The sequence below is a fragment of the Sphaerodactylus townsendi genome, linkage group LG04, assembly GCF_021028975.2.
Source record: "Sphaerodactylus townsendi isolate TG3544 linkage group LG04, MPM_Stown_v2.3, whole genome shotgun sequence".
Taxonomy (NCBI): domain Eukaryota; kingdom Metazoa; phylum Chordata; class Lepidosauria; order Squamata; family Sphaerodactylidae; genus Sphaerodactylus; species Sphaerodactylus townsendi.
This window is the reverse complement of record NC_059428.1, coordinates 66,081,694-66,225,872: the sequence shown is the minus strand read 5'-3', so window position 1 is coordinate 66,225,872 and position 144,179 is coordinate 66,081,694. Positions and strand designations below refer to the sequence as shown.

Below are 144,179 nucleotides of genomic sequence, written 5' to 3'. Positions count from 1 at the left end.
TTGGCTAAACTGATTCTTTGTGAATCCTCAGATTTTTTTAGCATTGCCATGTGAAGAGATGAAATATAACTCTTAATGAAGTTTTACATTGAATTTAGTTGCTAAATTGGGATTTTCTGAAGAATATTTGAAAGCTTTGGTTATTACGCAGCTAAATATAATAAGACAAACATTATTAGATTTGTGCGTTCAAGAAGATAATGATTTTTCAGATACTTTAAAACTGGTTTCTTTGTTGAAGTGCTTTTTCTCCTTTGCCTTTGAGTCTCACAGCTGATCTTACTGATCTAACAAACTTTGATCTTAAAAAGGCTTTTACTAAGATACATTTGGATAGTTTGCCTTTAGCAGTATTAGAAAGCTGACTAAAGAAGGATTACTCATAGTGAATTTGTTATTGTGTTTATAGGCAGATTGAAGATCTGCCTTGTGTGATACTTTGTTGTATTCCAAAACATAAAAGACTCCTTTGGTCCATTTGATCTCAATTTATTGAAGGTCAAATCAGGCTAAACTAATATAATTGTTGGCAGATAAAGACTAATTCATCACTTTTAAAATGACCAGGTTTATTGTCTTTTCAAAAAGATAAGGTTTGTTTTAAAAGCCCAAAATATGGCCTGTTATTAGATTAATGATGCCACTCAATCATTCAGTATTTCACTTGTGATATTTCATATTTGATATTGATTGTTAGTTGATACCAGAATGATAATTTTGTTAAATCTGCAGTATGTGATTAGTTGAGTTTTAAACTGATATTATTAAATGTTACAATGTTATGTAGTATTTTACTCTTTGAAAACTTTATGAATTAGGTATTTGTATATTTTGTTTATTGTTATTTACTATGTTGGAATTGTATTATCTGCTATAACTTTTGAGTGAATGCAATAAATCTGAATTTGAAAACAAAGTTAAATAAAAACCCTACCTAATGAATCTGTGATTTCAGAAATATGTATCCCATGGTTACTTATTTGAGGAAGAAAGACTGGCTGTAGCTCCTTTCTGTTCAACGTCTTTTTTGTCACACAGTGTGTGGTGAGACCCACAGAAAGTACATTCATGGTCTAGGTGGGATAATGACCACCTGACTCATGGCTGTTCTTTTATCAGAGGTTATTCTGTCATCACAATCCGACATCCAGGTTGGATGTATAAAACTCTCCCACTCTACACAGTAAATGCTTTTTTCAAGGAACATTTCCCAGAAGTCTGCCTTGCCATTATAACTGGGTCGCAGAGAAATTTCTGGGCAGATATAAGGTCCCTAGTGATATGATGCCTTTCTGTTTTCGTGCTCCACTTGGACTCACAAATTTTCAAATTACCGTATCAATTCTGTGTGGTGCCACATTAGATTAAACCAAGAGAAGCCTGATATTTCCTTCATGTCATAATAGCTAACTGCACCTCAAAAACAATGAAGCTTTGAGTAAAAATAGCATTAGTGCTCCCCATATTTATTGAATGAGCATACATCAACTTACAGAGTGTCTAGATGTTCTTGTGGACTAATCCAGAAATCCCCCTTGGCTTGCCTGAATGTATTTATAGATCTACATATCTCCTGTTGATTTTATTCAGCAGCCACCCTTGAAAGAGCAGTTGCAATATGCATAATGCATCCTCTACCAATAAACTCTCAAGGATGGGTAGCAGGCTTATCTTTTTTTCACAGAGAATTATATGAAGTTAGAAAGAGGCATCTAAAAATAATGCCCTTGTTGCTGTACGTGCAGATGATTTTCTCCAATTTTCCACTGACCTGCTGCTGTATGCTGCTTGTAGCATTAGCAGCAAAGCTTTCAACGGGCTCAGTATTTTTCCATACTGAGCACTTGGAGAGTAACACTGTGCATTAAAGGGCAAATGCATGTCTGACTTGGCTCATTTTCAGGGAAGAGTAATTGAAAACCTCAATCTGTTCTGTTGACTTTACAGTCTTCTTATCTAACAAGCAATTTTCATGCTTCATCACTTCTTAGAAGGTGTCTACTAACCTTCTCTGGCTGAAGGAGAAATCAAAATGAATCACAGTAATCACATGTTTAAGGAGAAAATGGCTCTGACTGCAGTGGGCCTCAAATGCTTGAATATTTATGGTATGATCCAGTGTATTGTAGGGGCAGGGTTGTCAGTTTGCTTGGGGAAAACACTGAAAAGTAGCCCCTCCTGCCTGACTGAGCCATGGTCAATATCAGACAGTGCCTTGTAGATTAAGGAAAGACTCATAGTCCTGATGCAGGAAACGATCCTTTGGCAGGGATTGAACCTGACTTGGGACCTTCTGAGAGTGGGATGGGGGGGTAGCCTTTCTCCTTTGCAGACAGTCTGTTACCATCAGCTGTATAGGAAAGGGAGTTGGCAATATGTATGTGCCTTCAATGCCACTTAGACTAGGTCTTTATGAGAGGTAATAATCTGTCAGCTGTTTTGTATGGAACTGTATGAGGTAGTTTTATTCCTAACAAAAGTAAATGAGATCTGGTTTCAAAAATTCTGGCATTCATCAGAAGTCACTGGAGCAGCACTTACATCAGATGAATATGTATAAACCAAGAAGCAGCTGGCTAAATGCCTAGCAATACCCAGGCATTCAGGCTGCCTCAATGCAGAATCAATATATTGGAAATGGCATGTCTGCTGAGTTGTGATCAGTGGTCAATGATTCTTTATGAGGTTGGCACAAAAAATTTGACTTGTTTAGAGAACTCAGTACAATTAGGTAATTAGGTCACAACTAAAGAGTCAAGTCAAACTTATTAATGCATAAGGCAAACAACACTGCATCACAGTGAAAAAAACAGAAAACACCAGATCCAATGCATTATAAAATAATACATGCATATATGCATATTGTACAACAAAATAATTAAAATATAATTAATTTGTTTAATAGTATTGTCTAACCAAGAAAGAATAAATCCTAAACTAGATTGGAATATATATATATATAATCAAAAAGAACATACACACATATCCCTGGAGTCCTTCAATAATTACGGAGGATTAGAAATTTGCCTCCTTATACAAAAGAGAAGACTATACAAAATAAATTCTATCATTCTATCATTCTAAATTTTAAAATTCTATAATTGTGCAGAATGCAAAAGAAAAACCCACATTTATAGTAAAACAGGTTATCAACCATATCTATGTTGAAAATAATGCTAGCTACCTGGAGTGCCCTGGATAAAAGTTCTGCAGTATTTATGGTAGCCATAAGACAATGAGGTGACATTTACTGAACATTTCTATTGATAGAACTGAGTTGCTGCCATAAACTTGTAGCCATAGTGTTCCAAAACACAATACACATAGATGCCGTGGTTTTGAAAACAAGTTTGAAGTGTTCCACAATCCACAAACACATTCTCAAAAAGCCCAGTTGTCAGTTATGGCTTCACATGATAGATCTAATCTGAAGCTAATAATGTAGAGACTAATCTTGAACTGTTTTTTTAAAAAAAGACTACACTCAGTGGCCTTGCTAAATATACCCTTCTTTGGCATGGATTACTCTTACAAGGTCTTCATTCCAAAAAAATTGTCTTTTTTTTTCATGTTACATCAATATTAAATGAAGAAAGCTAAATGTAACTACCATTTTAAAAAAGTTGGTGTGATTATTCTAGATTCTGTATTCCCTCTTTTGTAATGAAAATATGCCAGGTAGCCTGTGGGCATTTCTGTTTTTAGGATGTCTGCTTCACAGCTCAAGGTTTCAAAGAATCAAACTAAATCAAAGATTAACTTTGAAGTCCTTCAGCCTAAAGCAAAAGTTGTTTATGAGACAACGAACAATACAAAGATAGGATCCTCAGGGTATCATACAGATATCTTATAAAATTCAAATGTTTACTTACAATTAAGCTCTTGTTTATGAACAAAGGGTTGTTTTGTAAAGAATATATCATTGGAAAATGCTTCTCATGACTTCTGATGTCAGTACGAGCAAACTGGATAGCCACAGGACACTATACTATAAGGATCATATTGACAAAGCAGACAATAGTTTGGAAGACTAGTAGATTCTTTTCTGTGGGGATGAGGAAGTTTCCATATGATTCGTTATTCTGATTTGGGAATGAGATTTGCTTTCCCCTGAAACAGGCTTCCAAAAGGTAGTCTTGGTAACATTTTTATTGCAAAACAGAGGTATCCCTATGAAATGTTGTGGACTATAGGGAGACCACATGTCTTAGCAAGAGATCACGGCTACTAAGACATAAAACTCCCAAAATAAAGTAGAGATGTCCATGGAAATTGAAGTTCTCTTCTTTGCTTTCACCAAACATTTGCACATTCTGAAAAGTGCAGGGAGGAATCCAATTCTGTGCTGGGAAAGGTCAGAGCTTTGTTTTGTGTGATCAATATTTTGATCATTGATTCACTGACCGAACCAAGCTTTAAAACTGGCTTGTTTGTTTGTTGGTTGGTTGGTTGGTTGGTTGGTTGGTTGGTTGGCTGGCTGGCTGGCTGGCTGGCTGGTTGGTTGGTTGGTTGGTTGGTTGGTTACATCATTTGTAGCCCACTTTTCTCGAGAGAATGGATTACAGAATTGGAAAACAAAGTAATAAAACAAAGTAATAGTACAAATGATGAAGAATGTCATTTAAAAATGCCATCTAAAATTCATAACCAGGGAAGTATCAATTGAGACATTTGCTATAGTATAATTGCTATATGCTATAATTATATACTAGTAACGTACATTTGAAAATTAATCAAAATGCAAACTACAATTCCCATCAGCCCCTACCAGCATGGCCAATTGGCCATGCTGACAGAGGCTGATGGGAATTGTAGTTCCTGAACATCTGGAGAGCCGCAGGTTCCCTACCCCTGATCTAGTCACTGAACAATAGATGTCACAATCCTGTTCTCCTCTGACACTCAGGCTGCAATCCAGCGGTAGGGGCTGAAGCCACATTGGAACCAGAGGGAGGTTGTGTGGGTGACAGTGTTACCAACATTCTGCAAATTGACATGGATGCCGGTGCAGAGGAACTTACCTCAGCTCCGCAGTGCAGAAACCCAGATGTTTTCCTCCATGCCACTGCTCTTGTGCTGCAGAAGGCAGTGGCAACACTATGAGGGAGTGTATTCTGGGGGCATCCTGGGGATAGCAGAGTCAACTTTAGTTGACTCCCAAAGGTGATAATTCTTTGCATCATCTTCCTTTCTACATATGATTCCAAAGAATGACCAAAGCCATCCTACTTGCTTTCACCATATGTTTCCAAATGGGGCAATCAATATATAAGGATTCTCCAGTTACTCCTGCATTTCAGATGGACATGGATTGGAGTTATTTATACAGATTATGACAATTGAGAAAGTTCTGTACATGATGTACTTCCCAAGTTTTCCAAGAAAAACATCTGCTTTGACTTCATAGAAAGACTTCCCACTCTAACGTTTTCCACTGAGATTGCAGATATGGTATCAGAAGGGAGGGAAGTGTTTAGTGTTGCCATGAAAACCTCAGCCAATGCATTACTTGACCATAGTGAACACAAATCATGGCAGTTATGAGAACATTGATGCATTTCTTGGTGTTTGAGAATGTGTCTGTGGACAAAAGTTTGGATTATGACTACTAAGATGTAGATCTGATCAGATGCCTTTCAAAGAGTGTGAAATAAAATATTATCATTAGTGTTTTTTGTGCAAGGAATCACCGCTTTACCAAAGATCAGGTGCTTTAGTTACTAACAAAACTTTATTCCACTACATATCTAGTCAAGCAGAAAGCACAGATAGTTAGGAAGAAACTTACAGGGAGAGGAATACAGCAGGATTGACTGGAGAAAAACACAACCTTTCAGAGGGTTGTCATGTTGGTCTGCAAAGGAGCAGAAAATTAGAATCAGTAGTGAGATAAAAATCCTATGTCCTCATTCAGTCCTGTGGGGTCAATTGTTGTGAACTTGAAGTTAAGCAATTTCCCATTGTTTGAGGTCTGCCACTCTTAGATCAGCAATAGAATTATTTGGAAGATTAAAATTTTCTCTCACTGTTTTTGAGTGTTTTAATGGATGGATGTCTAATTATTCTTTTTTTAATTTTTTATAGATAAGAATTAAAAGAACAGAAAAAAAATGAATCAAGTCATAGTTACAATTAGTTCTCTAAAGATGAGTAGCCTCATTCATGAGCCCAACACCCAGCTGCCACCTCCACAGAGACTTCCCAGCTGTGTGGGGAGGCTCAAAAAGTGAAAGATCCTCCCAAGATGCCTCTATGGGCTTCAATAGACCTATGCCACCCAAAAGGGTGGCTTAAGTCTGGGGAACGCTGTCATAATGCTGGCAAAGGCTGGAAGGGAGCCGACTAATGTTAACTCCTCCCCTGTCCTGCCTCTGGCCCACCCACACTATATTGGTGGTGACATCAGGGGCCCTGAGACCTGGTGTGGCATTCAGCACCACATTCCAGTGCCACATTCCACAGCTAGGAAGCAGTGGCCGCCACATGCCGGCAGGATCGCCCCTCTGCCAAGGAGGTCAAATCCACCAGCATAGCTTCCAAGAGTGGACTTCTCCCCACTTTGGCTGGGGTTCTGAGAAAGCAATTAAACTTATTCACATAATATATAAAAATAAAAAGACTGATAATGGCCATTATAAATGTAAATTCTAATAATCCAAAACAGGTGAGAAAGCACAGATTAAAGGTTACTATTGTATCATTTTTCTCACAAAAAATTGTATTAGCATATTGTTATTATCTTTCATAGTATTCCTGAAGGTACTTGAAACAAAAGGTCTGCAGACGATTCAGGTATTCTTCATGGTGAACCATACTCATACGTAATGCATCAAGGGCTGCCATGAGTTTCCTTCCTCTTTTGTGTCAGGACCATAACACACAAAAATCAGCCCTTTGAATGGTGTATGGCTAATTACCCACCAGGATTGGGGCACGTGGTGGGACTGGAAGGACATTGGGACAAGAAATCTTGTCCCACCGTGCTTCCTCTTTGTGGTGCGCAGATAGAGGAGGAACACCAGGCAAAGATTTGTTGTGCTTCCTCTTGCCCCACATGTGCTTCTCACTTTCCTGGGAGAAATCGAGAGTACTTTTGGTGCGACTTTTCGTGCCCAAGTGGGGCGAGGGCAGGGAACAGACTGCAGTGGGTAATCAGCCTATGTGCACTTTATCAATACCCCTACAAGCATGCGGTAAATTAAGATTAGTAGCACATTGAGCTATGTGTGATCTGAGCATTTAGGAATCTTGCAGCCCAATCCAGATGGGGTGGGAAATGGGTTATGGGAGTAGGGGTTTTGCCCCCTGCTGCTTTCTGCGCTGCCTGGAGCTCCAGCCCCATTTCCCCTTTGCCATTCCCAACCTCAGCAGAGCTCCCCCACCAACTGGATTCAGCAGCATCACAGTAGAGGTCAGTCAAATATTACAAATATATCTGCTCATGAAGGGCTCCAATGAATATAAATAGATTTTTTAAAGTAGCTTTGTTTAGCATTTTGTTAAATTCATACATAAATCTTAAATCTGTCAGTATCATTTTATTAGCCTCTTGGAATGATTTGGAAACCATTGGGTATTGTACTGTAGGGTACAATTATATAAAAATTACAGAAGACTTTTGATCTGTTTCTCTTTTTAGATGCTTTTATCAGCATTTAGAAATATTAGTGCAGAGGAGAAGAGACATTATATTCTACAGCTAATTAGTAAAAAATACAGCTGCTATGACCACGAAATTATATTACTGATCAGTAAGATCATAATTAGCATGTGGACAAAATATTCTTTTTAGTGGAGTTCCTTTGATGGTATAAATTTACTTCAACCTTTGTATTATTGAATTTCCATGAAAAACAACTAATGGTCACTAATCTTTAAAATCAGTCAAAGGGGTGAGTTCTATTATCAGGCAAATTTCAGACTTCAGACAAACATAATTACCTGCTGTATATGCCCAGAAGATCACAAGCTATTTTTTTAAATGTGTGATAGCCTAGATAACTGAACCTGGTTATCCTGAGGCAGCTGGTACTGGATTCCTCCATGACATAGAGCTGAGGGCAAATTAAGGACCAGAAAATTTATAATAAACCAGTGATCTTTAACTTTCCCTGACCAGGAGCCCATTTCTAACAACCAAGTGGCATTGAGTTACAACCACAATATATCAGATTCAACAAGGAATATTCAACATTCTGTCATCATAGAAAACCACTGCATTTTAAAAGGTTATTAAAACTTATTGGATCTAATTCTCTTTTAATGCACAAGTCCTCATAATACCTCTCTAGCACCATGAAGATACTTTCATATGTGAATATAGATCAGTATTAAACACAGCAATCAACCCAAGACAACTTGTAAGTTTTAGAAAGATACTTAATTTTTATACTCTAGGTAATCAGCTCATTCTCCCCTGTTCACTTTGATTTGTAAAAGGAAAATACTGTTATGTTTTCAAAGTTTAGATCTGCGCTTTCAAAGGATTTAATTATAGAAGGCTGAGAAATGTCATTAGTCCAATTTCAAAGCCAGTCCTAGCAATTAACTTGTCATGACAGAGGCATGTCTTTCTTTACAGAGGTTTCACATATTTAATTAAGCCCTAACCCATCTCAAAAAATTAACGGTAATCATTGGAAAACCACGGGTCTTAATACAAATTACATCTTGTAATGGAAATAGATTTGTTTACACCAAGTATTTAAGCAGCTGGTCATCACAGTAAATCCTCATTTTGAAGTATGAAAATCTTTATAAGAAATCTGTGTCCCTGACCAGAAACCCAATCAGATTAACTTCTGTGCTAAATCAAAGTTAAATAGCAAGCAAGTAGCACCTTAAAAATGAACAAAATTTATTCCTGCAGAAGTTTATAAGAGTCAGGACTCATTTCTTCAGTCACAAGAGCTGATTCAGCAGCTCGCACGGTCTGGCACAAGAGAGCTGCCCTCTGTTCTGGCTCGGTTGCAGCCATTGATACCGCTGGTCAGGCACTCACAGCAAACATGATATCCAAGGGTCCATTTTTGCGAGGCATCATTTGCACATGATCAAAGTTTCATATAAACAACTCTGGCTTCCCAGCAACAGCGAAACAACTTTAATACAGTTTTTGAATTATACTTTATTAAAAAATATACCTTAGCTCTCCAATAGTCAGAAATCAGCTTTCAAAGATCTAAACATCATAACAATCCATATTAAATATTAAACAATTGAAAAGCTCACTAAAAATATGAACCGGATATTATTAAACTCCTTAAAGCGCAAGCCTGTTGGATTATATTGCAGGCTCCATACAAAAAGATTAAGGCACTAACAGGTTTCTCTGGGTGTGTATTGCATAGCATCAGAACCATAATCAAGAAAGCCCTTTTTCATCTCACATCCCTGCCTCCAACTCTCCCCTGTTGGTCTAACTTCACTGATTCAGGGAATCTTGAACAGGGCTTCATGGGTAGATTTTATGGGCAAGAGAAAGTGAAGATACTCTCTGAAATATGTTTGGCACAGGCAGTCACGTAACTGCAACAGAGCTGGGGGGGTGCCGCACCCCGGGCACATGCCATTGGGATCACGTGGAGGGTGGGAAATTGCCCCACACACCCTCCCCCTTCCCCTGTCCCACCAGGCCCAGCAGCCCAGAGCAGCTTGTTGATGCAGCAGGAGTGGAAACCACAAAGGCCCCCTTCCCACACACCCCCAGGGAGGCCTCTACAGGAGTTTCCACCCACCACACTAAAAAGCAGCCTGGTGTGAACTACACTTCCCAGGAGACCTCACGAGCGGCCCTCCCCCACGTGGGAGGCTTCTGCAGGAGTGTAGTTCCCACCAGGCTGCTTTTTCTGCAGGAGTGTAGTTCCCACCAGGCTGCTGAAATAAGGTAAGTGGGAGGGTGGGGCACTGTGGGGGTAGGGATGCCACAGGGGGCGGGGGCCGGGCACCATTTTGCCCTGGGCTCCGTTCCCCTCACACACACCACGCCAGATCACTAGGCTCAGGTCAGACAGCACTGGCAGAGACACAGAACGAAGAAGAAGAAGAAGAAGAAGAAGAAGAAGGAGGAGGAGGAGGAGGAGGGAGGAGGAGGAGGAGGAGTTTGGATTTATTTCCCCCCTTTCTCTCCTGTAGGAGATTCAAAGGGGCTTACAATCTCCTTTCCCTTCCCCCTCACAACAAACACCCTGTGAAGTGAATGGGGCTGAGAGAGCTCAGGAGAACTGTGACTAGCCAAGGTCACCCAGCTGGCATGTGTGGGAGTGCACAGGCTAATCTGAATTCCCTAGATAAGCCTCCACAGCTCAAGTGGCAGAGTGGGGAATCAACCCCTGTTCCTCCAGATTAGAATGCACCTGCTCTTAACCACTAACTAAATAGAGCCTTCAACATATTGAGAACATTTCTCTTCTAAGTTATTTAAAAGCAAAGGCAAACCTTCAAGGTTCCTACCTTGAAAAAAGAATTGTAAGAATATCTAAGAAGCAAATATCTGATGGACAAGGGAAGCAAAAGTGGAGAAAGTTGTAGTAAATTGGCCCACCCATCTTCCTGTATGAGAAAGTGCTGGAATTAAGCTTCTCAACTAAGAACCATTTCACTTGCAGTTTGGTTTGGCTCTTGCTATTGTAACCCCCATGCTCAGAATGGGTTGACCCAGAAAGGGGTGGATCCTAAAAGCAGCAAGAGGCTGCAGAGCTCATGTAGTTTGGAGGAGATAAGGCTACCAGACTCGGACCTTGATTTGTATAAGCCCTTAACACCTTGTTAAGGTAACTGCAATGTTGTTGGGAACTAGTGGGAAGGTAGTTGTTTATTTTTGCTATGTTGTAAATGTTGGAGTTTATTGTTTCAGGGTTTTTTGTGTTTGTGATGGGTGAGAGTTCTCCTGGAAACCTTCATCGTGTTGAATACTGTTCACCAAGCCCTTGGAGTCTTCAGGAGCCAACCCACTTGCAGGAAGAATTGGACTTGGAAATATCAGAAGACTGTAACTAGAAGGACTTGAAATGAAACCTGAACAGGACCTTGAAGTGTGACGTTAAATGTTGATGTTTGATGTTATATGTTAAGAAAGTAAACCATTTCGTTTTTAAAATTTGTTGTTGCCAACTCATTCCAAGTTCTGCCCCACAGAACCCACAGGTAGAGGTTAAACTATCAGTCAATTCAGTTCCTGTTTTGATCTTGACATTTTTGGGGAAATAAAATAAAGCTCCTGCAGGTTACCAGCCTTCTTTGTGGACTCCAATTCATTATACTTAACCATGACAGTGAAGGCTACATCCTTCTGAGGTACACAGAGGTTCCCTGGAGAAGTGCTAGTTACATGAACTTGGCTTAAGCCTGGTCTGTGTGGAAAATCACTTTAGGGCACTTGGGTCAATAAAGCAATTTTGTGATGCACGGCTAGCCAAAGATATACTAAAGAAATTTAACCTTGCATGCCCTCCAGCTAGTGCGGAAACTATATAAGAACATAAGAACATAAGAACAAGCCAGCTGGATCAGACCAAAGTCCATCTAGTCCAGCTCTCTGCTACTCGCAGTGGCCCACCAGGTGCCTTTGGGAGCTCACATGTAGGATGTGAACGCAATGGCCTTCTGCGGCTGTTGCTCCCGATCACCTGGTCTGTTAAGGCATTTGCAATCTCAGATCTAAGAGGATCAAGATTGGTAGCCATAAATCGACTTCTCCTCCATAAATCTGTCCAAGCCCCTTTTAAAGCTATCCAGGTTAGTGGCCATCACCACCTCCTGTGGCAGCATATTCCAAACACCAATCACACGTTGCGTGAAGAAGTGTTTCCTTTTATTAGTCCTAATTCTTCCCCCCAGCATTTTCAATGAATGCCCCCTGGTTCTAGTATTGTGAGAAAGAGAGAAAAATTTCTCTCTGTCAACATTTTCTACCCCATGCATAATTTTGTAGACTTCAATCATATCCCCCCTCAGCCGCCTCCTCTCCAAACTAAAGAGTCCCAAACGCTGCAGCCTCTCCTCATAGGGAAGGTGCTCCAGTCCCTCAATCATCCTTGTTGCCCTTCTCTGCACTTTTTCTATCTCCTCAATATCCTTTTTGAGATCCGGTGACTTAACTAGAGTTCCACATAGCAGCCGATAACATTGCTGATCCACACAGGCAGCTCACTATATTACTAATTACTATTACTAAGACTCAGCCCAGGGTCTGATAGCAGCAGCTTAGCCAGCTGATGTTCCTCTTGGGGTGCTCCTGACTATCTTAAGAGTGTATCTTTCACCACAATCCTCTAAAGTAGCATAGTATAATGCCTTCAGGAGTGAAGAGAAAGATTTCCTATATCTGTTTCCAAATTATGGCACCTGGCAAAATACTGTAGTATTCTAAAGCTGGAAGAGATGCTTCATGAGCACTTCGTCTGTGGCCACTATGATGCCGCCCTGCAGAAGTGCCTGTTTGTAAACATTCACATTCTAAAATGCCCAATAGTAAGAACTGGCTGTTGAAGAAACTGTAGTGAGCATCTGCAAAGTGAGTTTGACAAGGAGTCCATCTTGCCCTGGGGTTCAGCTAATTGGAAATTGAGGTTTCCAGGTTCTTCCAGCCACTGACAGGGAATGGAGAGGTAGGTAGGTTGGGTAGAGCCTGGGAGAGGACAAGGACCTCGGTGGCGTACAATGTCACAGAGCCCACCCTCCAAAGCATCCATTTTCTCTAGAGAAACTGATGTCTGTAGTTTGGAGATGAGCTGTAATTCTGGGGGATCCATCTGGAGGCTTGCATCTCTGTTGGTAGTCCGTGGGTCTTCATGGCAAAAAAGCTCTACAATCAGATTAGTTCTTGCTGCGGGAAAGAAAATAGCAGGTGCAACTTTACAAAAAGGGAAGTCTCAATAAGCAATATACTGTATATACTCGCATATAAGTTGACTTTTTCAGCACCTTTTTTGTGCTGAAAAAGCCCTCCTCGACTTACACACGAGCCACCCACAGCCGCAGCCGCCGCCCATCGTCCCCCTCACTAACTTAGTTGTCTTTTTCTTTCCCTGCAGGCTCAGCAGGCTTGGTTTCAGGGAAGCTGCAGCTCCAGGCAGCCTGTCTCTATCTTTCTTAAAAGGGCAATGCTCCAAACATTGCTTAAGCAATGTTTGCTTATGTTTCCCAGTACAGATAATAATAGTTTCAAAGGAAGTGGTGCTTAAATAAGGTTTTAAAATGCTCGAAGAGAATCGGAAGGTGGAGGAAGGAAGGTACTAGGACCCAGCGGAACATCCCACTAGAAAAAGGATCCAGAAAGAAGAGATGGATGGACTGTCAATTTTACTGAGTTCTTTATGTGGATCAGAGTATGCAAAATACCACTGGCCTCACAACTCTGTATGTGTGGAACCACCATACCTTGATGTTACGTCCTACCTTGTTCTCCTTATTTAGAACCCAGAGTCAAATTTCTTCCAAGGTTACCAACGTACGTAAACCATTTTCAGGCTCAGAAAAATTGTTCTTTCTCCTTTCCGACACTGATATAACTATCACCTACAGGGTTTCACTTTTTTGTTTTGGCAGCTAGGAAAGATACAGGCCAGAATTACATTCAAAGAGAGAAATAATTCCATTGATTATTTTATTTTTTCTAGATGTAAATCTGCAATCATGTTGCATAGTTTATGCTTTTATGTGTTTTAGACTATAATAACCTATGGCCATAAACAATAAATTTTACTACTGCAACTACTCAGGTACTTCTACTACCCTGCCTAAGGAATTAAGCTAAATTTTTATTATGACTGGTATTCAGAGGCATAGCTCCAAGGGGAAAGGGGTGTGTGAACCCCTGTTGGGGTGTGGTGAGGGCATTCTGGGGGCGTGGTGGGGGCATTCCGGGGGTGTGGGGGGGCGTTCCGGGGCGTGGCGGAGGACGCACCAGTGCACCAGGCACTTTCCCCCCTTGCTGCGCCTCTGCTGGTATTTTAAAAAGTGTATGAATTGATCTATTCAGAAATTCAGTTTTTTTGTTAAGATCTATGAAGGCTCATATCCTTCACAACTACATAACTTTCTTCCTTAATAATTTCATAACACTGTCAGTCAATTAAGTATATTAAAACAGGAATGTTCTTATTCTGAGATCACAGACCTGTTTCTGTGCACCTTGTTACAGAGAACAATAATTTATTTTCCGAGACTGATCATGTTCATTGCTACAGAATTGTTGCTGTTGTTTTAAGGGAGGTCTTTTGGGGACTAACAAGGTGATCGGATCTGCCATCCTGTCAGCTTGGAACATTCTCAGTAGATTCAGAATATGGTGTGACTCATTACCTCTGCGCAATGGCAGTTTTAGAGAAACATTTTGAGAGGAAACATTTTGAGAGGAAATGTGTACAAACCAATCAGAGAAGGCAGGTTGCCAGGGAACTTTTGTGGCAATCTACAGCTGACGCAGAGAGATTTGAGCAGCTCCAAACACAAAAAATCTTGGAGGACAAAAGAAGGCATGAGGTTACTTCGGCAGAAGGAAATCGCAAGCATGATGCCATGCTCCATCATGCCAGTAAGCAAGAGAAACTGCACAGTCAGACTATCTGAAAGGAGGGGAGACTCCACAGAGAAACATTTGAGAGGGCAATGGAGAGGAGTCACAACCTGACATCAGAAGCTATGGAGGCCATAAAAACCCTAACAGGGATTATCATCCAGAAGTTGCCACAGCAGACCACACAACAACTGTACCCTGTCACTAACCCTGACCCTTCTGGACAGCCAGCCTCCTATTTCCCTCACTACATCCCCCCAATCTCACCAGCCATGGAAGACACAGTCTTCCAGCAGACATTTCATGTAATGTCCCATCTGAAACCCCTTGCCTAAATATGCCTCAGCGCATTCCTGCCAATCCCACAGGGCAACCACACCGCACACATGTTCCTTCTCCACACTCCTCTCCTATCCATGTCCCTTCTGAATCCTCCACCTCCAATATTCCTTGGAACATTCCAGATACTGCAATCAGGGAATCTTCTCCTAGTCATGTCCCTCCCATATCCTCCACCTCCCATGTCCCTCAGAACATGCCAGACACAGTGACCAGGGAACCACAAGGTGTTAACATGCCTGAGGGGGAAAAAGGAAGCCCCAATCTGTACACTTCACCCCAACTACAGGCAGGGAAAATGAGTCAGAAAAGAGAGGAAGTAAATGGACCTTAGAGAAGTCAAGACCTAATCTCTCACCAAAACCCCTTAGGCTCCTTTCAGCACCCTTAAGCTGTTTTGTTGAGATGTTGAAGTTGCTGTTCTCACTGGCTACTCTTACTGTTTGTTTATGGTGTGTAATAATGGGAGCGTTTGTGGATGTTTCTGACTTGCTGAGATGAGTGAGTTGAAACTGTTGACCGGGAAACCAAAAAAAGGCACAGTGCTTTGAACTTAAAAAATAGTTTTATACAGTTAACTAGATTAACATTGAAATGTTAAGCAATAAAGGAACATTTCAACTATTAACAGATAACACTTATAACTATCTACAAACCATTTTTGTAAACACAGAAACAACAAAACACTATGCACTTCCCTCCCCACATCCAGCTGCTGCTCAATGGTACTCAACCTCTGCTCCAGCTCAGTGAGAGTTCTCTCAAGCTGCCCCGGCTCCCTGCAGTGCCTCTTGAGCCTCCTGACACACCCGTGAAGGTTCTTAACTGTAAGAGAAAAAAATTGCAATTAGACATTAGAAAAGCAGTATTCCCAGCACAGCAGGTACTCACCTTCATGTAGATTTTGTACATACAGAGCCAGAAGGATTTCATTTGAAAGTTGAACACGCTCAGTGTTAGAAAAGGAGCTACCTGACTATTCTCCCTCCTCCTTTGGCCTTGATTGAGGTGGTCCACTTGAGGGACCTGAAAGACTGCAGCAAAAACATCATATTCAGAGAATCAAACACTATGTTCTGTCAGAAATCAAGGAGGGGCAAGTAGACCACACTCTGATGCATTTGTGGGTGGACACATAGTTGTGGGGGAGCAGGAAAGAAAGTTTATGATCATGACTGGCACAGAAAATGTCATTGTCCACACACAGCTGAGAATCTCTGTAAATCATGTGAGGAATAAGCTGTCTAACCTGGCTGTGGTTGCTCTTCCTGACATTTGCTGGGCTGCGGCCATGGCCTGTCCTCCCTCTGCAGGAACTGGGGGAAAGAGATCATTGGAGGTAATAATGAGGGCATAATGTTCACACCAAGATTACAACCAGTCTGCAGGCTAATGCATTCCACTGCCAATCATGTACACCAGTATGTCCACTATTTTCTGCTGGGAATTGGAGACATGATACTGCAGTGATTCTCCTCCAGTGCATCAGATAGATAATTGAAAGTGTTACATTGAACTTTATCCCATGGGATTTCTCCTATAGAGCCCTTCATGGTCCCATTTTGTCTTCCATTATATGCAAATATCTACATGAGAAAAGTTCTCTGAAGATCTGGACCTGAGTGAGTCTTATCAGTTTGTTGATAATGTATTGTTTCTTCTTCAGAACAGAGCTAGATATGGCAGTTGAAGTTCTGAGTAGAGTTATGGCAATGGTGGAGGACTATATAAGGTTGAATTAACTGATGTTCAAACCAGGCTAGCCAGATACTAATGCTCTGCATGGGGGGCCAGCCAGGCTAGCCAGATACTAATGCTCTGCATGGGGGGGGGCAGCCCTTAACAAACCAGGTGCATAGCTTTGATGCATTCAGTATAGCATTCAGAGTTCCTGCTGACTGTATAGCCTAAAGTGTGGCCATTTAGAGAATAATAACTTTGCCACTGGGACACAAGTTTTGATAATCTCCAGACTGCACAATTGTAACGTACTGTCTACAGGGCTGTCTTTGAAGATAGGCCAGATGCTTCAATTAGAACAAAATATGGGGCTTTCATCTTATTATAGTGGTGAGCCAGTGGGGGCCATATTACATCTATGCTAAGTCAAAAACAGTGGTTTCTATGCAGCAGGTTCTGTTCCATATTCCTTCCTTTTTTGAAGTTATACTAATGGAGGTTGTCTTTTTTGGAAGCGGAACACTTTCTTTGGAATTTCCTGTCTCTTCTAGAATACTTTCAATGACAGACTTAGGTCTTTTCCACAGCAGTTGTTTACAACATATGTTGCCGCCCAATGCTATGGTTTTTTTTCTTTGAATTCTGCATGTCTTTCCCATTTGTTGGTTCCAGAAACATTTTCCCTTTATTTTTCCTCCATTGTTTTTCTGAGCACTTTTACCGCAATGTTTTTTCTATCTGATTCTGAGTTAGTCTTGAATGAGCAATAATCTGGAACTGTTTGTATTTCTCCACCCCACCCAACACCAAGCCCTTGTTGTTGCCCTTATTCACTCCTCTTCAGCCATTTTCTCTTTCCGCCCCCCCCCCTCCATTTTTAACAGGATTTTTTTCTCTTTGCCATATCACATTAGTGATATAAAGTTAAAGCATAGACACAAGCCTGGTCAGTTCTATCAGTTTTGTCAATTTCATCTTGAATTAGTGATGTGACATTAAGGTGAAGGATTGAAGATACACTGTATCCCTAGTTAGGAATGAGAGAAATTGAAAACAGAAGTTGCTTTTGCAGAAGGACATTGACAAGAGGTTGCTGAAGTAATGATCATGTGTTACTGTAGCTCTAATCTGGCTAAAATTGTGGTTCTTTGTGGGGAGACCTACAAGTTTCTGTTCCTTCAGTGCCCTTTTTCCTCTCCTTTCTCATTTTTGCCGTCAATTTTGCCGTGAATTACAGCAACTCCATAGTGTTTTCAAGGCAAGAGAAATTCAGAGGTGGTTTGCCTTTGCCTACTTCTGCATAGAGACCCTGTTATTGCTTGGTGGTGTCCCATCCAAATACCAAACAGGGCTAACCCTACCTAACTTATGAGATCTGACAGGGTTGGGTTAACCTGGACTATCCAGCTTGACACAGAGCACTTTGGGAATAGGCATTCCATATGGTGTGTGTAATGAGAGCTAAATAAGAACATAAGAACATAAGAACAAGCCAGCTGGATCAGACTAGAGTCCATCTAGTCCAGCTCTCTGCTACTCGCAGTGGCCCACCAGGTGCCTTTGGGAGTTCACATGTAGGATGTGAAAGCAATGGCCTTCTGCGGCTGTTGCTCCCGAGCACCTGGACTGTTAAGGCATTTGCAATCTCAGATCAAAGAGGATCAAGATTGGTAGCCATAAATCGACTTCTCCTCCATAAATCTGTCCAAGCCCCTTTTAAAGCTAAATAGACTCAACAAATTTGAGGAAATGAACATAAGAATTCCTTTGGTGGATCCCTCCCTCAAATTGATGAGACTGGCATTCTGCATCCATCGCTGGCCAACCAGAAGCCCTATGGAAGCTCAAGCAGGGTCTCTTTTGCCTGTAAAAACCAGCATTCCCTTAATAAATTTCCTTCAGCAACACCAATTTGCACTATAGTGTAACTGTGTTCGTTCTGGGATTTGCTGTAATGGGTAAAAAACTGAGAGGATTTAAGGAACCAGTTACAAAAATGTACAGTGGTTATTACAACATTGAAAATATTTCTTAAGTTCATTCAGTGACATTTGGAGTTAAATGGTGGAATTTGATAAAATTAAGTTATTCAAATGTGTCCAGTGCAAGAATAGATGGCGTACCTAAAACACTGAGAAATCTAAATCCCAGGTAGCATGAAAGAATTGGATAAAAACCAGGAAATCCCTTTTATACCCAGTGTGAAATCACTAGAGGGTGTTAGGCAATCCACCTCAGCTCTAGTGTCCTTCCCTCACAATAGTGGCGTACCTGTCAGAGGGACATAGGGTAACCGAAGTTCCCAGGCACCACCTATCTGGTCATGTGGGGGGCACAAAATCACCCCCAAACACCAAGGCCTTCTGTGGGCCTGCCAGGTGCCCCTTGGCCCAGCCCGCAAGAGGAAGAGGAAGAAGACCAGGCCCTTGGGAACCATGGCAATGTTCCACTCAGACTTCAAGTTGCACTGGCCTTCCAGCTGCTGATACTCATTCACACTGTAGGCAGTGGTAACTGACAAACTTGTGTGAGCTGGATCTCTGTGTAGAACCTGACTTTTTCAAGTATTTTTGCTTTTGAATCCAAATGATCAGGAGGAAATATCTATTGGTGCTTGGCCTTGGATGTACTGCTGTGTGGGATGAGGGAATAAATTGGTGTTGTTGCTAGTGATATATTCCCCTATATATATCCATACACAAATGTTGGCAGATATGTGTATTATGCAACATTATTCTATTACTGTGCTAGAACAAAATCTTCCATTTGATTCTGAAGTATTTTTCAATAGGGCACTCAAAACCAAGATACAGGTTTTCCCTTTTTGATGATTCCAAGAGTTACTACACCCCATAGGCTGTGTCAACACTCAATACCACAGCAAAAATGTGTTAGTTATGCAATCCAAATTACAAGGTTCCTTTTGCAAGAGTTTCAAGTTACACTTTAAATGTTAAAGGCCCCTACTAGTAATGATGAGCATTAACATTTTCTTGTGCACAGTTTTTCTATTTTGGCTGCTGGAAATGATTTTACTGTAGTAAGACTACTTACCATCGCCACGAAATAGAATCCCACTGTAGATATATTTGGAACATGGCTATGATAAAACAGGATTTTGCAGCTGTGAGACCCAGGCTTGGATGGTGGACTTAAAACCAAGAATTTGATTTATGGGTGTTCTTATTTTTTAAAAAAAATACAAAATATCCAAACATCCACAGATGATGGTATTCTCAGTGCAACCACCCATCTATTACTGTCAGATTGATAAGACCCCTATGAGCTTCACCAGCTGACATGCATCTGCATTACATGAAAGAACTTTCCATTAATATCAACAAAAGTAGCTTTTGTATGATGCATAAGGATCACGTTGTTATTGCTACTACTCAGACTTGCTTTAAGTTGTCCATTCATTTATCCTTCTAAAAATATTTCCTTGTGTCAACCAAACACAAATGGTAAGGATTTTTTAAACCAAAGCATTTATTAATGACTGATCTATATTACTTGTGACTGATTAAACTGCTGAAACAATTACCTACTAATGGTGCAACAAGAGGTAGAGTAGAATTCCATTGAGGCATGTGAAAACATACATATGCAAAAAGTCAATTATGCTATACTGTCATGTTTGAAAGAATAGTCGAAGCAATCCATTGAACAGCCACAAACTGGTTGACAAAGTCCGTCAAAAACTGACTCTCTGTTCACAACTGGTGAGCTGAACTAGCATGGTTTCCACTGGCATCTGCTTTATATATTCACTTATGTACAGTTTTTCAGTTCTAATTAAACCTTTTTGCTTTCCTTCCTTGTATTTATAATTTATTTATTTATTTACAAAATTTGTATCCTAACAATTTAGAACATACCGGTATGTGATAAAATTACTTTGTAAAACCATTAAAATCAATCCCCTCCCAAAATATCCATAACAGTAAAAAGAGTTTTAAAAACATGGTTAAAATATATACAAAACATTTTTTCATTGAGAGCCAAATGAGATATGATATTGGCGATCTATTATTGGGTTGCTTTTAGCTGTGGCAGGGAGAGGCACACAGGGAGAGGCACACTCGGGAAAGTGAAGGTGTGACTGTAGACCTACACTACAAGAAGGGCAGGAAGAAAGAAAATCATAGGCATCATCCCAGCCCTTGTGTAAGCAGGAGAGTTACCAACTTCCAGGTGGTGGCTAGATAACTCTCGGGATTACAACTGATATCCAGGAGACAGAGGCCAGTTCACTTGGAAAACCCCATTCCCACTGGAGCTAAAAGCAAGGGAAATGGCACAAGAGTTAGCTCCCCCTTAGCCAGTGCCCTGATTTACATTGCTTCCCAACAGTCATTATTTTGTGCCAAAAACCTCTTTATTAACTTTATTGAGATTTTTATTCATCCCTACCCCATCAGGATAATTATCTACCTTACAGTATTATTGTGAGGATAAAATGGCAGAGAGGGGAGCAATGTCAGCTGCTTTGGGTACCCATGGAAGTAACTAATGCTCACAGCACACACACACACACATTTTACTGGTATGGTAAGATTCCATGAAAAGTATGACTATTTTTAAATATAATACATCCTGTTTAACTAAATTACTAGCATGGACCATGACAATTTTTATAGACCATATACCTGAGGAAGACTGGTATTTTAATCACCGAGAACCATTTTGCAAAAAAAGAGCTTTTGAATTTGAAAAGATGTGTAAAGGGTGCAAAGGTCTCAGATGTTCCAGTTATTCAATTTTTAATAAAAAGTGAATGCAGGACCTCTATGGTTTGAATCGGGGACATAGTGCTGGAAGAAAGGAGCTATTCTATGGTTGGCAGCCTCCTGACAGCATTTGCAGTTCTCCCAGAATTACAACTGATTTCCAGACCACAGAGATCAATTCTCCTAGAAAAAGTGGTAGCTTCAGTGGCAATACTCTGTGGTATGCTATAGGTAATAGGTAAAATCCCTCCTCAAGTTCTCCATCCACAGACACTGCCCCCAAATCTCCAGGAATTTTCCAGCTGGAATTCATAACAATATAGTAATACTTCCCCAATGCTGTTGTCCCAATGTAAATTGATCTCATTAGAAGTTAAAATTTAATCCAACAGGGGAAAATGTCATGGAACCACGTTCACAATTGTTGACAAATACAGACAGGGAACTGGAGCCTCTCATATCTTTTTTAGATCTGTACAGCCATCTTTACTGAAACCTCAATTCATTCATGACCTTGTAATGTTCATGCTTCATGTTTTAGGTGTATAATTAACAAATGAAGTAATTAGACAGATATGTGGAATGGTCCCTCCAAGAACCTATAGCTCAACCCACTAGCCTTCAAAAGGAAACCTCTGGAACTGAGTTCCGGATTCATAACTCCTGCTGTGCTAATTTAACTTCTTCCCTGCAGCTAAACACATCTCCTGCCCTTCTGATCTAACCTTTGCTTTGAAGTGTCTTGGGAATGCAGCCTTTCTCATTCAGGGTCTAAGCAACAGTAGTCTCTTGGCAGAAGGCCTGTATTCCAAACATGCCAAGTTAGTCCAAGATGCAAAATGCATAATTTGATTTTTATCTCAACTTTACAATTCAGTTTTTCTTTCTCCATCCAAGTTTCAGAATTTTTCAGTAATGATGAAAATAAGAAAAATGTGATTATTAAAGAAAACATTTTGTACCCATTCAAAAGTTGTTGAGAAATGAAACAGTTGCTGTAACAGTTAACAAGTTTAACAATGAATCGGGTTTAGTTTGCTTGTAGACACAGTGTTGTGTTGAAAGAACTGTTAGGCACAGAACCATGGTGATGTAAAATGCCATCAAGTGGAAGGCAATTTAGGACAGTACATAGTCACCAGAGCTTAAGGGGTGACATGATAGCCATGCTTAAATATTTGACGATATGTCATGTTGAAGATGGAGCAAGCTTGTTTCTGCTGTTCCAGAAGAAAAAGCTCAAACCAAAAAGAAAAATGAATTGTGGCTATCAAGAGCCAATGTGGCTATCAAGAACAGAAGCACTGCAAAAAAAACACCCCACACACAAGATAGCAAAGGGGAATTATGATATAGAGCTATTATAGAAAGAAAAGGTACAGAAATTAGATTGAAGCCCAAAAACCAAATCAAGATTCAAGGAAAAGAGTACTACTGGTTTACACACCTTCCATTAATATAGTGCTTCAAAATGGATATTAATAAGAATGGGGCTTTAGAGAAGATAAAATTGTCTTCACAGAAACACCAAGTAAAGATGGTGTTAAATTAAAAGGGAAAATATATAAGCAGTACCATCGTTGAGGGAAGAAGAAGTGATAAAAGAAGTGATGATTAAGTGGGCTCCACTTGGATGAACGATTGTTAGAGGAATGGACTAAATTATGGAAAAATATCAATAAATTTATATTGTATGGATCAAAAAGGTAATTTCTACAAAATATTTCACATATGGTACTTAGCTCCTGCAGCATTATCTAAAATATATAAGAATTGGGATGTTCTGTGGTTTCTAGCCTGTATGGCCATGTTCAAGTAGCATTTTGCAACTAGAACAGTGGTGGCGAACCTATGGCACGGGTGCCAGAGGTGGCACTCAGAGCCCTCTCTGTGGGCACGCATGCAGAGTTTGTTATGCGGGGGGGGGGTTAGAAGATCACCCCACACACATCTAGGCTGACCTAGGCCACTGGGCACGACATGTGGGTAACCCTGTTAAGTGCTGTTAAACCCCACTGATTTTTATAGGAAGAACTAAAGCGCAATTTATAGGATGAACTAAGGCGGTATAAAAATGAAATAAAAATAATAAATAAATAAATCTTTTACCTGGGAGTAAGCTCGGTTGCTGGCAATGGGACTTGCTTCTAAACGCTCCTAGGGTCGTGATTCACCCATTCGAAGTGTTGCACAGTTGCTTCAAAGCAAAGCCACCAACTACCCCAAGCTTACTCCCGAGTAATGCACGCCTTGGAGCTAATCGTTTTTTCTAAACTAAAACTCAGTATTCAGGTTAAATTGCTGTGTTGGCACTTTGCGATAAATAAGTGGGTTTTGGGTTGCAGTTTGGGCACTCGGTCTTGAAAAGGTTCACCATCACTGTACTAGAACATGGCCATACAGCCCAGAAACCACACAACACCCCAGTGATTCCGGCCGTGAAAGCCTTCAACAATATATAAGAATTACTCTCCAATAAGCTGGAAATGTGGAATTAAGGAAGAAACTTTGCTCCACACATGGTGGCCATGCAGGAAAGTATAAAGGTCTATTAATGAAATAATTCAGAAAATTTTGTCAACAAAGTTTCTAATGACTCCTAAGGCATATCTGTTAGGTAATTGTAAGACAGAAATGGCAAAACTGTGGCAATATTCTGTTTCTTTATTTGGTTACAACAGCCAGGATTGTATTGGCAAAAGCTGGAAATCAAGAACAATCCCGTCGGTGGAATAATGGCTAGAGAAAGTATGGAATACAGCCAAAGTAGATCAATTGACATATTTACTAAAAGAAGATTTTTTGGAAAAATTAAATGTGACTTGGTCTTCATTTATTTTATTTATTTATTTATTATATTTATATAACTGCCCTCCCCCGGAGGGCTCAGGGCAGTGAACAAAACATGGATAGAGCACAATAAAATCAGAGACTAAAATCAGTTAAATATCAGTTAATTTGGTTCTATATAAATAAACCCCACCCCATTTAAAATGCAGCATACTAATCAGCATAACAGATGGCACTAACTATCACATCCCCTAAAAGAAAAGGGGGGGGGGAACGGCAGGATCCACTGATGTTATGAAGGGGGGGCCATCAGCAGCCAGCCTCCCCAAAGGTCCGGCGGAAAAGCTCGGTCTTTAAGATCCTGCAGGGCCCTGACAGTTGGGGACAGAGCATTCCACCAGGCCGGGGCCAGGGCAGTAAAGGCCCTGGCCTGGGTGGAGGCTAGCCGCATCATTGAAGGGCCAGGGATCACCAGTAAATTGGCCTCTGCCGAACGCAGAGACTGGTTCGGGACATATAATTTAAACATTATATATCTGGACATCTGCAAATTAAATTTGACAGTAGGAATGTCAGATCAGAACGAATCATGACTGTTTAGAATAGGAGTGCCTAAATATAATAAGTGCCTAAATATAATAAGAACAATACGATTTTGAAGTCCGAATCAAGGATCATAAATTGTATAATGTAATAATAACCGCAGGTTTCTTTTCGAAGCTTAGATGTCCACACTTGAGAGTAGAGAAGAATATTAGATATCTATTTTCTGTAGCATCTGATTTTTAAAATCCTTTTTGTGGTTTCCCCACCCCCTTTGGATAGTTGTTGAACTTTTGCTATTAGAGTATTAGTGTGTTTTATTGACTCTGGTTATTTTTTCCTTTCTGTTTTGAAAAATGAAATAAAGATATATATTTTAAAAAGAGATTAATGTGGTCAGGATATTTAAAATTCAGGATATTTTTAAAATTCTAATGATAATATAACCAACATAGCCTTTTAAATACTCATAGTAATGTATTTGACAAAAGGTACAGGAGAACAAGTTGAAGTCTGATCTATAGAGCGCCCTAGAAAATATAGGCTGTCTTTTGTGTTATGGGTCTTGATAACATAAAAAATGAAACATTTAAAGGAAACATTTCTTTACGCAACGTGTGATTGGTGTTTGGAATATGCTGCCACAGGAGGTGGTGACGACCACTAACCTGGATAACTTTAAAAGGGGCTTGGACAGATTTATGGAGGAGAAGTTGATCTATGGCTACCAATCTTGATGCTCCTTGATCTGAGATTGCAAATGCCTTAGCAGACCAGGTGTTCGGGAGCAGGAGCAGCAGAAGGCCATTGCTTTCACATCCTGCATGTGAGCTCCCAAAGGCACCTGGTGGGCCACTGCGAGTAGCAGAGTGCTGGACTAGATGGACTCCGGTCTGATCCAGCAGGCTCTTTCTTATGTTCTTATGAAAGTTTAGAATATCATTCTGAAGCAAGCATGAGGGCAAAGAAAGGTGCTAGATTCTGAGTACTGACTGGGTGAGATGTCAATGAAATGTCAGATGTCAGTGAAATGGTGGCACTGACTTAAACCTGTGAGGCAAGGATGATGGGCAAGTAACTAGAGCATAGATCAGTTCAGATTATTTTAATCTATATGATTGTACCCAGTGGGATTAGTGTCTGCTCACATTCAAGTCTAGTGGTTCTGTAAGTCAACACTAAGGCATTCAGCATGTAACCAGCTGCTGGTAGCTAGGCATCTATGTAGGGAAAAGTAGAAAAAAATGTGTGGGAGGGACCAGCTATTCTGATCTATTTACTATAGCCTGGGACACTGTAAATAATCATTCCTTTATGTTTACTAATCAGAAATAGGAACCTATACAGAAATGGACAAGAAATCTGAAATTAAATGTCAGATAAAACCTGAGTTTGGACAATTAAAGTTTGCCTTCATAACTTGTGGCTTAATATCAGGCATTATATTCAAATAAATTTCTTTTCATCCTCTGGGCTGAACCCAGGAGAAATGGAGGATTGTGTATTTCTGCAGGACGTGGAACTGAAGATCCTTTTGATGTCCTTCAGCTCTATGACACTGAATATTCTAGTGGATGCTCGCTTCCTTTACATATGAGGCCTTAAATTATTGATAGATGTCTTCTTTTGACTTATGTAGTAAGGATGCAATCCTACTCCTATTGAAGTCAATTGACCTTAACAGAGCAGTATTGCAGTTCCAGACAGCAATTTTCTTCTGATTAAATTTTCATTAGTGATCCTCATTATTCTGTTACCTTACATTCTGGAAACAAACACTGGAGAGGACAGTAACTCTAAAGATTGAACCATCTGGAGCTACAGCAGTGAAGGGATGTCTTTTGTAGGGAAAGCAATGTCTGCAATGGCAGTGAAAACAGTTTCTACAAAAACTAGTTATGCAGATTGTTAACCCTCCCCTTCTCATTTAACCCACCATATGCAAACTGGGGATCAAGTAAACATGCATATTTTGACCTTTTATTGTATCTGGGGAATTCAGATTAGCCTGTACACTCCCACACACGCCAGCTGGGGGACCTTGGGCTAGTCACAGCTTCTCGGAGCTCTCTCAGCCCCACCTACTTCACAGGGTGTTTGTTGTGAGGGGGGAAGGAGATTGTAAGCCCCTTTCTCTCCTACAGGAGAGAAAGGGGGGATATAAATCCAAACTCCTCCTCCTCCTCCTCCTCCTCCTCCTCCTCTTCTTCTTCACCACTACTCATCACCTACATATCAAAGCCTACCTTCTTCAAATTTGTCTAATCCTTTTTAAAAAAACTCACCTGAATTAATGGCTATTGCTACCTCCTGTATTCTATAAGGCCGTTTCCGCATGGCAGCAGAAATGGCTGGGTCGGCGCTTCTTGCACCGACCCGAAGACGCTGGGACCGTCCGCACGGACGGTCCCGGGAAGAGGCGGGCAGCCGGCGCCGCGGAGCGCCGGCGCCCACACGACCCGGCTTGTCCCTGGGCCTCCGGCGCGTCGCCGAGGCCTGGGGACACGCCCCCCTGGCCCTGCGTGCCTGCTCGAGCGGCGCAGGGCGGGGGGCATGTCCCCAGGCCTCGGCGGCGCGGGGGAGGCCCAGGGACAAGGTGAGTCCCGGGTGGGGGAGGCGCCGTGAAGCCGCTGCCGTTCGCTCGGCAGCTGACTTCCGGCGATATTCCGAAAAGAACGGCTTCTTAGCGTTCACCGAATACGCCGGTGCGGCCAGCGGCAGCGGCGCTGCTGCGCTACGCTGCACCGCCGATGCACGAATGGCAGCCTGGAGACGGCGTTTTTACCGTCTCCAGGCCGTCATTTTCCGCCCGTGCGGAAACGGCCTAAGTTTATTCATGGAGAAACAAATGTAGTTTTTTCTGTCTTTCAAGAGAAGGTGAGCAGAACTGTGCACAATATTAATTTAAATGACTTTCTTAATGATTCCCAAAACTGAAACTGCTCTTTTCCACCACTGCAGCACACTGCTAATATCAGTGAGTTTTCTAGTATAACCCAGAATGTTTTCCACATTATTAAAACCAGTTTAGATCTCTTCTATGTATGTAGCAACTCAGGAATTGTTTGGTTTCCTGTGTTTATAGAAGCTATAATCCTCCATTCTTCTGCTTAGTTACACCAGTATTTCTTTTGGACCCTATTAAGGATTTTATGGAAGCCCTTGGCTGCCCAGCGTGATTCCAAATCGTATGCAGATAGTCATTAAACAGCAGTGCCCACAGAGGGCACAACTGGCTACCTCTTCACTAGTGCAAGTTGACCATTCCCACTTCTCTCAGCATCTCCACCAGTTTCCAAATGGCAGCACTTTGCCATCTCAGCTCTTCCCTTCACTGTCTTTCACCCATTTCTCTATGATTTCCAAATAGGCTTTGGCCTTGTTGACTCTAAAGCACTGTGTGGGAAAAGGGGACAGAATGTGGGGTGAATGGAAGGCCTAACCACACTGACTGGATCCTGCGTGGCATTGCCACATCACACTTAAAGTTCTCCCCTGGAAAATCTCACCTGCTCCTATAAGTGTATATTTTTAAAGTACTAGCACTTTGAATATCAGACATTTTTAGTCATTAATAATGCTCATGATAAAAGTAAAACTCAATAATTATTTTTCAAGTTAGTTGTCTGTTATTGTAAAGGGTTTACAATAGTGCATAATTTTTTCCATGTGCTTCTTGTGGGTCTTCTCTGCTTACTCAGGCCCTTTCTGCACGGGCCATAAACGGCACCCTGGGGACTGCAAAAACGCTGTCCCCAGGGAGCCGGTCCCCGAATGGCACCGCCAGGACAGGAATGCGCTGTTTTCCCCGTCCCTCTCCCACTCACCTCGTCGCCTCTGTCGCCCTGCTGGCCTCCTAAGACCCTCCCTCGCTGTCCTCCGACCCCTGGAGGTCGGAGGGCAGCGCAGTGGCGGTGTAGGAAACCAACAAGCGGCTGAGAGGCGGCTCCATGCAGAGCCGCCTCTCTTGCGCCAGCCTCTTTGGGGGCCGTTCGCACGCTCTCGTGTGAACAGCCCCCACCCCTCCACCGGCAGAATTCCTGCCGGTGGGGAAGCGCCCTTTCCGCAGTGCGGAAAGGGCCTCAGAAAGAATTTACGGAAATCTTAACGGCAGAGTTTCCAACAGTTCCAATGAAGAGGAAAAATGGGAGGTGTCTAAGGAAACCAGTATGGCTGTCTACTTTCAACTGAGCTTAGATTTTAAAATGACATGCACAAGAAATGGAAAAGGGGTGAACTCTCCAAAGAGGAATTCAAACAAATAACCAGGATGTGTAGGGAGAAAGTCAGAAATGTGAAAGCTTACAATGCTTGCCAGAGAGGTTAAAAACAAAAAAGGCTTGTTTGGTTATGTCCATAGGAAAAGGAAGAAAAAAGAAAGGATAGAGTCACTGCATGGAGAAGATGGCAAAATGTTAACAGGGGATGGAGAAAAGGCAGAACTACTCAACACCTTCTTTGCCTCAGTCTTTTCCCAAAAAGGAAACAGTGCTCATCCAGGGGAAAATGAAACAGAAGATACAGTAGGAGAAATTCAGCACAAAATAAAGAGGTAGTGCAGGAACACCTGGCTACTTTGAATGAATTCAAATCTCCAGGGCCTGATGAACTACATCCAGTGGCAAGATTCAAATAATTTAACAACTGGTTGTTTACAAGCACCATTTTAACAACCAGTTCTGCCGAAGTGATGTGAACCTGCTGAATCCCACCACTGACTACATCCCAGAGCAGGGGTAGGGAACCTGCGGCTCTCCAGATGTTCAGGAACTACAATTCCCATCAGCCTCTATCAGCATGGCCAATTGGCCATGCTGGTAGGGGCTGATGGGAATTGTAGTTCCTGAACATCTGGAGAGCCGCAGGTTCCCTACCCCTGTCCCAGAGTATTGAAAGAACTGGCAGAAGTAATCTCAGAACCACTTGCTATAATCTTTGAGAACTCCTGGAGAACAGGAGAAGTCCCTGTGGACTGGAGGAGGGCTAATGTTATCCCCATCTTCAAAAAGGGAAAAAAGGAGGACACTAATAATTATTGTCTAGTCAGCCTAACATCAATACCAGGGAAGATTCTGGACCAGATCATTAACAGACGGTCTGCCAACACTTAGAAGGGCATACTGTGATCACAAAAGTCAGCATGGGTTTCTGAAAAACAAGTAATGCCAGACTAATCTTATCTCTTTTTTTGATAGAGTGACAAGCTTGGTAGACAATGGAAACGCTGTAGACGTAGCTGGGAGTCTTAGTAAACCACAAACTGAACAGGAGTTAGCAGTGTGATGCAGTAGCCAAGAAAGCCAATGTGGTTATGGACTGTATCAATAGGAGTATAGTGACTAGATCAATGTACCTCTCTATTCTGCATTGGTCAGACTTCACCTGGAATATCCATACAGTTCTGGGCACCACAATTCAAGGATATTGAAAAGCTGGAACATGTCCAGAGGAGGGCAACCAAAATGGTAAAAGGTCTGGAATCCATGCCCTCTGAGGAGAGACTTAGGAAACTGGGTAAATTTAGTTTAGTGAAAATAAGGTAAGAGGTGACATGATAGCCATGTTTAGATATTTGAAGGGATGTCATGTTGTTGAGGGAGCAAGCTTGTTTTCTGCTGCTCCAGACACTAGGACCAGGAGTAATGGGTTCAAAAGAAAAAGAGATTCCAGCTAAACATCAGGAAAAAATCCTGACAGTAAGGACTGTTTGACAGTGGCATGCACTATCTCAGAGTGTGGTGGAGTCTCCTTTGGAAATTTTTAAAGAGGCTGGATGGCGATATGTCAGGAGTGTTCCTGTGTTCCTGCATTGCAGGGTGTTGGATTTGATGCCCTCAGGGTCTCTTCCAACTCTATGATTCTATGATTGCACATAAGGCTGCACTTTGCTCAGTTTGATTTTTTAATTTCCCAGGGTTGTGTGAGCCTTTTGGCAGAAGGCAATGTACATTTCAAACAGAGCTCCAGTTATAAGGGGTTTTTAAAGCTATTACATGCCAGCAGCTTAAAATAGTTAATTGCTGACCTGGGGAACAGACTCAGTTAATTTATATTCGTAACTTAAAAAAGAAAGTGTGAATTGGGCATAAAAAGTTGGGAAGAAGTGAATCAGTATTAATGTGAACTGTTTACACACACATTTCTGATTTAGAAGAAAGGCATAAGTACATTAGTATACTAGAACATTTTGTGGCCACTCATAGATTGAGTGGTCAAAATGTCTGCTTAGTATTTTGAAATGTGTGCCTCTCTCTTGCCTCTTGTCATTGGAAAACAAACATCAGACAGCTGTCTTCTGTTTCTATTCAAGCTTTTTTAGGCCTGATGGCCGACTCTTACTTAACTCAATACAGTATGGGTGCTATTAATTTATGTTAGAACAGGACATACAAAAGTATGACAGTCACCTTGGAGGGTCAAGGTAAGAACTTAACAGTCCTACTGGATCAGACGAGTGGTCCATCTAGTGTAGCATCCTGTCAACCAGTTACTATGCCAACAGGGCACTTAGGGTAAATGCCCCTATGGGGGCATTCCAGGGGGCAGAGCCAACTTTAGTCAGCTTCCTGAGGGCTTTCAGCCTAGGAGCATTCCCCTTTGCCAGCAGGGACTTGTATCAGCTAAAAGTATTACACAGCCCATTGGAACCCAATGGTGAGCTTGGGGTTTTTGTTGAGTTTGTTTTTCTCCTCTTCTCCACTCCTCACCATTCTTCTTTGGAGGCAGTAATAGCTACACAGTCCCCAGCCATCACAAAACTGCCCTCCTTGGATTGCACTGTATGTGTGCCGAAGGCCATCTCACACAGACTTGAAAAAACAAAGAAGTGAAGTACAAAAATTGGCAAGTCTTCAATCAGTCTATACACAGAGGATATCTGAAGGAGGGTAGGGGGGAAGAATGTATTTGTTAGTGCTACCAAGACTACCTGACACTTACCAATTGGGGGACGCTCACAGAGGTTAGCGCCTGGCCTAACAATTTCCTCCAAGTAAACTACCACCTCACTTTGCTTTTAAAAAAGCTAAAACAAACATAATGCATGTTTATCCATATCATTTCTTTGAGTTCCATAAACTAGCACTTAGAATAGCATTTATGTGTACTGAAAGTAAATCTCAGTATTAGCCAAGAAATAGGACTGCGAACAAAGCACAGAAATGTGATCCTAACATTTCCTGTTCCGTATATGACTTTATGCTCAACTTTCTTAAAACTTTTTGTAACTTTATTGTCTTTTAAAACAAATGTTCACATGTCATTGTATAGTATTTACACTACAGAAGAGTTTTACTGCTGTAAGTTCAAAGTTGGAGAAGGCCTGAAATGAAACATTTTTCACTAGCTGTACACATTTCCCTGGCATCAAGGTCCATTTTGTTCAACAGGGCTTCGTTCTGAATAAATAACTATAAGACAGCAATTATAAAAAGTTATATCTTTCTAAACCCCCTTCCGCACAGCAAATATATAATGGGTAGTAGTCATGATAAAAGAACCTGTTTTCCTGTTCACTTGCGTTCCGTGCAGGCAGCAATTGGAGGCCACAGAAATAATCTGAGTTGCTTTCGTGCCTTCGCATGGAGAAGCTTGTGTACCTGCCATACATGTGAAGCTATGCAGGGATGCAGAAACGAACCCCACAGCCATACCAGTTCCCTATGATATGGCCAGCTGCACCTCCGTAGCTATGCAGATGCAAGATGTAAAAAATTTTAAAAAGGAAAAGGGGCCTCCCTGCAATGGCCAAGCAATGGTGAATGGCTTCTCCCTGACCATGGAGGATGGGGTAAAAGAGAGGGAAAGAAAGCGCCTCTTGCCTGGCTGTTTACTTGGGAGTGGCTCAAACCTGGGATTTTATTTCCTTGGGTTGGGGGAAATAAAATGGGGCAGACTCATTTTGGGGGTGGGACCTGTGTCAAGTCCCCCACCCCACACAGGTTATATAGCATCCTATACCCGTGTTTCTTGATCCAGACAGAATGAGCCTAAGTTAATTGAAATCAATCTGTTCAGAAAAATGCAACTCTATTTAGAGTTATACTGTTGATCTTTCAAACAGCAGAGTATACCTAAAATACATCCCTCCCTTCAACTAATTTTCACCCTAGACATCAAATAAGAACAGTTTGCTAGATTTACAACAGAACAGCAAACAGCTCTATTATGCTGAAACAGCATAGCAGGTCACAGTATTATGTATTGACTTTGCATATGCTAAATGTGCATACAACTGGATTCAAGTGACAACACAGTTTCCATGGCTTTTAGCTCTTTATTTCTTCTTTGTATTCAGCATATCTTCATAGTTGACTGGGATTATACCCATACATTCTTCAGTCTTCATCTCCTGATGTTTCAAAACAGAAGACCTGATTACATCAATGTCACGTCCCAAACGCTCCAACACGTCTGAAACAGCTGCTGGTGGGGAAATGAAGTCTATCAAAAAATACCTGAAATGAAAGACAAAAAAAAGGCCTACATCAACAATCATAAAACTGTTTTATACCATACAAATTTAAATTTCCACTTTTCTAATAAGAAAAAAATTGATAAGACTTTAATTATATACATAATTATATACATGATTATATACATAATCATACTCCTTATGATTCTAGTTCTATGCACTACAGTTGCCACATGTTGGTTGCTTGGCCTTTACACCTAATTCACATTCAAATTAGTGCACTAGCTCTCAATAATAAAGAATTTTTTACCTGTACCTCATATTCAAATACATTGTCTATACATTGTACATCTGTACATTGACAAATAAATGTACTATAATTGAGCAGAGCATCTCTGGGTATCTTTTAGTGCTACAGCCAAGGAACTAGCTTTTGCACATACACAAATGGACACCCACTTCTCCTTGATTGGAGAAGAAGGACTAACTGCTGATTTGTTACTAATGCTCTTCAAATGTAACTTCACACATTGTCTCTGCCCAAACACACACATAGGAGATTGGTGAACAGTCCTCCCTGGAGATGCTACTGGGTGCTCTTGAATGCCCGTCCAGTGCATCATGAATAGATCCTGAGGTTGGAATGGCATTCATCCACCCCGGTTGTTGACACTGAGCAAATATACTGTGTACTCACAGACTGAGGTGCCTTGGGTTAGTCAAATATCAAGAGCCACTAAGAGCCACATATTTATCCCAAGACTCTTTTCCATAAGGATATCTTGAGGAACTATGTGACATGCCACTGTATTCAATGTATTCAATGTTAGACAATGTTATTTTCACATAGCAATGAGGCAATGACTGTGTCCAACTGGGGCAGAATATTTTTTCCCACCACAAGGCCAGACCTTTTTACAAGGATAGTACGCTGGGAAAAATAGGGTAGTGGCTAACTAAAATTACAATCAGAAGGAAGAAAATGAACCCTTAAAAATCAGACACTAAAGCTCTCAAAGAAACTCAGAAAGCATTCTCTAAGTTGTTACTTCTCTAAGTAGTCAAATGACAACATTACTAACATTCTACAGTCATTCCACTGACTATCCATCAATTACCTGGCTCAATTTAAGGTATTGACTATCACAATTTAAGATACTGACTTCATGACCTTGGCCTCTCATATCTGCAAAATCGTCTCTCCCTCTATGTTCTGCCATAGCTTCATTCACTGAAACACAGCTTTCTGCAGGTGCCAAACTACAAATGCACAAAATCAACAACTGCCCACACATATGTCTCCTTTACTGTGGTCCCCGTCTTGTGCCATGCCCTGTTACTGAGTAGGTAAAGAAGGCTCCAATTCTTCTAGTTTTCCCAAACTATGCAAAACTGAATTATTCAAAAAGGCTTTTCTGTACAGACTATATGGCTGCATTTTCCAAAAGGCTTCACAAAGTTATCTGGATAAATTTTTGAGAGTGTAGTATGTACTACTGTGCATAGTTTGCTGTAGATTGGACCACGTAATTCTGCATCGTTTAATGTTTCCTGTTAATATGTACACTTTGCTTCAGTTTTATATTTTATACTTCTGGTTGGTTCTACAACTCACAGCTTTATTTCACAGTTTATTGAATGTCTTATCTTGTTGACTGTATTCGCTCACTCTGTATAATCTGCCTTGAGTTCCAGTGAGAGGCAAAGTATGAATAGTGAATAAATAAATATTATAAAATATTCAAGATCTAGAGTTACACAACAGTTGAGACACTTGTCTCGTTAAAACAAACGGCTTTGTCAAGTTACCTTCTTTCACAAAAGGAAATAGTAAGAGTAATACAGAGGGCAGCAGAAACAGTTCAAAAAAGCTGACATCCACTGCTCTTTTCTTTCCATTTTCAAATTAGTAAGCACAGAAGTTACAGTGGAAGACAGACAGTCCCAACTTTAACCGTCATACCATACTATAGATTTCCAACAACCCTGGCAACACTGAAATCCTTATACACTCCTAGAACTGTCTGAAATTCTCAGCATTAGGAAGTGTCTTTAGGCTATCACCCTATTTTGAAAAATGGTGGGCTAGGTGGCCCTACAATTTTGTTCCATTAACAGCACAGCCTTACTCAAACAGAACATGTGTCTTCTGTACACTGCACAGGTCGAGCCACATGCATTGTGTGAGTTCTGGAGGCCACATTTTAAAAACAGTGTGGACAGACTGGAGTTCGTGCAGAGAAGAGCAGAATAAATGATTAGGGGCCTAGAGACGAAGCCGTATGAAGAAAGGCTCATGCATTTGGGAATGTTTAGTCTGGAGAAGAGAAAGTTAAGGGGAGACATGATTGCTGTCTTAAGTATCTGAAAGGCTGCCACTTAGAGGAGAGCAGGGAGCTGTTCCTGCGGGCAGCAGAGGACAGGACTCACAATAATGGTATGAATTATGGGTGGAAAGGTATCTGCTGGACATTAGAAGGAATTCTTTTTACAGTAAAAGTAGTTCAGCAGTGGAATTGGTTGCCTAAGGAAGTGGTGAGCTCCTCATCTCTGGCAGTCTCCAAGCAGCAGTTGGATGAACAATTGTCAGAGATCCTTTAGACTGATCCTGCATTGAGTAGGCTGCGGCCCTCCAGATGTTATGGACTATAGTTCCCATCATCCCATCAAAATGGAAAGAAATGATGATGGAAACTGTAGTCCATAACATCTGGAGGGCCGCAAAGTTGACACCTGTGGAGTAGGGCGTTGAACTAGATGGCTTGTATGGCCCCTTCCAACTCTTTAATTCCTTCATTCTAGAGGAAAGCTCCTTGTGTGGAGGAAGGGTCTACCATTAAAAGAACAGAATGGGGAATTTCTTCCATAAGAATGGATTGAGATGGCAGACCAACTATACATACTAAACTTATAAATATTCATGAACAAATTGCAATTTTCTGTAATGTGAACAAGTCTGAAATCCTCAGATTCATGCTTTTCCTCCAGCAAAGTGTGTACTGAAGACTTTCTAAATCAGGAAGGTCTTCATCTGTAATGATTTAAAATGTTGTGTGTGTGTGTGTTTCTTCAAAATAAGAGGTAAGTTGTAGAAGGAAGGGAGTGAAAGGGGGATGAAAGAGTGAGGTGATTGGTTGTCACTGAAGAGTGACTGGGAAGAGTCTGTGCTAAACTGGGAGAGAGAGTTGGTTTGTGCCAAGCTGAGAGAGAGATTATCTGTGCTAAACTTATAGTGAGAAGGGGGCTCGATGACATTAACAGCCTAGTATTATATAAAGTGTAGAACTGCCCAAAGAAATAGGTAGAAACATTGTGAGTCTAGAAATGGAGTCCAGTCCTGATATGGACTCACAAGATGTAAAGGAATGAGAGAGTGGATTGATGTGAAGTGAAAGTCACTTCGGCAGATTGTTTTATTTATTGTAAATTATTACTTGAAATCTTCAAGCTAAAGAACATATATAAATAAATTTTTGAAGTGTTAAATTTAACCTGGAACCCCACACTAGTAATTTCCTCAGAACCAAATTGTCAAACCCTGTTATCGAAAGTTTCAGCTCTTCCCTCATTCTTGCCATGAGACTATGGCAACGTGGGAACCCCTTCTGCACGGTTACTTTCTCACCCTTTGGTTCAGCCAGCACTTGGCCTAATCTCTGGTTTGGGCCTTGGAGACTTGGAACTGCTTGACAATGCATATAGTGATTTTACCCCACTTGGAAGAATGCTGTAGTGGAATTCAATTCCAGCAAAGCTTGCTCGTATGCGATTCATAGTATCCTGCCAATAAACCGACCGCTGAACCCAAAAGTCTCGTTATTATAGGGGCCGACAGATCCTGACATGTATAGCCCTTCAAAACTGCTTTAAAGCTCAAACACACTACTTTAGGAGAAAATAAAAAAGGGGTCTGGACTTCCTGGTGGCAGTGATATATAGATATGTAAAGAAAGGAATAAATAAACATTATTTTGCACTCATCATATTTATTTACAAAGAAATAAGAGAGTGCTCATCACATCATCTAACTACAATCTACTAACTACAGTCCACGTTAAATAATTATGCCGGGTTTTTTATCCAAAACTAGGTTCTCAAGGGCTCATTCCGCACATGCAGAATAATGCACTTTCAAACTGCTTTCAGTGCTCTTTGAAGCTGTGCGGAATAGCAAAATCTACTTGCAAACAGTTGTGAAAGTGGTTTGAAAACGCATTATTTTGCGTGTGCGGAAGGGGCCAAGGAGGATGAATCCATGGAAGCCGACGCAAAATTCATTTTCATTCATGTTACTAACAAGGTGTGGCTTGTTTGTGATGTGGGACAGCAGTGATAGCCATGGATCACAGGAATCTGAACAACATATGCTAGGATTCTCATGTAAATTCTGAAAAAATAATCAATTATTTCTAATTTAGGAATGTATTCATAATATAATGGTAATGAGTTCCATTGCTTTTTATGGGGAGCTTGCAGTATTTGATCTCAAGTAGGTCTTACAGCAAACTGAGTAACAGACAACTTTTAGAAGAAAATTACAAAAAAAAAGCCCTATGTGCCATTGGGATTGTTACTTTAAGCAGTTCATTCTTGTGTCTGATAATCCAGCCAAAGCATAAAGACACAAAATGCAAGCTGCAAATCTGTGATACCTTTATACTTGTAACACTGCTCCATTGTCTGTTTCACTAAATTCTATATTTAGTTCCCAGGTTGTGTTTTTCCAACAAAAATAGGCCCTGTCTCAAAAAGGTTGGTTTAGAACATCACATCGCCTCTTCCTCACTATGACAGGCAGTGGAAATTTCCGCTGCTGTGCTGCTGATAACTAGCAGCAACATGGGAGACGGGGTGGATGAGCCATTGGAGCAGAGTCTGTGTTGTGCTAGAAATTTTATCTAAAGATATAAAAATGCAGCAGTGGGGACACATAGTTAATTAGCAGCGTGATACCCAAAAGTGAGGCCACAACTCTGATCTGCTTCGGAAAAATCCTCTTTTTCCTATCATAATTATAACCTACATATATTCAACAAGAACCAGAGATATAAACACATAAGAAGGTGCCTTGTCCTGACCATCATTCCATCAGTGTCTATATTGTTTACTCAACTGGCAGCAGCTTTCCAAGGTCTAAGCCAGAGGTTTTTTCACATCAACTACTGCTTGGTCCTTTTAGCTGGAGTTGCCATGGATCCAACACAGGACCCTGAGCTCGCAAAGCAGAGGCTCTTCCACTGAGCCAACAGCCCCTCCCCTGATAACAACAAATTCTGCCCATCCACAGAAAATGTTATTAGAATATCGATGGCTGTATTTCTGTGGAACTCAAGCAGCCATACAATGTACACAGCAGTTTAAGGTTTGCCTTCAGTTAAACCAACCAAATATGAATGGCCATGCATCCTTTACTTCCAGGAGAGCTGCTGTAAAAACTGGTCCCAAGTCTCCAGAAGAAATCTGCAGCATTACCCCAGCAGAAAAAAAGGAAATCAGGAAAATTCCACTGCTTTTTCGAAGCCACCAATTATTTTGGTAATTCTGCTACATTGTAAATTGGACAATTAAAGTATAGGACAACAATATCTTTTCTTGGCAAAACAGTACAACTAAAATATGAAAATATATTTAACAATATTAAGTGTTAAAGATAAAGATTATATATTAATATTGATACATTAATACTTAAGATCAGAAAAGTAGTGGGGATCTGAACATCCAAGGCCATGATTAATTGTTTTAGATTCTAAAAATATATAGTAAACTATTAATTCCTAAAGGGTTGTTTTTTTTAAATCAACACCAGAGAAAGACCTGCATCAAAGCTGGCTTTTTAATCCTAGTAGGAAAGAACTTTCAGTTGATCTTGAGCAACTAAGTGTCCAAAGGAAAACTACTTGGAGTGTGCCACAACATTTTCATGTTTTGTAAAGAGTAAATTTCAGTTTTTCAAGTTCCACTGTGGTTCTGGGACTCCTCCGCAGAAGCCTTATTAAATAAAAAAAGAACATCTTCAGATCATGAGGATGAGAATATAACTAACAGAATCACTTCTTGTTTACTGCCAGGCAAGAGCCAAAGCAGGAGTCCCAGGGGCACTTCTGGTAAACATGAGCATGGAAGAAATCAAGTGAGCTATTTTAACATCTTGAATAGTGCAATCTTACACTTACAGATCTGTCCTATAGCCCATGGAATTCCATGAGAGACAAGTTGGGCAGTGCTCTCAAAGTCTGTATTATCTAAAAAGACCCGATGGGGAATCCCTGGAGCAGGGAAGGGCCAAATTCCAGCACAGGAACAAAGAGACTGGGGACTTGTGTGAGGGAATTGAGAGACTGCACTTGCCTCAGCAAATTAGTTCATAGGACAAGGTTTTCAGTTCCCTTTTATGTATTGGCTGAATTAAGTATTCATACATTTGGCAAAATGACATCACAAATTCACCTTAGAAAGGACTGGGTGTAATTCCAGTTCAATGTGCTAAAGTAAATTTTGTTTTGATTTTATTTAATTTTAAAAAGGAAACTTAAACTCAAAAGAAACAAGCAAGGCCCTTGAAAAGCACAGTTATATCTAGTGGCCAATATCAATTTGTGACCATTTTTAGACTGCAATAACATTATTTGATAGTTTCTGAACAAAAAGTCTATTATGTGAAATAGCACCCAGTGGAAAGTCCTAGTTCCTAGCAGTGGGGGTGCTATGATTCAATCTGCTAGATAACCAACAGACATTGCTTATGATATCACCTATGTCAATAAGTAAACTTTAAACTAATCAAAGACATTGCACAGCTTCAGAGAAAAAGAAAACACAACATTCCTTCTCAAGAACCGGTGACTTTATTTTCACTCAAACAACAGGTACCTGCTTACTTGGTATTGTTCCTTTCTTTAAACAGACAGATGTCCTTGCTAAAACACAGTCTCTTTCAAAGGTTCTAAATAAAATGCCGTGATAAAAACAGAAATAGGGAGGTGCAATATGGGCACATCACTGCAGCATACAGCCAGTGCAATTCGCTTTGGGTCACCACAATACACCGACTCATGTCCAACATATGTCCAAAGTGCTGCTGCTCACCTCTAACCCTTCTCACGCAGGGCACAATCATTGAGAACCAAAGTGTACTAACAACTCATAGAACTCATAGAACTGGGGGAACCAGTGGACATTGTCTACTTGGATTTCCAAAAGGCTTTTGACAAAGTTCCTCACCAGAGACTATTGAGAAAACTCAGCAATCAAGGAATAAGAGGGGAAGTCCTCCTATGGATTAAAAACTGGTTGAGAAACAGGAAGCAAAGACTGGGTGTAAATGGGAAGTTCTCACAATGGAGAGATGTAGGGAGTGGTGTCCCCCAAGGATCCGTTTTGGGACCAGTGCTCTTTAACCTATTCATAAATGACCTGGAAGTAGGGGCGGGTAGCGTGGTGGCTAAGTTTGCAGATGATACCAAATTATGTAGGGTGGTGAGAACCACAAAGGATTGCGAAGAGCTCCAAGCAGACCTTGATAAATTAGGTGAGTGGGCTAAGAAATGGCAAATGCAGTTCAATGTAGCAAAATGCAAAGTGATGCACATAAGGGCAAAAAATCCAAACTTCACATACACGCTACAAGGGTCAGTGATATCAGTCACAGACCAGGAAAGGGATTTGGGCGTCTTAGTTGATAGTTCCATGGGAATGTCAACTCAATGCATGGCAGCTGTGAAAAAGGCAAACTCTATGCTGGGGATCATTAGGAAAGGAATTGAGAATAAAACTGCAAAGATTGTCATGCCCTTATATAAAGCAGTGGTGCGACCGCACTTGGAGTACTGTGTCCAGTTCTGGTCGCCGCATCTCAAAAAGGATATTGAGGAGACAGAAAAAGTGCAGAGAAGGGCAACAAGGATGATTGAGGGACTGGAGCACCTTCCCTATGAGGAGAGGCTGCAGTGTTTGGGACTCTTTAGTTTGGAGAGGAGATGGCTAAGGGGGGATATGATTGAAGTCTATAAAATTATGCATGGGGTAGAAAATGTTGACAGAGAGAAATTTTTCTCTCTTTCTCACAATACGAGAACCAGGGGGCATTCATTGAAAATGCTGGGGGGAAGAATTAGGACTAATAAAAGGAAACACTTCTTCACACAATGTGTGATTGGTGTTTGGAATATGCTAACACAGGAGGTGGTGATGGCCACTAACCTGGATAGCTTTAAAAGGGGCTTGGACAGATTTATGGAGGAGAAGTCGATTTATGGCTACCAATCTTGATCCTCTTTGATCTGAGATTGCAAATGCCTTAACAGACCAGGTGATTGGGAGCAACAGCCGCAGAAGGCCATTGCTTTCACATCCTGCATGTGAGCTCCCAAAGGCACCTGGTGGGCCACTGCGAGTAGCAGAGAGCTGGACTAGATGGACTCTGGTCTGATCCGGCTGGCTCGTTCTTATGTTCTTAACTCCAGCACATAATCAGTGGAAATTGAGAGCATTTTATGTTTGCTGAACTGTACCATCAGCCTCTCTGAAACTCTAAATTTGAATAGTATAATGCCTGAAACAACACTCTGGATTACTTTGTTAATCACAATAACAGTTTTATAGGAAGAACAGTAGTAGTAAATACATGTTTTCATGTACCTTCTGACATAGTACAAGCTGTCATGGCTTGGCTGCCAGTAACAGGGCAGTGGTATAACCAAGTAGTATGCTCTCTGAACTCATGTGCATAAAAAATAGAAGTGTGCATGATTGTTATAGGTGGCAAACTGCAAACAATTTCTCATGGGGTTTTTTTCTGAATCGGATAACTTCCTATTTAGAATATTTGCATACGCACACAAGTTCCTCTTTTTCCGCCAGTGTTCTTGATTAGAAACTAAGCAATGCTGGAGATTTTCTTTAGCAATCTACATAAAGTCGATACCTAAATTTCTTTTAACAAAAACATTCCAAAGATCTGAACCAATTTTAAGTTGCCAATTTAAAGACTCATTTCTGCAGTTTATATGACAGTATGTTCTGACATATCTGCTAGTGAAAAAAAGATTAACTGCAAAGACTATCCATCCAGTTATACACATTTTTATGTTACAATGCTAGAAAAATATGAGACTCTATGCAATGTTAGTTGCCTAGCAACATTACAATACTTGCTGAATGGCAGTTTCCTTTCCAAAGGTATTTTGAAGGCGTTTAACAGCAACCAAACCTAATGATAACCAAACTAAAGGAAATTTCGCAGTCCATTCTCACAAATCTAAGGTATCTTGATTTTCAACGTTAACAGGGAGGTACCTTTTGATTTGTTGAAAATAGTTTACCTCAAATGCATCTTGTATAGCAGCTATAACATTTTATTCTTTTGTTTTTCATCAGACAGTGTCACCTTTACTAAAGAAGAGAACAAAACTTCATCCTGCCTCCCTGAGCAAGAACATTCAGATGTTCCCCGCCTCCAGTAAAACACTAAAACAGGCCACAAACACACTATTCTAAACAGGATAAGCTAATATTTCTAATCATCATCATCTGCCCAAAATAACTGGCTCCTGTGCAAAGCAGATACTCTTCTGAACAAATTACCCAGGCAAATGTGAAATATAATTGAATTTCTGCATTTGTAATATTGGTAAAAACCAAACAAACCAAGACTCTAGTTTTAAAACTAGCACATGAATCTGAACAATATAACTGTCTTCCCAGCTCCTAGGGTACCTATTTTTGCTATAATTGAAACACTTGATTCATAGAGACAACAAATAGAGGGAAAGGGGCACTCCCATCAGCAAGCCGGGCTCCCAGCCGCAGCTGCGTGCGAGGTTCCCCAGTGGCTTGGGGAAGCTCAAAAAGTCTCCTTGCTGACAAGGAGCCTCTATGGGCCCAAATGGACTTACACTGCCCAAAAGGCCAGCTTCAGTCGGACACATAGTCTGCCGGCAAAATGCCAGCAAAGGTCGGAAGGGTCCTGGCAATGCCCCCTGCCTCCACAATTTTGGCACCACCACCAGGGGCTTTGGGATGCTGCTGTGACAGTCAGTATATTACAGCACCAGGGAGGCAGTGACACCCACACACCAGTGGAATTGCCATTCTACCGGGTAAGTGCCCCAGGAAGGGCAAATCTGCCAGCATGATAGAACCCCACTCATAAAGACAGATCCCCCACACACTTTGAATGAGGGTCTATGTTTCTTATACTAGCTTCTTAATATCATTATTTTATTAATAAATATTTTCACTGAGAGGAAAACCACCTGTTCAGCTCTGACTGACAACTTGCTTGTCTTTGGGAGCCTCTACTGAGACAAGCTTTGGGAGCCACTACTGAGACAACATGAAGGTCCCAGGTGCCAGCACTGCTCTTTTGAACATTCAAAGCTCACTTCTTTGTGCGGTGCCCTGAAGCATTTGTTTCTTAACAAAACAGCACCGGGGGGGGGGGGGGGGGACCTAGATTAGAGACATATGTAATTCATACCCTCCTCTTGTGTGGCGTTGATTATGTTTTGAGATTTTATATGGCAGGGTCCTCTCTCCCAGGTTTTCCAAATTCCTCACCACGGCTCCTCTCTCCATCAAAGCTTCCACTGTGCGCTTCAGTGTTGCTGCTACCTCAGGCTTAAAACAAAAGAAAGAAGACACAAATGTGTTTTGTGATACAATTAATGGCAATTAGCAGCATATACTTACCTGGCAAGTTAAGTAAAGTGTTTGAAGAAATGGGAAATGAAGCCCAGTGGGAAAGAAATCCTGAATATTTCTTTGCCCTCCTATTACTGCTACCATCAGACTACCAAAGCTATTGTTATTGTCAGTTGTTGTCAGCATTGTCAGTTATTGCCAGTTATCAGTAAATAACAAGATCACTTATTAAAAAAACCTTTAGAAGCTACAACTCATGTTTGTAATTCATCTCTCTTCCAGATACATATTCCTGACAGACTGTTATTCTTTTTCTAGGAATTAACAGCTATATAGGGTGCCAAGCTGTAGTGTACTGGATGCTATAATTACATCTTTAATCCCATTAATTACTTCCATAGTTCACTGCTGCAAACATATAGGCAATGGGCCCAGTACACTCAATGTATCTATTAATCCACGTAAAAAGTCTAATGTTACTGCTATTCAGTAACACAGCATTGGAAGAGAGGGGGAATACAAGTTTGAGATGCAACCTGGTGATTTTTAATGCTTCACCCATGTGATTACTATGCAGTCAAAATAACTAATACTATCATACATAGGTTGATAATAATTTAGTCTCCAAAGATCATTGAACAAATGTAACTTAACATGTAGATATATTTTAGATGGAAATATGGAAAGCAAACTCATTAATAGAATGCAACAAAAAAGTAATCCACAGATAAAGAAGCCCTTTGGGGAAGGGAGGTGTAAAAATCTAATATCTAAATAAAATGTAAAGAAATACCTATTCTCAGTGCAAGAACTCTATTGAGCATACCAATTCAGGGGGATAGGAAAATTTTAAAAAATAATGCCACAAAGTTGTGACGAGTTCAGATGACAGCATCAGAGTGATCTAGAATAACTATATAATCTAATGTGTTTGCAGTTCAAAGCTTTGCACTTCTTAGTGTTCATTTCCTATTTAAAGTCAGACTGTTTCCACACATGGTACTTTCTGCAAGTCCAATCCTTTAAATTTTCAGTTTGCCCAGACTAGTCCCGCCTGCTTTTGTTGCAATTTTGGGGAAAGTGGAGAGATTCCCCAGTTCTTCTGTATGAGCTGTTTCTCCAATTCTTCTGTATGAGCTGTTTGAACAATTTTTTTTTTTTTTGGGGGGGGGGGAGGTTCAATTTCTACTCACTTGATTTTTAGTGTGGAGTTCCTTAATACGCTGTTAGTTTGTTCTGCCCATTTCTGAGCATTACTCCAACAATACACTGAACTCAGTCCCTCCTCCCACAGTCCTATAGCACCTATAGTCCTTGTTTAACAAGCCCGGACCTCCCTATCCCCTGTATCCACACTCCCTCCCCCCTTTCGTCCTCCAAATTTCCTGTTAATGATAAGCTAAAATTCCTGGTTGAATTAAGCGCACGCGCACACACACACACACACACACCCCATACAGTAGCGTTATTTTGTTGATGGTCTGTTGGCATCAAACCTCTCATAAAGAGCACATCTACATATTCTGTGAAAAAATAGATTTTGGATTGTTCCAAGTTTGGTCTTTTTCAAGAAGTTGGATGTTTTGAAATCGCCCAAGTTTGTGGTTGGAGAGTAGTGCTTGGCTGACCCTCCCTCATGTGTCTGAAGAAATGTTACTTTTTCATTATCTGTATATGTGCTTCTTCCCTGGCAGACTACCTGGGAAAACTATGGCCCAGTTATGCCCTGACAGCTGATAGGATAGACCCCGTATCCCTTTTCCCACACTATTTCCTTTCCCCCTTCCTAGCAACCTAAGTATCCTTACCTTTCCCTGTTTCTCTCCTTCCCACCCAGTAACAAATCTATTCGATCTATCTCTTCCCCATTTTCAATGATATTACTTTTTCCCTTAATTCATACCTCACCTCTCCTGCACAACTGGTCCAAGGTCAAGGGCTTCCAGAGCAGAGCAGGGATTTGAATCTGGGTCTCTCATCTGAAACTCTATTCACAACATAACATTGGCTTTTGTGGGGAGGCTGCCCCCCCTCCTCTACCTTTCACTGACAGAAATGAAGGTGAGCAATACTGTTGTAGTTGCCCAGCAATTTCCACAACGGCCACTGAAATAGCATTTATTTCTAAAAGCCATAGCACACAGACACAGAGAGATTGATTGATTGATTGATTGATTGATTGATTGATTGATTGATTGATTTCTGGAAACTTGCAGCTTTTTTCAGGTTTGTAGAAACAATACTTTTGTCTATTGCTCCTGTCTTCAGATCCAAGTTTTCAAAGATTTGGCCATATTGAGAATTATATTGACATTGTTGGAGGCAATGCCTATTTCTGCAGTTTTGTCACTGTGTCCTTCTCAACTAGCCTGCTCATGGCATAACTGGGAATTCCTTTTCCCTGCTGCATCTGTCACCATACCAACAACTTAAAGAGAATTTTGCCCAATTGTATGCTCATTAGCAATGGTTTTCAACTTGGCCCCCATCTTCCCAATGTTTGTGTCTATTAAAATTGTACTTATGCAAAAGTTCACACTTCAGTTTCTTTGGGAGAACAAATCAAAGAGAATTCACTCTCTAACCTAATTCATCTGCCACGCTTCATCCACTCTTCATGCAGAGAGGATCTTCTACCATCACATTTATTAGCTGCCAAAATACTCCATCACTCAACCATTACCAGCTTGCTCTATATTTGCCTATATATTGATTATATTTTCTGCCTCCATTCACCCTCCTTTTCTCAAACACTGCCAGGGAAAACAACTGCCACTTTATTGAGCAAGCTAAAATGAAGAGGAAGTTATAAAAAGCTAGAGTTGTGCAGCAACTGTGTTCATGAGAGCATTTCTTTCCTACTATTCCATCTTGCAGATAGGTAAAGTCTTCTGCCAGGTATCCTTTGGATCTCTGTGGCATAGCATCTGTGATTTTGTGATGTAGACACTCTTAGCTATCAGCAAATTGTTGCACAAGAGTGTTTTGGAGGGCGGTTTAGTGCTTCACTGATGTATGGTTTGTTAGCTCCAGTGCAGTGTTTTATTTATTGTAGACCTGTTGTGACATTCATTCCACTTTTTAATGAGCAACTTAAGGTTACACAGAGGGAGAAAACCAGGAACGAAATGGTTTAAAAGGATAGTGCGTCTGCCAAAAGCTGCTACTGCCTGGAACAAGTGTGGGGGCAACGGCAGAACCTTCTCTGCAAAAAACGTGAGACAGATCAAAGTGATTCTCAAGCCTCAACTACACAGTTAACAAAGCAGGAAGAAACCCCGTTTCACATTTGTGCAGATTGGTAACTGGCAATGTGTACATGTTCCCTTATGAAGAGCCTGAAGTATGAAACATCCCCAAAGTTACGTTTATCTGAAGCATACAACATGAGTTATGTTGTCACTGAAACTTCCACAATCAAAAGGTACTAGAAAAGACATAAAGGTAGGCCCCTTGTATATTCAACTTTACTGACACTGTATTTCTAAAATAGTTTCAAAACTACATGTACATGGTTTTTGTACTTTTATTGAAACTTTGTACATAAACATACAGTAACTTCAACAGGACAAAATGTTCAAACATAATGTAAACTGCAAGAAACACAGTTTTAATTATTCAAATACTCTAATAAGAGTTTTATCTTGAAGACTAATGAAGAAGGCAAACAATATACATATAGTATACAGAGGGCTAGGAATGAGAACTGAGTTTTTCCATCAGAATTTACTTCAAAGCCATTTATAGCAATATTCAATCACTGCATTAAACTATTCTTTCTGTGACAATTTTGTAGTTGAATAGTAGTTCATGTGATTAAGATATTACTTCACGTTTCTAGATCTACATTCCTAATAAGTTTCAAATATATCTTCTCCAATCATGGACATTTTTTTAAGTGACCAAAAACTAGATAAAAATTATTTTCAGAGTTTGAGCAGAATTGAGAAATGTTTTACATGCTGCAAAATATCATTCAGTTTTGGTCAGTAGTATGTTTTCTCTGTTTAATGTCTCTTTTGAAAAACAAAAAAGAGCAGGTCATTTAATTGTCTTTTATATAAAAGCCACAGAAGCACAAGAACAAAAGGAAAAATACTTCATATATCTAAAAACTTGAATAATACTTATATCAAAAGGTACAAGGTAAAAAGCAGAATCATGTTGACACTGCACTTAAAAATAAGATAAAACACAAGGATTTCTCTAGCAATATTAGAAAAGAATCTGCTTTCTTCTTGAAGAAGACTACTAACATTTTTGCACAGCAACTATTTTTATTTTGTCCTCATTTAAAAGCATGACACTCAGTACTGTCATACGTCTTCACCATCTTTACTCAGTGTCTGACTTTGCTCAGTGAAGCTGATAGATGTCATGGAAAAAGTGTCACCAGGTGTCACTACATAACATATTTAGATTTGATACCATCAGAACAAAAATAAAATATTGGTTTTAAACCAAACATCCAAAAATTTTTTTAAAAAAACCTTTTCTGTTGAGGGAGGGGGACAGCTGTTATGCCAAGTGATTTCTCACAGTAAAAGTAAAAAAAAAATCCTAATTATAACTACTTGTCTTCTAGAACTACTCTTTACCCTATAGTACACTGAAAAATATTAAGTGATACATAAGCCATTTCTCTTAGAACATTTTACACACCTTTGATTCAGAACATCACATTTAACAGTATTAGTATTTTTGAAACATACTTTTAAGGGCACAGAACATACAGTATACTGAATAAACAATGAACTGTTGCATTTTAAATAGATAGGCATGTTTTAAGATTTTCCTTTTCAAAACTAGACTTGTGAAGTCAATATTTCCAACTTCTTGTATGTATACATTAAGAAACATTACAACATACCATGCCAACAGGATGCCAACGAATCATAATTTAAAGACTAAACCTATATATCTGTAAGACTTAAAAAGCCAAACTTGTAAGGACTTTCATCAATGATAGTGGATAGCCCATCCTCCCATCCCTTTCATTTTTGGGGAAAGAAATTTATGCTAGCCCGATGAGCAGAGACAAAAAAGTACCATTCTTTATTTTCTGCAATGAATATAAAAGGAGAAAGGAGAAGAAAATGAGAAAACACACACATGTTGCCTTTCTTCACTTTTGGATAGGACAGCAGTAAAAGTAAAATCAAAACAAACAAATTTTTAAAAGACAAATTTTGGTAAGGAAGGAATTTTTTTTCAAATTCCCTGATACAGAGAACTATATCTTCCCTGACTACAGTGCAAAAAAAAAAAAAGCCCTCATACTTTACAAAATAAAGCTATTATCTTGTCCATTTAAATATACAAATGATTTTTAAAAGATACATCATTTTAAAATAAACTATGAATGTCTGAATAGTCTTGGTCAAATGTCATGGTGATGCACAAGGTAATAAATTACCACAGAAGTCCAGAACGAACTCCTATACAACTTAAAAGTCCATTATTTGAATTCTCACTTGGTCCTGAATCTAGGCTATCGCCACTGATAGAGGGAATGATCTTTGGTCCTATGAACCAGTAACAGTTCATTGGAAATAGTCCTTTTGCAGTATGCCTCTTACAGAAGAAAGAATTTTAATAAATATTACTATCATGGATCTCATCTGTCTACAATGAAAATCACAAGACAAAGAAGCATATTTATGGAATGTATCAAACCTATTTCTAGAACAGTTTAAAAGACAATAAATGTTAGAAAGTGCCATGAACTGGATGCCCCAGGCTTGCCCAATGCCACCAGATATTGGAAGCAAGGTCAGCTCTGGTTAGAACTTGGATTAGAGACCACCAAGGAGGTCCAAGGGCAGGCAATGGCAAACCATCCCTGAATGTCTCTTGCCCCGAAAACTCTTTGGGGTCTCCATAAGTTGGCTACAACTTGACAGCAACTGTTGTAAATTCTGCTCGATAGCAAGGATTATGAAATGGAGCAGAACATTTTACAGCTTATAAATTTATGAATGTTTAATATTAAAATAGATTCCACTTAGCAAAACTGACAATAAATAGGGTCCCACTAGCAAAGTTATATAAACTTCTATGGTTAGGAAAGAAAACAATTATGATGCACTGAATCATTTATTGTAATGGTATCAGTACTACTTGGAGTAATTACATATCTGAGGGCTATACACACAGAAAATTGGAGGAACATCTCTGAAGAATAAACATATTTGCTATTGATTATTCTACATAGCCAAATCTCCTTTGAAAGCAAAACAAATAGTCACTACCAAGGAACAGGCATGAATATGTAGCTGAAGCTAACCTGCTGTGTCAACAGGTTTTAGTCTTAAAGACTAGAAAAGACACAACAAAGTATCTAGAAAAATAGAAATGCTCTCTCATGTCATAGGTAGAAATGCAAAGAATCAGCAAAGTATTTTCATCACAGATGAGATGCACTAACCTAACAAGGTTATATTTTGCTACTAAAAGGCACTGCAACAAGCTACCACACACTTACTTTCTTTAAGGAAAAAGCATAATCACAATGTATTCTCAAACAAATATTCAGTAGACAAAGTAAAGAAATGTTAAAACGGAAGGCATATGAGAAGCCCAATTAAATATGGTTAATTGCAGGACTGAATCGGAGAATACACCACAAGTTACACTTCATATACTTCTTTCTGTTAAACAAATCAGTAGCAGAAAATATGGTTGCTAGGTCCCATCCTACAGACTATGCTCATAACTCAGCAGCAACACACAATGGCATGTACTAACTGTTGCTCTCCCCCCACCATTCCAGAAACAGACTATCCTTTCCCATATTTTCCACAACCACTGCAGTAATCAGAACTACAACTGTTCCTTGGGGTGCCACTGATGCATTCTCTAACTACCTCTGACAAGTTAAATTATAGGCAGAAATTCTGGGTTGGAATTCATGATCAGAAGCCAGGGGAGGTAAACATATCCCAAGAAAGCCAATAGAAGCTGCCTTATAGGACAGGTAATGTTGTAGGCCACACAAGCCAAGTATAGATGATTGTGGAAAGCAAATTTTTGAAGACACACATGTGACAATTTAGCAGGTAATTTTCTTGGTCAAGTTCTGTGTTGCTGCCTGAACTGTCAAAATGACCACCATTAAAGAGTAAATTCAAAGTATTGTCACTTGAGCTATGGCACTATTGTGTGAAGAATCAACATGAAACCAAACCAAAATAAATTATGCCATACATTTGCAATACTGCATAAGTATTAATATAGCTGGGATTAGGATAGAGGGAGTATTGGACATTGCTATTTTACTGTGGCAGTAAGGCCTGAAACATGGCTTAGTTTATACAAGGCATCTAGGGGAAGAGCAAAGGGTGGGAACCATACAAAAGATCCCTGAGCTAACCCAACTGCACAGCAACACTTTCCTATTCAGTTATGCTTCTCCAAGCTAGAAGATCCCATTCAGTCCCTTTGGCTCTGGAAGGCTACTGGTTTAAGAAGGAGCTTGGCTGAGTATATCAAGGAATCTCTTAGTTTGTCATGAAATCTCTCCAATGTGTTTACAGGACATCATGCTTTTCACATTGCATCACCCAAAAAGGCTAAAACCAAGAATTATGTATTTGTAACTTTTATCAGATTCTAGAACAATAGAATTAACAACAAGTGTTACCTTACTTAGCAAGGGATTCTGCTGATGCCCGGTGATTTCTCTCATAGTAACATAGTAAAGAATGGCAACTACCAATAATGCTTTCCCAGTTTGACCTTTACTTATTCTACACAGTCATAAGCTACTGCAAGAGCCCTGCTCTGGGTTGAGCATTTGTGGGTATAATAAACAACAAAAAAAACCTTGTGCTAGGTTCTGCACTTGTAATGTTCATCTCTAAAGATTAAAAAAATCATTACATGGCCAATAATGTGCAGAAATCAATATAACGGAGTCGTATTAAAATATTTTATATGACTACCGTAGTTCTGTGAAGGGTTGCTAAGTTATTTTCCCTTGGTATCTGTACTGCAGAGCAACTGACTATTTATTGATAGTGTACAAATTCAAATATGAGACGCCCCATATCTAAAAGTATATTTTGTTTCAATAACATTTATGAAGAGAATGGAAAAGTTAACCTTCCCTCTCCATCTCCCTTCCCCCATCCCCTACATTTTTTCCTGCATAACTTTGAAAGCCTCTTTGTGTAAATTTATCCTACTATAAAAAGACCAGTCATGTTCCTAATGACTCACTCCTTATAGCAAAGGACTCTGGGAGATGTAGTACAGAAGGCGCCATTTCCCAAGCAAAGAGAGGCTTTGCTTTAGCTACCAGTCCTCACAGAAACGCAACTTCCACATGCGAAGCCTCGGCCACATTCACATTCCCTTCCAAAAGCTTCCCGTCATTCTCCTCAGCTGTGGAAAGCACTTAGGGCCAGGCCTGCTCAGAGTGGCCATTCAGAGCTGTCATTCTGGTACCCACAGCTTGAAAGGTACCATTAGAAGCAGCATCTACCAAGTCTCTCCCCCCCACACACACACACGGGGAAGAGGTAGGACTAAGCTTTGCAATTTGGTATGCCCGAATTGCAAAAAAAAGAGCCAAATCGCAGTGAGATTCTGCTTTTTTAGCTTGTATTCGGGCCAAATACAAGCTGCCCAAATACAAGGTGATCCAAATACTTCTGAATGCAGGATGCATTCAGGGCTCCCTTGGACTCCCTTTAAACAAAGTTTCCCTAGCATCTATTTCAAATTAGAGAATCCGCCCAATATTTACCTTACATTGCTGTCTGTGTTGAGGGCTCTCTAGTGTAATGGGGGGGAGCAGCCTGAAGCCCAGCAGCAGCAATGGTACTGATTGAGCTGGCTCCCTCAGACTCTCTGTTGTTTTGTAAATTTGTTACCAGGACAACGAATTGGAGAGAGCTGGGTGTGACTCAGCCAATGATTGATTGCCAATGCATTTCTACGGAGGCCCAGCTACCTAGCCTCTGCAGAGTTGCATCTTGAGGGACAGGGCACAGGAGGAGCGAAAAGTTTAATCTGGCCAATGAAGTGTAAGTATAACTGCTCAACATTGCTCCTTGGCCAATCAGGGAGGGGATTTATTCCCTGGGATATTCAAATCCTGAGTCCTAATTGAATTTTGGTTGCCTGGCTGGCTGGCCCAAAAGTATAGATTGCAGTACCGGTTCCTACCCAGCCCATTCTGTGCCAGAGACTACAGAGAGGTAGAACGATAGTTCAAGAGCCTTGAACTTGTCCTCCCTCTATCTGGTAACTGGTCAGAGCCTGCCTTTGTGGGACACACCAGCCCTGCAGAGACAACCTGCCTGGAGAGAAGATACTGAACAGTTTGATTTTAATTTAATTAACCAAGTTTTACTGTTAAAAAACATCTGATTTTACTAACAGTTAAAAGTTTATTGTATTGGCTAAGGCTTTCACGGTTGGATTCAACTGTTTGTTGTGGGTTTTCCAGGCTGTGTGGCTGTGGTCTGGAAGCTACTTCCCCTCTTTTAAAAAGTTTCACCTTCCATGTCCATGTCAGAGTGGTTGGAGGCTAACCTCAGATAGGTATAACAATAGGTCACCAGGTAGTTGTTCAAACAAACCTAAGGTGCAACCTGTGAGGATATAACGGTGTGTAAGCCTGCCAAGAGAGGAGGATCAAGGTGCGGTCCACATGGTAAAAACCCCTCCCTCTTACCTTCTGAGGCCTCCCTTCCAAAAAACATGTTGGATGCAACTGCAACAAAACTTTGAAGGGTGATAGCAGCAGGTTAACTTACATTTACTCTTGTTACTGTGTCTGGCTTGCTGAATATTGCTGTAGTGTAGTGCTGTGGATGGTTTGGTAGGAGTCAGGGCTGGCAAACATGCCTCCTGGCTTGATCTGGTACAGCTGGGCCACTGGATAGTGTCTGGACTGTTAAAGGTTGCTGTAGTGTAGTGCCATGGATGGTGTGGTAGGAGTCAGGGGGATTTCTGGGGGTGTCTAGAAGGTGCACATTTTTTAAGGTAGAGGCACCGAACTTTCAGGGTGACTTCAGAAGTCCCTCCTGGCAAGAACACCCATGTTTGGTGAACTTTGCTTCAGGAGGTTCAATTTTATGGACCCCCAAAAGGGTAGGGCCCATCTCCCCTGCCAGTTTACAGCCCTTTGTGTACGTAGGTAGGATAGGGAGAACTGTTTTAAACTAGTGGCACCAAAATTGCAGGGTATCTTTAGGAGACTCTCTTGATGATACCACCCAGGTTTTGTGAAGTTTGGTTCAGGGGGTGCAGTTTTAGGGACCCTCAAAGGGGTAGCCCCTATCTCTTATTAGCTCCCATTGGAGCTAGTGTGGTGTAGTGGTTAAGAGCAGGTGGATTTTAATCTGGAGAACTGGGTTTGATTCCCTGCTCTGCCACTTAAACTGTGAAGGCTTATCTGGTGAACTAGATTAGCTTGTGCACTCCAACACATGCCAGCTGGGTGACTTTGGGCTATTCACAGTTCTTTGGAGCTCTCTCAGCCCCACCTACCTCACAAGGTGTAGGTTGTGGGGAGAGGAAGGGAAAGGAGCTTGTAAGCCACCTTGAGTCTCCTTACAGGAGATAAAGGTGGAGTATAAATCCAAACTCTTCTTCTCTTCTTCCTCAACAGTTTTCTGCAGCCCATGTATTTGTTTGCATAATAGGCTTTAGTGTTAGTTTAAAATATTTGCCATTAAATGCTCAAGTTGCTCACATCTTTAAAACAACACAATACTATCAAAACCTCTGATCCATCCAAATAAGAGGTAAACAGAATATAGGGCTCCAAAACAAACATCAGCAGGTCCTTAGGGCAATACACAGACTTCAAAATACTCCTGTCTCACACTTTTTAGTACTTCAAAGGAAAGAATCACTGTTCTGAATTGTGTCCTGAAACAATCTAACAGCCAGTGATGTTTAAGAATGGCCAGATAGTAGCATCACTGATGCATTCTGAACAATGTGAATTTTCCAGTCTTCAAAGGCATCCCCACATAAAGTTATAGCAATCTAACCTGGATATGATTAGAGCATGAATAACGTTGCCCCGACCATGCTGTTCCAAGGAGCAGCTAGCAGACTAACTTAAGGTGATTAAAGGCAGAAGAGACCTGGATTGCCACCAGCAGGCACACACTAGTCTGTCATGTCTCCCTCCCCCAGCAAACAATCTGGCTGCTATCAACAAGACTAATCTCAGTCATAGCTAGACATTTTACTGCTCTTCACCTAGCCTGTTACCATTTCCAAGCACCTGTTCAGAGCATTCTTTGTTCACCTAACTCTGATGAGATGCAGCAAGGGGTGTCACCAGCATTCTGATGACTATACTCTGTTCCACCGAAAGATGATAATTCGGTCAGTTGAGGTGCAGTGGTTGAGAAAGTTGAATGTTTCCACATTAGAATATAGTCCCGAAAAATATGATAATTATCATTCATTTTTATTCATGACCTTTGTCAAAACCATTATTTTGTGCATTACTGAACAGGGTATTTTGATACAAGAGCATTTATGCCAAAATGTATTTTCACTTTCAAAAGGATGAGGGGAGCAGGACTAGGGAGGAACTAGCACCCAGATGGAGCATTCTACAACAAGGAGGTCCAATATGCTTTATTCTGTGGTGGAAAATATACCCTCTACTATCATCTTTACGTGGAGCAGAGTACAGTCATATCAGATTTCTGAACCAGATCCATGTGTAGATGCTGCTATTCATTGCAACTAGGACATCAAATATAAATAAGCAAGAGTAGAAGAACTGCTATTTTAAAATATTTGATTTTAACTAGAAAGGAGAAGCAATATTAGAATTCTGCCACACATATCTTCAAACTGTCTGAAATAACAAAAGATCATGTAAAGATCATGTGGAACACCTTGATTTGTTGGAAACACTATTAGATCTGGTGTTTGAAGAATGCTTAACCTTGGACTGTTTTCACATTTCACCTTCAAAAACTACAGATGTCTTTACTTTGGTATCTTAAAACCCACCATTTAGTACTCTACTAACAGTGCTGTTCTCAGCAGAGTTACACCATTCTGAGCCCACTGATTTGAATGGACTTGGAAGGCTGCAACTCTGCTTAGAATGGCACTATAAATCCCTCAACTTTCTGCACTATAGCAGAAATGTTACGATATCAATCTAATCTTTTTCATATTGGTTGAAAAACAATTTGGCTGACATTAATAGCGTAAAAGATGCCTGAGATGTAAGACAGACAAACGCACACAATATAGATATATAAATATTTTTTCAGGGACTAATATCTCAGTTTGTATTTGTTTGACCATACCCTTAAACTCCTCATTCACTCACAAAGAGAAATAAACAAACATGAATATTCCAAGTGAACACACACAGACTAGTCCAGTATTTAGTAGAAATTTAACTTTTGGAGTCTCTTCCAGCATTTGTAGACAAATAGTCTCTTCTTCCTTATCATGGCTGCCTCTTTTGTTCATGATTTTAGTTTTAAAGCCACAGAACCAATTTATGAACTTCCAGTGTTTGTCATTTCTGTCAGTCTCTTTCTCCACCTTCTTTTCACCCATAAGAGCTGCTTGTCCATTAGAATAGCAATCTACTGGTGTCTCAGCTTCAGAGTTACTTATAGAGATCACTGGATTGACGTCATCTGTGCAAGTAATTAAAAGATTGATATTTTCAGGTTGATCACTTTTAACGTTTTCTTCAGATTTACCATTTGAAGATATATGATTAGGTGTCTCATCATATTTTAAGATGGTCTTCTCTTGTGCTTTGAGTGAATCTTCAGCTGAAGTGCTTTCTTTTACAGTCCTGTTTTTCACAGACCAGAATGTGGTTGTCCTGATTTGTTCCTTTGAAGGTGGTGATGTAAAAAGGCTTACAACTATAGCCACAATTCCAGTGATCCAAAACAATGCAGTGGCAACATACATGTAATGAATACTTTTGATGAAGCTTGGCCGAGTATCAGGTTGGTTACATTCAGGAACACGATAGATAAATGCCAGTATCAGTCGTATAGCTCCGAGGAGAAATCCAACCATTCCACCGTAGAAGGCACCTTGCTCATTGCAACGCTTCCAAAATATGCCCAAAAGAAACAGAGCAGCCACGGGTGGAGTCAAATAGTCTGCAACCTCTTGAATATAGAGATACATTTGGCCTCCCTGCATTTCCACAATTATTGGGACCCAAGCAATGCTTACAACTACCATGAAAGCAACAAACATTCTTCCTACAATCATGAGTTCTTTAGAGGATGCATTCCTGCGTATTAGGAGTTTGTACACATCAAGCGTGAATATGGTGCTGGCACTGTTAAATATAGAATCCAAATCACTCATTAGTGCAGCAATCATTACAGCCATCATAAGTCCTCGCAGGCCAACAGGAACAAGTTTCATAACCAAACGTGGATAGGCAATGTTAGAGCACCCAGCCCGACTTCCACAAACTTGCATGCAATGCTCTGGATTGATACATGCAATGTCATCAGCAAACAGTATTCGTGAAATCATACCTGGAACAACTATAATAAACATAGGCAAAAGTTTTAGAAAACCTGCCATTAGGGTAGAGCCTTTGGCATGAGCAATATTTTTTGCTGCCAAAACCCTCTGAACAATGACTTGGTCTGCGCACCAGTACCATACAGAGGCTGGAGTCTGTCCCAAAAGGAACCCAGGCCAAGGAATATCTTCATCAGTTGGTTCACGCAACATTTTCAGTGAGTCAGGCTTTGGGTCAACATGACAGGAATTTGTATTCGAAAGGTTGTATGTCAGCATGATTGATGTAATATTTGGTGATGCTAACATGTACCTTCGCTTAACTTCTTCAAACCCGCCAACTTCTGTGATACTTATGATCATAAGTGTGAGGGCACCAATAATCATAAGCAAAGCTTGAACAGTATCTGTATAGATAACTGCAACCAGACCCCCAGTCACTGTCAACAATGCAGTCATTCCAATCAACAGTATAACTGACAGATAAAGATTCCAGCCTAGCGATTCTTGAATAAACAATGCACCTGAATACAAATCTACTGAAAGTTTGGTGAAAATATATAGAATCAGAGACAACACTGCAAAGTATACTTGAATTCTATGACCTCCAAAACGTTTGAACAAGTACTCTGGCATGGTGTATACTCCAGATCTTATGTAGACAGGAACGAAGATCCATCCTAAGAACTGCAAAAGCAATAAGGCGTTGAACTCCCATGCTCCTACTGCAAATCCACTTGCTGCTCCAGATCCTGCAAGCCCAATGAAGTGTTCACTCCCGATGTTGCTCACAAACAAGGAAGCACCGATCGCTACCCAAGTCATAGATCGCCCTGCCAGGAAGTACCCACTTATAGTGCTTCGATTGTGTTTCCACATGGCAAAAAAACCTATGCACAGCACAAGCACAAAGTACAATACCACAATGGCAATGTCTGCTGGTTCCAAAGCTGCCCCCATCTTTGTAAATTAAGTAATTCCCAATGTTGAAGTCCAGGTCACAGGCCTCGAGCCTTAGTAAGACCAATCAAGTTTACGTTTACAAATACTGTGGATCATTTCTTTGTCCATTGGTTTTGCTGTCTTGATGGCAGTAGTTGTGGTACAAACTTTGACAAGACAAATTTGTTTTCTCCGCTTCTTAAATACTTAGCGTGCACTTTTATTCGATAATCCACAAGAGCATCACCATTAACTTTGTTGTTGTAGGAGAAATTCTTAGTTGCAGCTAAGTCTAGTGAGGCCTACTGTACCAACCCTGCAAGGCACCAAAGACAAAAGATAAAGATTTTATTAGAGAAGAATGTCATTAATTACCAGAAAAGTTTGAATTTTGTCATAGCAAGAAGTTGATTAGAGATTTTCTTTCCTGCAGATTTTCAGCAGTATTTTGCATAAGGGAAGAAATATACTTCAAAACAGTGATCAGGGTTCACTAATGAACGACAAGAACACTTGTTTGTTTTGAATAATAAGCCTGACTTGTAGCAACATAGGATCTCTTAGTTTTAAAAAAAGCTGCAAACAAATCACAGACATCTTCAGCTTTTATTCTGGTCATATTTGAACATATTATGTTTACAAGCCATTTAAATGTACAGTTTAAATTGTAGAGAAGAAGAGTTTAGATTTAAACCCCATTCTTCTGTCATGTAAGGAGACTCAGTTACAAGTTCCTTTCCCTTCCTCTCCCCACAACAGACACCTTGTGAGGTAGGTGGGGCTGAGAGAGTTCTGAAGGACTGTGATTGGCCTAAGGTCACCCAGCAGGAATGCAGGAGTGTGGAAACATAAGACTCTTTTGCTCACGTGGAAGAGTGGGGAATCCAACCCAGTTCTCCAGATTAAAGTCCCCCTGCTCTTACCCATTACACTACTTTGGCTCTCCACTGTATCTTGTATCATAAGAAATGTAAGATATATGCCAAAATATAACTACACAACTGTGTTTCCTCCCTCCATGACCTGTCCCACTGACCTCTCCAAAATTCTACCACTACTAAGTTCACTGACTTCCCACTAAACAAACAAAAAAAATGACACCACATAGCAGCTATATGGTGCACACACACACCCCTCCACAGTTTACAAAACTATTTTACAGTCTGGAATCAGAAAAAAATGACGTGTGTGTCTGAATATATATTTTTTCAGACACTCACATACCCCAGCACTGTACTGAATTTATTCAACTGCAGTGCTGACAAAGTAGGGCTAACCCAACAGACTATGGAAAGTCACAAGGTGCAGCATCACTTTCAGGGGCATTGGAAGGGACCAAAGCAGGGCCAACTAAACAAAGTATGCAGTTGCCTAAGATAGCTTTTAGCAACGGAAACTGTAAAATATGTGTGACCAATTATGGGACGCAGAGCAGAAGGTTTTTTAATTGACCTGTCTAAGGAATGTAATCAGTTCTATCCTTCTGCCCAACTACCCTCCCTCATTAGAACAGAGGGAATTCCACACCAGGCTGCTGGGGGGGGGGGGGGGGGTATGCAGTAAAGGCATACTGAACACAGTAATGCAGTGGATGGTTGACTGACTTCTGTTTTGGCTCAACATACAGGCATAGTTCAATTTAGGTGGGATTGAAATTAAGCTATTGGGGGGAGGAAATAATAGGATAGACCAAACAAAAGCTACCGAATTCACGTTCTCTGTCACAGGCTGTCATGTTTCTTTGTCACTAAATGCAAATCTATCAGCTGTGGATCAATATCTAGTGAAACTGAGTTTGATACAACCATTTCTGATATGGGCAAGGCTACGCCCAAAGCATGCACTGGCTGCAGTTTTTGCCAGGCCTATTCCAATTATCCGTTAAAGCTTAGCCTTCTCCTATCTGCCAGTTTACAGCCCTTTGTGCACGTAGGTAGGATAGGGAGAAATTTTATCTAGAATATTCCTGAATATAGCAACCATCATTATTTTCCTTTAGAAAGCTCTCCCTTTCCCTTTTAAAGGTCAGGAGACACATCTTTCTAGTAACACAAAACCAAACTATGAACACAAAAGACTATGAACACAGCCATGATAACTCGCTGACAAATTTAAAAAAGGGTAAATGTGCAAAGGGCTGTGGAATGAGAAGGCCAAACAGAAGGACAGCAATTTTAAGAATGTGCAAAAGAAGAAAGATGCAATGGAAAAGGCAGAATAACAGGTCACACAGAAGAGTATGAATAGAAGCGAACTTGGGCTTAACTATCACATTAAATCTTACAAAACATACACCCTTTTTAATGTAAGAAACAAATATAAGTAACTGAAATTCCGTTCCCCCTTGTATTTAGTACAACGTTCCCATTCACTAGAAATCCAGAAATTTCAGGAGCTGAGTTTGTGAATTACTTATAACATCATTCCATCCTTTACCTAAAGACATGTGGCATATAAATCAGTTCTAGGGCAGCATTACTGCAATAGGCAGTTGAAGGTACACTCATGGGAGAAGGTACTAAATAAACACAATGAGATGACATGGAGCATTGAACAAAAACCTTTAGACAACAGTGAAAGGTTGGGGAGAGGGCATGCCAATATACTACCTCACTTCAGATATATCTGTGCACAGAGTGCATTATCAGTTTCTGACTATTCTCCCATATCAAGCTGGCTTTTGCATGCCTAATAAGGAGAATACACACAAAAAAGCAAGTTTATACGCCCCAATTAGCCTTCTCTGGATCAAACTGATCAACATTTGGAGAACTGTGCTCAGTTTTGGGCACCACAGTTTAAGAAGGATGGGGACAAGCTGAAATGTGTCCAGAGGACAGCAATGATGGTGAGGGGTCTGGCGAACAAGCCCTTTGAGGAAAGGTTGGAGGAGCTGGGTTTGTTCAGCCTTCAGAAGAGGTGACTGACAGATGATAGGATAGCTATCGTCAGCTGTCTGAAGGGCTGTCTCACAGAGGATGGTGTGGAGTTGTTTTTTGTTACCCCAGAAAGTAGGACCAGAACCAAAAGATTGAAAATTATATAAAGAATTTTTGGCTAAATGTTAGGAAACACTTCCTGATGGTTACAGTGGTCCCTCAGTGGAACTGGCTTCCTTGGGAGGCAGAGGGCTCTCCTTCTTTGGAGGTTTTTAAGCAGAAGCTAGACGGCCAACTGATGGCAATGTTGATTCTGTGAACTTTGGCAGATCATGAGAAGAAGGGCAGAAAAGAATGAGACAGGGCTCAGCTCTTGTGGCCCTTTCTGACATGCTCAGGGAAATGGAATTGTCACTTTGGGGTCAGGATCTAGGGGGGATCGTTTGACCCAGACACCATGAGCCCATGGGTAATTTGAGGGTGCACTATGCCCTCCCCCTGCACTGCAACTCCATGCTAAGCTCTGCTAAGCTGCAACTGCCTGCTAAGCTCTGGTCTGCTTTGCAAACTTGAACCCAGTGTGGTAGGCTCCACTGCCACACTTTGTGGCCATAGCAATTTCCAGCTGTGCCTTCCCTTCCTGGGGAGAAGAGGGGGGGATCACAAAGCTCAGCCTCCCCTATTTCCCAGGATTGAGGCCAACCCCCCTTTGCCAAATTAGGAAGCTCCCCCGCCCTTCCCCACTTGCAAAGGTCCCTAGCTGCAGTTAACAGGGGAGCTTGTTTTAGCACGCCTTACCCTCTCCAGATGCAGCTGGGTAGACATGGATAAGGCCTCGCCCCCAACATGTTGCCAACCACACCACTCGGACAGAGGAGAAGGTTTGTTCTGTTTTGTTTCTGTGGTTACGGCGGTGAGTGGCAGCGGAGGAGTTCGGCAGGAGGTGATGCCGGAGAGTTTGGTGGGGCCTGGGCGCAGTGCCCAGGGCTTGCTCTGAGTGCCACTCTGTGGCAGTACAACACTGGGTCAAGAAGGAAATTTCTTCCAAGTCATAAGAACATAAGAACTAGCCTGCTGGATCAGACCAGAGTCCATCTAGTCCAGCATTCTGCTACTCGCAGTGGCCCACCAGGTGCCTTTGGGAGCTCACATGCAGGATGTGAAAGCAATGGCCTTCTGCTGCTCCTGAACACCTGGTCTGCTAAGGCATTTGCAATCTGAGATCAAGGAGGATCAAGATTGGTAGCCATAGATTGACTTCTCCTCCATAAATCTGTCCAAGCCCCTTTTAAAGCTATCCAGGTTAGTGGCCATCACCACCTCCTGTGGCAGCATATTCCAAACACCAATCACACGTTGCATGAAGAAGTGTTTCCTTTTATTAGTCCTAATTCTTCCCCCCAGCATTTTCAATGAATGCCCCCTGGTTCTCGTATTGTGAGAAAGAGAGAAAAATTTCTGTCAACATTTTCTACCCCATGCATAATTTTATAGACTTCAATCATATCCCCCCTCAGACGTCTACTCTCCAAACTAAAGAGTCCCAAACGCTGCAGCCTCTCCTCATAAGGAAGGTGCTCCAATCCCTCAATAATCCTCGTTGCCCTTCTCTGCACTTTTTCTATCTCTTCGATATTCTTTTTGAGATGTGGCAACCAGAACTGAACACAGTACTCCAAGTGCGGTTGCACCACTGCTTTATATAAGGGCATGACAATCCTTGCAGTTTTATTATCAACTCCTTTCCTAATGATCCCCAGCATAGAGTTTGCCTTTTTCACAGCTGCCATGCATTGAGTTGACATTCCCATGGAACTATCAACTAAGACGCCTAAATCCCTTTCCTGGTCTGTGACTGATATCACTGACCCTTGTAGCGTGTATGTGAAGTTTGGATTTTTTGCCACTATGTGCATCACTTTACATTTTGCTACATTGAATTGCATTTGCCATTTCTTAGCCCACTCACCTAATTTATCAAGGTCCGCTTGGAGCTCTTCGCAATCCTTTGCAGTTCTCACCACCCTACATAATTTGGTATCATCTGCAAACTTGGCCACCACACTACCCACCCCTACTTCCAGGTCATTTATGAATATGTTAAAGAGCACTGGTCCCAAAACGGATCCTTGGGGGACACCACTCCCGACATCTCTCCATTGTGAGAACTTCCCATTTATACCCACCCTTTGTTTCCTGTTCCTCAACCAGTTTTTAATCCATAGGAGGACTTCCCCTCTTATTCCTTGATTGCTGAGTTTTCTCAACAGTCTCTGGTGAGGAACTTTGTCAAAAGCCTTTTGGAAATCCAAGTAGACAATGTCCACTGGTTCCCCCTTATCCACATGTCTGTTTACACCCTCAAAGAACTCTAGTAAGTTTGTAAGACAGGACTTGCCTCTACAAAAGCCATGCTGACTCTTCCTCAGCAGGTCTTGCTTTTCTACATGTTTAATAATTTTATCTTCAATGATATATTCTACTAATTTACCAGGAACAGATGTCAAACTGACTGGCCTGTAATTTCCTGGGTCCCCCATAGACCCTTTCTTAAAGATTGGTGTGACATTGGCCATCTTCCAGTCTTCAGGGATGGAGCCTGATTTCAGGGATAAGTTGCATATTAATGTGAGAAGATCAGCAATTTCATGCTTGAGCTCTTTAAGAACTCTTGGATGAATGCAATCTGGGCCAGGGGATTTGGTAGCATTTAGTTTATCAATGGCTGCCAGAACTTCTTCCTTGTCTACCACTATCTTCACTAGTTCCTCGGATTCACCTCCTAAGAAGCTTGGTTCAGATGCAGGAATTTTCCTCACCTCCTCTTGGGTGAAGACAGATGCAAAGAATTCATTTAGCTTCTCTGCAATCTCCCTGTCATCTTTTAGCACACCTTTTGTTCCTTCATCATCTAACGGGCCTACCGCTTCCCTAGCTGGCTTCCTGCTTTTGATGTACTTGAAGAACTGTTTGTTGCTAGTCTTGATGTTCGCAGCCATGCGTTCCTCATAATCCTTTTTTGCCTCCCTTATAGCTAACTTGCTTCTCTTTTGCCACCATTTGTGTTCTCTCTGGTATTCTTCATCAGTTAAGTTAGACTTCCATTTTCTAAAAGACATCTTTTTTTCCTAATAATTTCCTCAACCTCCCTTGTTAACCAGGGTGGCTTTCTTTTGGACTGGGCGCTGCCTTTCCTAACCTGCGGAACACATTCCAGCTGAGCTTTTAAGACTGTGTTTTTAAATAACCTCCAAGCACCTTGGACATTTTTGACTCTCTTGATTTTCCCTTTCAGCTTCCTGCGCATTATCCCCTTCATCTTTGAGAAATTTCCCTTTCAGATTGCACAGAGATCCTGGATGAGGGGGTTGCCTTCCTTTGGTCATAGAACAGGGGTCACTGTGGGGAAGGTAGTTGTGAATTTCCTGTGTTGTACAGCGGGCTAAACTAGATGACATGTGAGATTTCTTCCAGCTCTATGTTTCTATGCACCGGAATGTTAAAATTCTGTGATAGAATAGTCAGTGGTCGTTCAAGAATATATTTGTTTTATATTAAGAGCATAAAAGAAATTTCCTCAGTGACAGACTAGACTAATTCAGGGAGTAACCCTAAGCAGGTCTACCTAGAATAAGTCCCAAGTTATTCAGTGAGGCTTACTTCTAGGAAAGTGCCCTAAGATTGAAGCCAAAGTCAATGAAAACAGCCATAGTTGCAATGGGAAAATCATGTTGTTCAAAGAATGTAAGTACAAGACAACATGTATAAAAATACAACATATTAAATTGCACATGTGTGGGAATATTGTTTTTCAGACATACACAAGTCTATTGCAGATAGATAATAAGCTTTACCCAGAGAAGGTAATTGTGTGCTAAAGTACCAGTGAAATCAATGCTAGTTACAATTAAATTTCCAAGGTGGATAACTTACTTGGCACTTGCTCCATAGTATTTGGTTTATTTACTTCATCTAAACACATTTTCTTCCCTCCCTGTCTTTCTCACACACATAATAGATACCATCTTCAACTGTACTTTCTTTGGGTCATCTGTATTTTACTTGTGAGGGCAAAGAATTATTTATAGATCTTGTATCTCACACAGATATTAACACCCCCCCCCCCAAAAAAAAGTCCCTATACTCTGAAGTACAAATTTCATTCTTCAGTTCCCGTACTAAGAAGAAACCACAGTTAAAGATCTTCAAACTGAAAGTTTCATTTAGGTGGTTAGTGGTCAGGGTCTACCTCTAGCCAAAAATGATGGCAACTACTCCAGGTCATTTCAACATTAATATATACTAAAATGCTCGTGAAACCAGCAACTGGCAGATGAAGTTCACACAATGAAAAAAATCAACTACCTGGTCCCTCTTACATTTTCAGTGGTTACAATTTTCTGTATGGTGGCAATGGTAGCATAGTGTGTAGTTTGGCCCTAAGATGCACAACAACCTGTAAAAATTCAGATGGGTCACACACCCAATCATGAGCCAGTCCCAGGGAGATAAGGAATTTGACATGGAGCCTGATGACCCTGTGGACCAAGAGGTACAGACAACAGAGCCAGTTCCAAGCCCTGTCCTGCCAGACAAGGCAGAACCAGCAACAGAATCTGATGCTACACAGCTGGGAGAGCCATCAGTTACCTCAGACAAGCTGAGTAATGAGACAGCTGCATGAAGAAGACAAAGACAAACGCAGCAAAGTGCTAAAATGAGAAGTGCTCACATTACTGCTAGGTATGGCTGAAGGCTCTGCGAAATGGAGGCATCTGCATCTGAGGAGGACTGAGTCCATGCAGGATCTTAGCATCAGTAGCCAAGCTCTCCCATTTAAAGCCTGTCTTGGGCCTGGCTCTGCCAGGGTGCAATGAGTGTGTTTCACCAGAAAGCTCCATGCAGCAGGTTCCTTGATCCACACCTTGTACCTCCAGGCCTATCCTGCCTGCCTGCTTGAACTTCCAGACTTGACCCTGGACTGACTACACCTTTGCCTGCCTCCTGCCTTTACCTTGGACTGTCTGACCACACCTTTGTCTGCTACCTGTCTTGACCTCAGTTTGTCTAACATGTCATAGCTGACACCTGCCTTCCGCACACCCACTGCCAAAGGGGTTTTTTTAACTGAAACTTTGGGGGAGTAGTGGTAGAAAAAGTACTATGAAACATTTTCTCTTTTGAAATGAGTGAAATTATTTTTAAGACAAGGTGATAGTCAAAATATGTACTATGAAGATTTTAGTGTAAGAAACTATAGCACATAATTGTTTTAAGTGTACAGTAAGCAGACCTACAACCCTCTTTCAATGATATGTTCATTGTTTACACCTGACTACGTTTGTCTAAAATGGATATACTACCATACATGTGATGATACACTAAATAATACATGGGTGTTTTCACAATGTTGTAGCTAAACCTGTTACTAGTCTTATCTGTGACCATAAAATTATGTTTCTGTCCAAACACATTTCTTTGGTTACTACATTGCTATTTTCACCTTTAATTTTTTAATGCCCCTCAATGGTAAGAACTAAGACACATGTGCTAGAGTAGCATAGGGTTCTGCAATTTGCTCTCTTTTGTACAGAAGTAACATATTTATACACCTATTACCACAATTTCATAACATAAACATGCCAAATAGTACAACTGCACATTCTAAGTTATAAATTACATAATTTATTCTATTGAAGAGTAAAAATAAGCTTAGGCTGAGTAAGAAAGAAAATATTGCAGATACAATATTTCAACGTCCTGTAAATTTCCATTCCCTCCCGTTCTCCCGAAAACAGAGAGACAAACATTCAATTTTTTTTTATTTCTTGTCATCCTCCCACCACCACCACCTTTTAGGACACAATTTGCTAGCATCAAATTTTAGTCAGGATATTCAAGTCACTATGCTATCACTTTGAATCTTAGTATTATTCTTTTAATCCAATCATAACAGTGCCTCATCTGCAAACAAACCTATCCCAGTTGCAACAGTCACAAATCTTACATTGTGCTTTAAGGCTGAAGTGCGTGAAAGGTAATTCACACAGGGCCGCCTCGGGCAAAGGAGCTAACTTCAAATGTGTTGTTGATTAATTTGATAATCTGTATGGTCACAAATGTGCATTTCAGCCCCAAACAGATGGGGGAGGGACTGCTCACAGGGAGAGGCTCAGGGCCACGCTGGCACGTTTGCCCCCTCACCACATAAGGAGAAGCTGCACGGGCACAGGGAACAAATAAGCTGACAGCTGGTTGCCCTCAGCTCTGCAGCAGGTGAACCCGAAGTCTGGGCTGCCACAGAGCTGCACTGGTGTCCGGAATGGGCAAACCTGGAGATCTGGATTCGCACATAGCCCTGGGTTGGCAGCCATTGGTGTCATGGCCCCGGCCCTGGATTCCACTGGGCCCCCCTAGAGGGCCTTCTGGCAGTGGGCAGGGTTTTTGCTTTTTTCTCCCTCCCTGCATCTCCAGAAAGCGCATTGGAGGCAGTGTGATGCCACCCTTGCAACAATCTGGATTATGCTGTTAAAGTTAAAAAGTGGTATCAGGATTTCTAGTCTAAGCAGTTCTGGAACAGCTAATCTGCTTCACGTTATCTTAAATATGCAAGTTTGGGGGGAAGGCAGCACAGTATGGCCTTATCTCAGGGGCTATAAGGGAGGACAATACTTGGAAGGGAGACCACTAAGGAAGTCTCTATTGAGGAAGGGAATGGCAAACTACCTTCTTACTTGCCTCAAAAGACTCTTGCTGGGCGTTTGCTGGGGTCGCTATGTCAGCTGTGACTTGATGGCACTTTGCATACACACAAATATGCATTCTTAAGTATTAACTTGCTGGATTAGAGCACGATTCTATAGTTCAGCATTCTTTGCAAGAATCCTAACAACCAACGTTTAGAAATTAATCAGTAATCCATCTTGGAAGCATGACATTCTCATTATCAGTTGTCACATAAAACAATTTGGCCCCCAGAAAAGCCAAATAAAAATTCAGTTAAAATAAAAGGTTACTTTAGTTAAGCTTCCCAGAGAGGTAATTTTATCTATGCAAGAAAACAGTCACACAATCTTAACACTGTCGGTGAATTTTTGCTATCAAATATTCTTCCATAGCAACAGAGACAACAACTCTTCAACAGTACTCCTACAAGTAAATTGGATAATTTTAATTGATCTTCATTGGAGCGTATTCTCTATTAGAAACAAACCTTTATTGACCAGCAATATTATTTCAATGCAGATGCCCCAAATTATTTTAGTATGCTTTTTAGAACAAACTATTAAGATGAAAGCACAACATGCTAATACTGTGACAGCTAACTTTTAAATGCTATCCAAAGCCTATGAGGAGTGTCACTTACAGTTGTCTTCACCTCCTTTAATCAAAACTACAACATACAACAAGGAGGCAGAAGTCTAAAAAACAACATATGTTCCTACCCATTATTGAACTCACTTGCAGGTATGATGAAGATACTGACTTTTTCAAAGAACATCCTCTAATCTTACATTCCAAAAATGCCCTAGTTCTCACTAATAAATGCCAAAAACACTAACAATTACACTTAGCAGTACATACATTTGTTTGTTATGATGTGGTAAGGATAAGAGTCAAACTATTATAGCAAGGAACAGATATGACATTTTAGTCCATCAATCCTGAATTCTTTTCCTGCAGCTTCAAAATCATTGTTCACATCTTTTGTTTTATTCTCATGGTGGGTTTTATTTGAATCATTCGTCAACAAAACACTACTTTATCATGGTTTTCTACATAGCTTCTCATAATGATGTTTCATTTCAGTAACCAGGCCTTGCATTTCTTTGCTGCACTGTTTTTATGCCTGCCTTATCCAAAGATAGAGGAACTTCATTAAAATACTCCAAGTCAAAAAGTACTGAATTGACTGCAAAGCAAAGGCTAAGCTGAGGTCCAGATATGACTTGCCACCTTAGGTAGAATGGCAATACTTACAGTTACAACATCTGTTGGTATTTAAATATGGCCCCGCAGCATTAAGTGTCTCAGACTCCCCTTTGTTCCTGGAAGCTCTAATTGAATCAAGACAAAAAACAAATCCTACAATATTTCTTTATAAATATTTGATGTTAATTAATAAATATAGCATGCAAAGACTCAGGACTGAGTGGAACAAGGAACTAGATCTCCCTGTTTTGCAGAAGCAATGGGATGTGGCCTTAAAACGTATACCTGCTCTTTCCATGGATCTTAAGGTGAGACCTATTCAATAAAAATTATGTTCAAGAGATAATGGACACCACAGTGACACTTTAGCAAAGAGTGTATATAATTGTTGGCACTGTAACTCATTAGAAGCATCCTTTAAACATATGTATTGGGTGTGCCATATTCATTTGGTATTTCTGGGAATAGGTTGTTTTGTGTTAGAATGTTCACTGATTTTTTAAAATGTCTATGTACTTTTAAACTATTTGCCTGTCTCATGGAGACTACCCAGTGGACAATGAAAATGGATACTCCAGGGCCCTATGACAGCTAAAAGATTCATATTGCAACACTGCTAAGATACAAATCCACCTCTGGTAATCAATGGATTAGAACTTTATCAATATCCACCTTAGAAATCTATCAAATCTATCATTTTTGAACTTATGGCATATAGACAGCAATTGTTAATGGACTTGTTTTTAGACATTTGGGAACCACTTATAGAAACTTATTTCTAAATCTGCCACCACTATTATACTTTTGTCTTTATGTATATTTAAATGTTCTTCTTTGTATGTATTTGGGGGGGGGGGGTTCTTAAGGAAATAAAAAGTGGGGAAATTAAAAAAAAACCAAGTTGCTTTTATGGCTTGCAACTAGCAAGTTCTCCCTTTCATGAAAGAATGGTACAGTAGATCTCTAATCAGTGAAGTCTGTAGTCAGAAAGGTCTCCAGACTTCTGGAATATGCTGCTTAAACAGTTTAACTTCTGTTTCTACTATGTCTCGCATTCATCTCTAGACCTCTTCTCCTTATCCAGATCTATTCCTCCCCAACAATCTTCTACTTATGGGACCTCTTGAAAGCTTGTCCTTTTAGAGAAGCAAAGGATTGACTCTGCTGAGTAACAGGGCAGAGGGTTGTCATTAAATTCTCGCTTATATGTATTTTTTTAAAATGAGAATATTATTCACAATTTCAGAATTAAAAAACTACCATCTCTGGTGGCATCATTTAGACTGTGTCCCATGTATCAGACAGAAACAATAACCTAAAGAATGTCTACAGAAACCTCAGGAGCCCCATAAGATAAAATTGGATCCCTCATCCATGATCTGTTGGAAATCATCTAAAAAAACTTCATCATTATGAATATATTATCCCAAATTCTAGAATCAAATTTATACTCCTCATTCTACAGTAAGTTATCTATAACCTATAATGTATCTTAATTAAAACCACCTTTTAGATAATTTTAGATCTAAAAGAACTTTGATTTAGATCAAAAGAATTGATTTAGATCAAAAGAATTTTACAAATTTTAACTGCTTTAAAACCTTGGATTTTTATCCACCCCATTTTTATAATTCCACGAATATATATAATTCATGCACTGAATTTATCAAATGAAATTGTTCCTAAACTCCCCAATCATTTGAGATATTTAATTTTATATTAGATGTTTGAGTCAATGTGTGAGATAAACAGCCTTGTGTGCTCTAGACAGATAAAGGATGCTTTATCCTTTAACTGCTGTCACCCTTTCCTGGCAATTACACGAAGCACCAATGGAGGCTGGCACCTCAAGCCTCTGAAAAAACATTTTTACTTAGAAGACAGTTCCAATGAAATTAAACGACTTACTTCTAAGAAGGTTTAGGTTGCAAGCTAAACTTGTCATCAGAGGCTAAAGTCACCTCGCAGCAATGAAAGAGCAAATACTATGAAGCGCTCTACAACTACCCTGTTTCCCCGAAAATAAGACATCCCCTGAAAATAAGACGTAGTAGAGGTTTTCCTGAAGTGCTAAATATAAAGCATCCCCCAAAAGTAAGAAGTAGCAAAGTTTTTGTTTGGAAGCATGCCCATCGACCAGACCATGCAGCTGTGGAGCGGAAAAATAAGACATCCTCTGAAAATAAGACATAGAACATCTTTGGGAGCAAAAATTAATATAAGACACTGTCTTATTTTTGGGGAAACACGGTAGGTCAGGAAGTAATTTTAAAAAATAGTATTTTAGACCAATTGTGCCAACTACATCAACCCAGAATTGACCTGAAACCCAGGAACCACTTATAAAGCTTCATCAACTATGTCTTTATCTCTAAAGAAATGGGGAGGGAATGGTGTACTACTCATGAAATTAAGCTCTGGCTAGACTGTTAGAAATCACCCTGAAGTTACTGGCAAAACCAACCTTAAGCCGACTTCCACATTAAAAGGTATAGTGAGGTTTCTTCTCTCAGTGTAAGGGAAGCCTGCTTTTTCATACCAGCTCACAACTCCAGATATATTCATTCACACATCTTCAATGAGGGAATTTTAACCACGGGCTCTGACGCAAGAATCTCACATGCTGCTACACAGGAAGATGGTTGGTGCTGGCAGTTTAATAGCTTATAAGTTTTCTGCCAGATATAGTAACTCTGACAATAAATCAGCCACAGCATGTGACTGAGTACTTTTCCATATTTCAGAATAACATAAATCCCTCAGAATGTCAGAGGTCTCAGAAGTCACAGTATTCCAAATCTTTTTTGAAAAACAGGTGATTATTGCTCTTTCATCTAGAAATTTATTCAAAAACGAAGCAAGGAAATCAGATATAAAATTAATGGAAACATACAGATACACATAGAACAAGAAGAACACACATTCCTATAATTAAGGTAGTCTGTAAAAAACGCACAGCACAAAATCCAAATGGAAGCTACCCTATACAAACAGACAACTGGGCATAAAATACTCAAACTTCAATTTCTAACCTGAATAGCTACACCTTACTAAATATAAATTTCCATAAGCAAACCTACAGGTTTCTATATTCCAGCATTTTGTCAAAACATAAAGCAACCCTTAAATATTTGTAACACTGTTTTAGAATTGTTTGGGTTTAATACTCACCGATTATCTATGCCAGTGGTGGCGAACCTATGGCACGGGTGCCAGAGGTGGCACTCAGAGCCCTCTCTGTGGGCACGTGGAAACAGAGTGCCCCTCCCCCCCACATCTAGGCTGGCCTGGGCCACTGGGCCCCATTATTAGCATTAAACCTAAGACCTAGTTTTGGGGAAGCAGTGTAGATAACCCTGTTAAGCGCTGTTAAACCCCACTGATTTTCATGCAAAGAACTAAAGTGTGATCCTTTACCTGGGAGTAAGCTCAGTTGCTGGCAATGGGGCTTGCTTCTGAGTAAACCCTCCTAGGGTCATGATTCACCCTTTGGAAGAGATGCACGGTTGCTTCAAAGCAAAGCCACCGACTACCACCAAGCTTACTCCTGAGTAACGCATGCCTCGGTGCCAACCGTTTTTTCTAAACTAAAACCTCAGCATTCAGGCTAAATTGCCGTGTTGGCACTTTGCGATAAATAAGTGGGTTTTGGGGTTGCCGTTTGGGCACTCGGTCTCGAAAAGGTTCGCCATCACTGATCTATGCTAAGGATACACACTACATTACTTTAAAGTAGATTTTTCAAAAGACTGTTTCCTATTACAGAAGTATTTTTACCAGCATCAAGAGAGATAGGAGCACACAGCAGTCATAGCCATTGGGATTTTAACATATCACTATTCATACTCACTGACAAGAGTCCAACAATGGGCATGCTTACTACTTTTCAACATCAGCAATTAGCAGGTCTCAATGAGTGTAAAAATAGCAGGAAACATCTCCAAAAGTTTCCTGTTACACACAATCCTATAAAAATTCTGCCCTGTGGACAATGTTGAAATTTCTGTTTGCCAAGATGCTGGAAATCCAATCCTCTATCAGTCAACTGAAGTGGGGATCTGTCAATAACTTATTCCAGCATCTTTTGCAAATCATAGTAACTTTCAAGACCAGAGCGTGTGTCATAAGTTCTACTTGCCTCAGTCCAAGGGTACGGCTATGGACTAGCCAGCAGGGGTCTCTCTCTCCTCATTGGCCAAAGTCTACAGTGCTCAGTCAACACCCTAGTGCATCCTATACAGTCTTAAGACCTCTGTATCCATTCCCTTGCTTACTGTAGTCTTCCATTGGCTATAAGGCCCTCTGGGAGCTGGTCTTGATCTCCCCTGCTGCTGTAGCTGTTCTCCTCAGTTGCTCTCCTCAGTTTTATTGTAAGAGATATTTTGCCATCTTCTCCCAACCTGTGCTTTCCACAGATGTGTGTCCCCTCTTGCCTAGGAGCTGGTCTCAGCCCTCTCAGTTCTGTCCTTGGCAGCCGTTTCTGACACTCCTACCCTACTTCCTTCTTCTATCACCCACTCTCCTTTCAAACTTTCAAACTTTGCGCTCATTTGCTCTCTCCTCGACCTCCATCATTAGTCTGCCTCCTGCAGCTCTGCCTTTTTTTACTTCTGACTGTGCTGCCAGAAGCCTGCCAAACACTAATCAGACCTGGTGGGGGTGGTCTGTCCACTACACATCCCTTCCCTTAAACTGTGTCTGCTACAGCAGGAGTTACCTGTTCACCAGCAAGGAAGACTGGAGGATTTTTCCTCCTACATGAGTCACCAACCAGAGCGTCTATCTTAAATGCACAAATAAATTGCAGTTATGTATCCTTTGGCATACAAGGCTCTTTCAGGAGAATCGTCTAAAATTCCGAGTCATCTTCCTTTCGGGTAAGTACGGTAACTGATGCGTTGCAGCAGCAAGTAGCAGCTGCCAGCAGGCCAACCAGGGCCACCGCCAAGCAGGGAGGAGGGCATGGACGTGTCCGGGCGCATAAGACAAACGCCTTCACGTGGCCCCCGGCGCCGAGACCCTTTCTGTTGCATGGCCTATCGAGCGCCCTCATAAGCAAGTGCTAAAATAAATTAAGTAGATGAGCCTTATAATAAACTGCATAAGCTCGAGTCTTTTGCCACTGTGGAAAGGCAGAGCACATGTGCCCTTTAGGCGGGGGAAGGGGACGGAAGGCGGCCTAAAAAGCCCCAAACGGTTGCTGACTCCAAGTGGACCGATTCGCAGTTTTTCCCCGTCTTGAAGAAAGGAAACAGGACCAGGACCAGTCATTCCAGCACCAAACGCAGCGGAGGAGACGGGAGGGCAACCTCACAGGGTCAAAGAATCAACCAGACAGACAAACAGAGGAATGGCAAGAAGCGAAACTGAGGCGGAAAACTCGGACGCCCCCACCCCCATCCCGGAGGGAAGGAGGGAGTGAGCGAGGGGCTGGAGACAGCACAGGAAGGACGGAAGAGGCCGGAGCCACCGAGAGGAAGGAGGGAAGGCAAGGGCTTCCCTCATGCGCGCCCGCACTCACCCTTTGCATGGCTTTCAGGATCAAAGCCAGCTCGTAACGGGGCATCGTTTGCGGACGGGCGCGGGATCCTGACAGAGGAGAAAGCGGGAGGCGCGTGGAAGCGGCTGCTGCGCCCACCGAGCGGGTCCCCGGGTGCACAGACAAGGAAGCGGCGGGCGGGTGTCGCTGTTTAAAAGGCGCCGACGGGAGCGCTCGCCGATTGGAGCCGCCCCTTCTGCAATCGTCTGGCGCCCTCGCTCGGCGCTCTCCGTCTGCCTCGCCTCCTTTTTCCCGCCCTCGTACCCTTCTCTGGCGAAGCAAAAGGGTTCCCTTCCCACCGGGTTCTTGTTCCCTTCGGGCGGGCTGTGTTGCAAGAGCGAAGCGCTCCCCGACCGAGGAGGAGGCGGAATGACACCGAGTCTCCGAGCGCCGCCTCCTTTTCCCGTAGTCTTGCCCAGCCCGCTTTTCTGGATTTTTCCGGGGCTGCGGCTACTACCGCAAGAAGTGGAAATTTCCATCGAGCTGGCCCTCCTCCCCCGCGTACTCCGATCCCCCTCCCTCCCGAGGCTGTACATGGGGGGTAGGGGGGGTCACCAAGCGAGCCCCTGCCTGTACAAAACTGCCTCTTAGGTATATAGTATTATCCTCAAAACGCCCCCAGACAGAAACGCGAATCAAACCTACGATCTGTCTTGATACCAACACGCTTCTACTCGCCCCGTCGCTCTGGGTTCAGAAGCATCTAGAAACACCTGCGTCCTTCTAGTGGTCCTGCAGCGGAGAGATCGCTCACAAAGGGGGAGAAATGTGCCCACACGCAAACAGCAGCTCCTCGGGCATTCCCATTAAGTGATAGGCGCTGTGCACAAACACAGCCCTCAGTGTCCTAAGAGCATCTACAGAACTTGGTTCCCCTAAATGCCGGAGAGGCTGCCACATTTTTTCCAACACTGATGTTTCTAACGAAATTAAGAACACAAAGGTATGCCAGAAACATATATGCAAAGTCATAAAACCAGAAGACAGTCGACACTACCCTCCGGATGGATTGGCATCTTCCTGACAACCACCTATGCTCATGAGTACTCTCACAATAAACCCCATATATATATTATGCCAGTTAATTTCAGTCACAGAACATTCCAAAATATTCATACCAGTTGTGTTCATAACCATTTATTTAAAATATGTATATGCCACCTTTCTCCTGAGTATCTTAGGATACAATATTCTAAAATACCTATGTTGTGCCAGATACATGCTTCCATATTATATGTGCTTCAAGCAGTATATAAAACCACATTCAAGAAGCAGCTTCAGGTATTGTGTCTTTATTTCTTTTACAGTGCAATCCAAAGAACATTTTCCTGTGAGTAAGCCAAACTGGACAGACCTGAATAGGATTCTGAGTAGACCTGTTTAGGATCGTTTTCCTATATGCCTAATTCATAGAATTATGCCTTTAGATATGCTCCCTTTGTCAATATCAGCTCCACAGTTATGATGATTTATTTTTTTAAATATATATCCCACAATTCTCCCTAACTGGAACTCAAAGCAGTTTATCACACTGTACTGTCTACCTTCACTTCATTCTCATAACAACAACCTTCTAAGGAAAGTTAGTTTGAGAGATTGCAACAAGCCCAGGGTTTTGATGCACAACAGCTATTCAAGCCTGATCTTAATCCAACATTCTGCCCACAACATAGTGGTTCACAAGATACCAGAATCCTGATTACAGTACAGGTCTACGCAAGTGCCTTGTACATAAATAGAATACAGATTTGGTATCCCACAAAAAATCCACACTGTATAACATTTATGTCTCAAGTGGTCCTGGCATACACAGCAGAGCCTAGATGCTGAAAGATACTTTCCTTATACACTTACCTGAATTGCTTCTCTTATGCTTCTACATAAACAACCAGGGTTGCCATTTCAAAATATTAAGATGGCATAATTATTAACTTTCAGATTGTAAAATGGTGCTATGTTTTCCAAATCCAGTTTGTAAAGGTCTTTGTTCTCCTGAAATTGTGTCCAGAACAACATCTAGTCATGCTGGCATGGATCACGCTATGTCACCCTGGAAACTTAAAACATATAAACATGTGTAAAGATTGGTCTCTCAAGTTAACCCCATGCTTGACCATTCAGCATTGCTGTGTGTTGACTTTATGCCCTCTCTTGCCTTTTCTCTGGTGGTCTTTGGCCACACCTCCTAGGTAGGCCTTTTTTCAACTAGTTTCCATGGAAAAGGGGGAAGGAATATTATTGTATTGTCGAAGGCTTTCACGGCCGGAATCACTTGGGTGCTGTGTGGTTTCCGGGCTGTATGGCCGTGTTCTAGCAGCATTCTCTCCTGACGTTTCGCCTGCGTCTGTGGCTGGCATCTTCAGAGGATCCAGATCCTCTGAAGATGCCAGCCACAGATGCAGGCGAAACGTCAGGAGAGAATGCTGCTAGAACACGGCCATACAGCCTGGAAACCACACAGCACCCAAGGAATATTATTATTTGGAATGTTTTACATGATTTCTTAGGAAATGATACCCATCAGCACAATTTCACATGTGTCTAAATAAAAAAAACAAGCATTCACATTTTAGGGATGTAGCATGGTATAGTACAGCCTGATCTAGTCAAATCTTGGAAGCTAAACACTTGGATGGGAAACCACCAACAAGGACTTTGCAGGGGAAGGCAATGGCAAACCATTTCCAGTTATCCATTTGCCTTGAAAGCCCCTTGGGTCTCCATAAGTCAGCTGTGATTTGACAGCACTTTCACAATGCACAAACACATGCACACATACACATTTTAACAAGATGTATAACACTGGCAGTAAAGCAACTACACCCTTGAACAGAGGCACGCCGGGAAAAATGGCGCCCTGAGACAACTTTTCTCCGGGCATCCCCCCCTACACCTGGTGGTGATGATGACATGGACGGGGCCAAGGGCGCCAGAAGACAACAAGGCAGCAGGACTTCCTGCTGCCTTGCCATCTTCCTTGTCACGCAGGGGGCTGATTTTGCACCCCCATGTGACCAGATCAGTGGCGCCCGGGGACAGAGGGTACCCCTGTCCCTAGGCAAATATGCCACTGCCCTTGAATGTATTGGAAGTGAAGGGCTGTACGCTGTTTCCTGCCTCAAACACAGAGGGAATTTTATCATTAAGTCAGATAGCTAGAGAGGGTCATAGGCATTGATTCCTTTTCTCTATCATACTGACACTATTCCTTTGATGTTTAGATTGCTATTCTCAGGGACTTTGTTCCTTTCTGCTTCTTCCTCCTCTCCACTCTTCTCTTCCTTTGCCTTCCATGCTGCACCGTGTGCGCAGAGGAGATGCTGACTGCATCCATCCCCATCTAGCCAGAAAGATTAGAATAGTGAACCTATCTCTCCACCTTTCCACCAAGAATGGAGTTCACGAATAAATACTTTTCTTGTTAGTTTGTGCCTATGCACACACATGCATGCGTTGGGATGCTCCGCTGTACTTTTGCCTCAGCGCACTCTACTTGTAATGCCAAGGAATCTCTCCCCAGAGAGATAACCAACAGAATGACCCACTATTCTTAATTTTTAAAAAAAATTTAGCTGTACTTTGTGTTTGCCTTGGCTGTTTCATAAGAATTTAATCTTATGCTTTAGACAGAGGGGACCACTTGTGGAGCAAATAAGATTTACAGTTTGGTTGCAGAAGTTGCAGAAGTCCCTGAAAAGGCAGTATCTTAGCATTCACTTCCACAATAATCACTGGGTCATCTTGCCACTTACAAAGAAGACAGTATTGTAATCACATGTTGGGGTTTCTTCTAATGCCCAGATGGTTAGGGGTTAATATGTTCCTTCTCTGCTTTTCACCCATCTGTATGACAATCTCCATGCTTCAGTCCCGGTGCATAAAAACATTTCCAACAGGCAAAAACAGGTAAGACTGATCTGTGTACCAAAATTTTAAATGGTGTACTAAGAAAACCCAGATTTTATACTCAGGCTGATAAAAAAAAATGACAGATCATTTTCTCATATTGCCAATAAAATCTGAATATTTTTATGTTTTACTTTTGTGATTTATTTTTAGTCCTGATAAATAAGGGTTTTTTTAATTGGATTTTTTTTAGCCTTGAGTTGCCACAAGGAAATATATGGATAGTGATAGTACAGGTAACTGAGGCATACAATTTGGGTGGAGGGCTTTTGTGAAGAAGTGGCACCCTTGCAGGGCACACACACAAGGCCAACCCAAAAGTTTTGATGCACAATCCACCAATAAGTTTTCTTGCACAAGCCACATTGAGGCCTTGCACAGCCATTAATGGCTGTGTAGCTTGTGCAAGAAAACTTTCTGATGGACAACATCCATTGATCAATTATCCATGCTGTCTTAAACGAGGTGTAAAACCATGAAACAATAGATAGTAACACTCCCTTGCTTTTTGTTCAGAAATCAAAATATCAAGTGTCATTAAGTTTTAGTAGTAAAATTTAATTTACATTAATTTATTATACACATGTAAACTGTTCCATACATCATTTAGCAAATCCCATTATATCTACTTTTATATCCTATTTGTCTTCTACCGTGGAGTTCAATGCAATAAATGTTGGCATTTTCAGAAGGTCGCCCACACAAGCACAAATCAGGCACTTATTCGTTTAACTTAAGCACTTTAGGTATTTTGCCACTGCCCTGGGACCCAATATGGTCAGTACATTACCCATTAAAGGTGGGATTATACTGACAAATAGTATGATAAAAACTATGCTCATATAAAATTCTAAATTGAAATTGCTGCCCATCTCTCTCTCTATCTAGCTCTCTAGTTTTCTAACTGCATAAATCATAACTTTACACCAAATTATTATCACAATAACAACATTATTCTGTTATGAATAACAAAAATGTTTTGGCCTTTAACAGCACTTTCAAAATACATTAGGAATGTTATTTTATCTTGTAGCAGCTGCACTAAATTATAACTATGGAAGATTTATTTTACCATAATAGTCTTTCTATTCAAAAAATTAATTTATCCCCATTAGTTTCCTGCATACTTTGGTAATGTGCTATATTCCCATGAAAGCCATTCACAAACACTACGGAGCATGTTTGCAAGTGCTATTGCCTATATTTTGCATTCACTCATTTTATTCATTTATTCAATTTCTATACCTTCCCTCCTCTAACATTTTCAGAGTGGGCCTTGCACAATAGAAATATTATGCTGAAACAAGTTCTGAGATGCAATCGTAGTTTTTCAAAGGACAAGGAGTTTCAGTGCAACAGAAAAGAAACTACAGTTCCCATGAGGCAGTGCAAGAACATACATGCTTCTTTTAAAGCATTCTTGCTTAATATAAAAATGAATTATATTATGTGGGGAATCAGTAAATATACTGGGCAGTATTTGTACCTTGGGTTGTGGGTTAGTAGTGAAAATCTAAGAAGCCTTTCTCCATCATGTGGCTCTTCCTCTAAGAGATGAAGTTTTCATAGCTCAGAGAAAGACTTCACATTTAAGATAGGATCCAGAGCACCAGATTTTTTTTTACTCCTCCTAAAACTTAAATGTATGATCCAGACATCTTTTTTAAACAATTAGGTCATGTTTCCTTCTATTGTTAGAGTTATCCGCTTTTTAGAGTAAATTTGTATTTGTTTGTTTGTCTATTAAACAGCTAATATTCCAGACTGTGGCACAAAAATAGCTCAAGGCAGATTACAATGAAACATTAGTACACAATACAACACAAGTGAAACTAAAATAGCAGAATAACAACTTGCAAATTAATATCAACATTTAAATTCACTGAGTTTAAGGCAATCAAGAGGCAATTCTTGAAAACAAGCAGAAAACTTGATGGAAGAAATACACTTTCTCAAAGAATTGGCTTATTTTTGAGATTGTTACTGTTGATTAATAAGCTTACGATCTTTGAAAAGGAATTTATTTCACCAATGAGGCAAGCAATTAATTGTGATGAAATCTTAACTGATAATCCTTAGAAAAGGTTTAGTATGACACCTTCTCAAAGAGATGATATAGAATGATACTGTAGTAATGAACTATCTTGATAGTAAGAATAGAGGATATGGTGAGTTCTGAATAATACTCAATCCACACCACCTAGATGACCACAAGCAGTCTTTCTTGCTAAGTGTATGTGTCATTTTTCCAGGCAAGGATTCAAAGACATGAATGGAAAACCAGTGAGCATCAGCAAAAACATGAATACCTATGGGTATTTTAATGTTCATTAATTGGTGGATGTTCATAATAGACTTACAAAATTATCCCCTTCTATTTATTTATTTATTTATTTATTTATTATGTGATTTATAAGCCGCCTCACCCCCAAAGGGCTCGAGGCGGCTCACAGAATAGTTGCACATTCAACAGCAATCAGTAAAACATATCAATACAAAGGTGCAACTCAATTCATTAAAATATAAGACTTAAAACTATAAAACTTAATACAGCTTCGATTGTATATTAATTAAAATATCAAGATATCAAAATATCAAAATATCAAGCGCCCGATCCACAGGCCAATAAAGGGAGGGGGTAAGTCGACCCAAGATGGAAGCCAGGGCCCGACCCCAGATGGTAACCGACAGCTTCAGTGAGTGATAAAACCGCGGCCAGCCCCCCCAAAGGCCCGGTGGAATAGCTCAGTCTTACAGGCCCTGCGGAACTCACCAAGGTCCCGCAGGGCCCAGACAGCTGGAGGTAGAGCATTCCACCAGGCAGGGGCCGGGGCCGTGGGAGAAGGCCCTGGCAGTGGTCGAGGCCAGCCGCGCACCATCGCAGGAGCCAGAGGGGATCTCCAGTAGCTCTGTCGCTGCCGCTCTAACCTTGGCGAGCGGCCCTGGCTGGGACATAGGGGGTGATAGCGGTCCCTCGTGATTGGGTATGAGGGAGCGCCCTGATGCCGCGTAAGGCCTTAAAGGTCATCACCAACACCTTGAAGACGATCCGGAACTCCACTGGGAGCCAGTGCAGACAGCGCAGCACAGGGGTGATGTGATCTGAATAACCACCCTCCACTTCGGGCAGAGGCGTAGCTAGGGAAAATGGAGCCCAGTGTAAAATCTGAGTTTTGTACCCCCCCCCCCCCCCCCATTGGGCAGCCACTGTGATGTTGGAATCCACCCCCAAACAGCATCACTTTCAATGGTTTTTAAACTAGGGAGTCCAGATTTTCCTTTTAAATCCACCTTAAAGGGAGAATCTGGGGTCCCCAGTTAAAACAACATTGAAAGTGATGCTGTTTTGGAGTGGATTCTCCCCCACCCTGAAACAGCATCACTTTCAATGTTTAAACTGGGGCCCTCAGATTCTCCCTTTAAATCCATGCCAAAAGGGGTGGATTTAAAAGGAGAATCTGGCGAAATTTGGGGGGTGAAATTGTTAAGCTAGCAGCACCAAAATTTCAGGGTATCTTTAGGAGACCCTCCTGCTTATGCCACCCAGGTCTGGTGAAGTTTAGCTCATGGGGGCCAAAGTTATGGACCCTCAAAGGTGTAGCCTTCATCTCCTGATAGCTCCCATTGGAAACAATGGGGGATGAGGGCACCCCCTTTGAGAGTCCATAGCTTTGGACCCCCTTGACCAAGCTTCACAAAACCTGGGTTGTATCAGTAGGAGACTATTCTGATGATACCACCCAGGGTTGGAGAAGTTTGGTTCATGAGAGCCAAAGTTATGGACCCTAAAATGTGTAGCCCCCATCTCATATTAGCTCCCATAGGAAACAATGGGGGATGGGGGCACCCCCTTTGAGAGTCCATAACTCCTCACCAAACCTGGGTGATATCATCAAGAGCGTCTCCCAACAAATCCATGAAATTTTGGTGCTGCTAGCCTAAAACCAGTGCCCCCTGCAGGCCAAAAATAAAAAAACACACTTTAAAATACAAAAAACAAACGGGGGGTGGAGCTTCAAACATGTAATGTGGGGGTTTGAACCCGAGAAACCCCCACCCCCTTACCTACGTCCTTGGGGTCAATTCACCTTCAGGTCTGGAACAAAACTCTTCACCATAGATTATATTTTTGTTTCTCATAATTTAGTACCCAGTATACTAAAATGTTCAGTTGAAGTGAGATCAGAGAGTGAATACTTACCCCTTAATCTTTGATTTTTAACCATTATGCCATGCATTGAATATATATAAAATTCGCATAATTTCTGTTGGGTTTTTGGAGACCAACAACTGAAATATTATCCGAAAACGCACCTAGATGATAATGTGGAAATGTAGAGGTTGAAAATCAAAAGGGGCAGTCAACTAAACAACAAGTTTAGTACCTGGGCTCAATCATAGGATGGTAGGACAATCTGCTCTAAGTTATTAAAAGGACCAGAGGATGAGGATGCTTTGTTAAATTCTTATGAGGAACTTACCCAGAGTCTCAGACCTCCTATTAAGATCCTGTACTAATCACACCATCAATGAGCCTTATGCCAAAAAGTGGTTTCATCAGGACCTTATAAAAGGTTTTTTAAAAATGTTATAAGGATATATGGTTTCAAAATAACCAAAGTCAAATTACTGGTCTAAATCCTTGGCTGCTTGTGGCATTCACAAATGTGAAATGGTCAATCAGAATAATAAACAAATCATAATTGATAGACTTAGATCATGAACAACTGCTGGAAATGGGCCTGAGAAAAACAAAATTCCTAATCTATTGATATCTATTTGACATCAAAATCTGAAAGGAATGTGCCCTTCTACTGTAGACATATAGTGCTGTAAAATCATTTGACAGGAATTTCAGCAGCTCACTATTTATCAGTCATTACACATATTAAATACAGATGGGCTTTTTTCCAGAGTGCCTTTTCATGCTTTCCCTTCTGCTGTCCTTTATAGAAGATTTCAGTGTTGGCCCATGGAGCTACATTGCTGCCCATGTACAGCTAATGCAATTGAATAATTTACCCATATAGTTCTTCAATGCAAATTTTACACAGATGACAGAATGTGCATTATTATCCCTCTGTTATCTCAATTTAAGAACTTGAAATATTCTTTGGAGAACACTGACATAGATCTGATGAAATATTTGCTTGAAGATTAAAAAGGCTACTATATTATATGCTGTAATAAGATTCTGTTGTTTGGCTGTTAAGAAACGGAATGCTCTGATAAGAAAGGAGGGCAAATGATTTTATGTGCAGAGACGTGAATAATAAATTGAGGACAATGCACTCTGTAGTTGTGGTAGAATATTGATCTTTTATTCAGCATTTGGTATATATTTTAATGCAAAATGTATAATGCAACTTTTTTTAGTTTTAACTCCATCTGCTGCAATTGGCAAATTTTGGTCTCATGACTGTAATAAATATTTGTTGTTGCCTCTGTTGCGTTGTTGTTGTTGCACTGTTATGTGATCATCTTTCCTCAGAATGTTTAGGCAACATGTTTATCCATTACAGTTAATAGGATGGCAAGAACAATGCAAGCAGCAACAAGTACAGACTAAAAAATGATATGATAAAAAGAATCAGCATTGTTGCAGCCCACAGTGGGAATTCCACAGGTTTGTGGAATGTATTGGCAAGGCATGCATTCAGAAGACAGCTATTGTTGATTACTCTCATGCTATCTGGGAGCAGAGGAAAACTTAGCTTTAAGAATGAGGCAAAGACTTTTCCAATTGTTAGCTATATAACATAATTACCCTGTTTCCCCGAAAATAAGACAGGATCTTATATTAATTTTTGCTCCAGTTAGGGCTTATTTTCAGGGGATGTCTTATTTTTTTCCCATGAACAACAGCCTACATTTATTCTGCGCCGGGGAATCTGTAACTAGGGCTTATTTTTAGAGTAGGGCTTATATTTCAAGCATCCTCCAAACATTCCAAAAATCATGCTAGGGCTTATTTTCAGGGTAGGTCTTATTTTTGGGAAATTGTATTGTTTAACTTTATTGACAGTAGTTAATTTTTAAAAACATGTATTCTTATTTAAAAAGGCATAATGGTAAGACAACCAAGTTTGTGTAGTGGTTAAAAGCAGCAGAGACTAATCTGAAGAATCAGGTAAGATTTCCCACTCCTCCACATGAAGCCTGTTGAGTGACCTTGGGTCAGTCACAGTCCTCTCAGAACTCTTTCAGCCAACAGAGAGGCAGATGTAACATTACCAACACTTAGCCTTATTTTCGGATTGCAACTAGAAGTTGCCAGAACTGCTCGTAATTGGCTGGCCACGAAAGGCAGAATAATAAAGGCTGTGCGAGGATTTTTGGAGGGATCTGATAAGAGTGAGCTTGTGAACGGGTGTGTGCTAATTGAGATCCATTCTAAGATGTTTAAGCTACTCTGTTTCCCTTGTGAAAACAAATAAACTCACAGGGTTGCTTGGTTGTTTTACTCAGAGGAAAACCCCACTCAGATACTAAGCAGTGAAGCTTATGAGAGTGTGGAATTTTTAATATAGAGATAAGGATATCCTCAGGGGGCGTTTCCCCACTCACCATGACCCCCCTATGCCACGCGCTGCTCTCAGCGGACGGCATCCCTGGCGCGCGCCTGTCCCTGCAGAGTGCGGGGTCATCAAAAGGCACCCTTTGCAAGAGTGCCAGGGATTCCGCGCGCTGAGGGGGAGCGACAGCGGCAGCGTCGGGGCTGCTGCACTGTCGCCGCCCCTCTCGTGGGGAGTCCCGGGGGACCCTGCACTACTCTCCTCAAGTAGCGCTGGGCTTAAGGTAAGTGGGGAAAGGCCCAGGGATAGCTGGAATTCCTGCTCTTTGAAGCAATATGTGGACTAGACATATCTAGTGGAGAGGATTGTCTAGAAGCTAGTATTTATGGAACTATTTTTGAATACTTACCTGAGGGTAAAAAGATGGTATTTTTAACCTAATAGTAAGACCAACTTATTTTTATTTATTATTTATTTATTATTAATTTTATATACCGCCCTCCCCCTGAGGGCTCAGGGTGGTTCACAACAAGGTTAAAACATACATTAAAACATAATTTAAATATCATTTACATAAAAACAGAACCCATTTAAAAATGTGGACGGCGTCTGGCTACCCCCCTCCCCCCCTTGTGCCCACGGGAGGCCAGATGACATGATAGATATATTTTTAACCAGGCTGGCCAAACGCCTGGCGGAACAGGTCCGTCTTGCAGGCCCTGCGGAAACTCTGTAAGTCCCTCAGGGCCCTGATCTCCCTAGGGAGCCTGTTCCACCAGATAGGGGCCAGGGCTGAAAAGGCCCTGCCCCTCGTCGAGGCCAGCCTGATCATTTTTGGGCCAGGGATCACGAGTAGGTCCTCCTCCGAGGAGCGGAGGGGCCTACCGGGGCAATATAGGGAGAGGCTTGTCCCTCAGGCATGCAGGTCCGAGACCGCGAACGGCTTTGAAGGTCAAAACCAACACTTTAAACATAATCCGGAACTCAATCGGCAGCCCGTGCAGATGGTATAGGATCGGTGTAATTCGATCCCTGCTCGAACTGCCAGTAAGCAGCCTGGCTGTTGCAGGACCTCCATCTTTGTAGGATTTAACTTCAGCCGACTCGCACTCAACCAACCAGTAACAGCATCTAAACAATGCTGGAGAGCATCAGGGGCCGAAGACGGGTGGCCCTCCATCATGAACATGAGCTGCGTGTCATCTGCATATTGATGGCACTGCAGCCCAAAACTCCGGACTAAACCTGCCAGGGGGTGCATGTAGATGTTAAAGAGCATCGGGGAGAGGATCGCCCCCTGCAGCACCCCGCAAATTATGGGATGACGCCTGGAGTTCTCTCCCCCCAACACCACCTGCAGTCCCCGGCCTTGGAGAAATGAAGTCAGCCAACTGAATGTAGTGTCACCAAAACTGGTGTGTGTATGTTTATTTAAAAAAAAAATTAAGGTAGCATCTTGGCGACAGTAAACTAGTGACCTGAGTCAAATTTGTAGCACTTATGAAAGGAGATACTATAACTACTTGAATATAAGAACTACTTGAATATAAGAACAGCCTCTTGTTTATAAATAGTTGTTCCTTTGCCAAAATTCATTTTTCTTGTCAATAAAATCTTCTTGTTCCATAGTTTTATTTTGAAGAGACTCTAATGTCTGCTTTTTATTTTCCGACAGATGAAAATGGGCTATTTTTGTTTTTCCTCGAAGTAGATTTCTCTGCCTGCCTGAGAGATGCCCAGTTGAACAGTTAAATAACAATTTTACTGTTTATTATAAATTATAAAGATAGAAGAACACAAAGTGACAGAAATAAAGTAAAATCGCCACATTCACACTGCTGTACCACCACATTAACAGACCAAAGGGCTACTCAGGCAAAGCCTATTTGACTGATTAAACTTTTGGATGGAAAATCTCCTCAGGGCACTAGTGGACGAGGGAAGACACTTGTGGCAAGGACGTAGGTAAGGGGGGGGGTTCAAACCAACCCATTCATGTCCGAAGCTCCGCCCACCCGTTTGTGGGTTTTTAAAACATTTTAGTGTTTTTCAGTTTTTGGCCTGCAGGGGGAGCATTGTTTAGGCTAGCAGCACCAAACTTTCAGGGATTGTTTGGGGGACTCTCCTGATGATACTACTCAGGTTTTGTGAAGTTTGGTCAAGGGGGTCCAAAGCTATGGTCTCCCAAAGGGGGTGCCCCCATCCCCCATTGTTTCCAATGGGAGGTAATAGGAGATGGGGGCTACACCTTTGAGGGTCCATAACTTTGGACCCCCTGAACCAAACTTCACCAAACCTGGGTGGTATAATTAGGTGAGTCTCCTAAAGATACCCTAAAAGTTTGGTGCTGCTAGCTTAACAATTGCACCCCTGGCAGCAGGCACCCCCCCCCCAAATTTCCGCAGATTCTCCTTTTAAATCTACCCCCTTGGCATGGATTTAAAGGGAGAATATGAGGTCCTCAGTTTAGAAGAAGAAGAGGAGTTTGGATTTACATCCTCCCTTTCTCTCCTGTAGGAGACTCAGCGAGCTACAATCTTCTTGGATCAGGACTCTGAAAAAAACAGGACTACTCCCATCAGTTTTACCAGCATGGCCAATTGGCCATGCTGACAGAGGCTGATGGGAATTGTAGTTCCTGAACATCTGAAGAGCCGCAGGTTTCCTACCCCTGTCCTTGACCTTCCCCACTCACAAAAAACACCCTGTGAGATTGTTGGAGCTGAGAGAGCTCTGAAAAGCTGTGACTAGCTCAAGGTCACCCAGCTGGCATGTGTGGGAGTGCACAGGCTAATCTGAATTCTCCAGATAAGCCTCCCACAGCTCAAGTGGCAGAGCAGGGAATCAAACCCAGTTCCTCCAGACTAGAATGCACCTGCTCTTAACCACTATACACATTGAAAGTGATGCTGTTTCATCGGCAGGATAACTATTCTAAAGACAGCATTTTCAATGTTGTTTAACTAGGGACCCCAGATTCTCCATTTAAGGTGGATTTAAAGGAGAATTTGGGCTCTCTAGTTTAAACACCATTGAAAGTGATGCTGTTTGGGGGTGGATTCCCTCATCACAGCAGCTGCCCGGGGGATGGGGGGGGCAGGACGCAAAACTCAGATTTTGCACCAGGCTCCGTTTTCCCTCTATGCCTCTGCCCAGAGGGGAGGGCAGAAGGAACTGCCATCTGGTGGGGGGAGCAGGGGAGGGAAGGGTGGGGGAGTCTGCAGTCCCCGGCTTTGGAGAGCTGCTTTTATAAGCGCTAGGCATGGGGTGGGGCTTGGGGAGGTGTGGCCATGCCCTAGGGGTGGGTGGGGGTGTGGCCCCACCCCAAACCCCTCCATAAAAAATCTATACCTACGTCCCTGACTTGTGGTAGTGTGCAACAGCAGCCAATGGCAAACCACCTCTGAATGCCTCTTCCCTTGAAAACCCTGCCATAAGTCAACTGTGACATGGTGGTACCCCCTAATATAAAGCATAACATAAATAGTTACCACATACTGTATTTTGGCAGTGTGGCCCACGGGACACAGAATTTCACTTAGGAACCTGAGGTCACTTCTGGCACACTTTCTATGACCTCAGTCTAAAGATGTGTACAGGCCAAGCTGGGCTAAATTAAAATGCTTCAATGTACTAGGCAGTCACTGAGATGGAAGCAGATTGTCATTCACATCAAAGTGTTGGGAATTTACAGAGGAATTTCAAAAAATATAGAAACTAAGAACATTTATCTGAATTTATCACACACATTTTACATTCTAGATAAAAGATGTAAGACACACATTTGAACCAGTTAATTCAATGTACCATAGTCTGTTATCCAGAGTACTGTGACATTTAAAAACAAACAAACAAACCTTAAACAGGACTTTTTGGAAAACACTAATTCATCCAGTTGCCATAAGTCAGAAGTCAAAAGTAACTTGACAGTACTTTATATTCACACACAGGACTTCTTTGTCCTTTACTATGTGATCCTAGCCAATGAGGGATCATGGACTGAACTGATGATATCATAGTCTCTTGTAGCCAGTGAGTATTTGCTAAGTAGTATCATTACTGAGGGTTTGTGAAGCCAATAGCACTTCCTTCCAAATAATGGTGGGGTAGGGATATGTCCCTATTGTGAAGGCAACTGAGCCTAGGGTCCCTGGCATACTGAACTGAATAAGCAAGTCTCATTGCTTATAATTCCTACAGTGGATTGTCAGATTGCCTAAAGGGAACTACAACATATCAAGGCACTTTGCCTACCATGTTAGGAGATAGCTGCAGTGGTGGGATTCTGTCTCTATGCCCTGCTTGTTTGGCCTTCTGGGTCAATTGGTTGGCCACTGTGTGAAACAGTGTGTTGGACTAGATCAGGGGTCCCTCACGTCTGGGCCAAATCAGGCCCCCCGAAGATGAGCTTATCCGCCCAGCTGGGCAGAAGCGCATCTCCCTTCTCTATCTCCTTTCCCAGGCTTACAAACAGCATTAAGCTGGCTTAATTTCGCTCATTCCGCCGGGCTGGAGGACCGCACCAATGCAGCAAGTGTGGGAGAGAGAAAGCATGGTAGAGCTGCTCTTTTCCTCTTCCTTCCTTCTTCTTGCCGCAGTCTCGTCAAGAATGAAGTAGCGAAGTCGCTGACGCTTGAGGCTGCCGGTAAACCTGAGGTGGGTCGGGGTGCCAAACTCAGGCTGCCCCTGGAGCTTGGCAATCTCCAACCCCCCAGGTTTACAAACAGCTCCCGGGCGCAGGCTAATCGCTGTCATTCCAAGCGCCGGAGGGGACCGTACTCACGCGTAAAAGGGGAGAGAGAAAGGCGGCGGAGCTTCAGGGCCGGATTGGAAGGGGACCGTGGGGGTGGGGGGCTCGGCCAGGGGCGGGTCGAGGACGGATGGATGGCTTCAATGGCATTTGAATCCGGCCTCTCGCTGGGCCTCTCACATGCGTGAACTGGCCCCCTGTTTAAAAAGTTTGGGGACCCCTGGACTAGATAGACCACTGCTTTGATCCAGCAGGTTCTACTTATGTTCTTATGACACATTCCTCTCACAACTCATTCTGACTGAGGACTTTCGTCCTCTGTCTCAACAAAACATTGCTGAAGGTGCTTTTCATAGCAGATGAAATTGTTTGTCAATGAAAAAATATCCAGCAAGGTGTGAAATTTTCCCAGGGATACAGAGAACTATATGACCCAAATCTGCATTTTCCAAGATAATACAGCTGTGACATAGCATTTGCAGGGCAGAATCACCAAGAATAGTAAGAAGCAGTTTACTTTTCCATCCATGGTTTCTGCACTGGAAATATATTTTTAACCCTCTGTTTCCCATTTTTCCCTTTCCCTCCCCTTTTTGTTTTCTGATATCAGCCTAGTGAACAATTTTGCAGAACCAAAAAGTTCATTCGCTGTTCTATGACACTTTGGTTGATTCTAATAAATGTGTTTCAGGATTTTGTTTTTAAAGTTTTCTGTGGACTTGTGCTGTTATTGTATAAGAAATAAATGATGGCTGTATGCTGCTTTCTGGATGTCAGTATTTCCAAAAATTTTCTGTGCAGAACTGAAATTCTACAAGATGATATTGCAAAATTAAAACATCTGCACATTATGGAAATGTATTTTTAAATAATCTGGGTCATAACACAAGAAAACCAGGTGAACATGAGTTCAAATTATACTCAAAAGAGTAGTGTTTGTGTTTATTGAGTTTTCACTAAATAACATGGCTTGAACCTCAAAGTGCTGAGGAAGATTATGGGAAAGACCTTCCCATTCAGATACTTGTGGTCTGGCTCTATATTGTCCCACAAGCCATAACATCAGTCCATAAAATATCCAGTTGATTACTCAAAAATAATAAATATAATGTATATTGCCATTTTTAAAAATTGTAATTACACTCCAATACATTTATTTGACCTCAATTCAAATCCCAAATTATTTGTAAAGCATTTTTTCCATACATGATCCTAGCAATGTTTTCTGTTGAAGTGATTATATATATATTTTTTTCCTGCTGTAACTCGAGCCCTTTGCAGGAAATCAAACTGGGTAGAAAAGCACATGTGTAGCGTGGGTGGGATAGGAATTACATTTGGTTCACCTTGTTCCTAACATTGATTTCAATTTCCAGCCTATCTATAAACATAATAGCTCACAAGGCTTTCATCTATGGAGCCAGACAGCACCCTTGCATTATTGAGTTTACATAATGTACTACCAATCACGTGGTCTCACCCACCATATTGTGCTATGTTTTGGGTTGCTAAGATTTCCTAAATCACATTGAAAACCAATTTGTATGTGATATGCTAGTATTTGATCTCTAGGTTCATTCCCACATTCTGCATTCAAATCATGCCCCAGTCTTCAGGTCATCTCCCTTGGATAGTAGCCATGTGAATAGGTCTGACATCTGGACACAGGCATCTCTTGCTAAGGAATTATATGCTTGGTGCTTAGGTTTGTGTGTTTGTATGTTTGCCAGAATGCAGCAAAAGGTTTTCTAGTACACCATCAACTTTAAGAGTCATCCTTTCCCAAGGTATAGCCCAGCACATAAAAATTCTTAATTGCACAATATGTATTCTGCAAAAATGGAGGTTTCATTTCACACAATCTTAGTTGACTTTCATAGATCACCTAAGAAAACGTTACAAAGTGCATGGAAGGTAAAACAGCTGGTGCTATCTGGATCATCACCCCCTGTATGTGTACATATCTTTTCAGCTTAACCATTTGCCTAGGACTTTTGGCTCTAAATAAAACAGATATTTTTTTCCAAATGGCTTTCCTAAGGTATTGAAAATATTGCAGTTAGATTGTTACCTTTTTAGATGTTCTTTTTGTAGATTCCTGAAAGGCATAAACAGTTCCCATATGCAGAATATTTAATCACTTTATGACCTCACTTACACAGACTGCTTACACAGAAGGGAAAGAGGAATGAGTGACCCATACCTGAAAGTGACTTTTTAAGTTCCCCAGAGAGACAGAATTCCTCTCAGACAAAAAGTATTGGGCTTCAGACAAAAAGTATTGGGCGTTTTTGCACACACTTTTTATTCCAGAATAAAAGTGAACCGCATTGATTCCTTACCTTTTTAATGTAGTTTCGTCACTCGATGGCATTCACACACGGCCCGGTAGTCACTCATCTTCCGCTTGCTTCGCAACCCCGGGTTTTTGCATCCCTCAGGAATGCAGGCGCGAACTTGATGAATCTGATTGGCTGGCCAAGAGTCCTGGGGCAGTCCGGGTGGGGCCTAAGTTACCCCAGAGGCTGGTGGGGCTGAGAGAGCTCCGAGAAGCTGTGACTAGCCCAAGGCCACCCAGCTGGCATGTGTGGGAGTGCCCAGGCTAATCTGAATTCCCCAGATAAGCCTCCACAGCTCAGGCGGCAGAGCTGGGAATCAAACCCGCTTCTCCAGATTAGATACACGAAGCTCTTAACCCCTCTACCACTGGTCAGGTTTCTCAGTGGTTCTCTTCTCCGCCTCGAGTAGCGCACAGGAATAATTTTGTTCCATTTCCCAGGAGGACTTTTCGCACTGGATCCTTGAGAAAGAGAGGGGGACTTAAAACAGTGGAATGCCCTTCTACCCTATTTTAGCAGGATGAGAAGGGAAACGGGGGGAAAAACCCACACGCATCCCACCCCACCCCCAAAGGAGGTCTGCAGGCAAATAAGGCACCCGTTGTGCATGACAGCACAAGAGAATATTCTCTGCTCCTCAAAGATGCAAGCTGGGCCTCTTTCCAGCCCTCCTTGAAAATCCGCATCCTTGCTAACATCTCCTAGGCTCCGGCCAAAGCAAGCAGGCTTTCAGCCGCCTCCTATTCAGTTCCGGACAATGGGAGGGACAAAGAGAAAAGCAGAAAGGGTGGCGGCTTTTAAGCACCCCTTCAAGAGGCAGCCATCTGTGGGCCGAGCTACAAGGCGCATAACGTAATCGAACGTGGGATGAGGGGAAGCCTATGAGACACAAAAGGAACATGTGAGCGTAAACCCTTGCTGCCGCTTGATCCACTTTCGCTCCACTTTTGTTTCGCAACTAGGCACCAAATTGTGGGGGGAAACTGCGTTTTCCAAGAAAGTTGCACAAGTATCGAGCGACAGGAAAAATGTGGAACAACGGCTGGAATGTGGCACAGAAAGGGAGTCGGAACACATTTCGGCTTAAGTGTGTGCAAACAAATGTGTGATACGGCAACGACCTCACATGCCAGATCTGCAACAAACAGTGTGTGCGAAAACACCCTTAGTGGATTAAGAAATTAATGTTAGCTGCCTTTCCTCTTGCCCTTCCTGCTGACTGTGTTCTGTAATTTGACACTTTTCGAGAATAGCTCTCTCAGTCAGAAAGGTGAGTAAGCAGCTAGCGATGGAAATTTCCTTTGCTTCACATGTATTCAAACCAAGCCAGGGGGGTACATTAAGCTATAATGTACAGACAGATGGGACAATCCTATGGCCCAGCAAAGATAGCAGCCCTTACATCAGATATTATGCTTGTCTTATTAATTAACATCCTTAGCTTTCTAAGCAGCAGTGTCAAAAACACAATAACAGCACAAGTTGAAAAGACAATCCAGGCAATCCAGTGCAAAAGATAGTCCAATATCCAACAGTGTTTGGATGCAGTTATACAAACAAGTATGACCACTTCCACAGTAGCAAGCAATACCAGAATTATCACCTTACCTTCTGAACTCCTTTAAATGCTCTTCTGCTAATGTAAGCATCAATCAACAGAGGACAATGGCGGGAATGCCATTATGACCTCAATCCATTCCATGTCCTCTCCCATACCCAAGGAACAAGTGTACTACCTAAAAGGAGTTCGTACTGCCCTCTATCTATAGTATCTATAGCATCAGGTTAAGAGTGCAGCACCTGATGCCTGCAGCCACAACTCTCCCCTGGCAAGGGGTTCAAACTTTCTCATTGCACAAACACAGGGAGCTTGCAAATAATCACCTTGTAGCCAAGGGAAAATGCCAGGGTCACACAGAGAAGGAAGTAGTGGAATTACAATTAGACCAGTCAGCCAGATCTATAGTTCAGTGGGTAGGAGGTATGCATGGATAGCTGGTGACTTTCCAGGAGGATTACAGTTTCCTTGCTGGAACTTTACTCCCACACAAGGCACTAATCAGAATATTCTGTGCTAAACAGTTTTACTGCTGTTTATGTGTGTGGAATAAGCTTTTTTCAAGGACAAGAATGGGAGGGGAAGAAAGAGTGGATGCAGGAAGGTAACAGTAACATCCCTGTAAACTGTCCAGTAGCATAGTACACAGAATGTTTACCATGGGAAACAGAAACACTGAATCACACCCTAATGAGATGGACATTATGTACTCTATTGACCTTCTTAGTGTATGATAAGAGCCTACAGTCAGGATGCTATTGTTGGGAGGGGGAATTGTCTAGGAGTGCTTTCACTTTTGCAGGTGCACTGCTATCTATTCACGCTGGCCTTGGAGTCCTGCAGCTGGAAAGGGCCTCCAGGTTGGACACTTCTGACTCTTTTAGTTCACATGTGGGAGTGGGGATCTTGCTAATCATATTATCAACTGTTTGGTGCCTTTTCGCTAGAACTGCCTTCTTCTGTTCTTTACATGTCTGCAATAAAATCCTTGAAAAACCTCCAAGCGGTTTATTTTCTGACCTGGGAATTGACACCTACATATATTTGGGCAAACCCTACCTTTTGGGGCTAGTGGTGGTCTACTTGGCATGAGGTTGGAGATAGGGAATATCTCTTGCCTCTGTGAACAATCTCCCACTTGACACCTACATATATATGGAAACAGAAGAGAAAAGAAGAATTTGGATTTATACCACACTTTTCTGAACCGCAAGGAGTCTCAATGCGACTTACAAACTCCTTTCCCTTCTTCTCTCCACAACAGACACTTTGTGATGTAGGTGGGACTGAGAGAGTTCTGAGACAACTGTGACTGGCCTAAGGTCACCTAGCAGGCTTCATGTGCATGAGTGGAGAATCAAATCCAGTTCACCAGATTAGAGTCCACCCCTCTTAAACACTACACCATGCAGGTCTAATGGAGTAATGGATAGCCACTGCAAGTTTTAGCTCTTGTTTTCATACTGCTGCAGTCAACTGTAACAGGTGTTCCACGGAGCAATTTCTCAAGCGAGATCAGATCACCTGAGTCTGGTACTTGTGCAGAGGAGTCAGACAATTGCAATCTACTGCCTGCATCAGCATTTAAGTGCTGGCTGGCTGCTCAGAATTTGATTTTATATTGATAGACAGCTAATGTAAATGACAACCACTGAATCTTATTTGAGGACAATGGGGGCAGAGGTTTATTTTTACCCAAGAGTGTGAGCAATAATTTATAGTCCATAAGGATGGGGAAGGTGTGGCCATACAAATAGTGATGGAACTTTCTGACTTAAAAAAATCTCCCAAGCTCTTTGTTTGCTCTCCAGCCAGCCTTCTCGCCCGCCGGTGTATTTAGGTGCTCCTCCACGCCTGGCCCCCCGCTGCACTGTCCGTGGGGCCTCTGGGCCCATGGCAAGTCCCGTGACCCCTCTGCCACTGTCGGGGTCGGCGCCGCTTGTCCCCCAGCCTTCTCCGGCTGTTGGGTGGGTCCACAGCAGGCTCCTGGCCTGACTGCTCACAATTTTTGTAACCATCATACAACCACACTTGTGTAGTGGCTTGCAAAAATTGTGCTGTTGTTTCTCACAAACAAGTCCATTCGCTTTCTCCTCATCATTCTCCTCGCTTTCACCAGGAATACTGGTGGGTTAATGGGAACCATAACATGGGATTCTGACCTTTGGATTTATTGGCTAAGTAGTTGTAGTGGAAAACACTGTTAAGTCACAGTTGTCTTATCACAATCTCATAGGATTTTCCCTGCCTCTGTGTAGCAACCCTTGACTTCCTTAGTGGTCTCCCATCTAAGTACTACCCATGGCTGACCCTTCCTAGTTTCCAAGATCAGGCTAGCCTGGCCCATCCAGGCCAGGTAGCTACATTCTAAAAAAAATATGACAGCTGGTTCCACAGCCTAAGAACAAAAGAAAGAACATAAGAAATAGCCTGCTGGATCACACCAGAGTCCATCTAGTCCAGCACTCTGCTACTCACAGTGGCCCCCCAGATGCTTTTGGGAGCTCACAAGCAAAATGTGAAAGCAATAGCCTTCTGCTGCTGCTGCTCCTGAGCCTAAAGTAGACAGTTGCTAGCTTCTCTCCCCAACAGTGTCTTGATATGTCTATGATGTGTTTGAGGTAAGCTGAAGGTCTGTTGTAAAAGATGGGGCATCTTTAAACTCAAGTCATGTGTTGCATTTTACTTCTGGGGTGCAAGGGAAAATTCCTAAGACTGTAAACAGTACTTATGGCACCCTTATAAATCTAAAAGTGCAACACAGTCTAAAGATGTAACAGTCAATTTCTTCGGATAGACCTATATGTTAGTCATATTTGCTTCCTTCTCCAAGGTATTTCATCTTCAGCCAACTTTTAGCACTAAAAATGCTTGGTCCTCTCTTATTTAGTAAGTGCAAATTCACTGCAAAATTCCTTCCAAATAAATGAGGGGAGGGGATTTTCACCTTAGGAGGCTGGATGTTGGATCAATGAGAAAAACATTACACACACACGCACAAACACACCCAAGTCTTTACAGACCATTATGTTTCTTCTGATACCTCCTACATGACCAACTGAGAATTTATCAATCAACCAATTTGGACAATTAGCACATATCAGTCAAAAGCTATGAGAATATACATAAAAAATACAGATACATGTCACAGAAATGCCAGTTTGACAGTGGGCTAGATACATTGTCTAATATTTCCTGCACTCCATGGCAGCCGTCAAGGTGAGGTTGACTGTGCAAGGGAAATGTTTGCTTTCTGTTTTCATTTTTTAAAGGTAACACCCCCATATCGTCATACACACACTAAATAATATGTCCCATTCTTCTTAGGGGTGAATTTAAACCCTTTCATTTTCAGTCACAGTTCCTGATTTAAAGCCCTCCTCCTTATAATATCTCAGGGTTCCAAAGGGTAGCCAAGTAAATGCCCCAGAGTTCATAGTGAGACTTGCCAATTTCTGTACTGATTTATTGAAACTGTGACGGGAGCATTTAGATTTTGCTACTGCCAAATAATGTGGATGGAATGCCTAGTTATTTTCCCATGTGAATAACAAGGGTACAAAAAATAGATCTGGAAGACTTCTGCAGTTCATAGAATTAACTGTCCCTTGTGTACAAACCTTACCCCCTCTCCCTTTTCAACTGTATGTTAAGCAAATCTCCACTGCCTTGTTTCTTTTTGAAATATTTTTTCTGTGGTTATATAACATAAATAAAGCATCACAGTTTTGAAGTGATTACACTGTACAACATACAACTTCAAGGTCCTTCCCTCTGTTTTCCTCCTCTCCGCTTCTGTCCCTTTTTAAACTAACTGTTCACTTTAGACTCTTTTTATGGGTGCTACCAGGTGGGTGGGTAGTTTTTCTGCAATGAAAGAGCCAATTTATATCCTTTTATGGACTGTTTTATTAGTGACTGCGGTGGAAATATTTTCTAAAACAAAGACTTTCTTGTTTATAAGCCTTTTGTGTTGCAACAAGCAGCATCACTTGTTGCATTTGGGAGTGTCTTAGAAGTTCTGTTAAGGACAACAATATTTCAGGCATCTGTATGTATGTTACTTCTCAACAGGATTACATACTCCTGTATATAAATTAATGACCCAATTAAAATATAGTAATCCATTATTCTGTGTTTGGGATTAGGCAGAAAGTATACATAAATGGCAAGTGGAATGATCAAATGTGTCCAAACATTCCTTCTTTACATCTAAAGTTTTTTTGTTTCAGTCCCCCTTCAGTTACACAACCTGTTATAGTAGGAAAGGGGACAGTGCTTTTCTTTGCTGTTAAATTTCCTTAGAGCAAGGGTTCCCTGGGAGACACCCTGGCAAGTGACTGCCACCACTCAAGACCTTCTGAGGATATCTATGCTGACCTTCTAAGAAGGTATCCTAGCACAGTACTTGAATAACAATGCAGGGACAGGGTAGAAACCTTAGAAAATGCCTTATTATAACCCAACAGTTTAGTGTCCAGCAAGTAGAGAAGAAATTCAGAGAAATACCTCTGAGAAGTAAATTGTATCTTAAGAAACAAAAAAAACCCTCTTTATCATAGAGTTGGAAGAGACCCCAAGGGCCATCAAGTCCAACCCCCTGCAATGCAAGAACACACAATTAAAACACTCCTGACAGATCCAGTCTCTCTCCACCACATTCTGAGGTAGGGCATTCCACTGTCGAACAGCCCTTACTGTCAGGAGGTTTTTCCTGATGTTTAGCTGGAATCATTTTCCTTTTGAACTTATTACTCCTGGTCCTAGTCTCTGGAGCTGGAGAAAACAAGCTTGCTCCCTCACCAACATGACATCCCTTCTAATATCTAAACATGACTATCATGTCATCTCTTAACCTTCTTTTCACCAAGCTAAACATATCCAGCTCCCTAAGTCTCTCCTCGGAGGGCATGATTTCCAGATCTTTTACAATTTTGGTTGCCCTCCTCTGGACCCATTCCAGCTTATCAATATCCTTCTTGAATTGCAGTGCCCAGAACTGTACACAATATTCCAAGTGAGGTCTAAACAATGCAGAATAGAGAGGTACAATTACATTCCTTGATCTAGACACTATACTCCTATTGATACAGCCCAGAATCGCATTGGCTTTCTTGGCCATCGCACTGCTGACTCATGTTCAAATTGTGGTCTACTAAGACTCCCAGATCCCTTTTGAATGTAGTGTTGTCAAGCCAGATGGCACCCATCCTATATCTGCGCATTTCATTTTTCCACCTAAGCTTACATTCATCTCTGTTGAAATTCATTTTGTTTGTTTTGGCACAGCTTTCGAATCTGTCCACGTCATTTTGAATTCTGACTCTGTCCTCTGTGGTATTAGCTACCCCTCCTACTTTGGTGTCATCTGCAAATTTGATTAGCATGCCTTCTATGCCATCATCCAAGTCGTTGATAAAAATATTGAATAGCACTGGGCCCAGGACAAAACCCTTTGGCACTCCACTAGTCACTTCTCTCCACGATGAAGATGAGCCATTGATGAGCATCCTTTGAGTTTGGTCAGTCAACCAATTATAAATCCATCTAATAGTAGCATTGTTTAATCCACATTTCACTAGCTTCCTTGTGAGAATATTATGGGGTACTTTATCAAAAGCTTTACTAAAATCAAGATATGCTATGTCCACAACATTCCCTTAATCTACCAAGCTTGTCACTCTATCGAAAAAAAGGAGATAAGATTAGTCTGGCATTACTTGTTTTTCAGAAATCCATGCTGACTTTTTGTGATCACAGCATTCCCTTCTAAGTGATGGCAGACCGTCTGTCTAATGATCTGCTCCAGGATCTTCCCTGGTATTGATGTTAGGCTGACTAGACAGTAATTATTAGTGTCCTCCTTTTTCCCCTTTTTGAAGATGGGAGTGACATTAGCCCTCCTCCAGTCCACAGGGACTTCTCCTGTTCTCCAGGAGTTCTCAAAGATTATAGCAAGTGGTACTGAGATAACTTCTGCCAGTTCTTTTAATACCCTGGGATGTAGCTCATCGGGGCCTGGAGATCTGAATTCGTTTAAAGCAGCCAGGTGTTCCTGCACTACCTCTTTATTTATTCTGGGCTGAATTTCTCCTACTGTATCTTTTGTTTCATTTTCCCCTGGATGAGCACCGTTTCCTTTTTAGGAAAAGGAACTGAGACAAAGAAAGTGTTGAGTAGTTCTGCCTTTTCTCCAACCCCTCCTAGCATTTTGCCAACTTCTCCAGGCAGTGACTCTATCCTATCTTTTTTCTTCCTTTTGCTACGGACATAACCAAAAAGGCCTTTTTTGTTGCTTTTAACTTCTCTGGCAAGCCTCGGTTCATTGTGAGCTTTAGCTTTTCTGACTTTCTCCCTACACATTCTGGTTATTTGTTTGAATTCCTCTTTGGTGATCTCCCTCCCCCCTCTTTTCCATTTCTTGTACATGTCTTTTAAAATCTTAGCTCAGTTGAAAGTTATTTAAACAGCCATCCTGGTTTTCTTAGACACCTCCCATTTTTCCTCCTTATTGGAACTGTTTGAAATTATGCCCTCAAGATCTCACTTTTAAGAAATTCCCAGCCATCATGCACTCCCTTCTCTTTTAGTATTTTTGACCACGGCATCATGCCCAGTAGATTACTAAGCTTACTGAAATCTGCTTTCTTTAAATCTAGAATGCATGTATGACTATGCTTAGCATCCTCTTTCTGCTGCATAACAAACTCCAGGAGAACATAATCACTCCCACCTAAGGATCCTACCGCTTCCACTCCACTAATCAGGTCATCATTATTGGTTAGGAGCAGATCTAATATAGCCATTCCCCTTGTTGCTTCCTCCACCTTCTGGATCATGAAATTGTCTGCAAGGCAAGTGAGAAATTTGTTGGACCTCATTGTCAGGGAAAAGCTTGACTCACAGTAGTGAGTCAATGGGGCGAGAGGGCAATGCTCCAGGCACATGCCGGGGTGGGGCCGGGGGGTGGGGAGGAAGCAGGCGTGCCATGGCAGGGGCGCATGGCATGTGCGTGCCCTGGGTGCTGTTCCCCCTTGCTCCGCCCCGTTGACTCCCAGTAAATATCCAGATAATTGAAATCTCCCATGACTACGACTTCTTCCCTTTCTGAAAGTTTGGTCATCTGTTCCAAGAACGCATCATCCATCTCTTCAGACTGGCACGGGGTTCTATAATAGACCCCCACAATGAGATCAGTGCTGTTTGTCTCCCCCTTAATTTTTACCGAAATGCTGTCAACCTGGCTTACAGGATTTAAGTCATGGACCTGCTCACAGCTGTAATAATCTTTTACTTATAATGTCACTGCTCCTCCTTTCCTATTTGATCTGTTTCTCTGAAATAGGTTATACCCTTCAACTATTATGTTCCAATCATGAGACTCATCCCACCAGGTTTTATATAATATTTGTTTTGCTGTGTTCAGAGTTTGAATTCATCTTGTTTATTTCCCATGCTCTGTGCATTGGTGTAGAGACACTGAAGGCCATGGTGCACTTCCTCTGGCTTTTTCTTTAAGGTCTTTTCCCTCCCACTGTTGGCTTCTTGACCTATTTGCTCAGTTCTCTCTATAACCTTTGGACTATCATCACTATCACTTGATGAATTCCTGTCTGCTTGAATACTGTCTCCCTCCCCCACATAGCTCTGTTTAAAGCCCTTTTGATCAGGTTTGTGTAAGCCCCAACTCTGCTTACACGGGCCACCGCCGTTTGGTTGGAGCCACCGCCAAGTGGACAGCCATGCGTGGGAGGCATATTACTCGGCTGCGCCCTCCCTGCCTCTCTCCTGCGTAGCCTTGCAGGAGAGCACAGACATCCAAAGGCATCAGTATGGCTGCAGCCTGTAGGAGTCATCCATGGCCAGCTGAGTTGCTATGCAGCAGAGAGAGGCAGGTAAATAAACAACAGATGTGCCTCCATGCAAAGGCTGCATTGGCTTCAATGCAAATGGCATGGGGATGCACTGGGTTCCCATATCCCGGCAGCACCCTGCTTTACTTGTGCCGTGCGGAAAGGGCTGTTCATTGAGTACATTTTTTGTCTCTCTAAACATCTTTCCTTCTCTATTGCAACTTCTCAACAAACCTGTGAGGCTTAAGCTGAGAGAATGATTGGCCAAAGTTCATGCAGTTAACTTTAAGGCAGAGTAGAGATTTGAAGATGAGATTGATTGATTGATTGATTGATTGATTGATTGATTGATTGATTGATTGATTGATTGATTGATTGATTGATTGATTGATTGATTGAACATGACACTTCCAAATCCTAGATTAACATTCTAACCACTCTCAGTGTAAATACTGTATTTTTCTTCTTACATAAATCACACAACTTTAAATAATTTTCACCATTTCACCCATAGTCTGTATGTATTGTCCATAGACTATGACCTTTCAAAGGACACTTTGTGGATACAAACAAACTGCATAGATTCAAACCCCTTCAGTAAAAAAACTGATAGGCAGATGACATTTGTGGATGATAATAGTAATATCAATACAAATACTAGTTTTCAGTTCTACAATGCCGCTGGAACAAACTTGTTTTATACACAGTATGGTGAGATAGTTGGGTTCTTATTGATTTCTTTTTTGGTTTTATGTTTTCTGATAGTTTACAATGAATTGAAACCTAGTGAGCATCTGGTTGTATTGGGTGGTTTTTAATGGTTAATTTTTATGGTGTATGGTTAAATGATTGTATATGTTATTGTGTGTGCTGTATCAAGGTTTCTGAAGAAGGGTATATACATGTTTTTGAGAAATAATTTTGATAAAGATTTTTACTGTGTGTGTGTGTGTGTGTGTGTGTGTGTGTGTGTGTGTGTGTGTGTGTAGCTAAAAATAGTGAATGTTGCATTATAGAAAAGCCCAGAGGCGTAGCAAGGGGGGAAAGCGCCTGGTGCACCAGTGCATCCTCCACCCTCGTCCTGCCCCAGAACGCCCCCACCACGCCCACAGAATGCCTCGCCCCACCCCAACATGCCCGGTATGTTGCACCCCCGGTATGTTGCACCCCCCTCTATCCCCTTGGAGCTACACCTCTGGCTGGTCCTTCTTGCAGCAGAGTGATTCCAATGTTAGTCTAGCAAAGAAGGAACCATGCATTTTATTTACTTGGAATTTGTCACAGCCATCATAAAATGTTATCAATAAGGATTCTGCATGCACAAAAATTGTCAGAACAAGATACAAATGTGCTTTGAACTTTGTACCAGTCAAGAGACTGGGGATTGGTTGGAAAGGAATGCAGTTGTACTCCATCCAAGACTATTTTTAAATAGAAGAAGCAGTTATGCCACTGCAAGTGTACCACACAGAAAGCAAAGATCCCTTCTCTAAGAGGTAAAAAAAATGCCATTGTCCCAGAATGCTCTCATACCATTAGTGAACTCTGATACAGACTTTTTAGTGGACAGGTAAGAAAAAAGGATTAGAAACTCAGTGCAAGAGCAATATGCTAGTGAAGGCTGACCTTCAGTTGAAGAAAATTCAGAAATCCAGGATAGCTGGCTCTACCAACCCTGAGGCTGAACTAATGGACATTGTAGCCAAATTTTTGATGCACACTTTGAACTAGGTTCCCTTGGCTTCTGTTCACACTTTTTTCACTGTTCTCTATTGGATTTACCTTTTCCTTTTGTCCCCATGCTGTATATGCTGAATAAAGGTCTCTGAATCTGAATCAGGAGAGGCAGTATCTGCCTTGGGTGTCTTTCAAACACCCAAGCTCAAGGTTATTTTCACCATTCTTCACCAGGACAGCAAAATGTACATTCCTGTGCCTAACTATTTTTCCAAAGAGACTTGGAATGAAAGAGGCAACACTTGGAAGCAGAGACTTGGAATGAAAGAGGCAACACATTAGTCTTACATGGTAGTTCAAGCCAGAATATAAAAACATTGAGTGGAGAACTTAGCTTTTATAAAGAGAAGAGAGAGAAGGGGATCCACTAACACACTAGCACAGAATGTAGTGTGAATACCGTTATCTAATATGAATGGCATTAGCAATCTCGCCAAATCTGAAGCAGGGGGACAGAGAGCAATGTGCTGTTTGGCAGGGGAGACTATATTCTTCTAAATGTGAATATTCATTTATTTATTTCATTAGTAGTGCTCTTTTGTCCTCATTGGGGATGCAAAGCAGCTGCATCATTCTCCTCTCCTCTATTTTATCATCACAATTATGTGAGGCAGATTATGCTCAGAGGGCATGACTGCCCAAGGTCCCACAGCAAGCGAACCCAGATCTTAGTACAAGGTTGAGAGTTCATTTAACTCTCCTAGATATTCACACATTTCATCATTTGCATTGTTAGGGGACCTTCTATAGCAGTGGTGGCGAACCTATGGCACAAGTGCCAGAGGTGGCACTCAGAGCCCTCTCTGTGGACACACACAAACAGAGTGCCCCGCCCCCCATCTAGGCTGGCTTGGGCCACTGGGTTCGATTATTAGCATTAAACCTAAGACCTAGTTTTGGGGAAGCAGTGTAGGTAACCCTGTTAAGCACTGTTATACCCCACTGCTTTTCATGCAAAGAACTAAAGCGCTATCCTTTACCTGGGAGTAAGCTCAGTTGCTGGCAATGGGGCTTGCTTCTGAGTAAACCCTCCTAGGGTCGTGATTCACCCATTGGAAGAGTTGCATGGTTGCTTCAAAGCAAAGCCACTGACTACCACCAAGCTTACTCCCGAGTAACACACACCTTGGAGCCAACCGTTTTTTCTAAACGAAAACCTTACCTCAGTATTCAGGTTAAATTGCCGTGTTGGCACTTTGCAATAAATAAGTGGGTTTTGGGTTGCAATTTGGGCGCTCAGTCCCAAAAAGGTTTGCCACCACTGTTCTATAGAAACTTCTCAAGCTCCCATCTGAACAACTGAATCATTCAAAATGGGAGCTATGAAAGTTCTGTAGAAAATCTTCTGACAAAGCAAACTGCAAAACATGTAGGAATCTAGAAGAGCTTTCAAAACTCTCAGCCTTGCACCTTGCTCTTTTCTGGCCCACCAAAATGGCCTTCATTTTCTTCTAGCCCAGATCCCAGTCCAATACCCTAATTATTCCACCACACCAATTCTTACTGAAGACTGTACTATTCAACAAAAAAAATACTGTTGGAAGCAGAAATGGTATGTAGGCTATTGCTACATGAATCTCAGAAAGTCATAATAAACAGGATACTGTTCTCTTTTGGTCTTCAAAATTGCTCAACATCCAATAAACCGATGGACTAATATATCTGCATTCTGCCCTAGTCATACTGAAACCAGAGATGCTCAGAACTTTGATGTGAATGTGATCACTAGCCCCCCCATCTCTTTTTCTTTCAAATTGTACCCCACTTTTTTCAACCATAAGGAGTCTCCAAGTGGCATACAAACTCCTTCCCTTCCCCTCTCCACAACAGATACCTTGTAAGGTAGGCTGAGAGAGTTTCGAAAGAACAGAGACTGGCCCAAGGTCACCCAGCATGCTTCATATGGAGGAGGGGGGAAATAATCCTGGTTCACCAGATTAGAATCTGCCACTCATGTGGAGGAGTGGGGAATCAAACCTGGATGAGAGTCCACACTCTTAACCACTACACCATGGTAGCTTGGTGAAACTGCTCGCTTAAAGCTCAGATGATTCTCTTCATCTGATGACATTGTCATCAGTGTTCAGTGCTCAGTTTGGACATTGTTCAGAAATTTTGCACCTGTGCCATAGCTGCTTGTGCCAAGGGGTCATGACTCAATCATGCCTTGGTAGGTAAATTTCATTAATTTCTGTGTTGCAGCTTACAGCCCCTTTTGCACTTGCATAGTCACAAATTCAGTCTTCTGGATCACTGCAGAAGACAGCACATATTCCCCAGGGTCATGGTCAGATCATAAAGGGACATATTGGTCAGAATTCAAGTCTGTCCCCCAAGCCATTTTCCAGCACATCAAGCTACAATAGTTAATATATACTAATGATCAGTGGCCTTTGTAGTTCTACAAATTTCAACAGCATGAACTAGAGGCAGCCTTGGTTAGTTTTAAACCAAGGAAGAGGTGCCCATATCTCTTGACTATAATCTTTTTAACAGATGTTCTCTGGGCATTCCTGAATGATACCTCTTCTCTTCATCTTCTTCAGTCTGGATCTGGAACAGAGATGGTTTTAGCTGCCAAGGTAGATGGTCTCCAACTGCAAGCAATGTAGTCATACCCACGAAGTCCCAGGGAAGAGACGACACGCGGAGATTTCATCTGGTGGAGAGAGCCAGCAAGCAGGAAGCGCGGGATCCCGTGATCCTGGCAACTCTGCCGTGCGCTCGCCCCTCACACCTTTTATTAGGGTTTCAATGGGGGCGTGTAAAAGGGGTCGGGCAGGCGGGAGAACGGGAGGTTGGGAGATTGGGAGAGCGGGAGATCATCATGTGATGCATGATCTCATCGGGCTGCTACGTGCGGGAGGAAGCATCCATGTCTGGGCCTAATCTTCACCTGAGGGCAGGAGCCTTTGTGTCCCTTTGTGTGGGACACCTGGTGACCGCGAGTCAGGCAGTTCATGACCTGTGACTCATGGGGGAGCGGGGGTTGGGGGAGCATGTGCGCCCGGAAGGCCGTAGCCGGCACCGGTATGCCTAGCGCTCCTTCTACGGTTCTGCCGGGTTCGCGGGCTCACCCCTACAAAGCAAGTCCTGGAAATTTTCCTATTGTTTTATTAGATCTTTTGATATAGAATATCATTCATCTTATTAGACTGCTTGTGGACTAGTTTGGGGAGTCCAAGTACTAACCAGAGCCAACACTTCGGAGATCTGTTGAAGTCAGGCTAGTCTGGACCATCTAAGTGAGGGCACTCTGACCACTACAACACCACTGTATGACCTTTAAGGAAGATTATTCAGAAGCTAGAGTTTGGTATCATCAGTATGATTGTGACATCTATCTAGACAATTATTTAACAAATATATGCTTCAGCCCCTGTACTGAACTAGTACCTGGATGCCATGCTCAAGAGGTTGAAATGGAACACTTTACCACCGAATGCAGTGATGGTGCTGGCTGAGAAAGTTGATGTTCTATACAGGAAGTCCATCTGCAATGATTAGATGGTATAAGGTTATCATTTTATGCATTTAGTGTTTGTTTACTTTATTCATCTATTCCTCCAAGATACTCAGGATTGTGTACATCCTCCTTCCTTTTACCCTCACAACAATCCTGGGAGGTTGGTTAGGCTAAGAGTGTTTGACTGGAGATCACTTAACAAGCTCCTGGGTCAAAGTACAGATTTGGGGTCTCCAAGATCCCAGGGAGAGCCAATTTCTTGTAGGAGTTAAGAGTGGTGGACTCTAATCTGGGAAACTGAGTTTGATTCCACATGCCTCTACTTGAAGCCTGCTGGGTGACCTTGGACTAGTCCAGGGGTAGGGAACCTGCGGCTCTCCAGATGTTCAGGAACTACAATTCCCATCAGCCCCTACCAGCATGGCCAATTGGCCATGCTGACAGAGGCTGATGGGAATTGTAGTTCCTGAACATCTGGAGAGCCGCAGGTTCCCTACTTCTGGACTAGTCTCAGTTCTCTCAAAACTCTCTCAGCCCATGTGGAAGTAGGCAAGAACAAACCATCTTCAAACATCTCTTGCCTTTAACACCCTTTGAAGTCACCATAAGTCAGCTTTGACTTAGTGGCGCATACATACACAGATCCCAAGCCAACACTTCAATCACAATACCAAGATTTACCCACTATACCTCATCTGATCACCATCAAACTTGGTTAAAGATCTGGGAATGCTCTTAAACCCAGCCTTGCTTTTGAAATCAGGTTGGTGTAGTTGTCAGGATTGCGTTTTAGTATCCACACACAGTTTAAAAGTTACCTTTCCTTTCCAGCTGGTTTAATTATGTTGATCCATGCTTTCATAAGCTTAAGACTAGATTACTATAATGTGTTCTCTGTGGTGCTGTCCTTTTATTGTAATTAACTATGTTGTAAGCCATTTTGAACATTGGATGAGTGAGGGAACATTTTAAATCCATCCATACATTCATATATACATATAGATTGCATCCTTCCAACATATTTCTAACTTGTCTATGGCCAAGTAATGGCAGAAGGATCTGAGACAAAATTTTCCCCAGTCTTTTCTTAAGCCATAAATGCTGTGAAATAAATTAATCTGCAATCATCACATGTGCAAGCTAGTTCATATGAAAACCAATCTTAGGTCAGGTTGGGACAAAAAAGACAAACGTATTTAAATTCAGTAATGTGATTATATTAAGAGCCCATTGACAGAAAGAGAATTTTGTCCCATCTGACAAAGGAATTGCTGCAGTTGATATTTTGTGATTGTTACTGACAAGGGCTATACTTATTATGTTTGTCCCTCATAAATGATCTTCCTAAGATTGTCATAAATCCACTTAGCCAGATGGTGAAAAAATGCTTATATATTGTGCAACTCAGCTGTTAGAAGACACATAGAAAATAACATGTACCCATACCTGAAAAAAGTATTTTGTGTCAGGTTTTGCTGTTTACCTGTTTTCAGCAAAGACTACAGCAAAGCCTCTCTCATAAGAGTTGGGAAAGCCGGTGTTTGATGCTCTAGAAGCCAAACTGGCTTTGTTTCATCATACTGGGAAGGGAACCACAGTTCTTCATCTTCATCTTACACCTGAACCCCTTTCCTTTTTCTCTGTCCATGTATCCCATGCCGGACCCTACAGAGTGCACCTCCTTTACTCTTTCTTTCTTTCTGCTTTCTTTCCCCTGTAGAACCACTCTAAGCCAGTTCTTCTGGGTAGAGCTTCACTGCTACTAAGCACATTGTGTGTAGCTTCTTTGCATGGGCCACTTTTTTCTCTGCAGACTCCCTATAGAAACTTGGATTATGAGCCAGCTCCCTCCCAGTTTTCTCTCCTCCCAATAGCACTGGAAAGCTGGGTAGTAATGGCTCAGCGGAGCAGAGGTACAAATCCAGCTGCAAGGCAACTAGATAGTGTATCTAGGACCAGGGGAGTAGGAACCTGAACCTCAGGCTCTCTCAGATGTTCCAAAGTGAAGGACTACACTTCCATCAGCCCTTGCCAGCATGGCCAATTGGCCATGCTGAAGAGGGACTGATGGGAATTGTAGTTCCTGAACATCTGGAGAGCTGCCTGGAGGTCTCTACCCTGGTCTAGGAAAGGAAGCTCGTAGAGAGGGGCACTCAAAGCTATAGGTAATGCCTCCAAGACCAGGGTAGGGGAACCTCAAGTGCGGCTCTCAGATGTTCAGGGAACTACAAAATTCCCACTCAGCCTCTGGCTCGGGGCATGGCCAAACTGTTCCAGCTACTCCAGGCGCCCAAGCCTCTCAGTTATCCAGATACTATCCCATGGGCAACCAAAGGAAAATGGCATCAGGCAAAGGCTGTTGATTGTTTATCTTTAAAGCTGTTATCAGAATCCCACAAAAACTAACTGGGAAAGGTTCTGTGCACAAGTGTTTCAGAGAAGCAGTAAAAAGAAAATAACTTGAAAAGCAGCAGCTTTGTGAAACAATCCTGTGGTCCTATTAGGTTATCGGCTATTGGTTAATACTAGCATAATGTAGTCTCAAATATATGTACTCTGATCAACAAAGGAGAAAGCAATTAAAAAGTAAGAAACTAGTAGAAATAAGATTCAGTGTAGCAACACCATTAAATTGGGGTGGGGGGAGGAGGAAAGATGGTATCATATATCAACATAACTTTTGGGTGAGATAAGACTGCTTCTCACTTCACCTGAATCAGCACAGTGTACTGCTACTCTGAGAAACAAATGTACAGTGGTGTGCAATGCTGCCAAAGTACCAGTGAGAAACTGCCACTCTTTCACAGTCGTGGCTTCACCAGTGCCAAAGAGAAAAATGGTTGAGTGAGAGCAGAGTAAGGGAGACGCAGAATTCAGAAAAGAATCTGATCTTTAATCAGGACTTGTTTCCATCCTGTGATCGCATAATAATACATTTTACCAAAGATGAAAACCTTATGTTCAAAAAAAACTAACTTTTCCCACAAAGATTTGCCATAGGTAAGCTGGTATAAAGTGGAGTGGAGACATGGAGTAATGATCATTGTCTGCCTGCACAAGGTTCCCCAAAACCTGGAACTGGCCCTGTAATGATCTTGAACAGATATTACTCATAAACTTCAACAGAAAAAGAATACCCTTCTAATCACAACATCCAGTTGGCTGCTAAGTTCCTACCTTTTTGGCTATGGAGACAACTGGTTGGTGTTTTTAGAATGGTGTCCATTCTTTTCCTCCTTCCCAAGGTGTTATGTTGGCTGCAGTGGAGAGGGTACCGTGACCTCTTTTTGGCCGTCTTATTGTATTTATAAGTGAAGCAATCTGGGTGCACTTCAGAATAAACCAATTGTTGATGTAAACTGATTGGTGCCTTTTCATGCCAGGCTAATTGTCATGAGTATATACCCAAGTACAGATTTCATTGAACTTCATGGAGGTTCCCCAATCCACCTTCCCCTGCTTTTTCTAGTTACAGTCTTTCTCCCATGGACGTAGGTAAGGGGGGGTTTCCTTGGGTTTGAACCCCCCCCCCCATTCATGTCCAAAGCTCCGCCCCTCCGTTTGTGGGTTTTAAAAACATTTTAGTGCTTTTTCAATTCTTGGCCTGCAGGGGGTGCATTTGGGCTAGCAGCACCAAACTTTCAGGGGATTACTTGGGGACTCCTCCTGATGATACATTGCACTACAGGTTTTGTTGAAGGATTTGGTCCAGGGGGTCCAAAGCTACTTGACTCTGTAAAGGGCGGCTACCCATCCTCCCATTGTTTTCAATGGGAGCTACAATAGGAAGATGAGAGGCTACATCTTGCTTTGAGGATCCATAACTTTGAGACACCCCTGGAACCAAAGCTTCTTAGGAGCCAAACCTGATACTTATTGTGGGAGGAGTCTCTTGTTGATACCACTTACTAGGTTTTTTAGAAGTTTTATCGGTCCAAAGGAGTTCAAAGCTACCTCCTGGACTTCCCCAAAGGGTTGTTGCCCCATCCCCCCATTGTTGTTTTTTCCCAGTAGGGAGCAAATAGGAGGGATGGGGGCTACACCTTGCACAGGGATCCGTTAACTTTGGACCCCTGAACTCAAACTTCAATAAAACCTGGAGTTGGTACTCATTAGGAGAGACTCCTAAAGATGCCACAATTCTGAGAGTTTGGTGGTACTCTCTAGATTAACTGTAACCCTGGAAAGCAGGCAACCCCTAAATTTCCCCAGATTCTCCTTTTAAATCCCACCCCCCTTGGTGCATGGACTTTAAGGGAGAATCTGAGGTCCCTAGTTTAGAAGAAGGAAGAGGAGTTTGGATTTATACCCCCCCTTCTCTCCTGTAGGAGACTCCAAAGGGACTTACAATCTCCTCTTGCCCCTTGCTCCCTCACAACAAAGCACCCTGTAGAGGTGGGTGTTAGAGGCCTAGAGGAGGCTCCAAAGAACTGCATGACTAGCCCAAAAGATCACCCCAGCTTTGTGTGGGCATGTGTGGAGTGCACAGGCTAATCTGAGATTCCCAGATAAGCTTCCACAGCTCCAAAGAGTGGCAACTCAGGGGAGGCAGGGAATCGCAACCCGGGTTCCCTCCAGATTCAGAGATGCACCTGCTCTTAACCACTACGCCATTAGAAAGTGATGCTGTTTCAGGGTTGGGGATAATTAATTCTTAGGAAACAACATCCCACTTTCAATCAGTTGTCTTAACTAAGGACCCCCCAGATTCTCCCCTTTAAGATTGGATTTAAAAAGAGAATTTGGGCTCTCTAGTTTAAACACCATTGGAAGTGATGCTGTTTGGGGGTGGATTCCAGCATCACAGCGGCTACCGGGGCGGGGGGGTCCAAAACTCAGATTTGCACCAGGCTCCATTTTCCCTCTATGCCTCTGCCCAGAGGGGAGGGGCAGGGGAGGGCAGGACAGGACAGGGGAGTCTGCTATCCCCGACATCGGAGAGCTGCTTTTACAAACACTAGGCCAGGGGCGGGGCTTGGGGAGGCATGACCATGCCCTAGGGGCAGGTGGGGGTGTGGCCCCACCCCTGAACCCCCCATAAAAAATCTATACCTACGTCCCTGCTTTCTCCACATAGTTTTATTAAGTTAAGTATTTGTAAAGAAAACAAGAGAACCACAGAAAATTATCAAAACAAACAGGTACTTTAGAGGAAGCAGAGGAATTGTGCATGTCTGCAGTTTGTTTGCTTAATCCAGACTTCATGAAATTCTATTTGTCACAGCCATACAAGAAAGAAATTGAACACACATATGTTTGGATCTTTTCAGATAACACTTGAAGAACTGTACACTTTCTACTAGTTAAAAAAACAGCCATAATTGTAAAGTAAGCAATACAGTCACTTTATGGGCTAATAGAGAAAATAATTTAGATAAAACAATATAACAGATCAAAAATCATAAATGAACACAGGTAGTTAGAATGACCTACTTATTTGTTTTTGTCTGAGTTCTTTAAGTTCAACCATTGGTTCTCAAAAAATAAAGCAGAAGTCCTTTTTAAATCTAAGTCTTAACAATGATTTCCCCCCCCCCTGGATTACAGGGGAAATAATGTATAAATAGAATGATAGCCCAATGTGTATCAAAACTCAGGTAGGAAAACTCTGACAGTCTTAGAGGTGGTCACTGATCTGATTGCGTTAAATAGAAAGAAATCTGATCAAATTTTATTTTTTCACTTGATGCTGAAAAAGCTTTTGGCAAAATCTACTGGAAAGTTATCTGCTACATTGGCCAAATTTGTTTTTCCTTCTGAATTTTTGAAGGGAATTAGATTTTTAATTTTTATCCCAGATCAAGATGTTAACCTGTAGTATATTTTCCAAATCATTCCTGCTTGAGAGGGGTACTAAAAGTTGTCCTGTTTCTCTGCATTTTTTATTTATGTCTAGAAACTCTAGCTTTGCCATTAGACAAAAAATAATATTCATGGCTTTATATATAATTCATTGGAATTTAAAATTATCCTTTATGTAGATGATCTTTTATTATTTATTTCAGCACCTCAGTCTTCCATTCCTGCATTAATAAGTATGATTGATACCTTTGGAGACTTGTCAGGATATTCCATCAATTGGACAAACTCTTGAGTTGATGCCACTAGCAGACAATATATCACAGACAATATATTTGCCTACTAGGCATTTTTGGTGGTGCCCAGATGTCATTACTTATGTTAGATCACTGATTCTTAGAGATATTATGCACACAATTATGCTAAATTTTAGCAAGCTAATTCCTGATATATCTCCATTTAATGAAGGGAGATTTGGTTTCCTTGATCTTAGACTATATCATCAGGCATTCTTGTACTAATTACTGGGATCACTTCTTGCAGTTGGAATATCCATCTTGGACTAGTCTGAAGGCTTCTTGTCTCATTCGCCTCTCTAAATAGAATGCATTAGGCTCTACTTATGCTAGAATAAACCGCATTCCTCTTGCAGTTTCTGCAACTAGAGTGCAGTGATGTATAGTGGCAAGACAATATCAATTTGATCCATTTTCACATACTAATTTAACATAGGTGATATCCTCACTGGCGATTAATCCTGGGATAGTTACCCAAAATATCCAGGTTCCCTCAAGATCTCCTCACAGCCGAACAGTGGAACAGTGGAACACAGATCAGTCCTGTTTTTAGCATCCCCCACCCCCCCCATCACGGGATTTTCCTGGACCTGCTTGTATATGCAACTTTTTGAAAAAACACTCCAATGGGAGCTAATAGGAGACGGGGGCTACACATTTGAGGGTCCATAACTTTGGCCCCCATGAACCAAACTTCACCAAACCTGGGTTGTATCATCAGGAGGGTCTCCTAAAGTCACTCTGAAATCTTGGTGCTGCTAGTTTAATAATTGCACCCCTGACAGCACCTTCCCCACCACCACCACCAAGGGGCAGGCCTAGATGTCTCCACTAGAAACATGCTGCAGTGAGGATGTTGGAACCTGGATGAAAAGGTGCCAATTTGAAACTTGGTTGTATCTAGATTACATTTTCAGTAGGAATTCGGGCATCATGGGCCAATTCAGATCTAAAAAGAAGGGAATATGAATGTGATTACTTGCAAGGGAGAAACAAAAACAATGGCAGGATTTTATGCACACAGGAGAATGCAGAACAGATAAAACAGCACAAAAACAAAAACTACTACAACCTGAATAAACTGCTTCCCTAGCTTACAGATCCTGCGTTCCATCATTCTGATGTGGTCCTAGCTGGCAAAGGACCTCCTCTTCCCTTCCTTACTCCTGGAAAAGATAAATACATTTTTTCCAGGGTTTTATTGTTCTGTCTATGATCAAACCCCTTTACATGGGATAGGTTCTCTTTTCCTGCTCTAGATGCTACTAAACCAATCAAGGGACCCTTCATGGAGCACCGACCACCTATTCTGTTTTGTAGGGCTTTGTTACTGGCTGACCTCCCTCCTCACCCTTGCTAGAGAAGCTGTACCGAAGGAATTGCACGTTGTGGGAGTTTAATAACACAGGACAATGGATACCAGACTGGGACTCATGACAAGGATAAACATACATCTGAATTACCTGAATAGCCAAAGGTCACTCTTCACGAGACAGGTGTGTTAGTCATACTGTATGAGGCAGCCATATAGTGTTGCTGTTGGCAGAAGGCAGTAAATTTACCGAACTTGCTAGGCACCTGTCATTTTTGCTGTTTTGGAGTTTGGTTCTACAACTACTGTAGTGCCATTTCATAGAACTATGACTATATTATGCTAACATAATACATAGCAGCTGCACAGAGGCTGCAGTGAGGAGAAAACGATGGACTAAATCACCCATACCACTTTCTTGTCCTAACAAAGCCTTTCTTTTCAACAGAAACACCACTAGTGGAAGAGAAGGATGGGGTACTTTCTTCTGGTTCTCCTTCTTCACAGTAGCTCCCTCCTGCCAGCCAAATGGCTTTTTGTCCATGTGGGTCCTGCTAGCTCTAGCATCAGCTTTGGAAGGTACTGGAGGAGAGGGAAGACAGGATTATCCATGGCTGCAAGTTGCCTTTGTGCCTGCACTGTGTTAAATACTTCCCATTTATTCTTTAACAGTTTATTTCTGATAGGATAGGAAGATACATGAAGCAGGAGTGATCTATGAAGCAGCAGGAGATGGAAGAGATGTACAAATCAATAATTTCCAACAGTAAAATATTCAGAAAAAAATCAGAATAAACGGTTTTCCCTTCCAAGAGCTACTAGACAATCAAAATTAAAGGTTGAATCTTTACATATCCAAATCTTATGTCTGAAGTCTGACATCACCAAATGAATACAATAAGGTGAAGTGTAAGAAAAAACAGGGAAGAATCCCATTAGACATTTTTGGAAGTGAGGCTCTCCCCAGAAGACCAGACGTGGAACAGAATGAACCATACCGTTCTCATGACTTCATTCGTTTTCTGAAATTTTTCACTGTTACTCTGTGAAGTTACATTTATTTTCATTTTAAACCCATCCTTGGCCCTAAGGGCCTTTAAGGAGATTTAGAACTCTAGTTAAAATAAATTTAAAAGTATAGTTTATTACAAAAATGCGATCAAAAGTAATATCATCATTGAAAGTATTTGCTTCTCTGTACTCTCACCACTAAGGATGGATGTTTTTATTACAGTAAATGGTATATTTATATAACTTCATCTCTATTTTCCATGCCCTTCTGCTTTTTTCTGGAGACTTTTAGATATTATCGTACTTCATTCAAGTGTGTTCTGTTTATGGACCAACAAAAACAAATACTGATTTGTTGTGCAAGAGCCTGGTTCTTTAAGAAAGTGCTTCTATCAGGGAAGCACAGCATTTTTCTAGAATTCCAAGTATGATCGCTGGGAAAAAGAGGAATCTTTCTCAAGCGAATGCCTCCATTGCCACTGAGATTTCTGTGTGAAATGTGAGTTGGGCTAGTGTCATTGAGCAACAACCCTTGTACAATTTGTTGCAGTTTTTAGCACTGGTGAATAGTTATGGAAGTAATTTATTTATTTATTTATTTATTTATTTATTTATTTATTTATTTATTTATTTATTTATTAGGTTTATAGACCGCCCTCCCCCGGAGGGCTCAGGATTTAATTCTGGTTTTGCAAAAAGAGAAAGATCAAGGAAATGACTGACCTAATATTTTAAAAATTGTGTTAGGCAAAGTGGAAAACAGGATTAAGAACAGAATTTTTAAAAGTATAGAAGACCAAGTCTTGCTGAGAGAGAATCAGCATGGCTTCTGCAGAGGAATGTCTAGACCAGGGGTAGGGAACCTGCGGCTCTCCAGATGTTCAGGAACTACAATTCCCATCAGCCCCTTTCAGCATGGCCAATTGGCCATGCTGAAAGGGGCTGATGGGAATTGTAGTTCCTGAACATCTGGAGAGCCGCAGGTTCCCTACCCCTGGTCTAGATCATCACTCTCCTAGAATTCTTTGAGGACATCAACAACTAGGTTTGCACCCATTCCTATAATTTATACTGTGACACAAACCAGAATTCAAAGAAGTAATGCAGAACTGACAGTCAGTTTCAGGGTTCAGGTCTCATCCACCAGGATCACTGGGAGACTTTGGGCCAGTCATTCTTCTAGCTGACATAATGGCTGTTGTAAGGATGAAATGGAAAAAAAGAAGAACTATATATACTGCCATAAGCTCCCTGGAGGAAGTATGAAGGAAACTATAACATATAACATAGTGATATTGCTTATGCACACACAATAGGAATGTGCAGTTGAAAAAAATGTACTTTTCAGATTTGGATTTCAGAGCATAGACATCAGTATTCTGAATTATTTATATCCTGTTTGGTGTTTGGATTGGGATTTGTTTGAGAATTGCCAAATTATTTGGATCCATTACTCCCTATGGGAAAATTTTCAAAGGGCTGGAGTGACAGTTTTTAAACAGGCAATACCACAAATGCAGGGAAGCTAGTCCTAAGAGTCATCAAGTTTCAAACTGACTGACTCAAAGTGTCCAATTCTACAGACCCCTGAACAAGGTGTCCCAGATATCCTACTAGTCTTCACTGCTTCCTATGGGAGATAAACTCCTTGTTTTTACCAGGAAAAAGACATCAATACTCAATCACACGAGAGCAAGCAACCCAAAAGCCCCCCCAATGCAAACAGAAACAACAAGCCTAATAGAACATCAGTTCAGAGGATCCCAGCAGAACTGCAGGCCAGTTTGGCCATTACACCATTATCAAATCAGAGTATCCAAGAAAAAACAGTTTAAACAAGGGAAACTGTTGCAAGTATATAAAACTAATTACAAACCAGAGAATCCAAGACAAACCAACCTAGTAAGCACATACGTGTAAGATGACAAAGATACACTGTAAAATCAAACCACCCTGAGCCTGAAATGGGAGGGATAGAATAGAAATTCAATATTCTTTTTTAAAAAGAGTCTTAGGAGACTTAAAATGCTGACTTCAAATACTTCTATATATTTCCCATGGAGCAGCAGTGGCGTAAGAGGTCAAGAGCTCATGTATCTAATCTGGAGGAACCGGGTTTGATTCCCAGCTCTGCCGCCTGAGCTGTGGAGACTTATCTGGGGAATTCAGATTAGCCTGTACACTCCCACACACGCCAGCTGGGTGACCTTGGGCTAGTCACAGCTTCTCGGAGCTCTCTCAACCCCACCTACCTCACAGGGTGTTTGTTGTGAGGGGGGAAGGGCAAGGAGATTGTAAGCCCCTTTGAGTCTCCTGCAGGAGAGAAAGGGGGGGATATAAATCCAAAAAAATATATATTTCTGGACCTATTTACCAGTATCCCAAAAAATCCTAAATACCACCCATATACCCTAATATTTTTTTAATTGATAAGGTATGTTTTGGATATATGTTTGGATCAGAAATATTTGAAAGCAAATCCCTAACACACAAGGATCTGCAGTAGGAAGGTCTGCTGCTGTTTCCTAAGAGGCAAGATACAAGGGAGTTGTGTTGGCTCAGTTGTAGAGCATTTGCTTTGTATGCAGAAGGCCTCAGATTCAGTTATTGGCATCCCCACTTGAAAAAAACAAGTAGTAAATGATGCAAAAGACCTCTGCATGAGACTCTGAGAACCACAGCCAGTAGACAATACTGACTTTGATGGGCTGATGGCCTGATTCAGAATAAGGCAGCTTCATGTTTTGTGCATCTTCACAGCATGGTGTCATGGTTAAGACCAGTGGACTCTGATTCGGACAACCAGGTTTGTTTTCTCAGCCCTGCTGGGTGACCTTGGGGTAGTCACAGTTTGTTCAGAACTCTCTCTGCCTCAAGTACCCCACAAGGTGCCTGTTGAGGGGAGAAGAAGGGAAAAAGAGTTTGTAAGCCCCTGTGAGTCTCCTTACAGTTGAGAAAAGCGGGGTACAAATCTAAACTTCTTCTTCATATGTTTTAATTGATTTCTTTTTCAGAATAATCCTATAAAGTAGGACATTGTCTCTTTGGACTTGAACTGCAGGTGTAACCTTGATGCCACTAGGAGCTAGAGTTTTGAGTTGTTCCATGTAAGGTTTTTTTTAAGCATAATCATCCTCGAGTGAATAAAGCAGCAGGAAGCTTAATTCAAGAGGTCTGCAGCTTCTCGGCAAAATTACACATAACTATTTTAGGATTACAAGGAATCCTTAGAAAGGAATAAGACAGTCAACACATGAAGGCAAAGCAGTGCTGCAGGGGCTGGCTTGGTTAAAGTCAGAAGAGATTGTAAGGCCTCTAGTCTGCTTGGGCACAACAGGCGTTAACTGTTTATGTTAATTATTTCTCCACCTTGTTATTTCAGACATGTATGAAAAGACTTGAACTGTCTCAGTTCTTTAATTTAAAAAAGATTTGTATTGAAATCTCTCTTTGAATTCCTATTTAATGAGAAGTTCAGAAGAAAAAAGCTTTTACGTGTTTCTCCTACAAATGGGTAGGATGCTGAATTACATATATTACAGTTGTTTGTCTGATTGCATGAATATCTATTTTTGCAGCTGCTATTCCTAGATAATATCTTTGCCATGAATAATTCTATATAAGGAAAATATCAAGTGCTGTAATATGCTAGTAATATATTTGATGACAATCCAGATTCTTTATGAATTTATTTTTCAGTTCAATCATCCTAAATGTTCTTATCAATGGTACTGAAAATGTTAAAAGCCAACCTGCAGGGATCATTATCAGTCTTAGAACTTTAAGCCTCTCAGTCTTTATATGCCTACATTTCTTTCATAAAAAGAGGAAGTTGAACCATTTGATCCACCTTTGATCAGCCAATTCATAATGAAAAAGCCATCTGGTTTCCTTTGGCTTTCACCCGAACATAATAAGAATTAACAGTTGAGATTATACACATATGGAATCTGGATAGTTATTTCACTGTAATTTAAAGTGATGCACCTAACTGGAATTTCTAAAGATTGTATTGGTTTAGCTCAGACAGTAGTTTAATTTTGCTACTGTTGTTGAGGTGCAAGGCATTTCCCAGAGAGTGTCTGTCATCTGGGAGGAGCTGATGAACAGAAACACAGCTGAGAGCCATTAACGCCAGCTGGATGCTAATTTGCAGGGAACTTCCTGCAGCCAAAAGCCTATTGCACCATGTGAAGGGCGGGGGGATGATACTATTTTCCTGCTTATAGAGAGGGGAGACTATGCAGGTGATTTTTCCCTCAGTTTGTTTCCCTGGAAAATTTATGCTGCATCCATGAGTATACAGGAGGTCTGTTTGTGGCACTGGTAAAATAACCCCACTTAAAAACATCCTTTTTAATTATTAGCAATGTTATTTCATAGCAAATTTTAGGGAGCCATTAATCACAGACCACAGGATCATCATTTACAAAGCAATAACATTGGAACACAAACTAGAAATTGGATAAATTAAGATCCACTGAGTCTGCAAATATTATGATACAAAGGAATATAGTTGTTCCTCATCTTTTACTGTCTTGAAAAAGAATTTGTTGGCAAATTTTTCCATTATATTTTCATTAGTTTGATGAGAGCATGTCAAAACATGAGGAAGTATATACAAAGGCACAATTGTGTATGTTATTAAGCTTGTGTTGTGTCCTGCATCACTACAAGTCAGTTTGGATGACACAGCATCAGTCAGCATACTGGGAGAGCAGGAGAGAGAATTATTCCTTACCTCTTTCTGTACTTGGCATGCGAATCCCTGGGGTGTCCACACATTGCTGCATTGTTCAGTTTAATTCACAGATATGCACACATTGTTGAAATCCTATGTTTAATATCATGTGGTAGCCAAAAAGAACTATTTTACCCACACAACTTTCCTGGAGCCTGCATGTTTCTTGAGTCTTGGCAATAACATGGAAGAGGAAGAAAGGGATATTTCACTCCTTACTAGCTGAGTTCTAAGGTTACCTCAGGCAGGAGAATCATAGGGCCCAATGGTAGGATTCAAATAATTTAACAACCGGTTCCGAAAGGACTCAGGGGTGGGATTACAACCATTCACTGAACTACACAAAAAAATTAGCTACCGGTTCTACCGAATAGGTGCTAATAGCCTGAATCCCACCACTGCATGGGCCCCAGCTTGACCATAGTCACAGACTTTGCTCTCAGGACAGCAGTCAAGTTGGTCTGCAATAGAAGAGCTACATTTAAGACCAGTAGCACCTCAGAGACCAACAAGATTTTCAGAGTATAAGCTGTCAAGAATCAAAACTCTCTTGTATCTGACAAAAGTATCTGATGAAGGGAGCATTGATTCTTGGATGTTTATACCCTAAAAATCTTATTGGTCTCTAAGGTGCTGTTGGATATTAATCTAGTCTTTCTTATGCCTCTCCTTATATCCACACAATATCCTGAGACTGGCTGCTTCATGGCAGCCATTTTGTGGTAAGGGTTATTACCCTTTCCAAACTTTCTAGAAAGGACTATAGGTTTAACAATGCTGGAGACCACTGATCTAGAATTTAACCAAGTTTATGGACCCAATGGATGCCAATTAGACAATGCACTCATATGTTGACACCTACTGGCTCTACATCATCTATGTATGATAAAGGCTATATTTGTGTGATTGTACTATTACTTAAACTCGGTACTTCTGTTTGTCCCAAGATCTGTAAAACTGCTCTAATCAGTTCAACAGATGGGAGTGGTCCTGCAGGCTGATCCTGAATGTTACACTTGGAAGTTAAGCCCCATTGATTACTCTTAATACAAATGTTTACAATCACAATCTGGCTTGCTTTCCAGTGTGGATCCTTTAAACATAGATATGCTTAACTTTGCATCGTCCTCATAGCATAGTAAACATATTACACAGAGCCCTCCCTTGAACAGGGAGCATGCAGAATATGCACTGAAAGGGATTTGAATTGTAATTGTCAAGACTATTGAGATTAAATTAGAACTGGGCTGGAAAAAGTGCTTGAAAATTTCCTGTGGGAAGCTGTGTTGTACTGGCAGGGGGTTGATGAGCTAATAGATTTTTCCATCATTATAGTATGTGATTATCTTTTCATAACCACCTGGAGGACTAGTAGGTAACTCATCACATGCAGCTGCTTTGTGTTTGTTATTTCAACACCTCTATCCCAAGTGGCTATGCTGCCTTGCATTGACCTAGCTATTCAGCTCCAATAATAATGCTGCACCAGCCTGTTTGTAATTGTGTGGTATTCGGCCTTACATTGTACACAAGAGAGGGGTGTGAGCTCAGTCCAAGAGCCAGTCAACATCTCGGACAGGAAGGAGGGCTCTGTTTAGTGGTAAAAAGGGTGATTTTCTTTTCAGCAGTGGGATGTTCAGACTGAGCAACAGCAACATCTCTAGGAATTTTGTAGCAGTCAGGAGACACAAGAGTTATGTGATTGTTGTACCGGGAATGAGAAGCCCTGGGTTGATTTTTTTTAACCTTTTCCTGGGGTCTGCTACCTCCATTTACAGTTGTGGGCAGGAGAACAGGAAACCTCCTGCATGGACCTGCCATCAGTTTCTGTGGTCAAGCCCTAGCTGTACCATTGATCACATGTGTGGATGATTCTTTGGAGCCCCACTGGATTTCTTTTCTTTTGGCCACCCTCTAAAGCAGGGGTCTTCAAACTATGGCCCTCCAGATGTTCATAGACTACAATTCCCATGAGCCCTACCACTTGGCCATGCTGGCAGGGGCTGATGGGAATTGTAGTCCATGAACATCTGGAGGGCCATAGTTTGAAGACCCCTGCTCTAATGCCTTGCAATCACATCAAGAGCATTAGCACCATACAGCTATCAATGCAGACTTTTGCAACTGAGTCATATATGCTGAATATCAGTGCAGTTATGAGTAACCATAACTGAAGGTTACAGCTCTCTGGCATTCTGTTGGTAAAAGCAAATTTTAGCATTTTATGAAAGGTGTGCCTATTTCACCCCCTTTGTAGATCAGAGCAAGCTTTTTCTATTATTATTTCCATACCACTGAGAAAGATTGCGAAGTGATGAATTACACTTGCCGTGACCCAGCAGCACCGTGGGTACCGGAGAGCAGTTGGCACTGCCTAATGGACTCCCTACGGCTGCTTGCTGGAGTAGCATCGCGACCCCTACTCCTCATCCCCCCCTATGAGTCCACCGGGTCGCTGATGAACTGCTCTGGCTCAGTCACTGGGCGCCAGGAGACAATGGTCTTGCCCCCAGGTGAGGATTAGGCGCTCAGACGCTTCACGCTCCCTCTCCGCGACGTAGCCATGGCCAGTGAACAGGATCATTCATCACATGATGATCTCCAGGTCTTCCCAGTCTCCTCCCGCTCATCTCCCTACCCACCTCCTTTACACGCCTACAATGGAAACCCTAATAAAAGGTCACGGCGAGAGACTCCAGCACAGGGCAGAGTTGTCAGGATCACTTGAAAACCCGCACGCTTCCTGTTGCTGACATCTCCGCCCATGGGATGCAGAAACCTCCTCCCAGCGTCTAGCTTCCTATTCCTTAGCTTGTAGCTGACCCTGCAGGGGTTGGCCTTTGAGAGTTGGTGCTGAAACCTGGGAATCCCTCGAACCTCCACCCTGCTCACGCACGTGTGTCGCCTCGGGGAAGGGCCGCGATATCAAGTCCGGCTGGATCGGCAGCATCCAGGGACTACCGTTGCATCAGCTTCTGTCCCTCTGGATCGGGCAGCATCCAGAGACACGCCAGATCCTAGGACGTACTCTCGATCCGACCGGAACACCGGTGGAAGTATGGGGAGCTTGCAGGAAAGCAGGGCTTTACTGTGACCAAGCACGTTGGCCGGGCTGAAAGCGTTAGCGAAATGCGGAAACAGAGAGTCCCCGGTAAAGAGAAGGGAGCTGCACGCAAATTGGTTTGAGGGAGATTGGAAGCTCAGGTGTCCATGCGTACCCAGAGGGGGGGACTATTTGAATCTTAAGGATTTTCTGAGGAAAACATCAAAGGCGCACTCTTCGCGACAGAGCCCTGGCTAGCGCCGCAAAATGTAACGCTGCCTGCTACTGGCGTGGAGAACAAATGTTTTGTCGCATACATCAGAAACACCCTGCAGGGACCCTATGGCTCCCCTTGCTGTAGGCCGCCCTCCTTTCGATCTTTCACCTTCAATTTCACTAACCCCGGAATTTTTCTCTATCCACTAAATTGGACCTTACCTGTCCTCCTTCTGCCCCCCTCCCCGCTCTCTTCACCCAGATTTCAAACTCTCCCAGCGGCTCAGCGCGCCTCCCACCTTGCTCCCGCCTTCATTTTCTCGAAGCCACTGCACCTCCAGCCAGCGCCATATCGTAATGGCGCGTGGTTTCAAAACTCTACGCCAGAACGTATGTAGCCACGCATCTGCAGAAGAGTGAAACCCTGACGGAAGAGCGATGTGCAGTGAGATTCTTGCATTGTGCCCCGTCCCGCCTTCACAGATACTGAGGGGGAGAGGTGGCGTCGATTCGGCGGAGTTGTCGAGTACATCGCCCTAGCCTAAGCTATAACTACCCATCCTCACTGAGCTCCATAGCGGTTGCCAGCGGCACGTAGGAGATCACTTCCAGCCCTATGTGAGAGGGCATGCTAGAGGCGGTCGCGAAGGGAATCACTTAATGGATTCCGGACGACTGGAAGACCACCTTCCGCATGCTCCTGAGCCCTGCACAATTTGTGATCTGGGAGAGCGAGTTCCGCCGGCAATGCTTTAGCAGGGCAGCCGCCTCCGGCGGCGCCCTACTTGGCCAGCTCAGCTTTACGGCTTTGAAATTGCCTTCAGTAACCCCAACAATCAGATCGTCCTGCCGGGTGGCCAGCCCTTCTACCGGTACGCCTCTAGAATGCGCCACCACAAAGTGCGTTTTTTGAAGAAGTCCCCACATGCCGGGCAGCCAACCCAAAGGGATTTTTTTTTTTCTAGCATCCCGGCCAGAGGCCTCAAAGGGAGCCCTATGCTGGAGTTTCTTGTGAACAGAGGCTCCCAGGGAGGCCCTCAAAGAGGGGCAGGTTGACAACGAGCGAGAGCCCAGGGCTAACTCCTAGCTTTGCCACCAGGAGAAGCTTGCTTCTCCATCGGCTGGAGTGCCGCGAAGCCGATCACACGGAGCCTCAGGAAGGAACCCTGAGCTGGCCGACATGTCTTCCAAAGCTTGCCAGGATATCGGGATGCTTTTGCGCTTTCCATCAAAGTGGCCCAGCCTTCTAGTCGCCGCCCTCTCTCCGCTGCCATTGAGAGGGCAGTCCCCCGAGAGCGCAAGTGTTTCCAATTGCGGCCAAAGCCAGGACATTTCCGGGAGGGATTGCTAGGCTTTTCCCGGCGCGGGGGCACCACAGCTCCTGACCGAGTGAGGAGGGTCTCTCCCCAGAGGGCGAAGACCCCCAGGAAAGCTCTAGGGGCCGAGGCAGCTCCCAATGCCAGGCTGGGGAGGCTCCAGCGGCCGGGCATCTCCCAGCTCCAGGAACCAAGATCCGCACCTCAGGCTCCTTTCCCCCGGGAGCTCCCCCATGAGATCTTCGCTGCTCCAGCTCAGTTATAGTGATCCCCATCCCCCACCCAGGAGACCATTGAGGCTGGGTCTTGCCAAAAGCTTCCATGCCTGGAACAGGGGTTGTTCATACATCCCAGAGGGTCACATACGACCTCCATTGACTACCATTGGGGAGCACATCCATCATCTCAAGTATGGACAAACATCCTTGCAGAAACTGCCAGAGGATTCCACCGGAACACCTCTGCCTCTATGCTCTCACTTGAGTCTAATTCTTAAGTTCCAGCTAATCCTAAATCTTCTGTTGTTTCCTTTCGCTCCCCCTCTACGTCTGCTATACTTCCTGCTCTGCAAGCCCCTTCTACCTTCCAAAGTCCACCCATGCCTGCCGCCATGGTACTACCCCAGAATGGCACGCATTTCAAAATCTCTGCAGGAGTCCACAGTCACTGAATTGCAGCAGAGAGAGAAGGGAGATGCTGGACGGAAGAAGGGGCTACTGCCGCTTTTATGAGTCTTCAGCCCTCTCCCATCAGAGAGATGCCCCCACCATAGCCAATCCACAGGGACAATAGAGGCATGGAGAGGGGAAGATGCTCGCTTCACAATACGGCCTTAAGCCAAAGAGTCCTTACGCTGTGAATGAAGAAGTTTCTCCCCTCTGACCCTCTCCAGCTGTAAGGTTCCTCAAACCCGGCAGATCCTCATAGCCTCTGGGAGCCTGTGCATGCAAGCCCTAAGCTCAAAGTCTCCCAGTGGCAGCAAGTAATCGTCAGCACCTCCATGAGAGAGCAAAATCTCAAATCAAGAGTTGCAATCCCTCCTCGTTACTTTATATGTTGCTCTGTATGCACCTATGTATGTTTCTGTATGTCTTGCCCCCTTTCAAAGAGACCCCTAAAGTTTTCTCCCTCTCATAGGGATTTTTCCATTGCTTCTACAGCTATGCTCTTGTGCTTCAATTAAAGTTTTTTCTCCCCTTCCCTGAAGTTATGTGTACCAATGCCTTGAAAGGCTTCCTCGGGCTTCATTACAGCATCCTCGCCTTAAACGGGACATTTTAGGCCTTCAGTTGCGTGCTCCCCAGGATACCCGATGGGACCTGCTTCAAGAGCCGCTTCTCCATCCTTTAGGTTTAAACCTTTCAAAACTTTTCTTCAAACCTACTCTCTTGCCAGAACCTTTTCCCGTCCATCTGAGGCCCTCACACTGCCGACATTGGCGCGGGCGCTAAAGTTCTACATAATATAGAAGCCAAGAATCATTTTCCCATGCTCCCCATTTCTCTGCTGAGGGCTCCCCATGGCTAGATCCTGCGACACGGTGCCAAGGGGGGTCCCTCAGCCACACCTATCTTACACAGCCCTCCGCCTGTGAGAGGAGTGGGAAGCGAGTCTCAAACCAGCCCAAAGGGAATCCCCTTCACGGGAGGGAAGGTAGAGCTGAGGCTTCCAAACCCCCCCCCCCCTGCAGTGCCTTCCCTTTTCTGCACACCCCTCCCCACTCCTTCTAATGGGCTGACGCACCCCACCCTCTAGATCCCCTAGGATCTGAGTAAAGGGCTTTTTTGCAAACCCCTCTCAATTCTACACCCTGCTGATCTGGAACCTCAAGCTCCAGGAACTGTTTTCCCACTTTGCATCTTCTCTATATCTTTCCTATAGGCCTTACATATTACTGATATGACTATAATTGCTGAGATTGTTTCCCAAGTTGCTTTGCAAAACTCCACACCTTAGACGGTGAATTGGGATTGTTTTACAAAGCAAACATCCGACCTAGGATATGCAAAACCTCTCCCTTCTCCCTAAATGCTCTTCGGGCAATTCCTCCCTGCCTTGTATTCCCTCTCTAACGCTTAGCAGATAGATGTTTGCAGAGTGATGCGAATTTGGCGGAATGGGCCAACTAGCTAAGCTAACGTAGAAGCTTGGCCAAAACAAACGAAAAGGGAATCAAGTTCCACTCCCTATTGACCCAAGTCAAGGTCTCATCCAGCAGACCATATCCAAAGTACTCTTCTCTATTCTCTATCAAAAATTGCCCGCCCCCCCCCCCCACTCAGGGCTAAAGGCCGCTTTCCATTGTCATCCTATAGAGCAACTTGAGATTAATCCCTCAGCCAGCACGCCAAAACCCTGGGGAAAGCGTGCCGCTTGTTTTTTCCTCTTCTATACAGGAGTCCAGCTAATAGCCATGTACCCAGGCCAGCCCCATCCCGGAGATGGAGCGGGGGCCTCCCCTAGGAGGGATCCGACCCTCGCCCGCCTCTGTTGAGAGAGCCCGATCACCCTCCAGCCTAGGGCTAAGATGGGAGAGGACCTCCTCTGGAACCAGTTACACCCATTTCTTCCACGGAGATCGCGAACCCAGGCTGCCATTCCAGGGCCAGCTATGGCTCAAAGGTTGACGCTGTGTGTCGCTGCTCCTCATCTACAGCCGCCATTCTCTCTCCCACTCTCTGCGCCCCTGGCTGAAAGCCTGGAATTGCAGCCAGGAACACTCCTGATAGATTAAGCCCTTGGAACTCTCCGCTGTTTTCAGCCAGCTTTGAATAATTGTTGGGAACACGCCTTCTCTCCACAACCTTTTGCTCCAGTGAGAATCACTGAACCACAATGCTAAAGACTATCAGTGAAGCTCTCCCTACGCAAATTCTGGAGAAATCCATGGACTCTAACTTGTCCATACATTGAAACCTACTTAGCTTTTGAGTAGTCTTGAAACAGCAAAGAGCCATGCATTGGACAATTGCTTGCAACCACAGGGTTGCCTTCCTTCCCTGTCATACATCCCATCCACAGCCTATGTATCGCTTTTAAAAGTTATCATGTTTTGCTGTTTAAAGTTTATTTGCATGCATGCTAGTTTTTTGAAGTTATGTTTATTTGTTATTGCTGCACTTTCCATACCCTCGTCCCCATGTCTGCCGGGACTCTCTGTCACCCCAGGCTCCACCCCAGGAGCCCGGACGCCGCCCGCCCGCCAGCTCTGCTCCTGCCGTTTTCGATCCACTCCTGCCAACGACTTGGCAGTCGCAGTGCATCCCTCCTCCAAGGCGTGAGCCCTGTCCCTCCGCGCCTCTCCCTTGGCCAGGGAGCCCCCCCGGACTTGTTTCCTGTAACACCAAGACTATTGGCCGGCTGGCCTGTGTCCTTTGAGAAGCCCATCACTAATTCCTACCTCCATTGCTCTGGGAACGCTCTGGCCTCCGAAAGCCAGCAGTAAACTCTCATCAAAGCTGACCCTGAACAATTACGTAAGCCGCTTATTGATTACTTATTGTTATTACATCACCAAAGGTTGTGAGAATGCTAGCACATAATATGTGTTGTTTTAATCTTTCTGAAGTAGATTCCCAGATTGGATTCATATGAAAGTACGTGACAGGCTGCAAAGGAAGTTGTATCTACTCTGAGAGTGCTGTGATGTTTTGCCCCTATTGGTACGGAGTCAGCCCTCTAGGAGCTGGGGCTTTCAACCGGGAGGATGGTTGAAGTGTTATTGTATCTGGCTCCTGCATTGGGTTTTAAATTTGTAGCTGCCCTCGTTACTCGGATCATTACGTTTCGCTCAGTATGTGTGTCTTCAATATTGCCCATGTAACGTTATTGCAAGAAGCCCCCCTCGAATTTCCCTTACCCGCAGCCCAAGTTCTAATGTTACATAAAGAGCGAGCTTGGTCAACCGGTTTGACCAGATGGGCGCGGAGACAGAAGCGATCCCTTTAAATGCGCCAGCACTTAGCATTTCGGGTCCCCTTTTTTTCTAAAATGTAAAAGGAGGAGATGTCAGTGATGCACTGCATTGACCTTGTGCTAACCGTGGTAGAACCGTTGGGACGCTAATGGACCTACGGCCTTGCTGGTCGCTTTACCAAGTACGCCCCATAATCCTCATCCCCCTATGAGTCACGGTCATGAAGCTGTCTGGCTCGAGTCACCGGGCTGAGCATGGGACAATGAGTCTTGCACCCCCCAGGAGTGAGGTTAGGCTCCAGGCGCTGCAGCTCCTCTCCGCTTACGTAGCCAGGTGAGATCATGCATCCCACATGATGATCGCCAGGTCTCCCGGTCTCCAGCTCAATACTCCCTACCCACCTCCATTTACACGCCCTGGATGAGCCCCTAATAAAAGGTCGAGATGACAATGCAGGACTGGGCGGAGTTGCTCCCAGGATCCAGCTGAAAACCAGCTTCCTGTTGCTGGCAGCTCTCCGCCAGATGAAGGAACCTCCTCCAGCGTCTCGCCTATTCCTGTTAAGCCGTGAAGAAGCTGACCCTGCGGGAGTTGGCCTACCTAAGCTGATAAGATTTGGCCAATGTCTCCCACCCTACTTGCAGATGCCTGCACACCGCCTTATGAACAATTTGTACAATATCACCTTGTCAGTCTCTTTTAGCCTGGGCATGAGGAGTAATTCTTCTAGATCATGAATTTTATGAATGTTGTATATATGCTGTACAGAACTGAAGCCCGGTTTGCTATTAACTCCATTAAAATCAACATGAGCTATGTGGCACAACTGGAAGGTAAGGTGTGAGAAAATAAGCTCATCATGTCTTAGCATGAAAGTTTTAGAGCTGCAAGATTAATTATTTCACAGATTTAAGAAACAATGGCAGGGTGAGATCGAGAAAGCCCTGCACAACGGAAGTAAAAGCCCAGTTCTATTTCGCGAATGATGTATATAGCCTTGCTGCCTAGCAGTGTTGCTAAGCAACAATGGCATCATCCAAGCAAAATCAAGCATTAACTTGAGTGGCTGCCAGTAATTGCGCAGGGTTGGATTAAGCTACCCAATCGACACTCCAACGTGCCCAAGCCTACATAAAAAATAGCTGTGCACATTTTGCTCAAGGAAATGTTGGCAGATTCTAGATATTATGGCTGGGAACCTACTTTATAACGCTGGCCAGGAAATCCGCTGGTTGCATACGCCTGTATACACGTTCCGTAATTATTCTTTGATGGAAAAATACTCTTGGTTTTAATTCTCTAAAAATCTGATTTGGAGAGTAGTGGAATTTTACAACTTAATCCCATAATGCTTTGTCTTAGCCCCATGGCCTGCATATTACCTCAGCCCAACCAACTACAGATCAGATGCTGCAATAGATCTCGGCTCACTGCTTCTACCAACTAAGAGATGAGACATTGCCGAAGCAGTCTTGAATTCTGTATACCAGGTGTGTTCATTTTCCTTCTTTTCTGAAGTTCATCATGACATTCAGGAGAGTTTATTTCAGGTTAGCAAGTGAATAAGTAAGCAGGTATTGTAAATATTATTGCAAGGCCAAAGAGGGGAAAAACTGGACAGACTTTACACATGAGATGCTGAAGGGCAGAATTAAGCACAAGTAGGTCATGTGCTGTTAAAACTAGGATTTTTTAAATAGCTCAATGTCCAATCCGCTATTTACATCAATTGCAACGAAAATGCAAAATTCGGGAAACCACAGAGGGATAGAGGGATATTAAACAAAGATGGCAGCCTGAAATATTCACAAAATATAGGTAGAGGATTCAAGGTTTAGCAGATGCAAATCCCATTACCTACATTCCAAGTACACTTATAGCAAGCTCTGTGATTAAAAGCAGTGATATCTTCTGGTTTTCAGAATTGCTTCCCTTAGAATTATTTGATTGTTATGGGAAGTCCTGGGCAATTACACATATTCATCCCACCTCCCTGATGGCAAGCCCATATGAAATGGGGTGAGTTCCCTGATTCTACCATCCTAAGAATAAGCCAAAGTCCTCAATCCACATCATCCTGAGCTAAAGCTCTTTTCCTCCTGTAGTACCATATTGTTCCCATTACAATCTGCCCACTAGGACAGGAGGGACAGTGGAATGATTAAATTCCCTCACTCCAGCAGAGATCAAAGCTAGCAGAATTTCTAAACTGGTGTGATGCTGCTTAGGTAAGGAGAGTGGTTCTCCAGGGTCCTGCAGTTTGGAATGTCCCACATTTCACCAAAGAAACCACCAAATCACCTGGACAGTGGGTTGAGACTATTGAGTGGAGGGTGGGGTTGGCATCCATATCAGCACACACTTTCAGTCCCAAGCTTATCTAACCCATCCTGAACACTGAGCTAGTTGTCAGAGTTAGGTGGCATGTTTATGGGAGGGACTGGGTGGAGGTTCCAGAGGAGCTCTGCCCTCTAGGGACAGGACATTGACTACCGTTGACCAGAGGACTGCGGTCAACAAAATTTAGTTTTGCCCTGACACTTATAAAGGAGCAGACTGAACAGTGAAAGAGAATAACAAAATAAGAGTTCATAGTACTACTAACTCTTGTATTTCCAGAACCCTTCAGATACTCAAGCACAGAATTTACATAACATGATTCCCAGCTCCGTCACAGAAGGGTATCTTTACTGGTACAATTATGTACCCACTATGCATTGCTAATAGCAATGAGAAGCACAGCTACCTTTTCAAGGGAACAACAGATGTTGCCAGCCCCTAACATCTGCACATCCTTCACTCTCAGACTTCAATGTATGTATGAATGTCTGTACTGTGTCGTGAAGTCCAACGAAGCGCAGAGCATGACAGCAATCACCATATTTTGCATCCCAAGATGGATTTGCAACAATGAGCACAGCAAAGGATCTTCCAACGGCGACTACAGCAGATGCTTCCAAGGGAGAAATTTTTGGAGAACTTGGGAAGTGCCAACAGGCAAGAGCAATGACCTATCTATAGAGGTAAATTCTATGGCATCATACACACGCACAGAATTCTTACACCATTGGCAGCCCCCCCAAGTGCCAGATATTTACCAAACAGGAGTTAGCAATTTAACATGGCCTTCTATCCTTTTGAAATGTTTGTTTCATTCCTACAAGATACCAAAATGTATCTATAGTGTGGAATATTCTCAGAACTATCTGAGTGGGAACATTGCCCCCACAGCAAGACTGGAATTCTTTTTCAAACAGATCTCATAGCCATTGTGCTATGGCTTACTCTGATAAGAATGTTAGCCGGTCTCCTCCGTATTCCTAGCTGTTTTTCTGGTGAAGGGTGGTTGTTAGCACTGTGTGGGATGCCAGAAGGTTCAGACTATTTGAGCGGGGCCTGGGATTTTTGAGTGCAAATATTTATTACTACCTCCTTTCCACTGCACCATGGGATTTGGCCTGGGAGAAGTGTAGTAGTCTCTTCCCTGGCTGTCTGCTTGTGACCTGTGCTTTTATGGGGTTAATAAGCCATGACAGAGCTTTGATTAACAGCTTCCATTGATGGGTCATGTGGAGACAATATTAGTGTATAAAATTGCAATTGATGGGAGGCAGCAGAGGTGACACAAACACTGTGGGAGTGGCTGGCAGTGCTGTGATATTGGCTCTTGTTTCAAGCACTATTTGTGAATGTTTGCTTTGAGAACACATTGGATTGTGACTATGCTATGCCAGTGTAACACTGACATAAGGAGAACATTTTACAGTCCCAAACACTGTTTTCTGCAGCCAGAAAATTTATTAATAGTCTCCGTTGGTTGTTGCAGTGTTATACTGTTCTTATTTTGCCCTTGACATTATCTGGAGGTGAACTGACCCCTTCATGGGGACCTGTTTGAAAGTATGGTGAAAGAATGTTGTCATATAAACTAAACTTGAAAAGCTCTCCAAGTATATAATGCATCGTTTGATTATCGAAATGAGAACTATTTGCTCTGTATCATCTGCCCAAATCATTCATGCCATAAGACCTGCTTGGTAGTTACCCTTAGTGGGAAGCCTAGTCAGATGCCTACAAAAGGGTAGTGCTCATCTTGAACAAAGAGGCTGGTTTTCAAAAGATGGAATAAGTCCAAGAACTATGAGATTTGTTCAGAGTATTTACGCCTTTCCAGTTCTAGAGCATTAAGGTCAAATGAGGGGGAACAGAATTTTCATTTTACTGGATTAACAGAAGCCAAGATTCCCTCTACTTATGTGTAGGTTGTTCAGCATCCCTACAAAAACAACTAAATCATAGCTCTCCCAGCTTACAGCTTTATTCACACGGCTTGGACATTGCAGACAAAACCCATGAAATTTGTTTCATACTACATTCAGCAAATGGAATGTGAAAAAGCTATATTTGTCCTTTGAAGTGCACAAATGCACATGTCAAAGTTGCTGAGTGCTAATAGAGGAACCTTATTCTGGCATTCCATTCTCTCTTGTGTTGATCCTCTTGTCCTACCTTCTAGGTTTTTTTATAAGCAATAGGATCTTGAAACACACAGGTGTCTTCCTACCCAATGATGAATAGGACATCTATGAGCACTTGTATAATGCCTACAATGTGCACAATCTAGTAAACTAAAATGTTCCAGAGACTTCTCATCAGTTAGCTGTAATCTAACTGGCTCTGCTTGATATACCTCATTCACAGTCATAAGCAAGGGATCTTTTGTGGAGTGATTCCATTTCCTTGAATAAAAATTCAGGTGGGTCAAACTATCCTGCATACTTGATTGTTCACAGCTGAGCTTTTGTGGGTAAAAAGTGTCAGCTAAAAATGCTAATATAGTAACAGCAGATCAATAGTCTCTTTATGTCTTACAGAAGAATTAAGTTTCCATATGGAGGAATCTGGTTCAAGATTTTAATGGGACCATTGTATCCATGAGATCGCTTCTCCAGAGAGTGTTACGCTCTGCTAACAACAACTTGCTGCTCATCACCAGCACAAAAAATGTCCAGCTGTCCTCAACTGGAGCCAGAGCCTTTTCTCAGGCCCCAGCCTCATGGAACACTCTGTCAAACAAGAGCAGGGCCCTGCAGGTCTTATCTCAGTTCTGCGGGGCCTGCAAGGTGGAGCAGTTCTGCCAGGCCTATAGTTGAGGGCAGTGATTGTTTGTGTCATCTTGCTAGCTTCCCTGCCTTCCTTATTCCTCTCCTTTCCCCACTGGTACATATGCACTAGGCTGGATATACCATGGGGTGTTTTATTGTTATTGATTTTATATTGTATTGTATTTGATTGTTGATAGCTGCTCTGAGCCTGCTCTGGCAGGGAGAGCAGTATATAAATCTAAAAAATAAAATATATGGATTTGATCAGAAGGATCCAGCTGAGGAGGTAAGTGGCTTTATACCCTGGTGCTTGTGTGGAGTGTACTATGGTGGTGAGTGTCCTGATGAGTTCATCTCTTCTTTGGTTCTCTACTCTGTATACACTGTGTAAAATAATGTAATCTAATTAACATACATGGTCTGATGTATTAGTGGCATATCTAAGTAAATTTAGAATGTGGCCACTGAGAAGACTAATCCAGCTCCACTGGAACTGACTTGTGATAGGTACAGGGCAGATTTGTTGTTAGAGCAAGTGACTGTCTTTGATACTAATATGAAGTTGCTGGGAGAAACCACCTGGGACTCTGAAATTGGGTGTCAACAAACTGAAGGCAACCAAGGTAATTAGGGGGTTGGGCAACACCTTCCCTATGAGGAAAGTCTGAAGAGCCTTGGACTTTTAAGTTTAGAAAAGAGATAACAAAGGGAGGGAAACATTAGAGGTTTATAAAATTATGCATAGGGTGCAGAGGACAAAGAGAACATTTTTCCTCCCAAAATACTAGCAATCAAGGAGATTCAGTGAAATGGATCAGTAGTAGATTCAGGATGGACAAAAAGAAATACTTACTTTACTTATAAGTACTTAAAATGCTTAGGAATTTAGGTATTCAGAGAATGTGGTGCATTTTGACATATATAAGAGCTTTAAAAGAGGATTAGACATGGCTTTTATAGGATAGGGTGTCTATTTTTTTTACTGTCTATCATTGATTACTAGTCATGGTGACTAGTACCTTCAGGTTCAGAGGCAGTAATCTTCTGAATATCCATGTCAAGAGGAAACATCATCAAGAGAAGGCCTGGACCTCTATACCCTGTGGTTAGAACTCCAGAGGGAATTAGTTGGCCACTGTGTGAGACAGGATGTTGGACTAGATGGACCACTGGACTGATCCAGGACTCTTTTTATGTTCTTATGAAGTCAGTTGATGATATCCATAGATAGGTGGCCATTTCAGTCCTAAACCAATTCTTGAATGAACTAAAAAAAAAACCTGAAGCCATTTATGCATAAACTACTTACTCCCACAGCTATTTGTTTCATAGTGGGTTTTTCCTATGGTTTTTTTGTTTGCACAGAGATTCTTCCCTTGTGAACTGTATCTAGGTGAGCCAATCCATCATTTTGCCTGCCCATCACTTCCTTGTTGTTTCTGTGCAACTTCCATTTGGGGAAGTTGCCTGTCACACACACACTCGCACACCGTGGTCTTTAGTCTAGCATTAGTTTGCTAGACCATGTCAATTTCCTGCCGATTTCACTTCAGCGTTAAAATAAAGCCTCTCTGATATGGTGGCCCAAAGAGTGGGATGAACTGCTGGGTATAGCCAGAAGAACGCATGGAGGAGCAAGAAAATCCAGAGAAAGCTGAATTCATGCTGATTTCCTTTGCATTCCCTGCAGAGGAAAAGTTACAGTTTCAAAGCTTTTCTTAAACTGTGGGGATTCTCTGATCTGAAGGCAGGGAGACTGCCAAGACTGGAATATGTTACATAACTGAGAATCAACCCTGAAGTGACTGTAGGCTCAATGCAAAGGAGACTACGGTGCATAAATGTCCTGAGATTTTTTCCAAACAAGACTCTGATTATGGTGGTAGGTTATCCCGGTGCTCCCGAAGAAATTGCTTGGTCTGCTTTTGATGGAGTAGGAACAACAGACACCTAACCCATGACAGGTCTACAGAATTCTTAAAATTCTGAACTCTGCAAGTATGGGGAACCAAGGGGCCAGAACGAGTACTGCACCTGTTGAAAAAAACTTTTGAAGTAGAGGGATCTAGCTATACTTATCCACATTTCTATAACCTTGAAATTTACTACTACTGCAGTAAGCTTTACGTGGGACTGTGCTGGAAGATGACTTGAAAGCTGCAGCTGGTGGTTCAGAACAGTCAGCTTCCGGATGAATATGGGAAGTAATAACATATGTTACCAGCTTTGTGCCAGCTGCATAGGCGGTTGGGCTTTTGGGGGCATAATTTAAAGCATCTTTATGGGTCGAATTAGGTTAATTAGCCTTCTTTTCCTTTTTCTCCTTTCTTCTCATTTTTCATTATTTCCCTATGTGTCTAAAAAAAAGGCACCTCTTCTTCTCCAATAGCCTTCCCTAGAATCAGGACTTCATCTGAGGCAGAACTTCCCAGAACTCCATAATTTCTTCTAATTTAGTTCATACTGGAAAATCCAAGGCAGCAATCCCTAGAGCAGCCATGAATCTCTGCTGCATGTGCTTCCATCAGCTTAATTAAAAGCCACCATTATGACAAAGGGTTTCCACATCAAAAGTATAGTTTCCAGGTAATATTGAACTCTGGTATTTCAGTTACGTATAGTCTCTGGAATGAAGTCAGAAGGGAGGAGGGAGGAGAGACAGGGTCAAAGCAGCAATGTTAAAACATCTCTCTCTCTTTTTTTACTGTTTGACTTTATGGCAGCTTTTAACCAAGCCTAAAGTATTTCAGCACTGTCATTTTTCCTATTTGACTCTATTAGCGACCAAGTCTCTCAGTCCATAGCAACAGCAACATCTAGTGTTGAAAGAACCATCTGCACAATGAGTAAGACACAGGCAGGCTGAAGAAAAGTGGCTACATTTATATACTAATACATTTACAGTCCCCATTATGAACCTATCTGACCACTACAGGTACATGCAGAAGCCCTGCTTCAGGTGTCCCTGCCTTCTGAGATAAGGAGAGGGAGGACCTTCTGTTGGGTATATTTGATTAATACAGCAGAGTTTGCCCAGACATGGAAATGTGATGTTGGGTACAGTAAAATCAGTCATCCCAAGAAGTAAATTGCAAAAAGGTAAAATTTACATTTATTAAAGTAGATTCTGTTCACATTCTGTCCCACATGGGTTGAGTTAAGCTCGTGGCAGGAAGCAGATCTACTGGTTACCCCTGGGTGCAGTGTCTGACTGCTGGCCTCAACCGGACCCAGAGCCTTTACGGCTAAATTGGCCCCAGCCTCAGTGAGATGCCTTACCTCCGACATGCGGGCCCTGCGGGACCTGCTGAGTTCCAATGGGGGGGACCCACCAGTGAGACTTTTCCACCAGCGGGTTTTGGGGAGGCCGGCCGTGGGACTGCCACCTACTTCTGCCACAGAGGGCCAGGCAGGGTTGCCGCTCCACATCGCTTTAAGGCTGGTTCTGCCTTGCACCCCACAAATTCCATCGCATGAGCCCACTGCCTCCTGCTGCTTTCTTTTCTGGCACAGTGAGAGCCTATCTTGGCAAATTTATGGTGGGTTGTTGCTCCTACAGTTTTGTTGTAAACTACTGCACTAGTTCATTCTTAGGTTTTACTTAATGTTTTTAGTGTACTGGTGGTACAGTTTGCTGTGGATGTGACCATGCCCAGATTGGCTTAAGCCGCCTTAGGCCCACATAGAGTAAAAAGGGCTGACTACTCAAGTCATCTAGATAAAAATGAGCCAAATAAAATAAATTCTTGTTGCAAAGAAAGATAAAAATAATAATCTAAAGAATACATTTCTCTATACAAGTGGTCAATTCATCTGGCATCATGTGAGTACAAGTATGGAATATTTGCTTCGACAGGAGAGTTCTCTAGAATCATCTAACTCCATGGAGGTTCATGGGGGAAGAATAAGACAAAAAACAGTGGCTACTGAAACAGAAGGAGGAGGGGTCAGAGGGCAGCTTCCAGGTACAGACAAAGAGAGGTGCACCCCACCAAGAGTTACACTTAGAGAGATTTAGCATCCTCCAACATCCAAGCATGCTGAGTCACTCTTATTCCATTTTCCACCAATAAGACTTTTTTTTTGCTTTGTCTTGCATTCTCTCAGTGATGCTGCCTTCAGGCCCCATTTTTAAACTTTGTTTTTGTATGCATTTAATTTTAATCCTTTAAATGACATGTTTTATTGATTTTTAAGAGGTGATTTGATTATGTACGTTTTAATTTGTTAGCCACATTGGTGGCCCTTGTTAGGCAGAAAGATGGTATAAATTTTGCAAAACAAACAGTACAATCCTAAGCAGTTTTTATGAGCCATTGACTTGGTGGAGTTGGAAGACTTTGCCTTCATTTTGAACTGCAAAATTGACCACAGCCATGTGCTTAGAAAGCCTACACATCCTATTGGAAGGTAACCTCAGGGTAGACTGGGTATTTACCACCTGAGGAGTGATTTTAATTACCTTGGATGGAACTCAGAAACATGCAGCATTAAAATCATGATAGTAAAAACACAAGTACTCTTCTCACTCTTTCCCTCCAATGAACTGTTGGAACTTACTTTGTCACATTGAAGAACACAAAGATACTCTTTTTCACATTTACAGATTACAGGCTACAGATTTCAAGCAAATTTCTGAATTCTGAAAGCAGATTTCTGAATTCACGGAAATACATACACAGTGAGAGACAGAGAATGTAGTCAGCTGACCTAACTGACAGAATGTTTCACCATTTGAAAATTCTCCCAGCATGCACTGCTTGTATGCTAGAATGAAAAGAAAAAGCCCAACAATTAGCAGGGGGGGGGAGTAACTGCACCTCTTGCAGGCACCTAAGTCATGCATTCTACATTTTACTGAACAGTAGCTCATTCCCTTAACTTCCTCTTTCTAACTGAAATTGTATTTGGAAGCCTTGCATGATCCTTCTCCTCTATGAAGTCAATTGGCCTATAATTGTGATGGCAGGGCAGCAGGGTCGAAGTACTTGGTTAAAGGAATTGATGGGCAGAGAAAAGGAGAAGATAGACTCCTTTGTTTTGTTTCCTACTTTTTTTAATGATGGTAGAACATAAGATCACAAAAATATTATTGCAATATAACTATTGCTGGGGTGCTGTGTAGTTTCTCTTGACGTTTTGCCTGCATCTGTGGCTGGCATCTTCAGAAGATCTGATGGTAGTAAAGCAAGTGAAGTATACATATCTGTGGAATGTTCAGGATGGGAGAAAGAACAATTTGCCTGTTAACAAGTGTAAAGGGTGCAATTAGCAAGCTTGATTTTGCTATATTAATATTCACCACATTGTATTGTCGACACTGGCGTAATACCCATTGGGCAGGGTGGGCAGCTGCCCAGGGCATCACCTTGTAGGGGGCATCAAAATGCTGGGTTCGTTTTTGGGTATTTTTAGTAGTTTTCCATTTGTGGCCTGCAGGGGGTGCAGTTTTTAGGCTAGCGGCACCAAAATTTCAGCATATCATCAGGAGACTGTCCTTATGATACCCCCCCAAGTTTGGTGAGGTTTGGTTCAGGGAGTCCAAAGTTATGGACTCCCAAAGGGGGTGCCCCTATCCCCCATTGTTTCCAATGGGAGTTAAAAGGAGATGGGGGCTACAGTTTTGAGGGTCCATAACTTTGGCCCCCCGAACCAAACTGCACCAAACTTGGGGGGTATCATTAGGGAAATCTCCTGATGAGACCCTGAAAGTTTTGAGACTGTGCCTTCAGAAATGTCCCCCCCCCCCAGCCTGCAACCCCCATTGACAGCAATGCAGAAAACTCAATGCAGAACAAAGATTCTTGGGCAAATTTGGGATGTTCTTACAGGGAGTGCGTTCTTGGATGTATCCCAGCACAAAAATGTCAGGTATACATCTAGGAGACTGTCATAATGGCACCACCAAGGTTTGGTGCAGTTTGGACAGGGGGTCACAAAGTTATATAGACCCTCAAAAGCGGTAGTCCACATCTAGTTAGGAAAGAATGGGGGATGGGGCACCCCCTTTGAGGGTACATAACTTTGGACCCCCTAAACCAAACTGCACCAAACTTTGGGGGTACCATAAGGACAGTTTCCAGATGATACCCTGAAATTTTGGTGCCAATACATCCAAAAATGCACCCCCTGCAGGCACCAATGTCCTGGTGCAAAAAAATGTTTGGTCGTGGTGGAGTGGCCGCCCATGGGGGCGGGGGGGGGGGGGGGGGCATCCAACTCAGGTTTTGCCCAGGGCTACAGTTTTCCCAGGGCTGCCTCGTTACGCCCCTGATTGTCGAAGGCTTTCACGGCCGAATTCAACTGATTCTGGTGGGTTTTCCAGTATATCACAGAGGGAAGATGCCAGCCACAGATGCAGGCGAAACGTTAGGAACAAGATCCACCAGGCCACGGTCACACAGCCCGAAAAACCCACCAGAACCAATTCAATACATTATTTCGGTACCTAACGCGTAATGAATAAGAAGTTCCGCAACTGTTAAACAGGCACGATTGCAGAAGACACATTAAGAGTTTAGTTTACAGATCAGATCAAGGTGTTTCTTTTTGCATTAAAAAAAAAACCCCGCTGATTTCTTTAAGTGAAATTGCGCCCCCGTTTTAGCTTCTGCGGCTCGCTGATTGCAAAGGCGGATGTTTCGGATGGGAAAGTTCACGAGTCGTTAAACTCATCTACCCAAGAACACATTCCTTTATTCGATATCAATCTGTTTATACATTTCGCTCACATCTCGTTTTTGTAGGACACTATAGTAGGCGAATTCGCCCTACGGAAACTACACTTCCCAGAAAGCAATTTTTCACCAGACCCCACTCGCCGGGCTTCTGCGCATGCGTCCCAGTTGTGGGCAAGGCTAGGGAGGGCATGGTTTGACCTAGAAGAGGAGAACATGGCGGCCGCCGCGGGATTTTCCCTAAAGGTGAGAGAGAGAAAGAACCTTGTTTTGGAGATTTTTTCTTATGCACGTCTTGTGGTCATAAGGGTGAAAATAGAAAGGCGTGATGGGCGAGAGCATTCCAGATCTCAGGTTTCCTTTTCCTTCTTTTTGAGATTTTATTACGGGAAACAGGAGTACTTTACGAAGGTTGCTGGGATTGGCACCTGTTTGTCTCTGCACAAAGTAAAGGGCTTCCGTTTATGCTGTAGTGAGGATCCGCAAGGGAAGTCCGTGCTTCCAAAGTCTCTTGCAAATGTATTTGCCCCTAATTATTTGATTTTTGCTCGTGTTACTTCCGTATGCCCGGAAATCCGAATGTGGGGCTCTGGAGAGGAAGCTTGTGACGTTTTCTTCTTACAAGAGTAGCATGGTAATCTGTAAATAAGACCCAAGTTTTTTTTAATCTATGTAAATGAAGGAAGGTAGAGGAGCTATTCTATGTATTCGTTTATTTTGGCTTATGTTATTTATAGCATCCCTTTTTCATTGAGGCTCAGAGTGGATTATTCAATGTAAATCAATGCAGTCAGTAGGATGAAGCATCTCATAAGCAGTGCAATAGGGCTAGGAATTGCATGAATTGGAAAAGGAGCTGGTAGTCTGAACAGAGCATAATGATTAAACATGATACGTTAAACCATTCTGAACATGTCGAAACAAACTGTATTTTCCAGGGCCAGTCTGTTGTGATATAGCCCTGGTACAAGCATGTTCTTTTGAATGACTCTTTTTTATATCATTTGTGAAATGTCAGGATCATGGGAGCCTCCCTGACCTATTTATGTAGGCCATTGCACAGAGCTGGAGCCACTATAGAGAAGGCACGTGTATGGCAGATGCTGATCTTGCTTGTCTATAGGGTGGCACCTGGAGAAGATCTTGCTCTAATTAGTGAAATTGCAGTTTTGAGGGGAGACTCCTGTAGAGTGCATTATTGTAGTCTAGTCTCAATGTACAATGGCATGAGTCCAGGTGGCCAGATCAGCCAGTTGATGGCCATTTTCTGGGCTAAACTATGTTTAAAAAAAGCATTTTTGGTGGCTGAATTAGCTTTCTTCTCCAGTGGTAATGTTATCTCCAGTGGTAATGTAATCTCAGAGCCCTTCGGGGATTGGGCGGTATATTAAGTCAAATAAATAATAAATAATAATAATAATATGTCCAGTGTAATTTCTGGACTCATCAGCATCAGCAAGGGCAAACTGAACCCTATCAAAAGTGGGGAGCACAATATAATGTAAGATTTCAGACTCCCCAGCCAGCATTGCTTATGTCTTGTCTGGGGTATTTATTATATAGTGGCTGCTTGTGAACCCAGGATGCAGCTTGTCTGTGGAGAGTGAGGATGGATATTTTATTTTAGGTGAGTGATTGGCCAATTCAAAATGGTAAGCAAAGTAACCATTTTCTACTGATCTGGTGGTTCTCTTTTGCCCAGCAGTGTTGGCAGAGGCCACAGATAATTTCTGCCACATCTACATATCGCTTATGGAGCAGAAACTGGTCAGCATCATCCAATATGTTGCTGAATGTGGCATTGTTTGGTGTCCTGATGCCATTGTTGTCCTGGATAGAAGCTGCCACCCTGGATGGTGTGAACTAGAATAGCTAGTGGTGACCGGGATTTGGTAGAGCAATAGTCTTCTCTGGAGCTTTGGAAAGAAGAACATTTCTGCCACATCTACATATTCCCAAGTCAATGTAACTGCTTAAAATAACAAATTAATGCTGCTAGAAAGATATATATAACCAGCCTGCTATATGTATCCACTGCCATCTGTGCATTCTTTCCATGATCTCTACTTTATGGCTTCACATGCTTTGTAGACAAGTAGGCTTCCCCTGGTACCTCTGTCCCATGAGAACTGTATTACATCTGTTATCTTGTAGGACAGGAAGCCAGGTGGCTTTCTCCTTCTATCTGTTGCTGACCTTGGGGCACCTTAGCTCCAAAGACTGTTTTTCACAACCTCTTGGGAAAACAGGAGGGGGGGCTTTCTATGGGGGATAAAGGGGACTGTGAATGCCAGCTTTGTCAAAACTGGCTTTGCCAAGTATGGTGCTTCAGTACCTCTTCAATAAACGCTACAGATCAATACTTCAGAGTCAGTTTATTGGGTTAAGGTTGTGAGATCTAACAGAAGGACACCTTTGTCATCATGAGAATGTGTGTTTTGGTATAGGTGAAGTTGGCTTTCTGGTGTTTAAATTGTGTAATTAGAAAATCAGAACATAACTGCTTAGAAGGTGAGGCAAAGCCAATGCTAGAACACTGCTCCACATGACATTCTTCTGTCAAGAGGCTGCCTTCTGCAGGAACTCCAATACAACTGGACGGCACGTTAAACATAACAAGGAAGACCAATCAAAAGGGAAAGGACAGGTCAATTAAAATTATAATAGGAAAAGGAGAAAACAAAATATAACCGTGAATAGACAATAGTGGAAGGGAGGCCAGCAAGATAGAAACCATCAGTATCTTCGCACAAAGACCTGGCAGAACATCTCAATCTTGCAGGTCCTGTGGAACTGAATCAGATCCTAAAGGGTCTGGGTTTCACTTGAAAGAGAGTTCTGCCAGGGTGGGCACAAAGCTGAGAAGGCTCTGGCCAAAAACAGCTGGATGCTTTTTGTTACAGCACCAGCAGCAAGGTAGTCTAAAAGAGAATGACTTTTCTGAATAAGTTTGCTAGTTGTGCTTTAAGCTCTGAAAATTCGCGTGAAACGGATATTCCCCCCTACTTATTTTACAAAACCTTAAATGGTTAATTTCTTTTCTAGGTTCGTCACTTCAGCACCTCTTTGGTCAGGCCAGTATCAAAATTAGTGCAGGTAAGTTTGCTTACATTTTTTTTCTTTCTATTGACGTATTGCTGTAAAAGTTTTAAATTTAATTTAAATGGAAAAGCCACAGGATGGTATTTTGAATGCGTAATTTACTTTACATATGTGTATTATTTAGTGTACTGCAACTACCTAGGAAGCTGTGGCTGAAAGTGACAGGTAGATATGTATGACTATATTATGTACATTTCAATAACCTTGGGTGTACATTCTGCAAATACAAATAAATTTCATATTATGGGTATTGTCTGACTGGAAGTTGTTGATTACCTAGGCCTGGATCCCAAGGGCTACACTACAGGGCCTCAACCTTTTTGAGCCTGCAAGGCATCCTTGGAATTTTGAGAGGAGGCAGTGATCACCCCCTCAAAATGGCTTACGCAGGAGGCAGTCCTTCTGATCTTCTCGTGCAGGGGTCTGCAAACTGGCTCTCCAGATGTTCATGGACTACAATTCCCTGGCAGGGCTGATGGGAATTGTAGTCCGTGAACATCTGGAGAGTCACAGTTTGCAGACCCTTGTTCTAGTGGATTGTGGCTGCTATTGCAGCTATGGAGAACACTTTCACTTGAATGCGGGTCAGTAACAAGGCCTGCCTTACCAGTGGCCCTGGCTACTTTTTTAAATACTTGGCAGGTGCCAGAAGAAGTAGTGGCAAGTACTATTTCATCTATGGGCACCATGTTTGGAGAAGTCTGAGCTGTTACATTGATTGTATGGATTAAGGAGAGTTTGTGTTTCTTAAACAGCAGTCCTATCATATAGGAAAACACTCTTAAAAATGGTGGGCTTCTAAAAGATTATTGTAATGTGGTGCAGAGTAGATAAAGCTGCTTTTTGAAGGAAAAATATTAATTTCCCATTGTTAGATAATTTATAATCTGCCGTTCTTTAAAAAAGGACCCACGGCAGCTATCAATCTATCGTGTATTCACTTCTAGATTCTCACAGAGGAATAACCTGTAAAAATTGGCCAAGCAGTGATATGACTTTACTTCATAGAACTGTGTGGGAAAATTTTTTACCATATAGACACTCACACAGAAGACTAGCTTCTCATGTGATT

The 144,179-nt window shown here is 42.2% G+C and overlaps 3 protein-coding genes across 3 annotated transcripts in view; 1 reads left to right on the top strand and 2 right to left on the bottom strand.

Moving 5' to 3' along the window:
- Window positions 1-32,861: 32,861 nt before the first annotated feature.
- Window positions 32,862-123,621, bottom strand: MRPS6 (mitochondrial ribosomal protein S6). The gene is made up of 5 exons (XM_048494073.1): window positions 123,548-123,621; window positions 122,694-122,844; window positions 74,432-74,899; window positions 43,491-43,630; window positions 32,862-33,056 (listed from the first exon to the last, which is right to left on the bottom strand). Exons 1-5 carry the CDS (start codon window positions 123,619-123,621, stop codon window positions 32,876-32,878), a joined length of 1,014 nt encoding a protein of 337 aa, XP_048350030.1. The 3' UTR covers window positions 32,862-32,875.
- SLC5A3 (solute carrier family 5 member 3) lies at window positions 54,175-74,566 on the bottom strand. Its single transcript, XM_048494334.1, has 2 exons — window positions 74,432-74,566; window positions 54,175-58,415 (listed from the first exon to the last, which is right to left on the bottom strand). Exon 2 carries the CDS (start codon window positions 58,115-58,117, stop codon window positions 55,973-55,975), a length of 2,145 nt encoding a protein of 714 aa, XP_048350291.1. The 5' UTR covers window positions 58,118-58,415; window positions 74,432-74,566; the 3' UTR covers window positions 54,175-55,972.
- A 16,535-nt stretch (window positions 123,622-140,156) lies between the features above and the next one.
- Window positions 140,157-144,179, top strand: part of ATP5PO (ATP synthase peripheral stalk subunit OSCP) — a 9,206-nt gene continuing 5,183 nt past the window's right edge. The window contains exons 1-2 of the mRNA XM_048493433.1: window positions 140,157-140,251; window positions 143,051-143,101. Of these exons, the coding sequence (XP_048349390.1) occupies window positions 140,222-140,251; window positions 143,051-143,101 (81 nt within the window). The 5' untranslated portion in view covers window positions 140,157-140,221. The remainder of the gene's footprint in view (window positions 140,252-143,050; window positions 143,102-144,179) is intronic.

Excerpts from the sequence above, each read along its gene's own strand:
- SLC5A3 (XM_048494334.1), bottom strand. The coding sequence starts at position 58,117 with ATGGGGGCAGCTTTGGAACCAGCAGACATTGCCATTGTGGTATTGTAC.
- MRPS6 (XM_048494073.1), bottom strand. The coding sequence starts at position 123,621 with ATGCCCTCTCACATAGGGCTGGAAGTGATCTCCTACGTGCCGCTGGCA. Across the intron at positions 122,845-123,547 it reads ATGGAGCTCAGTGAGGATGG|CCCGGCCAACGTGCTTGGTC; the intron begins GTAGTTATAGCT and ends TAACGCTTTCAG. Across the intron at positions 74,900-122,693 it reads GGACAGAAGCTGATGCAACG|CCGCAGCCCCGGAAAAATCC; the intron begins GTAGTCCCTGGA and ends TTGCGGTAGTAG.